The following is a 144,179-nucleotide window of genomic DNA, read 5'->3' as shown; positions in this document are numbered from 1 at the left end:
CAGGAAAGCTTAGTGCCAGCAGCATTGATTGTACACAGATGCAATCTGCTTAAATGTCAACTAATGCAAAGTTGGTTCTATGCCACCCTCCACTAGGCAGCAAGGAGATAAAGTTACTCCAGTGAGTCCCAGCCTCAATCGTCATAATGACTGGCTGGGAGCATACACACACACACACACACACACACACACACACACACACACACACACACCTATGGTCTTTACTTTTCATCTATCTCGTTTTTCCCTTTTCAGTTTTTAAACATTGTAAGTTTCCTTTTGATTTTCTCTCATATTTTCATTTCTCTTAACTATATTTTCTTACGTTTTAAATTATCTTTGATAACTATTTTATTTCTTCTTTCCCTGTGGTGGTTTTGAATTCTTATTATAACAGTTAAGGAAAACCAGAAGGGCCAGGAGTATAGCAGCAGAGTTCCTCCAGGAAGAACTAGAGGAGGCAGTGTGAAGTTATGCAGATAAAATCTGGATTGCTTTGTAGAGTTCAAGATGCTAGAGATGCCAAAGCCATGGGAATATCCAGCAAGGGGAGTTGGAGACAGGGTGTAGAACCAGCCCAAGAAAAAGAAGTGTGCTGCATTCAGCAAATCTGGAAAGGAAGAGTCATCTACATCCTTTATCATTGGACAAGGAGACACAGAATTTGTAGTTTGCTCACTGGGGTTTGGTCATGTTTCAGTCCAGTATTTCATTACTATGCTCTTTCCTGCCTTATGGAATGGTAATGTATATTCTGTGCTATCAATGTTGGAACTAAGTTATCTGTTTTTTCCTTTTGATTTTACAGGGGGATACAGTTAAGAGATTGCCCTGAGTCTCAGAATAGACTTTAGTCTTTTAAGAAGTGGTACGATAAAAAGACTGAAGACATTTAGAATTGGACTAAATGCATTTTTTCTTTCATTTGCTTATTTATTTGACACATTTGAGAGTCCCTACTCTTTGCAAAGTTCCACTTTTCCTGTTCAAGAAAGGAAGGTACTTTGGTGACCAACACAGAGTCTCTGTTCCCAAGAGTCTAAAAGTCTAAAAGAGGAGGCAAATGTTTGAACATTAAGAGACAACACCTGCCCAAGGTTTGTAAATTTTGTATTACATTATTTCAAATGCATTTTTGCTTATTTAATTGTTGACACATTTGGAGGGGGAAGATATAAATAGTATTTGGTGGAAGCATTCTTTTTTCCCCTTTTTTATTAGAAAGAAAATTATTTTACATGTAAATCCCAGGTCCCTCTCTTGCCCCACCCCCACCCCCAACTAAAGTCCTATCCATTCCATGCCCTTTCTACTCCCTAAGGAGGGTGAGGCCTTCAATAGGGGGTCTTCAAAGTCTGTTATGTTCTTTGGGATAGGGGCAAGGCCAACCCCCTTGTTTTTAAGTTCAGGGAGTATCCCTCCATATGGGAAGGGTTCCTAAATTCCATTCCTATGGTAGGGATAAGTACTGATCCGCAAGACACCCCATAGATTTCCAAAATCTCCTCACTGACACTCACATTCATGGGGTCTAGATCAGTCCCATGCTGGTTTCCCAGCTATCAGTCTGGGGACCAAGCATTTTCCCTTGTTCAAGTCAGTTGTTTCTGTGGGTTTCACCAGCCTGATATTGACCCCTTTGCTCATCAGTCCTCCTCCTCTGCATCTGGATTTCAGTTCAGTTCAAGGTTTAGCTGTGGGTCTCTGATTCTACTTCCATCAGCTGCTGGATGAAGGCTATATAATGGCATATGAATTAGTCATTAATCTCATTATCAAGAGAGGCCATTAAAGGTAGCCTCTCCACTGTTGCTTAGATTGTTAGTTGGTGTTATCTTTGTAGCTCTCCAGACATTTCCCTGGTGCCTGATTTCTCTTTGAACTTATAATGTCTCCCTCTATTATATTATTTCTTATCTTGCTCTCTTCTGTTCTTCCCCCAACTCAACCTCCCTGTCCTATCATGTCTTCCTCACTCCCACTCTTATCCCCTTCTCATTCTCCTAGTTCCCTGTCCCCTCCCCCATGCTCCCAATTTGCTCAGGAGATCTTGTCCCTTTCCCCTTCTCCAGGGGACCATGTATTTCTCTCTTAGTGTCCTCCTTGTTTACCATCCTCTGCGGCAGCCTGGGCTTCAGGCTGGCAATCCTTTAATCTATGTCTAAAATCCATATATGAGTGAGTATACACAATGCCTGCCTTTTTGTGACTGGGTTACCTTGCTCAGAATGGTTTCTTCAAGTTCCATCCATTTGCCGGAGAATTTCAAGATTCCATTGCCTTTTTTTTTTCTGATGAGTAGTTCTCCATAGTGTAAATGTACCACAACTTTTCTATCTATTCTTCAGTTCAGGGGGCATCTAGGTTGTTTCCAGTTTCTGGCTATTACAAATAGTGCTGCTATGAACATCATTGAACAGATGTCCTTGTGCTTTTTTGGGTATATGCCTATGAGTGGAATTGATGGATCTTGTGGTAGACTCATTCCCATTTTCCTGAGGAGACGCCATACTGATTTTCAAAGTGGCTGTACAAGTTGGCACTCCCACCAGCAGTGGAGGAGTGTTCCACTTTCTGCACAACCTCTCCAGCATAAACTGTCATTGGTGTTTTTGATTTTAGCCATTCTGACAGGTATAAGATGGTATCTTAGAGTTGTTTTGATTTGCATTTCCCTGAAGGCAAAGGATGTCGAACACTTTCTTATGTGTCTTTCAGCCATTTTAGATTCCTCTATTGAGATTTGTCTATTTAGTTCTTCATCCCACTTTTTAATTGGATTATTTGGTGTTTTAGAGACTAGCTTCTTGAGTTATTTGTAAATTTTGGAGATCAGCCCTCTTTCAGATGTAGGGTTGGTAAATATCTTTCCTTATTCTGTGGGCTGCTGTTTTGTCTTGTTGACTGTGTCCTTTGCCTTACTGAAGATTCTCAGTTTCAGGAGTTCCCATTCATTAATTGTCTGTGCTATTGGTATTATGTTCAGGAAGCAGTCTCCTGTACCAATTTTTTCAAGGGTATTTTCTACTTTCTCTTCTAATTCCTTCAGTGTGGCTGGGTTTATGTAGAGATCTTTGATCCATTTTGTGCATGATGATAGACATGGATCTATCTGCAGTCTTCTACATGACAGCATCCTGTTATGACAGCACCATTTGTTGAAGAGGCTTTCTTTAATCCATTGTATAGCTTTGGCTTCTTTGTCAAAAATCAGGTGGTCATATGTGTGCAGGATAATAACAGTTTTTAACTCAATTCCTTTGGTCTACCTATCTATTTTTGTGCCAATACCAAGCTGTTTTCAGGACCATGGCTCTCTAATAGAGCTTGAAATCAGGGATGATGATGCCTCTGGAATTTCTTTTATTGTACAGGGTTGTTTTCGCTATCCTGGGTCTTTTGTTTTTCTATATAAAGTTGATAATTGGTTTTTCAAGTTCTGTGAATAATTGTGCTGGGATTTTGATGGGGATTACATTGAATCTGTAGATTGCTTTTGGCAAGATTGCCATTTTTACTATGTTGGTCCTACCTATCCAAGAGCATGGGAGATCTTTCCATTTTCTGGTAACTTCTTTAATTTCTTTCTTTAAAGACTCAAAATTCTTATGATACAGCTCTTTCACTTTTTTGGTTAGCATTGCTCCAAGGTATTTTATGTTGTTTGTGGCAATTGTAAAGGATGATGTTTCTCTGATTTCTTTTTTCAGCACATTTATCCTCCATATATAGTAGTGTTACTGATTGTTTTTGAATTAATCTTGTATTCTGCCACTTTGCTGAAGGTGTTTATCAGCTGTAGGAGTTCCTTGGTAGAGTTTTTTTGGTTCACTTATGTAGACTATCATATCATCTGCAAACAGTGAAAGCTTGACTTCTTCCTTTCCAATTTCTATCCCCTTGATCTCCTTTTGTTGTCTTATTGCTCTAGCTAGAACTTCAAGGACAATATTGAAGAGATATGGAGAGAGTGGACAGCCTTGACTTGTTCCTGATTATAGAGGAATCGCTTTGAGTTTCTCTCCATTTAGTCTGATATTGGCTGTTGGTTTACTGTATATTGTTTTTATTATGGTCAGGTATGTACCTTTTATTCCTGATCACTCCAGGACCTTTATCATGAAGGGAAGTTGGATATTGTCAAAGGCTTTTTTAGCATCTATCGAGATGATCATGTGTTTTTTCTTCTTCAGTTGGTTTATATGGTAGATTATACTGACAGGTTTTCGAATGTTGTACCAACCCTGATTCCCAGGCGTGAAGTATTTTTGATCACGGTGGATGGTTTTTCTGCTATGTTCTTGGATTTGGTTTGCCAGTATTTTACTGAGTATCTTTGAATTTATATTCATGAGGGATATTGGTCTGTAGATCTCTTTCTTAGTTGTGTCTTTGTGTGGCTTGGGTACCAAGGTAATTGTAGCCTCGTAAAAAGAGTTTGGCAATAAACCTTCTGCTTCTATTGTGTGAAACAATCTGAGGAATATTGCTATTAGCTCCTCTTTGAATTTCTGGTAGAATTCTGCACTAAAGCCATCTGGCCCTGGGCTTTTTTGGGGGTGGGGTTGGGAAACTTTTGATGACTTTTTCTATTTCCTTAGAGGTTATAGGTCTGTTTAAGTTGCTTATCTGTTCTTGATTCAATTTTGGTAAGTGATATCTGTCCAGAAGATTGTCCATTTCCTTTAAATATTCAAATTTTGTGGAGTACAGGCTTTCAAAGTATGATCTGAAGATTCTCTGGATATCTCAGTGTCCATTGTTATGTCCCCCTTTTCATTTCTGGTTTTGTTACTTTGCATGTTCTCTCTCTTCCTTTTGGTTAGCTTGGATAAAGGTTTGTCTATCTTGTTGATTTTCTCAAAGAACCAATCCTATGTTACATTGATTCTTTTTATTGTTTTCTTTGTTTCAACTTTATTGATTTCTGTCCTTGGTTTGATTATTTCCTGGCATCTGTTCTTCAGGGGTGAATATGCTTCCATTTGTTCTAGAGCTTTCATCTATGATGTCAACTCTCTGGTGTGAATATTCTCTAGTTTCTTCATGTGAGCAATTAGTGCTATGAACTTTCCTCTTAATACTGCTTTCAATGTGTCCCATAAGTTTGGGTATGTTGTGTCTTCATTTTCATTGCATTCTAGGAAGTCCTTAATTTCTTCTTGAACAAGGAATGGTGCAATTTCATGGTGTTCAATTTCCATGAGTTGGTAGGTTTTCTGCAATTTGTGTTGTTTTTGAATTCTAACTTTAAAGCATGGTGGTCTGATAAGACACAAAGGATTGTTCCTTTTTTTTGTACCTGTTGAAGTTTGCTATGTTGCCAAGTATGTGGTCAATTTTTGAGAAGGTTCCATGTGATGCTGGAAAGAAGGTATATTCTTTTGTGTTTTCATTTAAATGGGGTTGGTTATAAATTGTAATAAACCCTTCTTTTTATTTAGACAGAAAAGCAGCCAATCTATTTAAAGGAAAAAAGGGGCAATAGGATATGGAGATGAATACTTTACATTGGTATGAATTTTTATTTATTGATATAAATTTAACATAAATATTGAGATATGCATAATTAAATACAGGTTATATAGTCACCTATAATAGTCACAACCTACAGTTAGGTTAGTTAGGTTTTCTAGATATGCATTTGAGATGGATAGATATTCTTCAAACCTTTCAAAAACCTACAGAATATATGGCATTTAATGGTTTAGGGTTTTGTTTTTTTTTTTTTTGACAGTGAGACATAACTGCTCCTGGTACACCAATTGCCTCAGAAAGGAGATGGGCATCAAAGAAACTCAACATGGAGTTTCAACATGCCTCCAACATGGCAAGATTAGCCATTTGGGTAAGAAAATGTTCTTGCCTGGATTGTTTGTTGCTGTATAAACTGAACATGCAGGACCCACAAGAAAGTGACTGCTAAACTTACAAAACAAGATGAACAGTCCTGAGGGGTTCCTGCTGAAATGGAGAAGTCTGGAAGACACAATGTGGTCTATAGGCTGAAGATGGATACCCCAATGTTACAGAGGAACTTTGGGTGACTGTCCAGATAGCAAGATGTCTCTGTCAATTCTAGAGCTAATATATTATCCTTATGTGGTCTTTGATGGAGTTGAAGACAGATAGTTATGGTTATAGTTTTCTTTAGTTGTTATAAAAGACAAGTTATCCTTCTTTTTATTTAGCCAGAAAAGAGGAGATGATGGGAGACATCCTTCTGTGTATATGTTTATCTTATAGGTTGTTGAATAAAGTACTGTTGGCCAATAGGGGAACAAGTTAGGCAAGACTAGAATTCAATGAGGATTCTGGGAAATGTAGTAAAGAGATCCTGGCAGGAAGTGACATAGCAGCCAGACTCAGAATATAAGCAGAAAATCGTCCTCTTGGTCTTCCACTTTCTCTCTTCTCTATGGAGCTTCCCATGTGATCCCAGGAAGCTGACACCAGCAGAAGGCATTCTCGATAATTGAGTCATATGGATAATTAAGACTGAGCTAGCATGTAAGAAATCCTATTCAATTGTCCAGCAGCATTGTAAACTAATATAAGTCTTTGTGTATTATTTGGGGCCCTAACATGGCTGGCAGAACTTGAGTGTAACTTGTGCGGCAAGCAGAAAGCTCCCACGTGGCAGCAGGACTCAGGCAGCTTGGTAGAAAGAATTTTCATTACACTCTGCTACTAAGACACACTTAAAGGCCAACTAACCAGAATCATGCCTTCCTCTGTGCACAGTGAAGCCACACTGAAATTTTAGTGAATATTTAGCATGAAAGAGAACATGCAAAAATGCAATATCCTATCATCTAGACTACTATGAGACATGGGACTGGGATAGGGGGCTGGAGCATAAATTTTAAAAATGATAGAGAAAACAGTAAGTAAAATAATAACAGAAAATTACCCTAATCTGTAAAAGGTATACATGTCTTGGCAGAAAGGCATTTGAAAAGACTAGAAAATAACATCCCAAGGGATAGTAAAGATGTTAAGAACAGAACAAAGAATACCAGAAGCTGTGAAAACTGCTAACTCATGTATAACACACCAGAATAGCATTTCTAAGCAGAAATTGTGAAGGGGCAGAGATCACTGAATGATGCACTTTCAGCATTGAAATGACAATAAATAGCAATGTGTATTGCTAAATTCAGCACAGTTATCTTTCTGAATTTAAAGGGAAAAAGAACTTTCTAGATGAACATCAAGGAGTACATGAGAACTAAAACTCCACTGAAAAAAATACTCAAGACTCCTCTTCACAGAGGAAAGAAAATGCAGGAATCATAAAATAGCATCAGAGAATGATATGAGCAAAGGAGACATGGGAAAGAATCAAACATGAGAGGAACAATAATACCACTTTATTTAGTGTAAACTTTTCAATCATAACTCAAATAATGTAAGGGATTTTAATACACCAATTTAAAATATGGACTGGGAAACTGGATTATAAAGACAAATGTGGATATTTCTTGCAGAAAGTACAACTTACAGGCAGGTAGAAGCATCAGACACTGAGAAAAAAAGAATAGAAATGTCTATTCAGTTTTGTTTGCATATTAGATATGTTCCTTGTCACTGTGAGTAACCCCAAAACAAACAACTTAAAGCAGGAATTCTTGGATGGCCAATTATCTCAAGGTAAAAATCCTTGATGAAGGGAAGGGCATGATGGTAAATTTGTGGTGGCCAGGTATCTATCTGGTGTGCCCCACATCCTGGAATAAGGAGCAGAGAAATAGGAAGTGTTCCTGGAATATTAAACATCAAGGCACATGCAGTGACCGGTCTTCACCAGTGAGGCAATCCCTTCTAAATGTTCCACAGTTTGCAAACACAACTACCAACTAGGAACCAAGTTTTCAAACATGTGAGAAACATCATATTTAAGTCACAACTGTATGATTGTTTGTCAAACAAGTTGTATTAAAATAGCTCTGGTGGTCCTGGAATTCTCTACATATACATGGGTGTCCAGAAAAAAAAATATATATATATATATGTGTGTGTGTGTGTGTGTGTGTGTGTGTGTGTGTGTGTGTGTGTGTTTGCACGCGCATGAGTGCACGTGCATGTACGTGGGCATGCCCATGTGTACATATGTCTGTATATATATTTATATATGTATGTATAGTCTAGAACTAGAACTCTCTACATTGACATGGCTGGTGATTCTCCTGGGACAGCCTCCTGAGTGCTAGTCTGCAAATGATATTCTTAGTAAATGGCACCTGGACAAACCAGAAGTACACTCCTATACAAAAAAGGAGGTTTCCAGTCAACATTAGTGGAGACAAGAATAGCATTGCAAATTGTTAAAAGAACCAACACATGAACACCCATTCTACCATCAAAAACCCCAGAAGGACCTGGAGGCAGAACAAAGCATCCAGCATCTGCTGTCATCCCTGTCATGCCCCTGCACCCTTCTAGAGAGAGGTGAGTGACAGGGGCTCTTCCTGCCCACCTTTTCCTCTTCAAGTCTCCAGACCTTTCCAGCTGTCAAATCCCCCACAGGGACCTGGAGACATAACAAAGCATCAAGCATTTCCCTCCATTCCTAACTTGATCTTCTCCCACCTACTGGAAGGGGAGAGAGTCTAGAACCCATAACTACCAGGAGAGGTAAAGACCCCACCTTTACCCACTGGAAGAAGGGATGGGAAAACAACAGTATAAGAACACATTCACCAAGCAAAAGTCTTATAAGACACCACCAGAGCCTAGGGATTCTACAGTGAGACCTGAACCTCTAAATGCAGATGAAGCAGAAGAAAATAACCTTAAAAACAACTTCATGAACATGATAGAGGCCTTCAAAGAGGAAATGTGAAACTCCCTTAAAAATGGAAGAAATAACAAACAAAAATTTGGGAGAAATAGAGGGAAAGACAAACCAAAAAAGTCAAGAAGTCAATTAATTTCTTAACTAAAACAAGGAAAGCCAAGAAAAAAAAACAGATGAAGGAAACAATTCAAACAGTTCAAGACCTGCAAACTGAAATAGAGACAATAAAGAAAACAGAAACTGAGGGAATATTGAAAATAGAAAATCTGGCTAAACAATCAGGAACTATAGACTCAAGCATTATCAACAGAATACAAGAGATGGAAGAGAGAATATCAAGTGTTGAAGATAAATTGGAGGAAAAAGATTCACTTACCAAGGAAAAATTTTAAGTCCAACAATCCTTAGCACAAAATGTCTAGGAAATATGGGACACCATGAAAAGACCAAACCTAAGAATACTATGTATAGAAGAAAACAAAGAATCCCTGCTCAAAGGTAAAGAAAATATATTCAACAAAACAGAGAAGAAAAGTTTCCCAATCTGAAGGAGGACATGCTTATGAAATTACAAGAAGCTTAAAGAACACTAAGTAGACCAGACCAAGAAAACAAAACTCCCCTCACCCCATAGTAATCAAAGCACCAAACATACTGAATAAAGAAAATATATTAGGAGATTGAGAGCAGCAAAGAAAAAAGGCCAAGTAACATACAAAAGGAGATATATCAGAATTATCACTTGTAGGGAGCCGTCCCTGTATTCTCCATTACAAGATGGCGCCTGCATCCGGCAGGTATCGAATGTAAACAAGATTATTGTGCAGGCGCTGGGTAATTTTCTATTCCTTGATCTCTGTCTATTTTGTGGCGTCATATGGCCTGATGAGCTGTAGCCAATCATAGGGTGACACGTCCCAGGCGGCGGCTGCCAGCCTTTATTAGGGGACGGGATTCTTGGCTCAGGGTCTCCGCTCTGGGAAGCTTATGCTCTTTCACTCTCAAGATGCATTAAAGCTTGTCTGCAGAAGGATCCGAGTGTCCTGCGTATGATTTCTTGCTGGCGAGAAATACAGAGCGCGCGGGACAATCACTGACTTCTCAATTGAAAGTCTGAAAGTCAGAAGGTCCTGGATAGAATTTCTACAAACACTAAGAGACCCTGGATGCCAACCCAGACTACTACACCCAGCAAATTTTTCACACACTAAAGATGGAGAAAACAAAATATTCTACAACAAAACAAGGTTTACACAATACATGTCCACAAATCCAGCCCTACAGAAAGTAGTGGAAGGAAAACTCCAACTCAAAGAAGTTAACTGCACTCACAAAAACATAGACAATAGATAATCTCACTTTAGAAAAAGCCAGAAAAAAATGGGGAAAATTCACACACAACACCACCACCAAAAGCAAATAAAAAAACAAATAAGAATAAAGAATCAATGGTCATTAATATTCCTCAATATCAATGGTCTTAAATCACCTATAAAAAGATACAGGGTAACAGAATAGATACAATGACAGAATCCATCCTTCTGCTGCATACAAGAAACACACTTCAACTTCAAAGACAGACATTACCTCGGAGTAAAGGGTTGGGAAAAGATTTTTCAATGAAATTCCCCTAAGAAGTAAGCTGGTGCATCTATCCTAATATTTAACAAATTATACTTCAAACTAAAATTATTCAAAATTGATGAAGAAGATCATTTTGTATTCATCACAGGAAAAATCCATCAAGATGAATTCTCAATTCTTAACATCTATGCCCAAATACAAAGGCACCCACATTCATAAAAGAAATATTACTAAAACTCAAATCATAAAATAAACCCCACAACCTTACAGTGGGAGACTCACTTGGCTCACTTGCTAAAGCACTTTCCCATAAAACATGTACATCTGTGACCAGTCTCCAAAATTCATGTATAATACCTGAGCACAACCGTAGGCACCACTAGTCCTGGGCTTGGGAACCAGAAACAACAGGATCCCCGAGGTCTGATGATCAGCAAGTGTAGCTGAATCAGTTAGCTTCAGGATCATTGAGAGGCTCTGTCTCAAAGAAAATTAGTTGTAACAAACAAAGAAGCCCCTATCACTCCATGATGATGAGCTCTGGCCCATGTACAGACACATATACCTATAGATAGATGATCACACACCTTTGAACATAAACACAAGCAAACAAGAACACACCCAAAGAAATTACTATGAAACATAATACATGAAACTACTTGGAGGAAAATTTCCTTAACAGGAAATAGAAGAACTGACAAATGGGATTGTGGCATTTTGCAAGGCTTCCACACTACAATAACAAAAATAGAATGAAAAATCACCCTTCACAATGCAAAAAATATGAGGTATTCTTGTGACAGAAGATTGATGTCTATAATGTATAATGCATATGTAATTCAAAAGTTAAACACTATAAAAACAAATGATCCCCTCAATGAATGGTTTAATTAACTGAACAAACACTTCCAAAAATGTAATATATCCAGGCATGGTCCTATGCCTTTAATTGTGGCACTTGGGAGGTGAAAGTTGATAGATCAGGGTTTGAAGGCAGGAACATCAGAGGTTAAAGGCCTGCTTCCACCATGTACTAAGTTTAAAGTCAATGGGAATTATATGAGATCCCACCTCAAAACAGAAAGAAAAAGGAAGATGAAGGAAGGCAGGGAGGGATGGAAGGAAGGAAGGAAAGAAAAAGAAGATGGAGGTAATGTAGAGAGAGGGAAGAAAGGGTGGGAGAGAAAGCTATGTTGAAATGTAAAATGAAATTTAAAAGAATAAATTCTAAAAACAAGAATGAGGGAAGAAGGACCACAACAGAAACAAATAGTTATTTAAATTTGCCATTATTTGTGCAGATGAAATACCTCAGTGGGTAAAGATGCTAGCCATCCCAGCCTGACAACCTGAGCTCCACTCACAGAACTCACAGAAAGTCATAAGTAGAGAACTCACTCAACAAAGTTATCCTATGACCTCCACAGACATGCCTTTACACATTCTTAACACTGCACTTGTCCCCATCCATACATCACTTTTCTCTCTTACCTATAGTAAGAAAAATAAAATCAAATATTAGTAAACTCAATACTGTTCACCAATGTTGAAATACATACCAAAACTATACTGACCTTCCACTATACCCCAGTGAGGATGGCTAACATCAAAAATCAATACCAAATGATGGTGATGATGGGGGTAGGTAAACAACACTGTTAATAAGAAAATAAATTAGCCTGACTGCTATGGAAATCAGTTTGGAAATTTCTAAAAACACTAAGATAAAACAAATAGATAATACAAATATATAATCTCCTGGGTATATATCCAAAAGAATCACAACATAGGAAGAAAAACAGACATCCCTTAACACTTAGGTTAACAGTGTATACTCTCATTTGCTATGTACCATTCACCATAGCAAAACCATGGATCAGTGTAGCTGACTATCGATAGATGAATGAGCAAAGATACTGTGGCATACAATGGAAGGTTGGTGAACCACATGGGAGAATGAAGCATCGGTATTTATAGAATGAATGGATGTGACTGAAGATCATTGTCAAACTGAAATGATCTGGAGTCATTTTGGAAGAGGGAAATTTTCCAAATCAGATGGGACAGTGGGTCACCTGTGAAACATTATCTTGATTGATGTTTGAGGCAAGAGGGCTCAGCTCACTGAGGGTGGTACCCCTCCTGGGCTGGTGATCCTGGATGATATATGACTGCAGCCTGAGAAAGCCATGCAAATTTGAGCCAGTAAGCAGTACTCCTCAGTGGTTCTTGCCTTTAGTGACTTATCTGGCTGGTGGGTTATTTTGTGAGAGTATAAGCTGAAATAAACTCTCTCCCACAAATTATATTTGGTCATAGTGTTTTATCAATACAATAGAAAGAAACACTAAGGCAGTCATCATGACAAGTGATATAAACCAGTCTCACAAAACAGTGTTTATATGTCTTCTCTTATGTATGGAAGGTATAAATATAGGAAGGAAGAAATATCCATGAATGTAGATAAAAAATTATCACATCAAAGAAAGGGTAGGGTGAAAGGAGGATAAGAAAGGGTAAGTGGGTGAGATCTTCAGTGCACACATCAGGCATGTGTGAAGGCTCTCAGATATTCTCTAGTAAATTAGGAGTGTCATCCTGTGCTGTGATGATCAGAGGTCCAATTTATGATGGAGTTCTTTCCTCCCACCATGTCAACTCCTAGAATTTAAGTCAGGTCATCATATGTGATGGCCGAAGCCTTTGCCCAATGAGGATCATCTCACCAGAGCAAACTTCCTTTTAGAAGAAAGGCATGGGACATTTGGTTAAAAATTAATCATGTGGCCTCCTTTTTTATAATATTCAAACAAACTGCATAAAAGGAAGAATACTATTTCTTAACTGACAATTTAAAATATTTAAATAAAGGTAAATTAAACCTATACTGTGATGCAAAAACATGTTATGTAATTTCAGAGGAAAAAACTATGTAATATTTATGATATTATGGAAAAAATTTGCTCGTATAACCAAATGCATAAAATTTCAAGAATGAGGAGGAAAAGCTTTAAATAGAAATAAAATATCGAAAATATGTAAAAATTAATTTGAACCATTGAAGAAAATATTAAACATTTTCTTCTCAAGACCACTTATACTCAAAGAAATGATTGAAAACATATTATTTATGTGATATATATAATATATATATATATATATATATATATATATATATTCATGTTAGATATGAAAAGTCAGAGAAAGTGTTCCCATATTGATTTTTAAATAATAATTTTAAACTCTGCATAGCTCAAGTAGATCATTTGTTTTATGAAAAATGTAATTTCACTGGTTTACAACTGAGTACAATTTTTCTGCTTCTATGGGTATTTTGATTCAATTTATTATTTTCTTTGAAATCTCTGAAGATCAATATTCTCCAGGGAGGTAACTGACTATCTAGAAGTCCTAATTCTGGATATATTTTGAAGCCACCACAGAGCTCAACATACATATGTTTGGTAAATCCTTGTTTGTTAAGAATTATGAAATTATGTAAATAAAATGCTTTTCACACAGTGCCTATGTTACATTTTGATTGCCTCTCTTAGGCACTATTTTGTAACATCATGCTTTTATTACTTAGAGAATGGTTCAAGGAGTTATACTAATTTTCTAAAATTGACATGTTGATTATATGTATATTTTAAATATTTTCATATATCACTATTCATTTCATCAGAAAAGTCATTATGCACCAGCAAAAATCTGTTGAGCTTTTGAACTCATAACAGCACATTCAACATTTCAACAATTGCAACTTTCATTTAGAACCGTGTGTGTGTGTGTGTGTGTGTGTGTGTGTGTGTGTGTGTGTGTGTGTGTGTGTTCAAGAGTACACATGTGTCTGGGTTCATGTACATATGGAAGTCAGAGGAAAACCTTGAGAATCACACTTCACCTGTTGTGTCTACTTGTTTTATTATGAGTGTCTGTCCCTAACTGAAACCTGGGTTCACCCATTATGTAGGCCAGCCAGCCAGGCTGGCCCACTATCCACCTATCTCTGTCATTCCAGTGATGGATTACAAGTGTGTGTCGCATGTGTGCCTTTCAGTGTGGGTTTTGGGGATCCAACTTGCACAGAAGCTCAAACCTAAAATCAGATTGGTAACAAATGCTAAATCATTTTCTAGAAATAATTGATTCTCCTTATTTTGACAAATGTTATCCATGAGTAAGCAGTTTTTCAGGTGTTCTTTCAAGTACAATTGACATTCTACAATAAAAGATCCAACTTTAGTCTGAAATCCCATTAGAGCCGTTGTCCAGTGCAATATTTATGCATTACTAACCATGCAATAATTCATTGTGCATGACTCTGTGGATTGTTCCTATTTTATCCACAGAATATTAGAAAGACATGAACTTGAGTTTTGTGATACAGAAAGTATTTTTTCTTCACAAGTAAAATTTGTAAGTAAAACTAGTTAGTAAAATCCAAGGAGGACATAGTTGTGTAGAGTTCAACCAGTAGGATTACCTGTTCTTCAGTGAACTCAATGAAGAAGAAAAATGCAAAGAAAAGTCACAGTCTTAATTAGGAACCCCATGCCCCACTCCAAACCCTTCGAAGAACCAGTATTGTGTAGAATATTATTTCAAGGTGTATGACTCTTGTTTCTGCATTTGTTTAACTCTGTGAAGCCTGTCTAAAATATCTGTTAGTCTAATAAAGATTTGAATGATCAATAGTGAGGCAAGACTAAGGATGGGGGGGGGCGAAAGGCAGAGATTATAAATAGAAGGAGAAATGAGAAAGGAGAGAGCAAGAAGAGAAAAAGGGAGAGGAAGACAAGTTACCCAGTTACCCAGTCAGTCACAGAGGAAGAGTGAAAATAAGATAGACAGAAGTAAGAAAAATAAAATGCCAAGGGCAAAAGGTAGTTGGAATAATTGAAGTTAAGAAAATCTGGTGCCGGGCATTGGTGGCACACACCTTTAATCCCAGCACTCTGGTGGCAGAGGCAGGCAGATCTCTGTGTGTTTGAGGCCAGCCTGGTCTCCAGAGTGAATGCCAGGATAGACTCCAAAGCAACACAGAGAAACCCTGTCTTGAAAAACCAAAAAAAAGAAAAAAAAAAGAAAAAAGAAAGAAAGAAAAGCTGGCAAGAAACAAGCCAAACTAAGGTTCTGTGTATGATTTATTTGGGAACTGGGTGATGGGCCCCCCAAAAGACAAAAGAGTACACCATCACACAACACTATATTAACCTAATTCATATCTACTACAGAATCTTGATGTCCACAGAAAGAGAAAATGGGCTAGACAAGGTCATAAAGCAGAGGAATGAATGCACAAAGCAGATTAGTCTAACATGTAGGCAATTGATCTGGATATGGTTAGGGCATTTAGTCTGCTCTACCCCAGGTAGCAAGGAACACAAATGGATTTTTCTCATGCCTTCAAGCTTACATAGACTTTAAAGAAAATACACTGTCTTAACAAAACGTGGGGTATATTTCACAGAACAAATGAAAATTAGTCTGGAAATGAATTAGCAGGTTATAAATATGAAAAAATTATGTAAAATTACTCTGAATATGATATCTGTGTAAAACCTTATTTAATACAAAATGCATGCTGATCATGCAATGAGCTGAAATCTCTCTTCTGACAAATGGAAGTCCTTTTAATCATGTAACAAATACATTCACATTTAACTACAAGTAAATTCCACACCTTTTGGTTATAATCTCATTACTATACACTGAGTGTGGTATTGTCACAATCATTGCTTCAACTACTAATCAAACTTAATCATATTCAGATTTTAATTCTGAAAAAATGGGTTTATACTACTTGCCAAAATGAAATAATTCTCATGTAACAGCAAATCTTAGGAAACAAAAGAAACTATACTAATATTTTATAATAACATTAAACATGATTATTACAGAATTCTTTAGAAACTTAAAAATTTTAAGTAAATTTCACATTATATTTAAATGATCTAATATATGTGAAGTGAGTAAAATCAACTTATCACCAGAATTGTCTAAATGTGGGCCTACCTACCCAAATGTTTATATCATCCCCAGCTTAGTGAGGTTCATACCTCCAATAGCAAAAGTGAGGGGAAAGAGCAGACCTTGGAATAGTAAGGGTTGGAGAAATCAGTAGCAGCTAGTTAGTATGCCATAGAAATCAGAAGGAAATGTTATGGTCAATATCAGGAACATAATCCAAGAGTTGGCTTAGCATCCAAATACATAGAGTAGCCCTGGATTGAGAAGAAGTTGAATTAGCCTGGTGAGGCAAGAGCAATCACCATTTGAAGAATGGTGCTAAGCATTACCAAGCATTCAGAGTCAATCCTTACTCTACCCTGTGCCTAGAGTCAGACCATCTCCCTCTGTCTTATTGGATATTAACAAGAGTTTTAAGAATAGTGAGAGTGAGGATGGTATCTCTAACTGTCAGGCCTCAATGCACTTTTCTACTATTCATTAAGTGCTGGTGTCCTGAACTTTTACACAACCTCTATTTTTCTCTCTCTTTCTCCATGTGTGGGTGTTTCCTAAAGCCATCCCTCTATAATACTCTTTGGCCTAGAGCTAATTGCTTCCTGTGTATCAGAACCCTGACATTTTCGTTAAACCTTTTCTCACCATCCCTTTCTTGGTTGTAAATCTGTTCCCCACAACTCTGATTGGTTTTAACTACTGGAATAAATTAAACTACTAATGTTTATTTTTGGATTTTAGCACATTGTCATTAAGTCTACTGAAAGATAATCTAAAAATATTTTACAGACATTACCTCTTTTTAAGGTCTATAATTTTGAGTCATCTTCTAATGCTGTCATCCCAAATTGTTTCTTTCTCATTGGAGTAAATAAAGACAAGAGTAGAATCACTGACATTTTTGTAACAATATAAACAATTTTGCCATGAAGGAGATCTTAGGTGTTCTATAAATAACCATCCTATTGATAGAGGTCATGAGTTCAAAGGCAATGAGGGGAATATTCAGGTATATCCTCCAAATGACTGGTGGAGTTAATTCACAATGAAAGAAGCATAAAAGATCAAGATTTAGGCCCTATGAAGGAAGCTGATGGGGTTATGGAGAATCCGGTGATTTATCTATCTTTTCCATAATTTTGTCTTTTTTTTAGAATCAGCAAGGGTAAAGACAAAAGTAAATGTAAGTGACTTAGACAACAGTTTTGATTTTCTGCACCTTCTATCCACTGCAAAATTCAACTACTGTGCTGAGTAGTTTTAACCTAAAAGTTGCAAAATAACCTAGCAATCATAATGAAAAGTATCATTCCAGGGTTGATTTAGGGAAAGGTTGCTCCAAGAGTTCTTTTAGTTTCTTATTAGTAGGTTTTTTTTTTGTTTTTCATTAAAAATGGTTCTAATACTACTCCATAGTAGATGTATTAGTTTGTATTCCTTCCAAAGTGGGGGCTTGTTCCCCTTGTTCTACATCCTTACCAGTATGAGCTGTTACTTGTGCTTTGAATCTGTCAGATTAACAAGTATAAAATGGACTCTTAGAGGCATTTTGATTTGCAGTTCCCTGATGGATAAGGGTGGTGAGCATTTCTTAATATGTTTCTTGGGCATTTGAGATTCCTTTGTTGAGAATTCTGTTTATATCTGTACCCCATTTTTAATTGGATTCTTTTGTTTATTGATGTCTACCTTGTTGAGTTCTTTACATGTATTGGAGACCAGCACTCTGTCAGAAAATTGGGGTTGTAAAAATCCTTTCAGATTGTGTAGGCTGCCATCTTGTCCTTTTGGAGGTGTCCTTTACCTTATAGATGCATTTTATTTTCATAAACTTCAATATTAATTGTTGATCAAGTGAAATGTGTTCTGTTCAGGAAGTTGTCTCTTGTGCCAATGCATTCAATGCTATCTCCCACTTTCTCTTCTATCAAATTCAGTATATGTCATTTTATGTTGAGGTCTCTGTTCCACTTGGACTTGAGTTTTGTGCAGGGTGATAGATATGGATCTATTTTCATTCTTCTACATGCCAACATCCAGTTAGAATGCACCATCTATAGATGTTTTCTTTTTTCCACTGTATAATTTTTTGGCTTCTTTGTCAAAAATAGGTGTCCATATTTATGTGGATTTACTTCTGAATCTTCAACTTGGTTCTATTGATCAACTATTCTGTTTTTATGACAATACCATTTTTTTTTTTACTATTGCTCTGTAGTACAGCTTGATATCAGGGGTTGTGATACTTCTGGCAGTTCTTTTATTGTATACTATTGTTTTATCTATCCTGTATTTTTCCATATGAAGTTGATTTTTTCAAGGACTGTCAAGAATTCTGTTGAGATTTTGATTTGAGTTGCATTGAATTTGTAGATCGATTTTGGTAAGATAGCCATATTTACCATGGTAATCCTACTGATTCATGAGCTTCTTCTAGTATCTTTATCCACTCTTTGGCTTGATTTTCACTTTCACTCAATAACCAGTCCTTCTAAAATCACAGCCAAGTTTTCCTTCCAATACAAAATTATTTGAATGACATCTTCTACCTCAAGCAATACGACCTGTGGCCAATATTCACTCTCATTTACACATTAGCCCCTTTTTTATCAAGCCTCATTCTATCCATAATTAGAGCAGCTGGTATCATAATGTCCACCTCAAGTTCAGCTTTCAATGTTATCTACTGAAAAGCCACCCAACCATCTGAATATTCTTAGGATCTATCACTGTGTTAGTCCCAGTTTTTATTGTTGTGATGAAATACCTTATACAACTTAAGAGACAAAAAGATTATTTTAGTTCATGGTTTCTAAGGTTATACTCTATTGTTGCAAAGGACAAAGGAAAATAGGGCAACTTACACCTCAGTAGACAGGAAGAAGAGAGAATGTAAGGACTATAAGCTTTGCCATTTTTCTACTTTCATTCTATTCTGGAAATCTAGCCATGGATGGCGTCAGTCCCATTCAAAGAATGCATTATCTACCCGATTATTCTTTTCTGGAAAAATTCCCATAGTCACACCCAGGCTGCTCTTTAGGAATCTTTCGGGGGCTTCTCAAACAGTCAAGTTTGCAAACAAAGTTAAACGTCCAAGTCGCCCCACCAATTCATTCCACTTCAGCCAGGATGGCATCTTGCCCCTTCCTAATCACTCCAATTCAGTGATTCATCAATCCACTCTGGCCATTTTACTCTTTTTAATCCACACCCTATGATCATGTCCAAGGTCTTCACAGAGCTCCCTGCATTCTTCTTTTGTGTCTTTGCCTTAATGTTATTTCCTTTAAAAGACTTTCATCTTTTTGACTAAAATAATATTCTGTCTACTTTTTTCTATATGTTGTATTTCATTAATAGTCATTATAGTACTCATTTTATTTATTAATATGTTTATCTTCAAAGATGTGAGCTCCATGATGACAAAAGTTTCATTTCTATTTAATTTGGTTGTATCCCCAAATTGCTGAAGAGTGTGCAGTTGATAAACATTTGATGAATGAAGAAAGAGATGGATAAATGAGCAAGAAGAAAATGACCTAGAAACATTAACTCTCTTCACAAGAGATATGACACAGTGTCTGAACATAGCCTTGATTGCTATGTCTGGACAAGAATGCTTCCAGCCCCTATTGGGTATAGCCACAAATGCTACTAAAGTATCTGCAACTCACAAGACAGCACTGACCTCAAAGTATCACCTGACATAAAATGCCAGTAGCATAAGTATCAGAGACCCAACTTAATTTTAAAAATTATAATATAGAAGATAATAAGAAACTACCTTCTTTTACCCTGACTTATTTTTCAGCTGTCATAAATACACAGTCTTGAAAAAAAAATAATTTTAGTCAGTGAATTCCCAGGGACATGGAACAGAAGAAAGTTGAAGACAAACGAAACTCAAAGGTCTTGAGACTGGAAGAATCTAATTATGATTCCAAAGCCAAAGCGTGTATAAGATAAATGTGGTGCATATGCCAGCAGAAGTTCAGGAAGTAAATGGTAAGGCATGACTGATAATAGAGTGAAAATTCATATCATCATCTGATGTCCAATATAAATGAATATTCTGCTTCTCTGGAAGTTAGAAAAATAAGTTATTCCACAGCTATATGCTTTACAGAAGAACTCCAATTGCATTAGGAGAGACAAGTGCTTACTAGACCTAGAGAAAAGATCAGAGAATCAAATCCAGGTCCCTGTTGTGAAGTAGAAATGAGTACAACCAAAAATGCATGGGTCACTGTACAGCAGGTCATCAAAGAAGGCAAAGCGTAATGAAAAACTCCTCACTGCAGAAGTAGGGATGGGACTGAAGCTCTGATCCCCAAAGACAACAGGGTGGAACCTACTCTCAAATTCCTCTTCCTGAGAGAAAATGTTCACTAGGTTCTTCATCTAGTTTACATGGTACTCTCAAAGCTTCTTCTTTTGTTAGTCAAATCTCCATGTAACATGTAGACATGCTGTGTTTACTGGTTAGGCTGCATCTCCCTTCTATACTCCAAGGAGCTATATTCATACATGTTGGTATATAAACTTTGACATTAATGAATATTTTAATAATATAATGAATAAAGGCAGTGGACTACATGGCTATGAAAATACTCCAATATCAAAAATGAAGTATCTGAATGTAAAATTCTACTCTCCATCCCAGCGCACAAGAAATCAATAATTCATTAACTCTTTTGAATATGGCTGGCCCTATAGCAGCCTCAGAATTTACTGAATGTACTCTTCTTGTTTTATTTTGGTCCCACACTCCTCATTTTATGGGTTTGTTACCCTGTTTAATATATATTTCATCTAACATGTCTACATGATGTGACCTAAATCCAGTATTATAATGAGGAATATAAATGTGCCATAAAGATCCAGGATTTTACAAATTAGTGAAGGAAGAAAGTGTAGTGAACTGTAATAGCACTCTCTGAGAGGAAAAGTGAGAATCCATGCACAGGGAAACAGAGAGCAACCTGAAGAGGTAATGAAATTTGCAGACACATTGGGGCAAGAATGTTGGAGCTAAGAACATCGAGATTTCTTAAAAGCCATCTATAATCATGTTAAAGCATTTTAAAGTAAATAAATTCACTTAAGTGATCACCATGACATTTACAGTCTTTTTCTGAAACACCTTTGGCAAATGAGGTGAAATGTACTTTATCTAAACAAATAAACACTTAAAACTCTGTAAGTCTTTTAAGGTCATGACATACCTGAAGAATAATGTTGATTACCAAGAGAGGGAAAAAAAGTTCAACTCAATTGACCTTGCTGCCATTAACCACACACACACACACACACACACACACACACACACACACACACACTATCAAAACCATTTTTTGTCATCAGGGGATTATGACATAGCCTGTGAGTCAGTAGTTCAATGTAACAAGCCTCCTTGTGTGACTATCATATCTATATCTATATCATCTATATATATATATATATATGTATTAACACAAGATCAGTATTACAGTGTGCCCAAGTCAGCTAAAAATATTTTCTTTTTGTCCTATGTTTAAGTAGGTAAAATGCATTTGTTAACTTTACAAGTATGTTTGAACTTGTATAGTATAAAACCTATAATATAAATCTCTATTTATGCCATATGAAAGGTTGGCATAAAATAGTAAGTCATGAGAACTTTCTACCTAACTAGATTTATCATGTCTCATCCATTCTCAGAACTACTTTCATTTTTAGGGGTCAGCATGTATTTCACATCTCCTGTAGTCTTTTTTCCCTTTCATGTCTGTAGCCCAGATCCTCAGGAGGTTACTTGGGTCAAATCTGATCTTTATTAAACTTGAAGAAATCCATAGCTTTTTCTTTCCTGTGGAAAGAAAAGCAAAACCTCTTTCCCAGTGCAACTGATTTTCTGACATCCATTTTGAAGTTATGACATTCTAAAACTATATAGATTGGTTTAATTCATCAGTTTCCATAATCCAATATCTCTTAGTACTTATTGGTTTTTGTTAATTAGCATTTGATAATTCAAAATCAACAAAATACCTTACAGGATCCTCACACCCTGTATATTTCCCATCTTTATGTGGCTTTTCCCTTTTATATTACTTTACTCTATCTTTAAAGACTTTATTATTTTTAAATGACTGCCTATATCCATTTCATTTTCTTTTTTAAGCAACTAAACACATTTTTAAGCAGAGTGTATCCTGTTCGGAGACTTTTTTGGCATGGACCTGACTTCACTAAGTGCCTGCTGCCACAAATTTGCAGCATGCTCTGACTTTGTGAGTCAAACCCTAAACTGCTAAGTAGTAGTTTGTTGTACAGCTCCACCTAGCACATGCTTGGTGGCTGGCTCCACCTTATTCAGGTTGGTAAGAGTGGGACCTCATACCAAAGGCCTGGCTTGGGTCCCTGCTGCTTTAGGTGTTTCTACCTAGTATCCTACCACTGGATAATGCTGTCCACTCATAAACATCATTCAAGTGATTGGTAGCAGGGCCTCTTAAAGAGCTATGCCTCTGTGCACTGCAAGCACTGAACCTACTCAGAACTTTTTCCCCCAGTTTTCTAAGTAGATTTTTATGCCAAATTTTGGGTGTCAAATGAAACAAGCTTTCTTATCAAACTATCTTTAGATTTCCAGCCCACAAAAAATGACCTAGAGACTTTGTTGTAATTATGAAAGCTTGGACTTAGCTTAGGCTTTTCCATAACTATCTTTTAAAATTTAATTAGCTTGTTCTATTAATCTATATTCTGCCACATGACTCAGTTACCTCTTCTTTGTATGACACATGTAACTTATTCTGGGTCCACTGCAAAATCATGTGCCTAGATTCCTCCTCCCAGTTTCTCTCTCTGCTCAGAAGTCTTGCCTATTCTGTTCTGCCTGGATATCAGTCTTTCAGCTCTTTAATAAGCCAATCAGGAGGAGGGTTGAGCAAAGGAGCCTAGATGATGCTGCAGAAACCGCAGAAACAGTTGACCTGACCTAGTGAGAGCATGGAGACCCTAGTCCTAAAGCTGGGGAAACAGCATTGGACTGAACCAAGCCTTCTGAATGTGGGTGCCAGCTACGAGGCCAAGACAGTCTATGGGAACTCTAACAGTGGACCAGTCTTTAACCCTAGAGCACAAATGGACTTTGGGAACCCATTCCCTATGGGGGGATAGTATTGCAGCCCAGATACAGCAAGGAGGGCCTAGGCCCTCCCCCAAAACGATATGACAGACTTTGAAGGTCCCTGATGGAGAGCCTCACTATCCCTGGGAAGGAGTTGGGGGATGCATTAGGGAACTTGGTGGGGAACATGGGAGGATGGGACGGTGAGGGAATGAGGGGATGGATATGTAAATATGAGTAGTAATTAAAGAATTTAAATAAAAAATAAGCCAATCAGAAAGCACCTTAGGCAGAAAGACATCTTTACAGTGCAAATAATCCCCAAAAGTCCAAACTCACAGATTATAGACAGAATGGGGTTATATAGAAGGACTGATTTGGATAACTGCCTCGTAGAGGCCCTTAGGGATAGAAAATTTCCACTAATATAACCCTTCTTTTTTAACATACCATCTCTTTTTAGCATCTGCTGTCTCATCTCAGTCTGTGTGTAGCAGGGAACATTTCTCAATGGTGAAGAAAGAGAGTCATATGGAGAGTAAACCATGTCATTGTATACCACATAACAAACAAATAAATAATGATCTGAATACAGTTCCATGTGACTACCACGTGTTTCTTTGGATCATAATGTTGTGTCTTCTTTGTCTTGGCTAGCTACAGATCATTTTGACCTCCATTTCTTCAGTAAAAAGGACCTTGTTTAAATCCACATATCTTACAGGTCTGAAACGGCTGTGGTTTCCCTTAGCTTGTTACATTCTGTCATAGCTCTACAGCATAAAAATAAAAATTTCCTTGTCCATTGGTCATCAATGTTTATTATGACTAGAGTCAACTAAGACAAAAATCATACAGCACTCACATAAGGGATTTTCTTGACCAGTAAACATTCACCTTTCATGTGTGCAACACCTTTGGTGACAGCCTAAACAAAACTCAGTAGGAGAAGGAAGATTCCTTTCAGCCAGCTTCCCTTCTCTTTAGTTAGCATGTTCATCAACCCCACTGCTGACACTGCTACATTCCTTCACTGAAATCAGAACTAAGATTATTCAGACTCTTCATGAATTCTCTAGATCTTCATCAGGAGATTGGTCCATCCCTACAGAATAGGCAATTACTGGTTTCTCGAGCTATTCAGCCTAAGAAAGCCATTGTTGGATTGCCCACACCATATTGTGCAAACAATCCAACATTTGAATTTTTAATATATATCCACACATTAGTTTTTAATATATATTCAGTCTATCATCTCTTTTTCTATAGAGACCTCTGACTAATACAAGGGTTCAATTAAGTTTTGCTGCTTCTCATGTTGGAATACTTAGTTTAGAAAATAACAAAATATGGCTTATCTTTACCAGATTCACAACACTTACCAAGCTACTCTTTTTTATCAGAATGTAAAAGCAGACTGCTTCCTCCCTCTAGATTATCAGGTAGAAGACATATGGGGGTAAAAGCATTTTCTGAGGCATAGAGCTAATGGTTCTGTTATATTGCAATATTACATTAGCTTAAAGACACTGAGATTTCACTAAGGAATAATAAGAGTTCCTGGGAGAATAACTGAGAAACTCAAGAAAACACAACTACAGGGTACAGGGGTCAATTTAGGACATCTATCTTGTGAAAGCTGGTGTTCCAATGACTAAGTTGAATAGCGACAACAGGTAGACTGTGCAATGGCAATATTCTGGCTGCATGCATATTGCATCTACAGTTCACTGTGTATTTATCTATACTTCATGTCCCAGAGTCACTCTTGTTGGACACTGCTTTAAGCTTTATCATTATCTGATACATCTGCTCAAATAACAGGGAAGAAAGTTCCTGAAGATACCCAGGCAGAGTCATGTTCTCTACACACAAAACACATTATATTATCCATTGATCTTATTCTGTATATACATTCAAATGAAACAAAACAGAAATGTGCTTGTCTGTCAAGGATATGTTATGATGATAAATAAAGGACCTCTTTTTGGCAAATTGTTTCAATATTTGGAGCCAAATAAGCAAAACAAGGCAAATAACTCCAAAGTTTAATTTGCAAAATATAGAGAGATAAGCTTACTTCATCATTTTCCTAATGAACATTTTTGCCTTTCCTAATGAACATTTTTGCCATGGCTTTTTTTCAGGTGAAGACATTTAATCAAAGCTAAACTAGAATCAAAGTTTATGGGGAAATATTTGATAGGTATTGACTGTGGATTCAATCAACCAACTATCCATGTTTCAAAAGAAAAACAGTAACCATGTCCATATGTCTCTAAGTAAAATAGAAACATGGTAACCCCCCCCCCCCGTAACAATTCCAAAATTCTAATCTCATACACAGCTCACACTCTTAAACCACAGTTTAGATTCCCACAGTACTCACCAAACACCTACCTCTCAAAAGTTCATATTTAGAATATCAGGTTATTTTCAAGAAACAGAAGGTAAATATAAACTGCGCCTATGCCACTGAAGTGATGATATTGCTCTTATTTTGAAAAGGTTTAAGCATTCCATTTCTACAAACTATAGCCTTGGTGAAAATACAATCAATGCTTCAAGTCAATGTTCTTCAGGAAAAAAAAGTGATATCCCCAGATAACAACAGAATATCATTACCTCCAGCTTCATTAGAACTCCATTATTTTGATTTTAATTACACTTTTCTACAATTTATTTGCCCTGTAAAAACGTTTGGTTGTAAATGATTGATTTATTTCCTAAATACATTCCCAGGCTTGCATAATATCTATGTAAGTAAATACTTTATTTTGATTTCATTTCATCTATTAAATTATTAAGAGAAATAAATTTCTGAGTAGCTAAGATATTAAAATATACTCTCATATTTTATGTTAAATGAAGGGAAATAAAAACTTTGATGGAACAGGATAAATATTGAATATGTTCCCATTTAAATTTAAAAACATGACTCATTACTATTTTGAGTTTAGTTCAAAATCTGGATTTGTAATAACTTAGGTAATATGCTATCACTTCTCTTCCAATTACAGTGTAAGTATGCATTATGAGAGAGAGATTCTTTTCTAAGTTTATGCAGCATCTTCAGGTTATTCTAAAGAGTAACAACGTTGAATATTTTATCTTGGATATTAACCCGCAATAAAAAGTAACAGCTACTGTAGCTACTCTGTAGATGGTGCTCCAGGTGTCCAACTCCAGGGTCACCCCAGTGCCATCATAAGGACACACAGCAATTACACAGACCAGCCCTGCTTCCTGAAGGAGAAGATTATTTCCCATCTAATTCTACTGTATGACAATGTGGCAACAGTAACCTCCATCACAAATTATCATCCATGTGTGAAAACAATAGTGCTCTGTATTCTCATGCTCAACATAACCTATAGGTTAGTTTTGCACTTTTTTATTTCCAGATGAGGGGTTTGGAAAGTTTTGTAGGTCCTTTCAAAGGACATTGTTCCTAGACCTCAAGCCCTGTCTCTAGAAGACCAAAGTAGTCACAGGAAGAATGTACCCAAATGGGAGAGTCACACTCCAATACAGCATTCTTTACTAAATAAATCTGGCATATGATATAGTTCTTAGACTCATGGTATCTGATAGAATAGCAGCAGTATTAGTATACAGGAACAGATGTTACATTCATCTAACAAATCAAAATGGAGAATGGCTGTGTACTGTAAGTGACAGTATGTTTCCTTATGAAGGCAGGGAGGGCTCATTAGCTGGCTTACCTCAATTTGCATCCAAGCAGTTCTACTGGCCATTTTATGACCTTTCACCTTTGTGTCACTTCCCTTGTCTGGAAAATGCTGGGAAGTTAGGAGAAACAGAGTGTTGTAAAGATTAAGTTAATTCAGGTGATTCACTCAGAAACATGCCTGATAAATCCTAAGATAAGTAAACAGCAGCAATTATTATAAAAATTCATTCTTATACATAGTGGCCTATCAGCGAAATAAAATAACCCATATATACTTTCCAGCTTCTTGTCAGTAAATAAACACATAAAGTGATAAATCATGTGCTACCAGAATATTATGAATTTGCATGCACAATACCTTTCTGAGTAAACACCATGCCAAGGCATGTTTATTATTGTATCTCCAGTCCTCAGCCATTGTATGATATAATAATTGGCAATGTGAAGGGAATGGTTGAATTGAATGCATGAATAGAACAATAGTGATATCCCTAGAGTTTAAAGAAAGTGATAAAGCAGCCTCTGGAGCTGAACAAGGATAATAGTTTCAACTGTATAAAGAAAAGAGATATCATTAGAGAGTGAAATGCAATAAAGAACAGGTCTTAGAAAAGGGAACAGGGAAGGTATTAAAAGCAAGGTAAGATATACATGCTGTAAGGAGTTCAATGCCAAGCTTGTGATATTGCAGGCTTAGCTGATGATTTCAGAGTCACTTTCTGTAGGTCATGGGAAGTCTGGAGCAGTTTGAGTGATGGAGACAAAGCACTGGCAATGTAAGTCATAAAATATATTCTGAGCACAGAAGAAGACTGGAAGGGAAAGTAGGGTGAACTGGTGTAGTACAGAAAAGGATTTCTCCAGGTTTTTCAAGGTCTGCAAGAATAAAGACAACTGAATACTTCTTTCTTAGTCAGGACAGAGTGATTAATGTGGCCTTCAAACCCTACACTGCAGAGTCATCACCCTCAATTTCATTTGGCTGTTTGTGTAAACCTCACACTAACCCAAAGTCCTGAACTGAACAGATTCCAGCTTACTACTTTACACAGTGTCCCCACCTATGAACTCAGCCCTCCTTCTCTGTGCTGACATCTTCTACTCTGTCCTATTCTCTCTATCAGTAAGTGCAATCCATCTCTGGCTACATCATGAAATGCTTTCTCAAAAAACCAACATAACACCTAATTCAATCCTCCAGTGTTCTCCTTCCTCCTTCCTATGTCCTTCTCTCCCTTTACCCTCTCCTATTCCATGTAGGATATGGTGTGTGTGTGTGTGTGTGTGTGTGTGTGTGTGTGTGTGTGTGTGAGAGAGAGAGAGAGAGAGAGAGAGAGAGAGAGAGAGAGAGAGAGAGAGAGAGAGATTGTTTCTGGAGGATTTCAAGTCACATTGCTCTAACCTCCCAGCCCAGTTTATCACATATGTTTTCAATGATTCATATCCACTGGCATTTGGAGTTAGAAGCCCTCACAGTCCTACATTGGACCGGGTCATTGGGGTAAAATCCTAGGGAGACAGCATTGCAGCTATACTTTGTATGAAGGGAAGGAAGAAGATGGCAGAGGAGGAAATAGTGGCAAAGAAGGACACAACAAAGCAGACAAATTTGGCATTATTTGTCATAAAATCTTTCCATACAGGCATTTTTCTAGTTCAAAAGTTTGATTTTTTTCCTAAAGCAAACATTTTCTTTCAAACTTTTTGAGAGATGTCTCCAGACAAATAATTTCAAGATAAAAACAAGATACAAAAAATCCTATTTCGAAAAGAAAAAGCAATTACCCTTGGAACAAAAGCTAGACTTCTTATCACAGTGTAAAAGCCCACTATGTCTGGCCTAGACTATGTTTCCAAACTCAGCACCAATTTCATCCCATTCCTCTCACACTAGCTCACCATGCTTCAGAATCTGCTTCCTGAGACACAAGTTCATTACTACCTCAAATTGTATGTCTGTTGTTCTTCAAGCCATAGCAATACTTCTATCCCCAAAGTCTTTCTAGCATTTGAGCCTCCACCAGTGGGCCACTTTCAGAGAGTGCCCCACTGCATTGTCAACCCCTCCCATCTTACCCTTTTGGTGCTATATTGTATTCTTTTTTTTTTTTTTTTTTACTTCTCAGCCACTACCATACCTCATATTTGTTTTTCAACTATACCTTATTGTTTTTCCTCCTGGGATAGAAGCTCCTGGGTAGTGGCATGTCTGTCTCATTATTTAAACCATCATCAACCAGAACATGATACAGAAGGAATTCAGTTACTGAGCACAGACTGGCCACAATTTATGGCCACATTCATCTACCATTAGCCCTGACTGTATATACTGAGTGATAGTAACAGCAGTAAGTAAGACCACAAATGAATTTTAATGGGGATGCAGTGAGAGCATTGTCTCCTACACTGCCATGCCATACAATTATAGCCATCATTCATTTTTTAAAAATCATAAAACATTTGGAATAGCTGTTAGAAATTTTATTGTATCAAATGATGTATGAGCATTTCCTGCTTTGCTTTATCAACAGCAAACTTAAACAGAGACACACCTCTTCCACCAGCGCCCTTTCTGACACACACTGCACCCCATGAACTGAAATATATTCTACACCTCTCACCCTTTAATCCCAGTACAATTATACACTGAGTCCATACAAAAATCTCTTCTGATATCTGTGGTTAGGTGATGTCAAGGGTGTCCCCATGGCACTCCCAGCATCTTTGGCCAATCACTCTTACCAGGGCTTCTCTGGTGAGTAATTTCACCCCAATCAGCATACATAAAATTTCTAGTACTTCAGTTATGTTCGTTCACATCCGAAGGCACAAATGTACCATAATCCACAACCTATGCCACAAATAACAAGTTCTCAGCTGTTTAAAGCACCCAGAGTGGACAGACAACCTGATGCCATAGCTGGGTCGGGCCATTTTGGAACTTCAACACACCAAACAAACATTTAGCTTTGGCTTTGACTGACATGGTGAAGAGGAAAACACTTTCACATCTGATGTTCAGTTCAGTGTTAGGAATCTCTGTATTTGACACAGGTTCTTACCAGTTTGTGTTAGACTCACTGTCATCAAGGAAGCATCCATCATTCTGATCTTGATCTTCAAAGTGGAGCTATGATGTCATGGGACATGCCTGAGTAGCAAGCAGTAAACATCACAGATTTCTAAGAACATGTGTGTCCTTAATCATTTTTAAAGTTATTTCCAAGTTAATCACATGCCATGACCTCTAAAGAAGAACAATGGAGCATATTCTGTTCACTGAGGGGATGTGAAGAACCAAAGGAGAGTCTCAGGAGGTTGCTGCAGACATTACATGACATATTGTTTTACAGAAAACATGTTTAAAAAATAAGTAGGAAGGCCACATTAAAACACTGATTAAAAATCCAGTGTATTAAAAAACCTGAGTCAGGAAAGGGTATCATTCACAATTACTATTAAAAATATCAGTAATGGAATGGTTGCCTTGCTCTGAGTTTGAGCCTCAGTATTTTTTTTTAGAAAAATGAAACAGTAAAGAAGAAAGGAAAGCCATTTTATGTGCACCTTGGTGAAGAATGGGATGAATTAGGATCAGTTTCCAATATTCAATAAATAGAACCATTCCTATTACTATCAAATATCACATGCCATCATTATCAGAGACCATGCTTCTGTGCATAACAGCATCACAACAAACAGGCAGAAAAGCAACTTCACTGAGATGTCACCATGGTGACAAGGTCATTTGTGACAAAAATTTATCGGCTCCAGATTATTATTTCACAGCCATTATCTGTATTATATAACTGAAACACTATACATCACATAACTATATTCACCTGTGGATTACACAGAGGCAACTTTCAGAGACTTTCATGGACAAGAGTGAGCAGTAGTGATGCTGACTCTGTGTACTCACACATGCCATGCTGCTTCCTGTCCTAGATGGCACTAAACCTATTCTTACAATTGTAAAACCAAAGGGAAAAGGAGAGATGAAACAATGAGAAAACAGGCAAAAAAAGCAGAGAAAGAATAGTTGACAAAGCAAAATGTGTTCTGCCTCAGGCACAAGAAAAGGTAGTCAAGAAGCTGTATAAGGAGATTATGACATGGAATGAAACTAGAGGCAGTCTTCTAAAGTAAATATGTGTTCAGCATTAGTCACAACTGTACATTTCAGATCTTCCACCCCTCCACACACACTTAATAAACATTAGCTAAATGAATAAACACTGTATAGTATATTTTAGTGAAAACAGAAGTATGTAATATATTTCACTCCTGGTTCCCAGGATTTATTTAATATATTCCCATCAGAAAGTTTTGGCATTCTCTGTAGACACTTTTAGTAGCATTACTAGAACCTAGTATGTGCACAGGAGAGACAGGCAAACAGAACAAAGAATCACTTGTCCCAATGCCAGTAGGAGTCACGGTGGGAGAGAAGTGAAGGGTAAAATCAAGATTCTCATATCAGTATAAGATAGATATATCTTAAGACTTTATTTCAATCACTATTCCAAAGAGAATTAAAATCAGATATATTTATAGATCAAGACCTGAATATGCAAATGAAGGCAAAATGCATGATCTACAGAACAGGGGATATTAACTGAATACACAAAAAAAACATGGGACCAGCAGAGGTCATATGCAGTATGTGAAAATCCTACAACAGCCCCCTGAATCAAGGCTATGCTACAAAAGGTCCAGGAATGGCAGTTCACTGGAGTAGACAATTGTTTCTAAATATGAAAGGTAAGTATGGTTAGAGATGCTGCTCACCACTAAATATTACCATTGGCCAAGTATATCTAGGTAGTGTTTAAGTATTAGTAATCAAAGAATGGGTTCAGTCAGCACATAGCAATAATTCTATATGCTGGATATTGGAAACTGATCTTAACTTATCCTAGTCTCCTGAAAAAACATAGTTCACATATAGCACCTTATTCTCCAAGGGACATATAAAATGGCTTTCCTTTCTTCTTTATCTTTTCATATTTTTTAAAAAATACTAGGGTCAAACTTAGAGAATGGCAACCTTTCTGCTACTGACATATAGCTTCAACCCAGAAACTATTTGATAGACAAACATAGATACTTAAATTTGAATTTTATTTCCACCGTCTCCACCTAAATAAGCAACATTAACCAAAATATAAGAATATATGATAATATACTACCTTTGTACAAACAAAGATATAATAGATAATAAAGCTAAATCAAATGTTTTATTTCTATAAATACACCTTCCAGAAAAGGGCCTCCATTCTGTTACAGTCTAACATTGGAGAGCATATAATATCTTACCGTAATCTACATGGAGGAAAATTTAATGTCTGCTCAGTCTACCCAACACAGGTCGACAAGGAAGGAGGGAAAATTCAACTTTATATAAATCACTCAGGGTTTTCCATACCTCACAATCATACCAGTATTTCTGTATCACTTTTCTCACCAAGGTTCGCCAAGAGTCCATTGAAAAAACAATTCCTAATTGGCTTTCTGGTAGTTAAGCTGTCTGATCATGCATATAATATTTCTAGTCAATGACAACAAATGTAATTATCTTATTGAATTTGGGAAGGAAAGAATCCTTGAAGGAAATATTTTTCACTTAAGATCTTGTGTTCTATTCAATCATCTGGCAGAGATGAAAATTATAGCTGACTCAAACAATGATTATGTTTATATATTATTTTGTATTAATTGGTTTTAAATTAAAATATTGAAAATTTTGAAAAACATTTTAACTAGACTTCAGAAAAAGAGAAATACCAAAAATCTAAAATTGAAAATATTGTAGGAATGTAAAAATTGAGCTTAACATAATCAATTTGGACTTGATTTGGGAAAGAAGAATTGTTTATAAGACAAATCATCAGATTATAGGATGAGATAACTCAGCAGATGTCTACTAGGTTTACTGAAAGTTTGTCTTATTAATCCTGGACCCCATGCACTCAGAGTGATCAATAATTTAAACACCACACAGTTGTGTTCTGTGAGCACTGCACTTGGCATCTTTCTATCATTTAGAATACTGTGCATCATATACAAGTGAAAACCCCATAAGACAATGCTTGCACTACACTAGCAAAAGCAAATTTCAACCAGGGACACATTACTTTGTATTCCGTTTCCTCATGTGATTAACTGTGGCATTAATCAAAATAAATTCTGATTAGTGAATACAAAATTTGATTAGGTCCTTGTAAAATGATGAAAATAGATATTAATCAAAGACTATCAGTAGGGCACAGCTAGGACCTTACCTCATCAACACCTGCAGACACAGCAGGGATGTAATGGCTAGGAGTGAAGAAGAGGTGAGCGCCCTCTGGTGGCTGTAAAAGCCTCTAGTTCTCAAGGTAATTACAGAGCACAACTACAACTTGAAGTCTACTGTCTACCAGCTTTTGATTAAGCTGTTTTAAAGACACTGTTTTCTTGTTATGATGTTAAGAAATACAACTTAATCTACCAATTCTGTTGTTACACATTTTGTTTTATATTGTAATTTCTACTACTTAGATTAATACTCCTATCCAAAACTCATCATATTTCAACATAGGTAATATGAATGTTTGATATTGGTAAAGGTCAATACTCACATATTGCTACTTTAATGAGTTATTTTCTAAGCTTTATTTGTTTTACCATTAATTACACAACTGTCCATAAATAAAATTCACATACTTACATCTGCAAATATCAACAAACTCCCCTAATCAGGCAACCTTCAGTACATTATTGTGGCAATTTCCTCTGAAGAATAATGAAAATTGATATGGCTAGCAATAGAAATGTCTTCCTTATTGGTGTAGTTTGAATGTAATTAGCCCCTGAAATGGAGGCTTCTCTCCCACCTGGTATCACAGATGCTTTGCCCCAAATAAACACACAAAGATTTATATTAATTTATAAACTGTTGTCTGGAGGCTAGTGCTTCTTACAAACTAGCTCTCTCTTAATTATTAACCCATAACTTCATATATATATATATATATATATATATATATATATATATATATTTCTACATGACCCTATCTTACCAGAGAACACCTGATATGTCCTATCTTCCCAGTCTCTACATGGTTGTCCCTTCCTGACTGCCTCTCTGTGCCTCCTCTCCCCAGAATTCTCGTTATCTCATAGCCTTGCCTATACTTCCTGTCTGGCTAATGGCCAGAGTTTTATTCATCAACCAATAAGATGTATATATATATATGGACATCCCACATCAATAATCTCATAGATTGTGGTACTATTAAAAGGTGTGTCATTGATGGAAATTAGTATGGCCTTGTTGGAGGAACTGTGTCACTGTTTGGGGTGGGTTTTGGTGTTTCCTATGCTCAGGATACCACTAAGTGTGTCAGTGAACTTCCTGTTTCCTGCAAGATGTAATACTCTTGGCTATCACTCCAGTACTATGTTTGCATGCACACCACCATGCTGCCCATCACGATGATAATGGACTGAAACTCTGAAATTGTAATCAAGGCAGCCCAAATAAACGTTTTCTTTATAAGAGTTGCCGTGGAAGGGGAAAGGGATAAGATCTGCTGAGCAAATTGGGAGCGTGCAGGGAGGTGAGGGGAGGGGAGAGGCCTTAGGGAATGAGAAGGGGAGAAGAGGAGGGGAGAGGAGGACATAAGGGAGCAGGAAGGTTGTGTAGGGGGAAGAATAGAGGAGAGCAAAATAAGAGATACTATCAGAGAAGGAGACAGTTAGGTTTAAAGAGAAATCAGGCACTAGGGAAATGTCCAGATATCTACAAGAATGACACCAACTAATCATCTAAGTGACAGTGGAGAGGCTACCTTAAATGCCCTCCCCTGATAATGAGATTGATGGCTAACTTATTTGCTGTCCTAAAGACTTCATCAAGCAGAAGATGGAAGTAGAAGCAGATACACACAGTTAAAAACTGAACTGAACTGGAATCCAGTTGTAGAGAAGGAGGAGTGATGAGCAAAGGGGTCAAGACCAGGCTGGTGAAACCCACAGAAATAGCTGACCTGAACAAGGGGGAGCTCTTGGTCACCAGACTGATCACTGGGAAACCAGCATGGAATTGATCCAGACCCTATGAATGTGGGTGTCAGTGAGGAGGCCTCGGAAATCTATGGGGCCTCTGGTAGTAGATCAGTACTTCTCCCTAGCATAGGAATGGATTTTGGGAGCCCATTTCACATAGAGGGACACTCCCTCAGTCTAGACACAAGGGGGAGGACCTAGGCCCTATTCCAAAGGATGTGACAGACTCTGAATACCTCCATGGAAGGCCTCCCTCTCCCTGGGGAGCAGAAAGGGTGTGTGAGAGTAAGTGGAGGCCAAGGAGGAAGGGAGGGAGAGGGAACTGAGATTGACCATGTAAAACAATCTTGTTTCTAATTTCTAATTTAAATAAAGAAATGGAGAAAACAATGAATTCAAGAGTTAAGGCAAAATATTATTTATCATAATAAGCTGTTATTTATCCCATAAATCCATAAATCAATTATAAAGATGTATTTGGTAAAATTTGATTTCCAAGCATTCTGAACAAAGTGTAGAAAGAATCAAACATGGTTAATGTCATCTGGGATTAAACCACAAACCTAATGTCAGATTTAGTAAAATGAGTATTCATACTATATTATTCCTGTTAATATTATTTATTAATTTTTGTACATATTATAGGCCCATGGATATAGGGACTCATATGCCATGGTGTGTGTGTGTTTGTGTGTGTGTGTGTGTGTGTGTGTGTGTGTGTGTGTGTGTGTAGGACAAAGGAACAGCTTTGGGGAACAGGTTCTCTTTCGTTATGTGAGTTTTGGGGACTAAACTCAGGCACTGTTATCTAAGCAGTCTTGCTAACCCAAGGATTCCAACTCTGGTTACTTTTATTTTCTTAAGCAGGAAACAGAAAGATACAAAGTGACATACCAGTAAGAACAGAGGAATTTGAATTGCCTTTATTGGAGTGTGACATAGTCTTACAAATAGATGTCCCTAAAAAAAGTAAGAGTAGTATATTCAACAACATTGTAGGACATAAATTAAACTTACAAACATCAGTAGCGAAACTCATATGCCAATGGAAGCTAGCTGACACAGATATAGGGGATAAAAAAAAAAACTCATTTTCAGTAGCCACAAGAGACAAAACCTGGGAATAAATAAGTCTAACCAGACAGGTGAAAGACCTACACAATGAAAACTATAAGAGACTAATGGAAGAAATTGAAGATTGTGAAATAAATGGAAATATATAACAGGATACCCTGAATATGGAGAAATAATCTCTTTAAAATGTTGCTACAACAGAAGGTGATCTGCAGATTCAATGCAATCCCACCAAAATGCCAACATTAATCTCAGTCATACAGAAAGCACCTTCACATCTGTGTAAAAGCAGAAAAGATCATCAATAGCCAAAAAACCTTGAAGAGAAGAACAAAGATGCATGCATCAAATTACCTGATTGTGAAATGTACTATAAAACAATAATAACCAAAATTGTGTTATGCTGGGAGCAGAATAAAAACACAAATGAAAGGGACAGAAGGAGCACAAAGAAATCCGTGAGCACCATTGGCAGCCATGTGATTTTCAACACAGGAGTCCCAAGCACTCCCCAGGGGAAGGGCACTCTTTTCAATGTGTGCTGTCAGGAAAACTGGATGGCCATAGCAGGATAAAAATGAAGGTTATCCTTTGTCAATACAAAACCAACTTCAAAGGGAATAACAACTAAAATCTAAGACTCAAAGCCTTGGAACAACTAAAATGACACAAAACAACAGGAAGTATGCTTCATGACATTTCTCTGCATGTGAAATCTTCAGATAAGAAAATAAAAGTACAGGTGACATAAGCAAAGACATGCAAGCAAGGCTGCATTAAATTAAGAGACCTCTGTATAGCAAAAGTGAATAAGTAATGATGTTTTATTATGGGCAAATATCTGAGAAGACACTTCTCAAAAGAAAGGACACAAGTGGAGATAAGGTGCACAAGAAAATGGCAAATGTTCTGATATTATTCATCATTAGAGGAATTCCGATCAAAATTACAGTACATGATCATCTAACCTCCATTTAACGGACCATTATATTAAAAAGAAAAATAATGGGTGTTTCAGAACATAAGTAAGATAAAGTGCACATACTCCTAAAGCTTAATATAGAAATTATGAAAATATGTAGAGGTTATTCAAAACACTAAAATTAGCATATTATCCACCAGTCCCATTTGCATACCTCAAGGAAATAAATTCACCTCTGAGAGAGCTATCTGTGTCCCATGTTAATAAATGGATTATTCCTAATAGCTAAGAAATTAATTCCAGAATGGATGAACCAATGATATTTATATACAAAATACAATACTATCCAGCCATAAAAAATGAAATGTTGTCCTTTTTGATAACTAACACATGTGCCCCCATAGAATATTATATTAACCATATTAACCAAAATAAGTCAGACAGCACAACGAGACATACATTGTTTGAGATCAGTCATATGTGAAATTTTAACAAGTTGATCTCATATTAGTAGAGACTAGAATAGTCTGTCTTAGAACCTGGGAAGAAAAGGGAGGAAACACAGAGGATGGCAAGGGACTGGTCATCTACAATGTTTTGGTGCACAGTTAGGTACTTACAGGTAACAATAATGCATTTTTAAATGGGTGGAAGAGAATAGTTTACTTTTCATGTTCTCACAAAAAAGGGCAAGTATATAACATAATAAATTTGCTAATTACCCCAATTTCAAGATTGCAAAGAGTATACAAGTATAAAAACATCATTTCTACACCGCACATATGTACAATTAATTACTGTATCATACAAAAAAAGAAGTGAATATATTTTAGAGTTAGCAACAGAGAATTCAAGTCTTTCAAGCATCTGAATATCTGGCACCAACCCCAGGAGGCAAAGGGAATTTCTAGAATGCAAGAGTGTGAAAGGTTGCCTAGCAGACTGTAGACAGAGGCAACAGGCCAGTTCAGGCAACTCATAAACAGTAAAATGAGCAAACTTGAGAAAGAAACACAAGAAAGACATGCCCAAAGCCAAAATAATCACATGCTGATTAATGAATCCCCTAACAATATCGGTCAAGCTAATGCTGTGAATTTTTATCTTGTGCTTGCCAGCTGCTAGGAATACAATGATGAAAAAAATAGACAAGAGTCGGGGTTCCATGCTGTTTATAGTTTTAAGTAAGCAAAACTAGTAGCTGTGTTAGCACAGATGTTATTTATGTTCTTATAATTGTTATTTACAATTTTAAAATCAAAGGAAACAGCAGGCTCTTGCTAACAGCAGGGAGGGAAACTTTGGCTGTGCCATTCAGGTTGTTTTATTTAATCTAGAGAAACTACATTTCAGCTGAGTCTTAAAGGAAACGGCTGTGGATATTGCAGGAGTGATTAGGCATAGGGTTGGGGCTGATATAGATTAAGGCTTGGTATATACAAAAACTGGCACAGCTCAAGGACAGAAAACAAATGATAGCTGACATGAAGATTTCAGTTTAAGATTTGACAGTTTCAATCATACATACAACATATCTGACTACACCCATCTGCTACTCTCTTTTGTCCTCCTCCCACCCACAGCAACACTCCCAATGCTCCTGCCATGTTTCCTTCCAGCTTCATATCTTTGGGTTTTGACTTTGTGACTCACTGAGCTTAAACACCCAGGCTGGAATGCATGTTGAGCTACTCACTGGAGCATGGAAAATGACCCATGACTAACGCACTGAAGACAATGACTTACAGTCCCCCAGAAGCCCTTTTATGAGCATTGGCTCCCTTTGGTAGCGCTGGTACCCAGGAACCCTTTCCCCATATATGATTAACTATTTAGGGCCTCAGTCTTGTGTAAAACCTTTGGAAACACACCAAGCACAGCTGCTGTGAGATTATGAGTACAATGGCCATATTGTGCCCATAAGACAGCATCTCAAGGCTTCCTCCCCATTATCAACCTCTCGCACATGTCCTCCAACATATTTATTTATTTAATTTTTATACTCTCTCTCTACTGCCCCCTCCATATATGAGAGCATGTGTGTTTGTGTGTGAGTGCATCAGATAACAATTTTAGGAGTCAGTTCTCTCCTTTTATCATGTAGGTTCCTGAGATAATGATCATCTGGCAAGCAACCTCATCTAGGGAGCAATGTTTCTGGCCCAAGAAAGACTTCTTGACTGCTTCTGGTATAGCTATGTGGTCCCTCAAACTTCATGTGCCAGTACCATTGTACCTGCTAGATTCTATAATAATCTACTTAAATGATGTTTCCTGCACTGCATCAAGGGATTAACAAGAATAGGTCTTATTCATCCTATTCATCCTATATCTAAAATAGTTTACATTAATATCAAAAATATAGACATTTGATAAACTATCCCTGAAAATGAAGAACTGATGCAGTTTTAAATGTAGTCATTGGATACATAATGGCGCTGTTGAAGAGCATTCAGTCACTGAAAATTAATAACAGTTCCCATTCATCACTCTGCTGGGTGAGTCACTATTGTAACCATTTGAGTAGATTTCTGATCTAAGCCATTATTCCCTCATCTACTATAAGACTAAGTCAGATCTTCAAGTAATGTGTTCAACAACCTAAAACCCATAAAAATTATTTTATTTCTTCCCTGGGAATCTTATTGGTTTTCCTTCTAATCATGTCCTGTTCAGTCCCTTTTTCTTCTTACCCTTTTAAGAACCTTATTGAGATCAGAATTTTGCTTGTTAAACACATTCTCTACCACTTTCGTGCCCCCACATCCCATCTTTCCTTGCACAAATGCAAAAAGCTTCCAATAATTCAAGTGTTGAATAATGTAATTAAGTTAATCCAGTTTAGAATTTTGTTATTAATTCCTTAATTCTTTTTTATTTTATTTTATAATTAATTTTTTTAGTTCAAATTAAGAACAAGCTTGCTTCACATATCAATCCCTTCTCCCTCCCCTCCTCCTAACCATCCCTCCCAACCCCCACCTGCCCCCCACCCCATCCACCCTCCACTCCCCAGGCAGGCTAAGGCCCTGGACCAGGCTCCTCAAAGTCCACCACATCATTCTGGGCAGGGCCTAGGCCCTCCCCCATTAGTCCAGGCCAAGAGTGCAACCCTTCATGTGGGATGTGCTCTCAAAGTCCCTTCTTACACCAGGGAAAAGTACTAATCCACTACCAGGGCCCTCCTAGAGTGTGGAGGCCTCCTCATTGACATCCATTATCAGCGGTCTGATTCAGTCCTGTGGTGGCCTCCCAGACAACAGTCTAGGGTCCATGTGCTCCCCCTTGGCCAGCTGATTCTGTGGGTTTCACCAGCCTGATACCCACCCCTTTGATCTTCATTCTTTCTGTCTGCAACTAGGTTCCAGAGTTCAATTCAGTGTATATCTGTGGATGTTTGTCTCTGCTTCCATCAGCTACTGGATGAGGGCTCTAGGATGGCATAAAAAAGTAGTCATCAGTCTCATTATAGGGGAAGGGAATTTAGGTTATCCTCTCCACCATTGCCTAGATTGTCAGTTCGTGTCATCCATATAGATCTCTGGATATCTCCCTAGTGCCAGATCTCTCCTCAGACCTATAATGGCTCCCTCTGATGTGGTATCTCCATCCTGCTCTCCTCTATTCTTCCCCCAACTCAACATTCCTGGTCCTCCATTTCCTCCTCTCCCCTCCCAAGTAATCTGAAATGGCTGAAAGACACTTAAAAAAAGTGCTCAAAATCCTTGGCCATCAGAGAAATGCAACTCAAAACAACTATGAGATACACCTATCAGAATGTCTAAAATAAAAAACACCAATGACAATCTATGCTGGAAAGGATGTGGAGAAAAAGGAACACTCCTCCATTGCTGGTGGGAGGGCAAACTTGTAAGACCACTTTGGAAATCTGTATGGTGGTTGCTCAGGAAAATGGGAATGAGTCTACCTCAAGATCCAGCAATTCCTCTCTTAGGCATATACCCAAATAATTCACATCCATATAACAAGAACATATGTTCAACCATGTTCATAGCAGCATTGTCTGTAATAGCCAGAACCTGGAAACAACCTAGATGCCACTCAACTGAAGAATGGATAGAGAAAATGTGGTACATTTATACAGTGGGGTACTACTCAGCAGAAAAAAATCAACGCAATCTTAAAATTCGCAGGCAAGTGGATGGAACTAGAAGAAACCATCCTGAGTGAGGTAACCCAGTCATAAAAAAGACAAACATGGTATGTACTCACTCATATATGAATTTTAGACGTAGAACAAAGGATTACCAGCCTACAATACTCTTTGCCAAAGAAACTAGGAAACAAGTAGGACTCTAAGAGAAAAATGCATGGACCCCAGAGAATGAGAAGGGAAAGGATCTCATGAGATCATTAGGAGCATGATGGTAGGGGATAGTGAGCTGCCAGAATTCCTTAATTCTTTAAACTTCCACAACAGCCAATCCTCTGTACAGGTTAAGGAATAGACACATGTATTCTACTGTTCTTCCCTATAAGCTCCCAGGACTTTGGGAAAATATGTGTAGAAAGAGTTAACAAAATAAGCCAAATTTGAGTTAAAACATGTACTCCTCTTCATGGTTATGATTGTTACTCTTCATTGACAAGTGAACTAGATTAAGAATCATCTAAGAGATGTGAGGATGTTGCCTGAGACATTTAACTCAGAAGGGAAGAATAATCCTGGATATGGGCAGCACAATCACATGTCTGAAGGTCCTATTCTAAAGGAAAAAGTAAAAACAGAAGGTGGATGAGCAACAGAGTTCATCCCTCTTGCAGTCAATGCTTCTTCCTACCCCAGTTATCATGCCTTTATACTCTAACAAACCATATGTTACCATACTTTCAGATTCTAATGAACCACATACTACCATGCCTTCAGATGCTGATGAACTGTATGCAACCATGCCATTTGGCTTTGATAAGCTGTATGCTACCATACCTTTAACTTTACTGAGCTCTATGCTATTATGCCTTCAGATTCCAAAAATCTGGATGATACCATGCTTTCACACAATAATGAAATGTATGCTACTGTGCCTTCACACTTGCTGAATAATTGTATGTTACCATGCTTTCAGACTCTGATGAAACATGCTACCATCCCTTCAAAGCCCTGATGTGCTTTATGTTACCGTCCCTTCATACCTATTGAATGATAGTCTACCATGCCTTCACACCTCAATAAGCTGTATTCCATCTCAAACTGTGAGCCAAAATAAACCATTTAATTAACAGTTGCTTCTGTAAATTATCCCATGTTAGTGATGAGAATGATAATTCCATCCTTTGGTCACAGATGCAAACATCAACTCTCCCAGGAGCATTCCTGGGCATTCTGCTGCTCAGGTGTGGGGAGTGAGATTAGTGTGAAGTTTTCTGAATTCCCCAATTTTCTCCTCTGTTATAATCTCCTAACTCTCTTATTTATTGATTCTCTTCTTTCACATAAAATAAGCACAAACACAGTCCTCGAAATTATACTTCACATGTAGTGCACTTGCTACACAGGAACACTGTAGTACTTGCCACAGAATACATGTGACTCTCTTATCCACTCTTAATTGCTTTAAACTTTCTGTTATTGCTGTTTTCTTAAATACCCAAAGGGTATTTAAGGTCGGCAAATCCATTGTATAACAGATATCCAATCAAGTAACAGTGTCATAATTTTTCTTTATTCCCAGAATCCATATCCTTATGAGTGAGAGCCAGAAAATAGGGAACTGAAGTCAGATTCTTAGAGAAAACAGCTGTATTCAGCCTTAAGCAAGATGATGCACCTCCTCCTATTCCTCCTCATTTTCTTTTTTTTTCTCTACCTACCTCCTCCAGTACTAGGGCTTAATGCATTTAGAAATGTGTTTCCTACTAAAGAAAGTGAATTCATTTGTTTAAACTTTATTAAATTGTAAATTAAACAGAATCCCCTGCCTTAGAATGTGGTTATAGGTGAACTAAGTTTATAGTTACTGTGGTTTTCTTAGTCCATTACCTGGTTCAGAGATAACAGTCAACAAATATCATCTGTTATTATACTTTTATTAAATTCCCTCCATTTATTAAGAATAACGAATCCTCCATGTATTCTCCCCATGAGGCAAGTCTTTAAATGGGAATACACATTTCTTGTGATTTCTGACTCTCAAACTCTTGTCCTTCTTTAGGAAAAACATAGGTAATAATTTCTAAGGTCCTTTGGTGGGTCTAGTGTGATCTGAAGGTGATGGGGTATGCTTGGCTTATACATGTGGGTCATAGTCCATCAATGAGACAGTATAGAAGCCTCAGCCGGACTTACAGAAAGAACCATAGCTAGTTCTAGCTTTCTTAAGCAGAATAGAAAACTCTGCCTAAGGATGGTACTTCCCACAGTGGGCTCTCCTATAAAATTAGAAATCAAGAAAATGCTCCCTAGACATATCCATGGTGGTTTCTCATTGGGAGCTTGACAGATGAAGATGTTAGATGCTTGATCTTCACTTTAATGAGGACTATTCTTTTCTGCCAAGTGACCATATTTGTTATGTATACTTAAGCATACTTCTAAGACAATAGGAAACTAGTATTCAATCTCCTATTATTATTTGAAAAAAGATACTAAAACCACCATACTATAGCCACCGATAAAAGAAAATATGTAATCATTAAAAACTAAGGCATTATCAGGAAAAGCAGGATTAATATCCCATCATTGATAGTTAGCTCCTCACTCATCTTTCATATCACATGGTAGACCACACAGAACTTAGTCCTTCAAGAAACATTAAACAGAATGGCTGATGTTAACTTTAAGTTAACATCTAACATTAAACACTTTTCACTGCCAAAGGAAAAAAAAACAAATTTGAACCAACCACAACAAGGTTTATTGTTCTGCTTTTATATTCTTCTTCAATTAATCATTAAATCTTCTAGAAAAATGAAAAAAATCAGTCATAATTTATGAATGTTGGGAGACAGAATAATATTAATAATGTATAGCTAAAAAAAGAAAATCCTTACTGGAAGAGTATTTGAGAGGCCAAAATTAGTTGAGACAAAATAACACCTCATCATAGGCAGGGAAAATGACATAAAGAAATGTATCTTAAAATGTGAAAATATGATGGAAAATAAGCAAGAAGGGAAATAGGAAACTGAACATCTAATTTCTCTAAATAATAAGTTAAACATTACTGAATGACACACTGAATTGAGGTTAGTACAGGCTCAATGGATTAAAAAAACAGCAAAAATTCAGTCACTAAAGGTGATATGGCAAAGAACAAGCAACTCAGAGGGAAATTTGGCTACAAAGAGAAGTCTGTCCTTTGACTTCCCAGGCTGACTCAAGTGGGTGGCTTCCTAGCAATGCCAAAACATTTTTTGAGATGATAGGCTAGCTCATTCCCTATACCCTCATTCCTAGTTTAGACACCTGATACAGGGTCATACAAATAAAGATGGAGGTCACAAAAATGGCAACAGTAAACAACTTCTGAATGAACAACTGAAAAAGTAATTCCAAATAAAATGCAAAAAAGATTTTAAAAATCAGAATAGGACAAAATCAGTGAGGAAACCTCAGAAATCTACGGGACTACCTGTAGTAGTTCAGTACTTATCCTTAGCATAGATGTGGACTTTGGGAGCCCATTCCACATATAGAAATACTCCCTGAGCCAAGACACAGGGGTGGGCCTAGGCCCTATCCCAAAGGATACAATAGACTCTGATGACACCCTATGGAAGGCCTCACCATCCAGGGGGAGCAGAAAGGATATGTGATAGGTAGGGTTTTAGTTGGGGGGCGGGTGGTGGTAGGGGAAGACGGGAGGGAGAAGGGAACTGGGATTGTCATGTAAAACAATGTTGTTTCTAATTCAAATAAAAAAAAATCTGAAAAAAAAGAAGAGGACAAAACAAACAGAAGAAAATGAGCCAAAGAAAAAGCACAAGAAACACCATATAGACAGAGATACACGCATTCACACACCAAAGCATACCATAGAGTCTAAAATGGTATTCTGTTTCTGGCAAAGGCTCACCCATTTTGCATTCCATTACTTCATTGCAGACTTGGTTTGAATACACACATGCACTCTGCACTGATTGTGCCTGAAACACCTCAAATCAGATTGGAGACTACAGACTGTTGTGAACTGCAGTAATTTTAATGTACAAAGATTTCTCATTTTACAGAAACACAAGTTACAGAACATTCATTATTTTCCCACCATCATTCCCAGAAGAAATATCAAAATCAACATGTCTTGGGATTGTAGTGTATTAGGATGTATGATTTCTTAATTATCATTTCAGTTGCTGACTTGAGTTTCATTACAAATCATTACAATGAATCCTGGTTTAGGATTAGGTCCAAACATATTTTTGCCATTGTATACTACAAAGTTATGTGAATTGGAGTTCTCAGCAATGACTATTATAAAATCAAAATATTGACTTCACAGTTGTTCAGCATAATGCAGTATTAAATATTAATACAATATTTAACTATTTTTTGTGTCTGTGTATGTGCATGTGCTCACAAAGATTATATTCATGGGATTAGAGGTGGACACCAGTACACCTGACTTTGTACATGAGTACTGATGACTCAAAATCAAACCCTCATGCTTACATGACAAACACAGAGTGGACCAGTTGATCCCCTCATTTTCAAGATTTAATTATTTATGTAAACAAAGAAAAACACAAAAGCATACTTCTGTCCTTAATAAATGGTAAAATTATATTTTGTTTAATTCTTTATCTATATACCTATTTTAAATAGTGATATAACTGGTGTCACAGAGGATCTCAAACGCTGGTCACCAGCTGAAATATTTAACCTTCTCATTATCAATAACTTCACGTGGCATTTTACATTGCTTTATATGAATATGTATAATATTATCTTATTAAAGTCTATTGATTGTATACACTAATGAGGCTTCATATTCTGATAAAAATAAATAACACCATCATTTATTTCTCATTAGACCCACTTAATTATAACAAATGATCACTATTTTTTCTGTAAGTAGCTGAAGAAGACTACAAACATTAGAAAGTTGTGATTTTGAGTCTTCTTGTTTTATGGGTATGATCTTGCTCTTGTAGTGCAAGATGACCTCAAGCTTGAGGTCATCCTGTGTCAGTTTCATTGGGATAAACAGAATATGCAGATCTTTGATGCTTTCATTCAAATTGTGGGAGTTTATTTCCATTTCCTTATGAAGAATGTGATTGGTATTTCAATTAAAATTGAGATTTCATTGATTGAATTTGTGATAATATAGTAAGGATATTTTACAATCACTGATTCTTTTAGTCCATGCACATTGGGTATATTTCCCTTTTAACATCTTCTTTAAATTTGTCTTAAGTGGGAAAGTTTGTAATGCCTAAGGTAAGTTTACATAGTTTAAAATTATAGAAAGGAACTAGGAGTATACATTGTTTTACAGTTAGTTAAATGTCAGACAACACAAATGCTACTACATTTTTATATGTTCTGTATGCTGTTATTTTTTATGTGCTGGTTAGATTTATATCAATTTAACCAAGTTAAAGTCATTCAAAACAAGGGTCCCTCAAACGAGAAAGCTGGACACCTTCTTGATTAATGATTTATGTGAGGCTGTAGGTGGTCTTGCCTCTGGGAAGCTAGTTGTGGGTTGTTTAAGAAAACAGGCTGGGCTGGCCAGGGGAGCAAACACCCCCACCATTGGCTGTGTTCCTGCCTGCAGTTTCCTTCCTTGAATTCCTGACATGACTTTCTTCAGTGATGGCATATTACCCAAAATTATGAAATGAAGTAAAACTTTTCTTTCCCTATCTTTGTTTTGAGCAGCATTTTGTCACAGTAATAGAAAGCAAACTGGGGAATCCAAATCCACTAAGCAGGTCTTACTGGGTTTTGAAAGCTTTAAGGGTTTTCTACATATGAAGTCAAGATGTCAGTTGAGACACTTTGGTTTCTTCTTCCTACTTGGGCAACATCTCTTTCTTGCATAGTTGCACTAGCTAGGACTTCTGTTATGTTCAACACAGTGGTGACAGTGGGAAATCTCTTATTCTGTCTTTAAATTAAATATTCTAGCTTTGCATCATTGAATATTACTTGGGTTTGTAACACATGGGCTTTCATGTGTTGATGTACATTCTTTTTAACTGAATTGTGCGTAGTTTATATTAATCATGAATGGATATGGATTTTGTCAAATAATTTTAACTATTTGGGTGGTAACATAATATCTGCTTTTCCTGGTTATTATAGTGAATTTTCGATTTTGTGAATGCTGAACCACACTCCATTTGATAATAATGATTGGCCTTTTTAATGTGAACTGGTTTGCTATAATATTCTTAAGAGTTTTTGAATGACCTTAAAATTGCCCTTTGGTTTTTCTGTGTGGCTTTGATATCAGAATAAACTAGCCATTATATGAATAAAACAGTGTATCTTCTGCAATACTTTGCAAGAATTTGTGGAAGGTTGGTGTCAATTATTCTTGAACATTTTGTAGAACTAAGACTTGAAATAAATAACTTTCTTCTTGGTGGATATTTTCATTATGTTTTGGAAGTATATTTTCATGCAATATATTCTGATTATGGTTTCTCCTCCCCCAGTGCCTCCCAGATCCTCCCCACCTCCCCACTCACACAAACCCAAATCCCTATTTTCTATCTCATTGTAACACAAACAGGCATTTCAAATAACAATAACAATAAAATAAAGACAAACAAACCAGAATAGGTAAATCCAAACAGGAAAAAAAAAAAAAAACAAAGCACCTAACTTTCTTTGCAGTTGTGATTTAAATGTACTTTTATTTAGAGGTAAAATCACTAAGATTGTTTTGTCTCTGTGAGGTTTTGCATTTATTTTGAGAAAATTACTTTTAGCCAACATATTTTTGAATAACATTATTTCATGGAACATTAATTGAATTAGTAATAAGTTATTAAGTGGAAGGCTATTATATGAAATTCTATGTTGTACTGAATATACTTATTAATCATTTTCTAATGTACCTTTTATAAGTGAGGATCTTATTAAGCATTATTCCTAGAATGCTTTAATTGACTTGGTGTATAATTTTCAAGTAATTCTAATTTTATACTATTATTTACAGTAGTTACATTCATCAAACTCCTTCACAATTTTATTATTCTACTCAGAGCTCAGTGACTCATTGTAGACATTATGTTTTATATCATGGGTCTCTTTTTCCTTCTCCTTATGAGAAACATTTACCTCTGTACAATGTAAGACTTTATTACAAATCTGGTAACAGTAAATGATTTATATTTTAGGTATTAATCTCAGTTATTCTCTTTCAACATAGAAAAAATTAAATTTTGATGTTTTTCTTACATATGTCTTTCTACTCTTTAATACCTGGAAATACATTTTTCTCCCGTTACTTTTCAGAAATTCCAATAACATAATCATGTTGGATTGTTAAAATCAGTTGGGAATTCATTATTCTCCACTAAAGATTTCTATATCCATGTGCTTGATCTCCTGTCTTCTTGGCGTGGTGGGAAACTAGAACATGTAACTTTTGTCTCTGCTACATTCCTTAAAAGTTAGGTAAAATTTAGTGTTGGTTTCCAACTGAGTAATTTTGTCCTATCAAAATTATTTTCAACACATTCACTGTTTCTTATCTCATCATGCTCTGAGTTACAGCATGCTTCTGAAAGGCTTGAGGTGTTTTACTATTATGATGTGAGGAATATGGAGTGTTCACCATCTGAGCCTTAATAGTATATGCATATAGAATATTCTGGCTGTTGTTCTAATATTTTAGATAAAATTCTGGAAAACCGAGTTGTATTAGATTTTTCCTTGATCCCATTTGTTGATGTATATAGATTGTAAAAAGGCTCATGAAAACATAAAAAGTTGTACAATTTCAATTTTCAAATTCACATGGCCATGTTTTCTTCAAATAAAGGCATTAAATTTTGCTTTCTTCAAATATTTTCTGCACTTGAAGTGATGTGTTTATGCAGTTCTGGGGATCAAGCCAGGACCTTGGACACACAGGTAAGCGGCTGCCTCTGATTTTGCCATCCCTGCTTTCTGCATTGGTAGTTAGAAGTTACAAAGGATCTTCTGGGGTTTTATTCTTTCCATAGAAAATTATAAATTTTATTTATTCTATTGAGAATGTCAATTTCCCCCCCAACATGTCAAGAGAACCTCTATTCCTTTGTATAGCCTCGTGTTTGTTGCAAGTTGCATTTGGCACAGGTGCTTTCTGGGCTGGGGTCTCCTGACCCTTCTGACATTTTCAGAAGTCACTGCCTTCTGCCTTCAGTCTTCTGGGCCATAAACTACTTGCCTGGAACTGTCACCTTCTTGGCTGGAACTTTAGCTTTAGTGACAGGAGCTGCTGGACCAGCAATGGCAGCCTTAGCAGCAGGTAATTTGGGGGTGGGTGGGAGAAGCTTTTATGATAGCCACTCTTTGAAGTTTCTTGACATTGTTCTTGATTATTGTTCCTCAAGCTTTCCAGCTTGAACCCCAGAGGAGAAATAGGTAACCCCAAAAATACCCCAGGAAGCACCTGAATACATGTAAGCAGTTTTAGATGAGGATGTATTTCATGTTTGTATACAATAAAATATGATCTTGTCTACCCCTAACTTCCCCTCTCCAATTCTTCATAAACATCTCCCCACCCTGTTTCATTTCCCTTTAGGCTACTGAGTCCGGTTAGTGCGGCTGAAACCTACAACAATCTTTAGAAACGACACACACTTGAGCAGATTAAGCAACGTGCTACTGAATGATAAGAAAATAAAAGCAGGAAATCAAAACACTCCTGGAAGAAAATGAAAACAAGCCTCCAGGGTTTGGACTATTAACTCTACCTACAATGTCACTACTCCACAGGGGCAAAAACAGCTCTGAAAGAAATTCAAGACATGATTTTAAATAAAGGCCACTATAAGTAACCCAGTTCCAGATCCCCCAAACAACAACTGCTTGTATTATCTCTGTCCCAGTTTACTATTTTCAATTTTTTCAACTTCTATGAAAGGATATTAAGTCAAATTGTACAGAAATAAACACCTGACTATCTTGCCTGTTACTGGGTGAAGCACTGAATAAGGAGGCCAGCAACCCTTTCACATGTGTGAACTTCCTTTTGTCTTTATGTATTTAACTCCAGTTCTAGCTGATCATCTTTCATATATTATAAATCCCTTCAAGAAGTGTCCACTGAGTGCCACATACCTGGTCCTGCCCTTCATTTGCATGTGTCATTATAATTTCATTGCCCTGAAGAGAGCAAACCCCATTATTAGGGCATCCAGAATTCAGAAATCCATAGTAAACCTTTGTTATTTCTGATTATACTCCAAATTTGTCCTTAGCTCCCCTCAATTAGTTGTTATATTAATCCCTAATTTCATCTTTCTCCTCTTCCCCACACAAATTCAATAAATTATACATCTTCTCTTCAATTTAGAAACTTCTGATAGTCTCTTCCTCCCAACTAAAGCTACTGCTTTCCCATGAGCGATACAATATCTTGCTTTTTGGTCAGCACTGTAGTCTCAGCTGTAGATCCTCTTATAGCCCAGCAGAGCCAGTGGCAGAAAAACAAAACAAAACAAACAACAAAACAAAACAAACAAAAAAACCTGGGCTCACTAGCAGCAAGACTTCAGTATCAAAAAAGATGACTATGTATTTCATTTGCTATCTTCTTTATTAATATCTCCCCTAGACAATCCACAGCCTGTTATACCACTGGATCATCCCTATTGAATGTGTATCTCAATGCTTGATCCAAAGAAAGAAGCATGGATTTTAGCATTGCCATGGCCATGCACCCATGTATACAGTGCAGATCCACTAAATAAGAGACAAAGAGGATGGGATACAGCCACACATTCTATCACTAACTCCCTGAGCTTTGAGGTATGGACACAAGTCTAAGATGCTACTAGGGTTTCTTTCAATGCCTTCTTACCTGTTCACTTCATCCAGGTTAGATTTTCATTCAGTGACTTTGTATAACTTGGCTCAACTGATCTGTCCTTCTTTGAGATTCCATTCTTATTGATATTTTTACTTTCTAGTCTAGATTATTATTTTCTTTGAAAAACATATTCAGGGTATTGTGTTGTTATCAGGAATATGACCATGAATATGGTTCTTTTACTGCTTTGCATACTATTGTTTCATAGAATTAAGTGTTCAGAAAAATTCTACTGGGTAGATTGTATCCACCTTATAGAAGGTGGGTGTAGCTCTGTCCCCACAACTTACTCCTAACAACAGGCCTCTGTACAAGCTCTATCATAATGAGTCTTTTGCATTAAATTATAATGTTTCAGACATCTTCAACCAGATGTATCCTGATGAGAAAACTGATCTTCGGAATCTGTTTCCTATTTCAGCACTAGGGAACACACACACTCTCTGTCTGTCTCTCTGTCTCTCTGTCTCTCTGTCTCTCTGTCTCTCTGTCTCTCTCTCTCTCTCTCTCTCTCTCTCTCTCCTTTTCACTATCTTAAGTGACTTAAAGGGTATATTATTTAAGATTTTAATAAAAAGTAAAATAAAATATAAAATCCCAAATTAAGCCAGGCAGTGCTTGTGTACTCCTTTAATTCCAGCACTCAGGAGGCAGAGGCAAGTAGATCTCTGAGAGTTCAGGGCCATCCTATTCTACAGAGTGAGTTCCAGGACAGCTAGGGATGTTACAAAGAGGTACCCTGTATCAAAAAAAAGAAGCAAACAAACAACAAAAATCCCAAGTAAGAGGATGCAGGTCTGGATGCTGGAAGTATTAACATTGTTTGTTGGTGTGCAAGCCAGCTAGCATTAGCCTCTGTTTGCTAACTGCAAGAGCACCAGGGTGATACAGAACCCTGTACAGTTATAAGAATTCAAAATAAGTTTGTAAAATGTCAAGATAGTGAAAATCCAACTTATTTTAGCATACAACTACTAGCCTCTGTGTTTTAATGGAGTATTTAGCATATCAATTCCTAGTTTTGATTACAGAACAGAGGCATGGATACTCATCTTGTGTACACACACACACACACACACACACACACACACACAGAGAGAGAGAGAGAGAGAGAGAGAGAGAGAGAGAGAGAGAGAGAGAATGCCTGCACTCATGTACACACAACCTTTCACTATAGGACATAATTGGTTTCAATATTTGCTTATGGCACATTAATTTCTTCTATTGTTAGTGAGGAAGCTCCAGTGTTGCTATTAATGGAAAAGTCAACATGTTAAATTGAAAATAGCAGTTGTGGACTATGGGAACTCCTGTCCTGGGGCCTACAGGCAGATCGAATCCACCCCGAAGGACCAAGCAACCCTGAGTCTGCTGAGATCACTGAGATAATCCCACCCCCACTCAGGGCAGATGTGAGCTGCTTTGGCCCCTGACTTGGGCCCATCTTCTGCCTTCCTACTCTGGGAACTCCCATCCTTGGGCCTGCAGACAGATCAACTCCACCCCTGAGGACCAAGCAACCCTGAGTCTGCTGATACTTCTGTGCTAGTCCTGCTCCCACCCCCATGGACAGCAAGTGTGTACCTCAGACCCACCTGCATCCACCTTGAGACCCATCAGAGTACTGACCCCTCTTGAACCCACCAGAAGAGAACATTGTACACCTACACACCAGGAAAGGAAGAGACACCACTTGTACCAACTGAAAGAAGAGATGGGAAGACTACAGTATAAGAACACATCCAACAACTGAAAATCTAACATGACACCACCAGAGTCTGGGGACTCTACACCAGCAAGACCTGAACATCCCAACACAGGTGAAGCAGAAAAAAGCAACCTTAAGAACAACTTCATGCAGATGATAGTAACCCTAAGAGAGGAAATAAGAAAATCTTTCAGAGAAATGGAAGAAAAGACAAACCAAAAGAAATCAAGGAAAGCCAAGGAAATACAATTAAACAGCCGAAGGAAACACTTCAAGACCTGAAAACAGAAATAGAGACAATAAAGAAAACACAAACTGAGGGAATGCTTTAATAGAAAAGCTGAGCAAACAATCAGAAACTACAGATGCAAGTAAAACCAACAGAATACGAGACATGGAAGACAGACTCTCAGAAGCTGAGGATAATCTAGAGGGAACAGATTCATCAAGCAAAGAATATCTTAAGTCCAGCAAATCATTAACACAAAATATCCAGGAAGTAGGAACACTGTGAAAAGACCAAACCTAAGGATAATAGGTATAGAAGAATGTGAAGAAACCCAACTCAAAGGTGCAGAAAACATAGTCAACAAAATCATAGAAGATTTTCTCAACCAAAAGAAAGACATACAAAAGAAAGTACAAGAAGCCTACCGAATACCAAATAGATTGGACTACAAAAAGTCCCCTTGTCACATAATAATTAAAACAACAAATATACAGAATAAAGAAAGAATATTAAGAGCAGCAAAGGAAAAAGGCCAAGTAACATATACAGGCAAACGTATCAGAATTACACAAGATTTCTCCATGGAAACTCTGAAAGCCAAAAGGACCAGGATAGATGTTCTTCCAACATCTCATCTTCTAAGAGAACATGGATGCCAACCCAGACTACCCAGTAAAGTTTTCTATCACTATAGATGGAGAAAACAAGATACTCCATGACACAACGAGATTAAACAATACATAATCACTATTCCAACCCTACAGAAAGTACTTGAAGGAAAACTCCAACCTAAGGAAATTAACTACACTCACAAAAACATGGCAATATATAATCCCATTTTACCAAAAGCCAAAAGAAAAAGCAGGGTAAATCCACACACAATATCACTATCAACAACAAATCAAAAATAAACAAGAATAAACATTCAATGGTCCTTAATTTCCCTCAAAATTAATGGTCTTAACTCGCCTATAAAAAGACACAGGCTAACAGATTGCATATGAAGATAGAATCCATCCTTCTGCTGCATACAACAAAAACATCTCGAATTCAAAGACAGACATTACCTCAGAGAAAAAGAGTTGGGATAAAATATTCCAATCAAGGAAGGCCTCACCATCCAGGGGGAGCAGAAAGGATATGTGATAGGTAGGGTTTCAGTTGGGGAGGGGGATGATAGGGGAGGACTGGAGGGAGAGGGAACTGGGATTGTCATGTAAAGCAATGTTTCTAATTAAAAAATATGAACCCAAGAAAAGACCTGAGGTAGCTATCCTAGTATCTAATAAGTTAGACTTCAAACTAAAAGCAATCAAAAGAGATGAAGAAGGTCATTTCATATTCATCACAGGAAAAGTCCATCAGGAAGAAGTCTCAATTCTAAACATCTATGCCCCAAATTCAAAGGCACCAACATTCGTAAAAGAAACATTATTAAAATTCAAATAACAAATAAGTCCTCAAACATTTATAGTGGGAGACTTCAATACCCCACACTCAGCAATGGACAGGAACACCAGACAAAAACTTACCAAAACGACAAAGGAACTAACAGAAGTTATGATCCAATTGGGATTAACAGACATATATAGAACATGCCATCCAAACACAAAAGAATACACCTTCTTTTCAGAATCACATGGAACCTTCTCAAAAATCAACCACATACTCGGCAATATAGCAAACCTCAACAGGTACAAAAAATTAGAATAATCCCCTGTGTCTTATCAGAGCACCATGCTTTAAAGTTACAAATCAAAAACAAAACAAAGTGCAGAAAACCTACCAACTCATGGAAATTGAACAACATGCAATTGCACCATACCTGGGTCAAGGAAGAAATAAAGAAAGAAATTAAAGACTTCCTAGAATTCAATGAAAATATAGACACAACATACCCAAACTTACGGGACACACTGAAAGCAGTACTAAGAGGAAAGTTCATAGCTCTAAGTGCTCACATGAAGAAAGTTGAGAATAGCCACACCAGAGAGTTGACATCACAGATGAAAGCTCTAAACAAATGGAAGCAAATTCACCCCTAGGAGAAGATGCCAGGAAATAATCAAACTGAGGACAGAAATCAATAAAGTCGAAACAAAGAAAACAAATCAAAGAATCAACATAACAAAGAGTTGGTTCTTCGAGAAAATCAATAAGATAGACAAACCGTTATTCAAACTAACCAAAAGGCAGAGAGAGAACATGCAAATTAACAAAATCACTGAGGAAATCCAGATAATCTTTAGGTCATACTTTGAAAAACTGTACTCCACAAAATTTGAAAATTTAAAGGAAATGGACAATTTTCTGGACAAATATCACTTACCAAAACTGAATCAAGAACAGATATACAACTTAAACAGATACACAACTTAAACCCCTAAGGAAATAGGAAGCATCAAAAGTCTCCCAACCAACCAAAAAAAAAAAAAAAAAAAAAAAAAAAACCGGGACCAGATGGATTCACTACAGAATTCTACCAGAAATAATACCAATACTTCTCAAATTGTTCCATACAATAGAAGCAGAAGGGACAATGCCAAACTCTTTTTCCGGGGCTACAATAACCTTGATACCTAAGCCACACAAAGACACAACTAAGAAAAAGAACTACAGACCAATATCCCTCATGAACATTGATGCAAAAGTTCTCAATAAAATACTGGCAAATCAAATCCAAGAACACATCAGAGAAATCATCCACCATGATCAAGTAGGCTTCATCCCAGGCATGCAAGGATGGTTCAACATACAAAAATCCATCAACGTAATTCACCATATAAACAGACTGAGAAAAAAAAAAAAACACATGATCATCTAATTAGATGCTGAAAAAGCCTTTGACAAAATCCAACACCCCTTCATGATAAAGGTCTTAGAGAAATCAGGAATAACAGGAACATACCTCAACATAATGAAAGCAATGTACACAAGCCAACAGCCAACATCAAATTAAATGGAGAGAAATTCAGTCCAATTCCTCTAAAATCGGGGACAAGACAAGGCTGTCCACTCTTTCCATTCCACTTCAACATTGTCCTTGGAGTTCTAGCTAGAGCAATAAGACAATAAAAGGAGATCAAGGAAATACAAATTGGAAAGGAAGAAGTCAAACTCTCACAATTTGCAGACGATATGATAGTCTACATTAGTGACCCAAAAAACTCTACCAGGGAATTCCTACAGCTGATAAACACCTTCAGAAAAGTGGCAGGATACAAGATTAACTCAAAAAATCTGTAGCCCTACTATATACCAATGACACATTTGTGGAGATAGAAATCAGAGAAACATCATCTTTTACAATTGCGACAAACAACATAAAATACCTTTTCGTAACACTAACCATAAAAGTGAACGACCTGTACCATAAAAATTATGAGTCTATAAAGAAAGAAATTAAAGAAGATACCAGAAAATGGAAAGATCTCCCATGGTCTTGGATAGGCAGGATCAACATAGTAAAAATGGCAATCTTGCCGAAAGCAATCAACAGATTCAAATCAATCCCCATCAAAATCCCAACACAATTCTTCACAGACATTTAAAGAACAATTCTCAACTTTATATGGAGAAACAAAAAGATGCAAGAAAGCCAGAACAACCCTCTAAAATAAAGGAAATTCTGGAGGCATAACCATCCCTGACTTCAAGCTCTATTACAGAGCTATAGTCCTGAAAACAGCTTGGTATTGGCACAAAAATAGACAGGTAGACCAATGGAATTGAGTTGAAAACCCTGATAGTAACCCACACACCTATGAACACCTAATTTTTGATAAACAATCCAAATTTATACGATGGAACAAAGAGAACATCTTCAACAAATGGTGCTGGAATAACTGGTTGCAGACATGTAGAAGACTACAGTTAGACCCAATCCTATTGCTTTGCACAAAACTTAAGTCAAAATGGATCAAAACCTCAACATAAATCCAGCTACATTGAACCTATTAGAAGAAAAAGTGTGAAATACCCTTGAATTAATTGGTACAGGAGACCACTTCCTGAACATTACACCAGTAACACAGAAACTAAGGTCAAGAATTGATAAATAGGACCTCCTGAAACTGAGTAGCTTCTGTAAGGCAAAGGAAACAGTAAGCAAGACAAAATGGCAGCCCACAGACTGGGAAAAGATATTCACCAAACTCACATCTGACAGAAGATTGATCTCCAAAATATACAAAGAACGCAAGAAGCTATTCTCCAAAACACAGAACAATCCAATTAAATAATGGAGTACAGAACTATATAGACAATTTTCAATAGAGGAATCTAAAATGGCTGAAAGACACATAAGAAAGTGTTCAACATCCATAGCCATCAGGGAAATGCAAATCAAAACAACTCTGAGATACCACCTTACTCCTGTCAGAATGACCAAAATCAAAAACACCAATGACAGTTTATGCTGGAGAGGATGTGGAGAAAGTGGAACACTTCTCCCTTGCTGGTGGGAGTGCCAACATGTACAGCCACTATGGAAATCAGTATGGCAACTCCTCAAGAAAATGGGAATGAGTCTACCCCAAGATCCAGCAATTCCACTCTAAGGCATATACCCAAAAGAAGCACATTCATACAACAAGGACATCTGTTCAACGATGTTCACAGCAGCACTATGTGTAATAAACAGAAACTGGAAGAAGCCTGGATGCACCTCAACTGAAGAATGGATAGAGAAAATGTGGTACATTTACACAACGGAGTGCTACTCAGCAGAAAAAAAAATGGAATCTTGAAATTTTCAGGAAAATGGATGGAACAACAACAACAACAAAAAACATTCTGAGTGAGGTAACCCAATCACAAAAAGACAAACATGGTATGTACTCACTCATATGCAGATATTATACAGAGAGTAAAGGATTACCAGACTATAATCCACACTGCCAAAAAGCTAATAAAGAAGGAGGATCCTACGAGAGACATACATGGTCCCCTGAAGAAGGGGAAAGGGTCAAGATTTGCTGAGCAGTTTGGGAGCACAGGAAGAGAGGGGAGGGAGCTAGGAGATTGAGAAGGGGGGAAGCGGAGGGATGCAGAAGACATGAGGGAGCTGAAAGTTTGAGTCAGGGGAAGAATAGATAATAACAAGAATGGAGATGCCATAATAGAGCAAGGCATTTTTGGTTTACAGAGAAATCAGGCACTAGGGAAATGTCTTCAGATCTACAAAGATGACACCAGCGAACAATCTAAGAAACAGAGGAGAGGCTACCTTAAATGCCCTACCCTGATAATGAGACTTATGACTAACTTATATGCCATCCTACAGCCTTCATCCAGCAGCTGGTGGAAGTAGAAGCAGACACCCACAACTAATCACCAAACTGAACTGAAACCCAGATGCAGAGAAGGACGATTGAGAGCAAAGGAGTCCAGACCAGGCTGGTAAAACCCACAGAAACAGCTGACTTGAACATTGGGGAACTCTTGCTTCCCAGACTGATAGCTGGAATACCAGCATGGGACTGATCCAGACCCCAAGAACATGGGTTTCTGTGAGGAAACCTCAAAAATCTAGGGGACCTCCTGTAGAAGTTCAGTACTTATCCCTAGCATAGGTATGGGCTTTGGGAGCCCATTCAGTATAGAGGAATACTCCCTGAGGCAAGACACATGGGGTTGGGCCTAGGGCCTATCCTAAAGGATACAATAGACTCTGATGACACCCTATGGAAGGCCTCACCACCTAGGGGGAGCAGAAAGGATATGTGATAGATAGGGTTTTAGTTGGGGGGGGTGGTTGGGGAGGAAAGGAGGGAACAGGAACTGGGATTGTCATGTAAAACAATCCTGTTTCTAATTCAAATACTAAAAAGTTGGAAAACAAGTTGAAAAAAAAAAGAGAATATTATGCCCCCTTTCTCCACTGTTAAGGCTAGTTTTCTATTGTTTAAGGTTGGGTTTGGAATGAGGTGTTCAATCTTGGACATCTCTTACAGATGACATTAATGTTTAATTGGAATAGATATAGTTTAGATGTGACATTATTAGATTATTATAACTTTCTTTTAATTCACCCTTATGATTGTTAATGATAGATAATTTACATTGGTAAGTTTTAATCCTCTTTTAGACTAAAGGGGGAAACGTAGAGGGAAATGCTGGTCATGCCCGCTTGAGGGCTGGCCCAGATGAAGCTGTCCATGCCCACTTTGGGGCTAGCACACCTGATGCTGACCATGCACACTTGGGCATGATCATAGTGACATAGCAAGTAGCAAGACTAAATATTTGGGTTGGATGCATGTGGCTCTCTCTGTTCCCTGACTCATCTGGTTGTACAAGACTGACTCTGTCATGTGTGTACTTTCCTAGTAAATGATCTGCTCATCAAACTAGCTCTGACTCCATGGTGATCTTCATTAATTGCATTTCACATTAGCTGCATTTTTAATGTCTGAAGGTTTCTTCTCTCTCCCAGCTCCTTTTAATTCTGGCCTTTACCCTAGGCAGCTTCCTTTAAGCTTTTTCCCATGTTATTCTTTCCAATTCCAGATTTCTTGAGAACAGGAAGCATATGCTTCTCAAGAGTACCCACTATAAATTCTCCTCCACAGGCTGGCATTGTTTTCAGATGGGATGGGTTCCTGCTGTTTTGTATCACCTTCATCAGTTTCTGAAGTCAGTCTCTCTGTCTCTTCCCCTCCCCCATGTGTGTGTGTACTGAGTTTAACTATTGTTGGGTGTACCAAACATGGTGAGTCACATTATAATATAGTAGCTAATAATTTCAAAGCCTCTATAGCTGAGAAAGAAAGAGAACAAATGAAGTGGGTAGTGAGGTGGGGTACATCTGGGAGGAGTCAGGGGATGGAGCAAATATAATCAAAATACATTGTATAGAATCTCAAGGAATTAATAAAAATATAATTTTTTAAAAGAAACCTTGAGTTTTTTCTCAAACCAGAACAATCCAGTCAGTGCAGACCTCTGCTTCATGTCAGCTAAGCTGATAGTCTCTCTGCCTTTGAACCAGCTGTCACAGTTCAGGAAAGAACACGGGAATTGGATCAGAAGTGACTCATGCCAGTGATGCTTCCCTGTCAACAGTCTAAGGAAGTTTCATGTTCACATCAAAACTCAGGGAAGGCAAGAAGTGAATTGCTACCTTATTCCAAGAAAGATCAGTATACTAAAAACAACTATTAACACTGTTGGCTCTGTTCAACCCATGGACAGTTCTTCCCCAGCAATATACAGAGTTGCTCTACTTAAGGTAGTCATGTGCCCTTCAACTGGTCATTTCCTTGAATATCAAACTAGACAGAATTCCCAAATATGCCTTTATTATTTATTATTTTTTAAATTAAAATATAAACACATCACTTCCTCCCTTCCCTTTCATCCCTCCAGCCCCTTCAGTATACTTCCTCCACACTTTCTTTCCTATAAATGGCCTTTTTCCTTCTGTATTGTTATATACATGCATAGGTACATGCAAATCAACCTGGTGAGTCAGTTTAGTGTGGCTTGGGCATATATGATTTCAGAACTGATCACTTTGTATTGGATAATAAATTAAAAAACTCATTCAATCATGGGAGTAACTAAGGCTCACTCAGCAGTCAATAGTTGCCTATAGTTCTGCCTAGGTATGGGAGAACATGAGATTTTCCCCCCTTTGCATCAGCATGACTTTTGATATTGTCATTGTTCATGCCCTGTTCAGGCAGCCTTTACCCTTCCTGTTACTTATAGGAGGCACAATCTTACAGCAAGCTTTCAAGTCTTCTGGCTCTTCCAATTTTTCTGCTCCCTCTTTTGGGATGTTTCCTGAGCTTTTGATGCAGGAGTTCTATTGCAGATGTATTTAATGTGGATAATTGATTTCTGCATTATGTCAGCTTGTAAATTTCTAAAATGTTCTCCATTTGCTCTTAATAGAAGCTTTGTTGATGAGGGGCAACAGCCACACTTCTGAGTTGGTATACATTTTAGAAAATAGTTACAAATTATGTGTAAAGTAGCAATAGTAGATTCTCTTCTAAGATCTATAACCTTACTAATCCCATACATTTGCCTAGTTTTCAGTACCAGGCAAGATTTCTCTTCTGTTGAATGGGCCTTAAGTCCAACTTGACAGCTGTCAGTTACTACCAAGATATTGGGTTCATTACTATGCTTTAGAGATTTCTTGCCTTGCTGGTGGTAGTTATAGTTCACAGTGATGACAGCTGGAAAAGACTATTGTTTGGTTTCCTCTCATGGAAGCTTGAATAGCACTTTCTGGTGCTATGAAGGCTACACTGAAGGAAGGAGGCCTTCAGGTCAGATACATCTCCAGCATTCTGAGTCCCATGTCTGAAGTATGTGGTGTCTTCAGCCATATGGACTTACCTTGAGCCTCGGAGGCAACAAATGTCAACAGCAATAGCTTTATTGTTTTGGGAGTTACTTCAGCTCCTCTGATCAATAATGCCAGAGGAGGATTCTCATGCCTTGTACTGCAGTTTTTGTTAGATTGTCTCTGGCTCTTATGTAGAGCATTTGTTTGTTACTCTTACCACCATTATTTTCTAGTGGATTATTGAATTTAAGTCAATTTTTGGTCTTGTTCTTTTGGGCTATATCATTTACTGATGACAATTGACCTTCCTTATCTGAAAAAGTCTATAGTTTCATTCCCTTACAGAAGGATGACAAATTATATTAATTCATATTCAGCATTACTTGTTTATATATTCTTCCAAATTTTAGCTATTCTTAGCTAAAATGTCATGTGTATGCTAATATCAGGGATCCCAAACAAAAGCCTTACCTCCAGCTATTTGAGAAATGAAGCTTCTGATTCTCTAGCATCTTCATGAACTTTCATTAGTTTGGAAAAGTTATCCTTGGTTGACAGCTGTTTTTCTGTTTTAGCACCTGGACTATGTTGTCTCTCTTGATTCCTCATGGAGAATTATTGCTAATATATTGGTGCTTTACCAAGGCTCATCTATATTCATGTGTTTTGTTTTGTCTGTCCACTAACAGTCCCTATGACCATGGGCAAAGGAAAATGGGCCCATTGAGCAGCTACCTTCAACAAGGAGCAGCTGCAGATTTGCAGAGAAGTAGCAGGTGGGCAGAAATGCCGTACTTGCTAAGAGGAAGATTTTCTACACCAAGATGAGAAAAGGAAGGTTTGATTGTAGGGAAGAATTGGTGGAATCACAAAGCATGTGATCTTCATGAGAAACATCAGATAGATAGTGGAGGTTGATGATTGATTGGTATAGGCTGCAGGGTTCAGATTAGGTAAAAATATAAAGACCATGAACAAAAGATAAAATATTTCAGAACTACCCATATTCTCAAGACATCTGTACATGGATGAAGGAAAAACACATTAAGCAGCATGACTGTAAAGCTTGAGAAGTTGTCAGAAGTTCTGTCTGTATGAATACTGCAGTCTAAGAAGGCAGCAAGGACCTGCTATTGGAGGCTCTGAAGAAGAATCTTTAAGCATGAAGAAATAGAAATTAAAGGAACCCTAGTAATTCCTTCAGAAGCTAAATTATAAGTTAATACTGAGGTTTCTGAGCATGGGATTCAAGGTCTAAAGAATGGGTCATGCAGGAAACATATGACAGAGAAAAGTCCCCAGGATAATGGAAGTTGAGTTTTTTTTGTTTTTTTTTTTTTTTGTTTTTTTTTTTAGATTTTATTTTTTGTTATGTATACAGTCTTCTGACCACAAGCCAGCAGAGGGCGCCAGATCTCATTCAAGGTGACTGTGAGCCACCATCCGGTTGCTGGGAATTGAACTCAGGACCTCTGGAAGAACAGTCAGTGCTCTTAAACGCTGAGCCATCTCTCCAGCCCCGGGATGTTGAGATTTGTGTGGAGAAAAGAAGAGGCCATTGGGACAACCCAATGGCCCATAACCCATACTGTTTGAATACCACAAAATATTTCAAAATTAGTAGCATGAACCTCAAGGTTTTTGATCAAAGGAATATAATTTGGGACAATCTACAGATACAGATTTTGGAAATGTCCATAACAGCAGTGATTAAAAAACAAAAATAGCCAGCCGTTGGTTGCGCTCGCCTTTAATCCCAGTACTTAGGAGGCAGAGGCACATGGATCTCTGTGAGTTCAAGGCCATCCTGGTCTCCAGAGCAAGTGTCAGGATAGGCTCCAAAGCTACACAGAGAAACCCTGTCTCGAAAAAACAACAACAACAACAACAACAAAAATAAATAAATAAATATCTTGTCACAAGCATTGACTGTATTAAATAAAGCATAGTTATGTAAGGAGGTTATATAAGCACTGAGTGTACTCCTGTGTAAACATGCCCCTCATATAACTACATCCATGTAGCAAATAGTATTGAGAAATCAATTAAACATAAATGTAGCATGCTAGACACAGCTTTGCATAGTGTGTGTGTGTGTGTGTGTGTGTGTGTGTCCAGAAATAATGTTTAAAGTTATCATACTCTCATATACAGAGATTGTTTACCATTTACAATTAATAAAGTAAACTTTCTTCAAGTAACCTAAAGTAGAACAGTTTTGAGGAAAATCATACAAGAGATACGCAAAGACGAAACATTGCTCATCTGCAAGTGATATTTGTCGTCACCAAACTCATTTGTCTCTGAGAAGCTTTTAAAAGTCATATGAAAGTAAAATTAACCTTAATTTTATCTAATGGAATCAGACATTTTTCAATACATAATTGATTTTTACTGTATCAAAGGCCTCCAGAAGACTCTATTTCTGTCTGGTAAGAACAGGAGGTAGGGTGGGTTTAACAATCCCATAAAGGTAAAGGTTATAATGTCCCAGACTTGGTCCCACTATCATGAAAATATGCATCATTTAAGTAACATAGGGAACAACTATGAATGGGAGAAGTGTCAGGTTAGTCACTTATCAGAAGAGCACTGCCTTCTTTATTTTAGATTATTTTTATTTCTCTGAGTGGAATTTTATAAATTAAAATTTAATTTTTCATTTCTTTCCAATGAGTTCCATGCTTTACTCAGATAAAATTCACAACACTAATAGTATGATTTTCCAACCATGATCAGTAAGTTAAAGGAAACTAATCATTGTAATAAAAAAAAATAGTTGCAAGAACACCAGTATCTTCTGGGTTTTGAGAGGAAGGGAAAGAAGATCACTAAGAGATTCTCAGGAAATGAAAGCTGACACGAACCTTGATCTGAAGATGGGCACAAGGCTGGTTGCTGAGAACATGGAGGAAGAAACTGAGATGAGGATCTGCTAAAAAGTGAAAACCCCACAAGACAGCATATTTTACAGAAGAATAATAGTGGTCAAAAGAGGCCATGTTTGAAAACCAAAATGGAAAACCTTAACATGACCTTTAAAAATATTTCCACACGAGGCATGTGATTGAGAATGACACAATTTTTATTAGCAAGGTTTCATATTTTTGTGATGTTCAGCAAAAGAACAAATGCATACAGTCAAAAATCTTTTTTCAGAGTGCAAATTAATAAATTTCAAATAAATTCCCAATCAAGTTCAAAAGTTAATATGGAGGGTATGTTGCCTGTCTGTCAAGTTGTCAAATGTTTAATGTCTGCACATCTGTAAGGAAACTTGATGCTGCTATGTGGTAATATTTCCACATGCTGTAGTAGTATTCATATATTACATGAATGAAAATATTATCCCCAAAAGTCATACTCAATAACTTCAAGGGTGCCAAATCAAACAGACTAAAAATTAGAGCAGACTATTTGTGTCTTCATTATTTCAGAAGCACACTAAAACTAATAGAAGGACGTGTCTGTCCTCTGCTGAAAAGGGTGCTTTAACAGTTCCCAGGTCTCCACAGCTGCTTTCACTTTAAATAAAAATGAGCTGTGCTTGTAATTATTTACTCATCTCTTCTCTGTACATTTAACACTTTCAATTATGCATGTGGTAATCTTTCCCATAATAAAGCATTTGAAGGAAGGTGGGAGGCAAATATAAAAAAAAAAAACCAAACATTATTGTACTTCAAATGATGTGACCTTGCCCCAATTTCTTGTTTCTAAAGGTGAAAATAAGGACATCAAGCTATTTTGGTGTAGGCTATATATGGAGGGAGTATTAATACAATTACAGGGTCAGGCACTTTGTCCTAGTGTTGAAATATATATAACAAAAGAACTTGAAATTTGAAATGCAGGTTCTCAAATAAATCATGGGCAGATCAAGAACAATACCAAAATAGGGTTCTTTCATTTAAAAATACTAAAAGATCAAGGGTGGCAGCCATCAATCATGCTGATCCAACTATTGGGCATCACCAATGTTTTTGGAGCAGCAGGGTTAGTCACTCCTTTGGGATGACTGTTGACCCTCTCAAAATTGAGTCCTTCAGAAATCACTTGTCATACACTTAAGCATCCTTTCATTCTTGTTTTCCATCTTAGCACTTCATCATTCAGAATGAGCCTTGACTTTTGAAAGAAGAAGGTCAAAATGACAAGCATGGTGGTACTTTTGTGTGAAACCAGAACAAGGAAAGGAAAACACACGATATCTCTGTGAAGTGACAGAGGCTTTGAATCTAGTTTCAGGGACAAATGAAACAAGCAAGTTTAGAGGTACACACTTGGGTAGTGTTGGTTCAGGCAGAAATAAGACCTCAGTAAACACTTCCACTCACTGGGAATTCACAGTGTCTGCAGTGCAAACACCATGGATTTGTCTTAATATCAGATTGTAACCATGACAGTTCAATGATAATACTGTCTAAAGTTAAATGCAGACTCTACAATGATTTATTTGATCTTTATCCAAGCATCACGATTTATATAGTCACAGGCAAGAAATCTGGCTGCACAGTGCACAATGTTGTTGTACTTAAAAATGAGAAATACTTTTTCCTGGTGTCTGTGAAAATGATATGAACAATACATGAGATACATAGCACATCACATGTGATGTTCCCATTGTAACCTCCACTACTACTGGCTAAACAAAATCTTTGAACACATAACTTAATGTTCATATATTGTAGATAGACGATAATGTATTTGACATGTTACCAATTTTTGACATCTATGGCATTTTGTGGCTTTCATGGTTAAAAACTTAAGTGTAATTAACATTGTGGTTGTACATCTATTAGTTATTTTCCTCAAATTAAAACTGTTGAGTCAAAATAAGTATTTCCAATATTTAGATATTTTCTATGATCTACTTATTGCTCTATATGAAAGAATAAATTTAAGCTCCTTCTAGTTTGCCTCTTTTCTCTTTCTGATCATACTACTAGGAACATGTTCTTCAATGTTCTCAAAAATTGCACATGTAATTATATATGATTTCCACATGTAACAAATTTTAAGTAGTTTTAAAATTTCTTTTATAATTTACTTCCCATCTTTGGATTATTATATCATGTTCTAACATTTTGATATCTTCTTCCAGGTTTATATGAACAAATTCATTTCTACCACCATCCCCTGTTATACAACAAGTGCTAGTTTTAATTGTGCATACCAAGCCTTTGTTGTTAGTAATTTAGTTATTAAACTTTAAAATTTGCAACTCTGAGTCTTTGCCTTTTTAGAAACATACAATGATTTCATGCTCAGAAAATATTTACAGTGTGATAGCACACACAGGAACCTGAGGAAGGAAGATGGCAAGTTCAAGCCCTGGTGGGGCTTGACTTTTTCCATGGAAAGAACAAAAGCACAAAGTATTTATTATATCTAGATATAAACTATTACTTGATTGTTAATGCTTTTCATATTACATATTGTAATTCATTTTAAATGAGGTGTGGCAGGAAAGGAGAGGGGACTTGGTTTTGCTTTTTTCTTTCATATTAAATGTTTAAAACTACACTAAACTGCATCATATGTTAGTATTTTTAATATTCTATTACTTTCCTAAATATATCTTAAATAGTTTTAAATTCTAATGGGGGTTGATTTTGTTCCTTCAAGTAATATCATAGCACATATACTTGCTTCTTCTTTGGTTTAAATTTTGCTTTACATAAATCCTAAACCAAGCTAGAGAAATTTCAGAACCAATAAATATATAAATGTAAATTCAACAAAATTGAGATTTGGCTTTTGTGTACAGTTTTGAAATATGAATACAGAGTGACATAACATGTGACTCAAAGAGAACAGGATCAGGAAATTCTGATGCATAACTGTCTCAGAAAATGGTGAAGATAGTGTTTTCCAAATCCTCAGCAAGTCAGATGATGCTACCAGGAAACATGGGATTTTATTGCCATTATAATCTCTGTCAAGTTTTACAAATTTGTTCAGAAACCTGCCATATACTAACAAACTTGCTGCATTAGCATGATGGAGTACATTGGTTCCAAGACATTAGTCCCAGAGGACACATTGCATAGCAGGACATCAATGGGACACAGCAGTACTATGGTCATTCTTTCTTCAGTATCAGCCATCATGCTGGGACACTTTGCTGCAGGTCCTCATGCTGTCCACTCATGAATGCACTCACTCCTCCATGCAGAGAGACTACATCATTCAGCACTCTGAGAATCAGAGTCTCTTCCCTCCGGAGAGGAGTTATACAGCTACTGTTCTGATTATGAAATTTTCTTCAGAAAAGCTGAGGAAAAATTAGTTGTTTATAATCATTTACTAGTGATAATGCAATTAAACCCATGATCCTCAGCATTTCCTATTTGAAAGTTCTCTATCACAGATAGAAGTCAGGGATTTAAACATTATTCATAAAAACAGCTAAATCTCATGTGTAGTAGAGATCAAATTTTTACAATGTAAAGAATATTAAAATTAATGTATCAATAATAGTTTTAGAGACATTCCCTTGAGGATAAGTAAATAAGGCTAAGTTTTAAACACCCTTTCATTTTGTAGTGAGAGTGATTCAGACTTTCAACCAAGTGAGATTGCAGTTCTCCAGGAAATCAGTCATTGTCCACCTCCATCTCTGTCCTCCCTCTTTTGTATCATTTCAGTGCTGGGAAATCAAGGAACAAGAGTGCACTAGATTGGATCAAGTGCCAAGCTTCTGTTTGGAAGGCCAGAAGGTTTGACTCGGGGTAGAGATGGAGTCTATCAGACCCTAGAGCAAAATAGTTCTTTCTGAACTCACTCCTTCTCTAAAACAAGCAGCCAGCCACTCTGACAGGCCAGTCTTAAATCTACACATCCTTCCCCCACCCCCACCCCACCCACTCTCTCTCTCTCTCTCTCTCTCTCTCTCTCTCTCTCTCTCTCTCTCTCTCTGTGTGTGTGTGTGTGTGTGTGTGTGTGTGTGTGTGTGTGTGTTTAGAGAGAAAGAGAGAGAGATACACACCACAAATGCATTGTGGAACAATTGTATAACATGGAGAAGTCTATGATGCTATGATAGAAAGCAAAGTGAATGGATATAGAATAAGGTTAAAAAATATAAAAGGTCTAGATCCACCATATTTTCATTTGAAGAAAGGCCAGTTTTCAAAGTATCCATGGTGAGAGTCAAAGTGGATGAAAGTGTGACAAGAAGAAGCAACCAAGGTTACAGTAAGAAGTGACAGTTACAAGTAAAAGTGATAAAATAAGGGGCTAACAGGGACAAGTAAAGGAGAAAAGGGAGCTAAATTTTACCTGAAACAAAGTAAATAGCATCTGAAGACCAGTAGGTTAGAGGTTGGGGTGGGGGGCATCAGCTTAAGTGGGTGAAAGATTTGGAAAAGATGATTTGCTTTGTGGGTTTTGAAAATTCTAAGGGTCTGCAAGCAGAGATTGACATGGAGGACTTGGCAACTCAGATCTGGATACTCAGCCATTAAGGTGCATTCATCTGTGCAGAGTATCTAAGCTTCACTGAGGATGAGTGCCATGAGGGCACATAAAGCAAGCAACACCCACAAGGGAACTGTTGGGGATCATTCTGCAAGAAAAGGAAATGAGAAGAGATGGAGTGTCTTCAGAAATGCATTAGTACACAGAGAGAATGCAAATTCATTGAAACCAGCACCACAGAAGTTGAATGAAGACAAAAAAATGGAACAGAGCTTTCTTTAAAGACCAACATAGCAATATTTCTGTGTGTGTGTGCGTGTGTGTGTGTGTGTGTGTGTGTGTGTGTGTGTGTGTGTGTGTGTGTGTGTGTGTGTTTGAACATATTCTTTTTACACCTTACAATTTTCCCTATTATTGAAAATGGACTTTTTTTTTTTACATCATATACCCTGATCTCAGTTTTCCTTTCCTCTTTTCCCCTCAGTTCTTTTCTGCCTCATCTCCTGTCAAGATCCACTCCCTTTCTGTCTCACATTAGAAAACAAAGAGGCTTCTAAGGGCTAATAAAGTAAGATAAGATAAAATATCATACAATAAAACAAAAACTGCCAAATCAGAGTTGGATAAGACAAATAGAAGGATAAGAGCCAGAGAAGGCAGCAGAATCACAGACTCATTTGCACATCCATGAATCTCATAAAGGCACTAAACTGGAGGTCAAAATATATGTGCACAGGGTCTAATACAATCCCAGGCAGGCCCTATGCATGCTGCCTCAGGCTTAGTAGGTTCATATGCATCTTGATCATGTTGACTTACAGAGCTTTGTTTTCTTAGTATCCTCCATCTCCTGTGGTTCTTATATTCTTCCTGCCTCTTCTTTTATGTTCCCTGAGCCCTGAAAAGAAGGATTTGATAAAGACATCTAATTTATGGTTGAGGGTTCCAAAGTCTCTCACTCTCTGAAGACTGTCTGGCTTTGGGTTTCTCTATTTATTCTCACCCACTACAGGAAGGAGCCTCTCTGATGAGATACTTATCTATGAGTAGAGCAGAATGTCATTAGGAGTCATTTTATTGTTGGTTTTTGTTTTGCTTCATTCTTGTTACAGTAGTACTCTGTTTACCCTCTATCCCTGTGCTAACCAATTTCAGGTTCTTAGTCAGCCAAGCAGTGTTGGGTATGGGTTCCATCTTGTGGAGTGAACCTTAAGTCAAATCAGATAATGGCTTGTTACTCCCACAAACTTTGTGCCACTGTTGCCCTAGAATATCATGCCCTAGAATTAGGAAGTCATTGTAGATCAAATGTTTCATGCTTGGATTGGTGTTTATATTTCTCTTTTGGTAGCATGCAGAGTACCTTCCTATACCAAAGACACTAGAATGTGAGGGTGAAGGCTCTATGTAGGTACCAGATCAATTTCTTCATATTCTGTGAGTTGGGTAGGTGTTGTCTGCAGCAACAGGGCCTTGCTGTCAGTTTGAACAGAAGAACTGATAGTCTTAGCAACATTTCAAGTGACTCATCTAATTAACATGATTTGTCAGCAAATCAGGAATAAAACAATTCAGACAGAATTAAATTTATTGTTTAAATTTGCAGCTTGTTGGTTTGATGACAAGGCCTCTTTCTGTGACCAAGGCTGACCTGTAACTTGTGGTCATCCTCTGTATCAGTGTGTAGTACAACTAAAAATGAAAGGAAAGTTACACCATGGAAAGTACATGAGGAAGGATGAGTGTGATAGGGCTATTTTAAAATTTTGGCAGCATTGTGTCCTACTCATGAATTTTGCATATTAAACAATTTACTCATATTCTCAAAAAGTTTGTTTGAACCTCCATGAATTGAATTCAGAGTAATAGTTATCGAGGCTGGAAAGTGGGCTCAGGGTTAAGAATGTATACTGCTCTTGCAGAAGACACAATTTCAATTCATAGCACCTTGGCCAAATGGTTCATAAATACCTATAACTTCTGTCCCAGGTGATTTAACATCCTCTTCTGACCTCTGTGGTCACATGCACTTCTATGTGCATGTGTGAACACCCAAACACACATAGAAACACTTAAATAAATATTTATAAAAAATCCAATAATTATGTAAGCAAGTTAAATCATTAACATGAAATATGAACCAGAATGCTGGGGCATGGTGGTACCCTGTGCCCTTTGGCTATTGATTTTTAAATGAGAGAAAAACAATGAGGAAATTGCGATATTGAGATTGGCAATGGCTGAGAACACATGAGCCAGCTGTGCAGTTGGAGATTCTGCGTACAGTACCCTGCAATTGAAAGAGCTTTATACAAGGATAAAATGAAATTATTCCATGTGAAATGGATGAAACTACAGAATTCTGATGTGTCAAGTGCCAGAATCAAACCCTGATTGATTTTTAGGAATCACACAGCTTCTCATCCAGATGAAGCCAGTGAGGACAGAGGCACAGAAAACTGGAACAGCAAGTGTAAAGAAAATATCTGGAGATAAGTCATAAGTCAAGTTGAAAAGTTTCTCCATGAAAGGGAAACAGCTGAATTTGTGTTGTGTGAACTTTGATAGAAGAAACTGGACTCTGGTCTAACACTTGCCATAGTACCATTTTGAAAGCAGTTAAGCAGTAAGGAGAGAAACACACATAAATGTCAGGGATCCTGGGCTCGCTAAGAAAGATGGATGAGCTAGCCATGATGATCAATGCAGTAAGAAGCACCCCTCCATGGCTTCCATATCAGCTCCTGCCTCCAAGATCCTTCATTGCTTGAATTCAGGTCCTGACTTCCTTTAATGATAAACCATGATGTAGAAGTGTAAGCTAAACAAACTCTTTACTACCCAACTTTCTTTGGTAATGGTTTTTCACCACAGCAATAGTAACCCTAAGACAATGATTATCAGCAACACTGAGTAGGCAGGAAAAGATCCCAGGGAATGCCATAGTTTTACCTTCACCAACCTCAGTCTACCATACACAATGAGACAGAAAGATGCACTGTTAGAAAAACAATCAGGAACTATAGGTCATGAAGCTGGGTACAGTTTCCTGTTATAAATGACATGGGAATTTGGTAACTTCATGTAGACAAGAAACATTCAGAAATCAAATTCTCTACCATGTAGTTCTCATGAAGTGAAATACTTTTCTTCATAAAAAGCATTTATCTTAAATGTGGACAGGGGTTACCTAAGATGCCCATGGTATTGGTGTTCAGAATTTCTTCTATTTCACAGAAAATACAAAAACTTATCAAGAGCAAAAGCTATGGTTGTACACATACTGCAGCTACCCAGTATAAATAGTACCTATGTGTTTGTGAGATGAAAACACCCACCTATATTCTGAATTTTTTAGCTTTATTTTTAATCTATAAGGTGAGTGTTTTGTCTGCCTGTGTGCACCTGGAACAATGTGTGGACTGGTATCTGCAGAGATTAGAAGAGGGCATCAGATCCTTGGAACTAAAGTTAGGGACAGTTGTGCACCATTATGTAGTTGCTGAGGAGCTAACCTTGGACCTTAGCATAGCATCTAAGGCTCTTAATCCCTGAGCCATCTCTTCATCCCCTCACGATTGATTTTTAAGTTATTAACTTCCTTTAAAGAAGATTTTTATATTGTAGTTCAATAAAAATAACAAGAAAAGTAAATTATATGAAAAAGCAATAACCATGAATTACACTGTATGGTTTGGTGTGAATTGGTTCCAACTTTTAAAACTGTTTTAGAAATTTTATTCTCTATCGGTATTTAATTTCACATTTTGCTCTGCTTGAGTGTTTTTTTTTTCTCTGAGTTCCACGTTATTCAATAGTAACATTGCTAATCCTTTTCTTTCCTGTTGGTTATTTCTTTCACCACTCTTTTACTATCAATCTTTGATCATTCTATTGGTTTGAATCAGAATGGCCTCAATAGGCTCATAAGTTTGAATACTTGTCCCCAGTAGGTAGAACTGTTTAGGAATGATTAGGAGGTGTGACCTTGTTAGAGGAATTGTACACTGTGGGTAGGCTTTGAGGTTTCAAAAACCCAAGAAATTCTAATATATGTGTTTATCTATGCCTCATATACATGTTTAGAAGAGAGCTTAATCCTTTTATTTTGTTACTTGAAATTAATACTATTTAATTATTTCAAGAGTCTCTTCCTTTTCCCTGATTTCCTTATTTTTCACTCGTGTTAACAAGTTAATATTCACTCACCCCATGCTAAATCCAAGATTTATTTTGCTTTCTATTCCTTTCATGTTCCCTACTATGTTGGTAGTTGCACTCCACTTTTCAGGTCTACTGTTGATTTTTTTCTTCTTTTATCAAATGTGTTTATTCCACTGTTACTCACCAGCTTCTATTGCTGATTTTAACTTTTTTCTTATTATTATGTGTTTTGGTATGTTCCATGGATGACATTAGAGGTCAGGCTTATGGGGTTAGCTTTATCTTTCTACCTTCTCTGAGGTTTCCATGGATCCAATTCTGATTGTAGGTTAGTGTTACAGGTTTCTTTCACATTGAGCATTTAGTTGTCCCTTCCTCCTTTTAACAAGATTTTAGTTTTAAGTGTGCATGCGTTTGTGTGTGAGAGAGAGAGAGGGGGGCAGAGGGAGGTCTGCAGAGGCCAAACACATGGTTTATCCCGAGAGGTAAAATAAAATTCATTTATTAGGCATCTGATATACATGCTGTGAACTGAACTCAGATCCTCTGTAAGAACAGCAAATGATCTAATCTCTCACCTGTCTCTCCAACTTTCTTATTTCTAAGTTTTATTCCTTTTACAACTTCACCAGAGTGAGATTTTTTTAAAAAGTCCTTTGCTCCATCAATTCATTTTCTCTATGTGTTATCATTTAGTCTATTTCAGTCAGAGCTATTACTAAATGCTTATGCATGATGTGCATTCTTTCATCTTTATTCACATTCAACATCACATTCCTGGACAGTGCACATTTACATACATCACAAACAGCATGAAGGTTTTCCTCTCACTTCATCATTCTCTCATATGAGGTTGCTACTGTTTGTTATTTACGTCAGTGCCTCCTCTGAAAGAACATAAAAGTTATATCTCCTAAGTTTCATATAACATCAAATGTTTTCACTTTATCAAAATTTGGAAGGACCCTTAGATGTGCATGGAAACAGACATTCTACCTCTTCTCCCTTCTAAGGCTATGAATCAGAAACACAACGATGGGAATATTTAGCTGTATTGATTGAGTTTTCAGAATTTTATACGGTTTTCCTTCTCATCAGGAATTATTTTACCTTAATTCTTCTCCAGACCAGCATTTTTGTTTATGCACCATCATCTTCAGTTCAGGATCATTTGAATCTGCAATTTTTTGTCAACTTTCCACCTATGATTTTCTCTTGCATTGGAATAAAATTATATGTCTTGGATAAATTTTCAGAGTAATGAACAAATATTTTCCAACATCATATCTCTGGTTTTCCTTTTAAATTATTTAAATGTTCAGTGATTATTTTTCTCCCTCAATTCTTCTATTGAATTATTAAACTAAGATATAATTTTTAAATAATTTAAGTTCTACATATTTTTCCCTTAATGTTCTCTTATTATTTTTGAAGACGTTGCTGTCTGCTAAAGCCCTGGCTAGCTGCTCTATCTTTCTCATTGTTGGCCTAAATTCAATGGAAATTTGAGGGAATGGGAAGTTTTATTGTCTGTTTTGCATTATTGGAACTTTAGATAAACACAGTATTGGAGATGAGCAAGTTGTTTACCACTCTCTTCTATATGGAAAATTTGTAAATAAAATAAAATTCTCTGTAGTACTCTTTTTCATTCTAGCTCTGCATATACCATGACCTTGTCTGCCTGTCTAACCTCTTCATGACTTACAAGGAGAACTGGCACAAGCTCCTTGCTAATGTCAATCATTTTCACAGCTGGGACCATGGATCTCTGTGTTAAATTTTTCTAGGATCCAATCCAGTCTAGCACTGCTGAGGGGCCTCTCTTATGTCAGGATAAAAGGGCATGCACATGATTGAAGAAAACATTTCTCCTTAACACTCATCCTCATAAGATCCCAGGGGCTTATGATAGAAAATGTGTAAGGGAAGAGAAGAAACGACAGAGATCCAGGTTGCTAGATTTCTTTTGCACACAAATGTGAGGTCATGAGCATGTACATTCAATAACTGATGATTTTGCCACAATGCTGAGATATTGTCTGTCATCTCTTTCTCTTTGTAAAGATCCCAGGGTAGAATACTAAAGTAAGCAAGATTGAGATTAAATGTAGAAATTAGTTTTCCTGCTGTTCTCCTTCCTTGTTCTCCTACCCAGTTCCAGGAGTACCAAGTATTGTTTCATTTTAAAAGATTAATTAAAAGTAAACTTTTTAAAGATAAGGTCAAAGTTCCACAAAACAATATTTTATGATGAGAGGTAAATGCTTAACATGAAATAATAAACTGTACTGTTACTTGGTAAAAATAACAGATAATATCTATTCTGCACCTTGATATGTTAAGTGATAATACAAATTTTAGCTGACTATCTCTAACAGGGGTTGATATATTCCATGTTTACATACAACATTAATTCATCATATGAGAACACACACAAATTATATCACTGATACTTGAGGAATACTGGAACAGTCACACATATCAGATAATACAGATTTCCCCCTGGTCCAATAGATGCTACTCATACCATGGGGGTATATATTATAAAAAGGAGATCATGGTCCAGAGAATATCTGAGATTCAGGAGAAGTGTAAAAAGAGATCATAGAATGTTTTTAAGATTGCATTAGTCAAAACTCCATGGTCATACTAAAAATAATTATAAATCTGGAAAAATGGAATATTCCTCATTCACATGGCATAAACTCCAAGCATTAGACATGAAGTGAAGTATTTACAGATTTTCTTTGGGAAACTAATTATAAACCATACTACTAGAGCAAAATGAATGGGCTCCCAAAGTCCACACCTATGCAAGGGATAAGTATTGTACTATTATAGGGGGTCACGTAGATTTCCCAGGTTTCCTCAATGAAACACATGTTCCTGAATCTGGATCAGTCCCATGCTGGTATTCCAGCCATACTACTGAGTACAAATAACATTGATAATTATTAGAAAAACATGTGGATGAAAAAAATCAATAATCATTCATGGTGGATACTAAGCATTAGAACAGTACTACCCAACTAAAGAAAAACACTCTGTTAAATGAAACAAGCTATCTCAAAAAAGGCCCAGTTCTCCACAAGTACAGGGGATTTTGACATCTACTTTATATGCCAAGCTTAAGGTTTATATTTTAATAGAAATCTATTCATAGAAGCAATATATATCAAAATACAAATACATAGTCTGAATCTATAGAGTATGGATGAAATAATCCACAAGTTTACTGAGATAAGGGAAAATGCAATGGGAAGATATTCATTACTGTGCAGGTTATTCCAGGGTTCTAAAGTATTCAGTTTTCCTCAAGTGATCTACAAACTCAGTATAGAGCAAAATGAAATCCAAAGAATAACTCCTAATGGAATATTGAGTATTGAAGAAGTAACAACATTGTCCAATTCAAAAGTTTCTTGTAAGAATTAAATGCAAATACAAAGTGCTCAAGATAAGACAGAGCTTCCTGTCTGAAAGTATTTATACCTACAATAAATTCTAAAGGGAAGTCAGCTATTGGTTCATACCATAATTTCCCTAGAAAGCTGTTATAGCGATTTTTAAAATTTGACCAAAACATGAACAAGTTTAAAATTTCAGCTTTAAGATTTAAAATATCATTAAGGCATTATGGGATGCAAAATGCACTTTTAATTTGAATCACAAAAAAGGAACAATGGGACAAATACTCTAACTGATGAGATGGTTGTGCATTAGGGAAGATAAAGATTCCATCTAAGTGAACTTATTTTGGGGAATTGTTATAAATCTCACCTAATGATGACTATAGTCTGATAGAAAGGGCCATCTTACTTTCACTAAAGTCCATCCCAGAAAATAGAAGGAACAAATAATCACATTTTTTTCTTCCTCGAAGCAGCTGATCCTGAGAGGAAGTGAGAGGAATTTACTGCAGAACGTAAGACAGTTTCCAAGCTCCATTCATAGAATGAATTCTCACAGCACCTGCAGGGGCTCACCTTTCTTATGAGCAATCCTGACCCTCACCCTCCTTCTATCTCTCAATGCCAACTGCAGAGGTGGTTCTGAAATTTCCCCATCACCCTCTACTTTTCCCTCCTGTTAGTTACTAAAACTGGGACTCAGTTTTCCCTCTTATTTTAGAACCAAGTCTGCATCTCATTCAATACTCAGCCAAGACAAAGACTGGCAATGCTGGCAGTTCAGATGCATTTCTGTCTCTGGCAAGAGGTAACTCTTTTGTGACTAAAGTGCTGGTCTCTGATGATTATGCCAATGTTGGATTCTCATGTGAATCTAAAAACTTCAGATATGACTGGAGAGAAAAGTATTGATCTATCTGTACACTAGAAGGTATAAAGAATCATTTTTTCTTTTTTTCAGATTTTTTATTTGAGTTAAAAACAAGATTGTTTTACATGACAATCCCAGTTCCCTTCTCCCTCCTGTCCTCCCCTACTACCCCCACCCCTCCCCCAACTAAAACCCTACCTATCACATATCCTTTCTGCTCCCCCTGGATGGTGAGGCCTTCCATAGGATGTCATCAGAGTCTATCATATCCTTTGGGATAGGGTCTAGGCCTACCCCAGTATGTCTTGGCTCAGGGAGTATTCCTCTATATGGAATGGGCTCCCAAAGTCCACACCTATGCAAGGGATAAGTATTGTACTATTATAGGGGGTCACGTAGATTTCCCAGGTTTCCTCAATGAAACACATGTTCCTGAATCTGGATCAGTCCCATGCTGGTATTCCAGCCATCAGTCTTGGGAGCAAGAGTTTCCTGATGTCAGGTCAGTTGTTTCTGTGGGTTTCAACTGCCTGGTCGGGACCCTTTTGCTCTTCACTAGTCATTCTCTGTTTCTAGATTCCAGTTCAGTTCAGTGATTAGTTGTGCGTGTCTGCTTCTACTCCCACCAGTTGCTGGATGTGGGCTATGGTGTGGCATATAAGTCAGTCATCAATCTCATTATCAGGGGAGGGCTTTAATGAATCCTCACCTCTGTTGCTTAGATTTTTAGCCAGTGTGATCTTTTCAGATCTCCAGACATTTCCCTAGTGCCTGATTTCTCTGTAAACCTAAAAAATGTCCCCTCTTTTATGGTGTCTCCATTCTTGATATCTTCTATTCTTCCCCTGACTCAAATTTTCTGCTCCCTCATGTCCTCTACATCCCTCCTCTTCTCCCCTTCTCATTCCCCTAGCTCCCTCAACCCTCTTCCTGTGCTCCCAATTTGCTCAGGGGATCTTGACCCTTTCCCCTTCTCCAGGGGACCATGTATGTCTCACTTAAGTTCCTCCTTGTTTACTAGCTTCTCTGGCAGTGTGGATTGTAGGCTGGTAATCCTTTACTCTATGTCTAAAATCCACATATGAGTGAGTACATACCATGTTTGTCTTTTTGTGATTGGGTTACCTTTCTCAGAATGGTTTCTTCTAGTTCCATCAATTTTCCTGCATTTTTTAAGATTCCATTTTTTTTTCTGCTGAGTAGTACTCCATTGTGTAAATGTACCACATTTTCTCTATACATTCTTCGGTTGAGGGACATCTAAGCTGCTTCCAGTTTCTGAATATTACAAATAGTGCTGCTATGAACATCATTGAACAGATGTCCTTGTTGTATGAATGGACATACATATGTCCATTGTTGTATCCTTGTTGTATCCTTGTTGCTGGATCTTATGGTAGACTCATTCCCATTTTCTTGAGGAGTCACCATACTGATTTTCAAAGTGGCTGTACAAGTTGGCATTCCCACCAGCAGTGAAGAAGTGTTCCACTTTCTCCACATCCTCTCCAGCATAAACTGTTATTGGTGTTTTTGATTTTGGTCATTTTGACAGGAGTAAGATGGTATCTCAGAGTTGTTTCAAGTTGCATTTCCCTGATAGCTAAGGATGTTGAACACTTTCTTATGTCTCTTTCAGCCATTTTAGATTACTCTATTGAGAATTGTCTATTTAGTTCTCAACCCCACTTTTTAATTGGATTATTTGGTGTTTGGGTGACTAGCTTCTTGAGTTCTTTGTATATTTTGGAGATCATCCCTCTGTCAGATGTGGGGTTGGTGAATATCTTTCCCCAGGTTATGGGCTGCCATTTTGTCTTTCTGACTGTGTCCTTTGCCTTACAGAAGCTTCTCAGTTTCAGGAGGTCCCATTTACCGATTGTTGCTCTCAATGTCTGTGCTACTGGTGTAATGTTCAGGAAGTGGTCTCCTGTAACAATTAATTGAAGGGTGTTTCCCACTTCCTCTTCTAATAGGTTCAGTGTGGCTGGATTTATGTTGAGGTCTTTGATCCATTTTTCTATGTTCCTCTATTACAAGAATGATAGTTACAAAGTGGTGTCCCACATGGTTTTACAAACTTCTACATAAAACTTCACAAAAACCTAAAATGGGATTTTAGAAAAAACAATGGAGATATGCAGTGCTTCTTATCAGCAGCATTTTCTTGTTTGGTCTCTGTTTTGCTGGGGACAAGCAGACACTTGAGCAGCTCCCTTAAGGGAGGTTTCCTGATTCAGCTTAAAAGAGGAGATGATGGGGGAAGACCTTCTGTGTTTATGTTTGTCTTATTTTTTGATAAATAAAGTACTGTTGGCCAATAGGGGAACAAGTTAAAAAGGACTCAGAGCAGAAGAGGATTCTGGGAAATGTCATAAGAGATGTAGTCGCCATGTGATCCCAGAAGATATGACGCTAAAGCTGGCATCCTCAATAAGTCTTTATAAAATGTATAGATTAATGGTTGTGGTTGATAATTAAGACTGAGCTAGAAAAATAGAAATCCTAGTCATTGGCCAATAGTGTTGTAATTAATTTAAGACTCTGTGTGTTATTTTGTGGCCCTAATGGGACCGGTGGACCTCAGGAGGCTGGCAGAAAGAGTTATTACAACAGTGATTCTCAACCCCCCCTAATGCTACAACCCTTTAATACAGTTCCTCATTTTGTGGTGACCATCAATCATAAAATAATCTCATTGCTATTTTATAACTAATTTTGCTACTGTTATGAGTTCTATTGTAAATATATGATACGCAGAATTTCTGATATGAGACCCTAAAAAGATTGTGACCCACAGGTTGAGAACCACTGCTTTAGCAGAACAATAGTATTTGATTTTCCCATAGGTCAATGGCTTTTCTAATCTGAGAATCTTTGCCACATTTGTATTGTCAGGCATGTGTTCTCTCTCATGGAGTGGGCTTTAAATCGAATCAGTGTGCACTTGGTTACTTGCAGAACATGTATGCCACTATTGACTTGTCATGTCTTACAGGCAGTTCACAATTTTAAGTCAAAGGCTTGTGGTCATATTGGTTATCATTCACCTGTGGAGGCACACAAAGTACCTCCTAGTAGCACTAATGCTAATCAACAGGTAAAAGCTTCTATCTAGGCATTCTATATGTGATATTGAAATGTATTCAACAATAGGGCCTCACCACAGATTTGGGGGAGCAAGAAATAGCTTTGGCAATAGTATACAATATATGGGGGTTTCCATATGACCTCTTTGGAGAACAACTGAACAATATATAACCCATTCCTGGCACTGGAGTTTTTGCTTAGTGACACAAAATACATATTTGGGGCTTTATCTCCCTCAATATTTGGTGATCTCATTCAGATTCATATATATATATATATATATATATTATATATATTATATATATGATTCTAAGTAGCAATTCAAATTATAGTTTGCAGCTAGATAAGAGAGAGGTTCTTGGGTTGTGACATTGAACATTAGGGGGTCCAAGGAAAGGTATTGAATATTTCACAAATCCAGAGTGAAAATGATGAAACATTTCACCATATGGAAATAATGATCAGTGTGCTTAAAGTGATTTAAGTGATCACTTAAAGTGATACAGTATGGACATGTAATAAGGTTTCCATGGTCCCCCATCTAGTGTACACATTTTTGTGTTGTTGAGAATTAAATAGATTAAGGAAAAATACTTCAGTGACATTTATCTTTTCCAGAATGTGATGAAAGGTCCAGACTTATGACAGTGAAAATGCATGTCACTACATTTTTGTATATCAATTCAAAGTAGTAAAGCATTTCTATCAAGGTCCTACCCATGGGAAGAGAATCTCTTCCCCACACATACTCTCTGGATGACAACCTCTGTCCTATTGCACAGCCAGCGGTGGCTGGACTATGTGAATACCCTGTTGTGTATTCAAGCTAAGCTCTGGGCCAGGGAAAATGAGCCACATTTCTGCAATGTCACATAGATATGATTTAATACCTATTTCCTGTGCCTCCAAATGCTGACCTTGTACCAAAGAGAAAGTTTCTGTTTCTTAAGGCATTTCTCTTCATTATGTTTTAACACTTGAGGTGTAAGATAAAGAACCTAATAATATGAAGCAAAAGAAAATCTATCATCTAGAAATAAAACTTGTGAAATCAGAAACACTTATTGAATAACTACCATGTGGTAAGCACACTTCTAAATGTAGACTTTTCTCTCATCATGTCTGCTTTACATTATCTGAATTGATTATCAATGCCTTTTGTTTAGCCTATGCTGTTTTTAAAGTTCTGTATTGATGATTACAAAGTGGAGTCAGAGATAAGTTAATAAACAGAAGTTTACTAGGGTAAAAATACTCACACAAGGGAACCAGTGACCAGGTTTGCACCTGAGCAGGACAGACCCAGAAACGCTTCCCAGTCAGCTCACCTGAGAGAGAGAGAGAGAGAGAGAGAGAGAGAGAGAGAGAGAGAGAGAGAGAGAGAGAGAGCCATGTGCTCACCTACCTGCTTCTTAAACCCCTGTTACATAACTGTGACCACACAGGCATGGTCAGCGGTAACTCTAATCAGAGTTTCTCCCTACAGTTCTGGCTTTGAGCAGAGTATTTAACCCAGTCACATGATGTGACAACTAATTCACTTAGACTTTATATATAGATATATTGTATGCTTCAGATTTGTAATCCATTTAATTCTCTCCTTTGCTGCTCTTATATTCATTCCTTGTTACTACATGTCCTTGGGGTCCTTTATCATCATTTTCTATATTATATTTATAGTTTGTTATATTTGTTTGAAAGATTACTCTTAATTCCGTAAGAGTATTCTTGATCGAGAATCTCAGATAAATAATTCAGCACATCTTATTAGTAGTGTTGGCAGACTCAAATCTACCAAATACCTGCAAAATCACATTCTATAACTTCATCCTAACTTAAATGAATGTATTTTGCAGAAAAAAATAAATAAAAAGAATTGAATGTGGCACTATCTGTTTACTTTCTATATTTATTGTTGTCTCTAAACTTAGGCCTTCCTCTGCTCTGTTTCAGTACTGGTGTAGTTCTCTCTCAAATAGCAATCCTTCTGCTAGTTTATGACCTTGATCATCTAACTGCCTCCCACATCACAAGCCTTCCTTTGCTCCATGCCCTTACTGTTGTACATGCCTCAATATCTCCTTCTGTGAACCTCCTGTGTGCTATCTTAACTAGATGTAGCTTATTAGAAAACACTGTTTTCTTCACTATTTGTTAAGACCAACAGATTGAAAACCACTGCTCTGTTATAAATTCAGGAATTGAGTCCAGGGACCTCAGAGAAGTCTCTTGAAATTCTTAGTCTTATTAATACACTACTTTCAGAATAGACTCAAACACTTTTGCAAGGACAATTTACTAAAGTTTGAAAGAAAACCCCATGAACAGGGAAGCTGTAAATCTTATTTGTTGCCTGGAGGAGGAGAATGGCGGAGAGAAGGAAACACACGCACGCAATTTGAGTTAAGTTGTCATGGAGGTCTGCCACATTGTGCAGTCCTAGCATTCAAAAGAAAAAGACATAAGAGGAGAAGAAAGGTGAATTTTTGTCTTTCTAAATCAAACTCAAGCAGGATGACAGTGAACATCATAGTGAATCATAGGGGTGGCAATAGGAGTGGGGATTCTGGGAGGCAAAAGTACATTATCTAAGCTCATTATTTTTCCTAGCTCCTTAACATAGTTAGCTTGGGCAGTCTTCTTGAGGAGCTATTATGAGGCCAGGTAGGAAATTGACCTCTCCAACTATATTATCTATTGAGGACATACTGGCATGCTTTCAATTAGAGAGAGATTCATTCATTCCTGTTACAATGCTAATTGTGCTTTGTTTATTGTTTGTTGGAAGTGGAATTATTTCATGTTTTTCAAATTCATCCCTAATGGATCATTACGAATTTTACTCTTGTATTGTTTTTACTGAGGTCCTGATCCTTACTGCCTTCTTTTGCAGCAGCTAATCTATATGTATCCTGCCATTCTCACACAAAATTCTACTTCTCATTTTTCTGTACTAACAGAACATTGAGTGACATATCTCAGCTTCTCAGGAGGTTCTCTTCCTACATTTCCCCTACTCTCATTATCCTAGTGAACCCAAGATGGTCTCTGCATGTACACCATGCAAGTGGGGATTGGTGTGTCCATAAATGCATATTGAGCAAGAAGAATAAATGGAGAGCCCCATCAAAGGCTTGTTTGAGGCCATGAGTATGCCTTTGTGTACTTAGCATATTCTCTCTGTAACCACAAAGGTTCAAAATGCTAAATAACTACTTCTCTAATTTAGAGACTGAAGGCAGAAGGATGCTTTGAATGTCAGCCCCTTTGCTAGGCTGTGTCAAGTTTAACCTTATTATAAAATTACATATGCCTTTAAGCTCTTAAATTTCCTCTAATAAAAATATGCAAGTATATATATATGCATGTATTCACACAATTAATTATTTTCTGTTTATATTAGAAAAAATTGAAGCCTATCTTTCCTGCCACAGAATCACCTTCCCTACTTTAAATGCTGACTCTGGGTATTTTTAGAGAGAGTCACCCTAGAAGGGAAGCCCTACCCTTAATGTGAGTGGCACCATTCTGTGGACTGAGGTACTAGACTGAAGCAAAAGGGGAAAGCAAGTAAGGTACATGTATTTGTCTCTGCTTCATGACTGCAGATACAGCATGACCAACTATTGTGTTTCCAACAGCAAGCTTGCCACCAAAATGAAGTCTGCCGCTTTTAATCCATAAGCCAAAACAAACCCTTTCTGCCTGTGTATTCATTATATATTTTGTCACAGCAGTGAGAAAAGAAAGACATTAAATATTCAAAACTTGCTGGTAATTCTACCAAGTCTTCCCTACCTGCCTTGAGAACAAGTTGACCCTAAGGCTAGAAAAAAATCCATTTTAAGAATTACAACTTTAATAGTTTAGTAGGTTTGCTTGTAAATCTGTTCATTCCATTCATAGTGACTAGCACTTTCACATCTAGCATGCTTTTACAGTGAGCATGTTTCCTGTGCACAGAAAATATCAGTCTAAAAAATGCCATGATGATTTATAAAAATGATTTTCACAGAAATGAGCTGTTCTGAAGACTTTTAGGTATTGTCAAAGGAAGAAGAGGCATGGTTGCAATGAGCTGTAAATGCTGAAAATGATTCAGGAGAGGGGGCTTCATAAGAGAAAGGATCAGAACTAAAAGCCAAATGCCTGTAAGATAAGAATGGCTTAAAAAGAAACAAGCAAGAAAACACAAACTCAGAATTAAAGTGTGTGTTTCAAGCAAGAATGAGCTTGATTCATTTTAGTAATTATGAATTTAAGTTATATGGACAAAGATAAAAAGATGATTAAATATGTGCAGATGGCTATGGAAGGAAAATAATGAGAAAACTTTTTATACCGTCAAATTTAAATAAGTATAGTTTCAGACAGAATTTACATGTTTCTGGAAGTAAATCAGCCTTGAGGAATATGGTTACAAATTGAATGCAGTAGTTTTTCTATTAATACAGAACTTACTGTTGCTATTTTTTTTTAATATTTCACATTCCCTTCTAGTTACAGTTTTAATCTGCCAGAGACATTTCCTGCATCAACTGTTTGTCAGAATTGTGCTGCACATTCTTCATATCCTCTTGACCACAGAGGATCTTTACCTTCTGTCAGAAATGATATTTTTCTATACATAGAAGTCTAGGTTGACAGTTCTTTTCAATGACTTAAGAATGTACCATTATACTTTGGCCTTTTCAAGCTCTCGGTCAGGGTAGTGAAAGAGACTCCCAAACCAATGCAGGCTAGTGTTGTTACCCTTGATTACCACCCAATTGTTGGAGGTAAGACCCTATTACTGAAGAAATTATGCCATTAAGAGACAGGGTTTGGAATATTCTAGCTGGATTTATCTGTAGGCCACCTCCCTTAAGAACAGCTAACATAGTACCAGAAGTTGTTATTAAAGTTGGCCAGGGAGGGGAGCAACCAAAAGTCCTTACCATTGTGAACTCTATGAGCCACAGCATGATAAGATATCCCTAAAGATGAAATGGTGGCATTGATATTTTAGTAATTACCAACAGCTGTCTAATTGGAATTAAGGACCACTTATGAGGTTGGAAATCATATCTGGTATTGGAAACCTGACCAGCTAGCTGGGGATGGTGAGATCATGAGTCTTAGAGCAGAACCTACTACCACATAACTAGAGAAAATAATTTCTAACAGAATTCTAAATACTTATCCTTATACCCACAGATAACTGTAGTTCTCACTCCTCAGCAAAAAAAGCTTCTCTTTGGAGCACACAGAGATAGTTACAGAAAACAACAATTGATCAAAATACAGAGAACTGTTGCTTCTAGGGTAACCAGTCCAAAGGATGCATCTACAACACAATTTCTGTACAAAAGGCTCAGGGGACATCACAGAAAAGGGGGTGGAGAGATTGTAAGAACCAGAAGATGAGTAAATTTGCTGTGAATCTGGGACACCTACAAATGATAGGGAAGTTACACAGATATGTCTCACAAGATCTGAACAAAGACAACATCAATAGTCATGCTAGAGTGGAAAGAATCACTCAGACCACCCTAGACAAAGGACTATAGGCAACTAAGTAATGCTGAGAAGAGACTTAGTCTTCACCAGTGTGGGGACTCTAATTGGTTACTCAATACAGAGTGGTCAGTCCTGCTATTACATATATACAAACAGCAATAAATGGATTCACCAAGTTGTATTTATCTATGGGTGTATATTAAAAATGTGAGCCATACCAATCTAATTTTATTAAAATTTTGTAATTATTTTATACACCAACCACAATTTCACCTCCATCCTCTCCTCTCGTTCCCTTCCAGCACCTCCTTTCTAACTGCCCCATCCACTCCCCAGAAAGTGTAAAGCCACCAAATGGAGTCAACAAAGCATGGCATATCATGTTGAAGCAGGACCAAGCTCCTCACCCTTGCATCTTGGCTGAATGAGGCATCCCACCATAGGGAAGAGGTTCCAAAAAGCCAGTTCATGCACTGGGGACAGAATCTGGTCCTATTGATAGGTGACCCACAAACAGACCAAGCTACATAACTCTATCCACATGCAGAGGGCCTATGTCAGTCTCTTGCAGGCTCCCTAGCTATTGGTCTAGAGCACAGGCACTTCCATTAGCTGTCTCTGTGGGTTTCTCGATCATGATCTTAACCTCCTCCCTTGCTCATATAGTCTCTACACCTTTCTTCAATTGTACTCTCAGAGACTGGCCCAGTGATTGTGAATCTCTGCATCTGCTTCTATCAGTTACTAGGTGAAGGTTTTGATGACAATTAGGGTAGTCACCATTCTAATCACAGGAGAAGGCCTATGAGTCTTAGCTAGGATTATCCTTGTTTTCTAGCATACCAATCTTTTTTAAAGGCCAGGAATTTGAACTTTGTTAGGGTGCAACATGGAAGATGTTAGAGGGAGGAGGGACAGAATTATACAATTATGTTTTAACATGAATATATATATTTTATTATGCTTAAAATCTTTGCCACTCAATGCATAATTCTCTGTTGCAAAAATATTTTCTCTTTAGTTTTCAAGAGTATGTATAATTGGGCAACACTTTTGATAATTATATTGTTTGGTGTCTACCTAGATGATTAAATATGTAAATATGCCATTCCTCAAATTCTAGGAGGTTTGATCAATTATTTACATTTATATGTATGCTGTTAATGCTCTCTCTTCTTCAGGGACATTATGAAATAAATACTAGACTTTTTCCAGTTGTTTCCACATTTTTTCTTTGTGTTTTTACATTCAGTAATTACTATTAGTCCATGTTTTACTACACTGATTTTTTTCTGATATATATATATATATATATTCAGTACATTCAAAGTATTTATCTTTTCTTTGGTCCTATAATTTCACATACGTTTCTCCTTTGTTTTCTAACTTTTGATACTTTCTATAATCCAGTCATTTCTCAACTTAAAAATTATTCTATATTTATTCATGTATATACATGTGTATGTGTGTAGGGGTATGTGCATGTAAGTACAGGTGTCCTCAGAATCCAGAAGATGACATCAGATACCCTGGAGATGGAGTTACAGGAGGAAATAGATGCTGGGAATCTAGTTCACATCCTCTGCAAAAGCAGCAAATACTCTTTACTACTAATACATTTCCCCTGCCCCCTTTCACAACTTTTCATCATTAATTGTCAGAACATTGATATAACAGCTGTTGACATGAGAGGGGTCCCTTTTTGTAGTCCTCAGCCCTATATTAGTATTTACTTCTTCAACTACGTCTGGAGTATCGAACCTGGTTGGAAGCAGTAGAAGGGTGTCTTATATACACATTGATCATACTAGACATGTTTCAAAAAGGTGAACTCACTGCTGTGGATGGTACTGAAGATTCTGGCATACTCTGGTCTCTCCATTACAGTTTTCTGTCATCCTCAAGTATGTTCTACTCTTAGGTTTCATATATTTGGGGAGAGGCACAAAGCAAACTGTGTTTACTCCCTGTCACCCACAATAGCAACTCAGGAATTTGCTTGAAAATATCATGCACTCAGCACTTGAGACTCATTCCTTACAAACACAGACAATCATGATCTATTCACTCTACTAGTTGTTCTTACATTTTGCCATCACTGAAACATTTGATTTTAAATTATTGCCACAGTTCCCCCAACTTCTATTTTCTCTGCCCATTCAAGGAAACTTTATTTCCTTCGTATGGATTGTTATTGTTTGGACTGATTTTTCCCAACCCATGGTTTGGTTTTACTAATCCCACTATTCTATATTATTTCATCATGTGTGAGATGATTTCCATGAACATTAGGAAAATATTAGTGGCTTATGAAGCCTAACAATAAACAAACTTTTGAGTGACTATTCTGATTCCATAGGCTGAGGATGAGAATAGGTAGAGAGCTCTTATCCATGTGTAAGGCATTAGGTTCCATCTCCGATATCATGAGAAAGGAAATTTTAACTTCATGTATACTTTCCAAATTATATTTTTAAATCTGTATATCTTAAACCTTAACATTCCATACCAACTAACTGTGCTCATGCCTTTTATCATTGCTGTTCATTTTATTCCTCCCATATTTATATCAATCTGTCTGGTATTATTTTCCACAGGAAGAAACTTACCATATTACTTTTTAAAAGTGGAAATGCTGTTGATAAATGCTCTCAAGTTCATGTCTCAAAACATTATTATCTTGCCATAATAATTTAAAGACTTTCTCTCAAGTTCTCTATTCTATTTCACAACTTTAAACTGGCTGTTCCATCATTTTCAGATTACACTATTTTTAAGTCAGCTGTTCATTCTGGCTTCTTTGTAAACTGACTTTTTATATTGGCTTTTTAATGGTTTTGCTATAATGAATATCCACTGGATGATTTGGAGACTTGTTCTGTGTTTGTTGTTTTAACACTTTCTACAAAGTTTAACAGTAAAGGGGAAAAGCATTCTTTTGTATTTTAATGAATATATAATAAGATCAGAAAGGACAAAGAAAGTAGCCTTGTGATTTGTTACTGAAGCCAGTTGTCCTGAGCAAGTCAATAATTGGCTAGAAGGTCTCATGTCCACCTGAAGTGCATGAACAGTTCGAACAAGCATGAAGACAACTGACAAAAACCTGGTCATTCTCAGGGTATCTGAATGGCTGAACATGCAACTACCCTGGCTCATGCACATGGCTGCTGTTTCCTTAACATTTACAGCTTCATCCCTGGTCCAGTCCCTTCTCCTAGATATATGCAGACAATTGGAATCAGCTATACTTTCTGACAGTATCAAAGCCTTACTTCCTTAAGCTTCTTCAAATCTATTAGCAGAAGCCTAAATCTCATGGTCATCATTTTCTAATATCCTCTTATAAAGATTTTAATCATGCCACATGCTGTGTTCCCACAAAAAGTTTTTAGCTCAGCAAGGTTAACTAAAGATGCTGTTCAAGTTGTTTCCCACTGGAGAGCAATGGCATGTGTACCTACCTACAAGAAAGTAAAACAACAACAAGAAAAATAATAATCAAAATCAACCAAAAAATTCACTGTACTTTTGAGGAAGATTTTTATTTTAATGATTTCATTAAACATATATTTATTAGTTTGTGGTTAGTTAAGTAGTCTTTTTAAAATGGTTATGGGTATTCTTTTCATTTTTTTCACCTTAAAATGATATCCCTTCTTGTATCTCCATGCTGACCTTTGAATGATAAATAACTATCAAAAATAATATTCTAGGGGTCTGGAGAGATTGTTCAGAAAATAAGAGCACTGGCTATTCTTCCAGAGAAGCTAGCTTCAGTTCACAGGACCCAGAAGGTGGTTCACCTTGGTCTTTAACCCAGTTACAATGAATCAGACACCTTAGCCTGACCTCCATAGTCACCAGGCATACACGTAGTAAACAGACATACATGATGACACACTCCCCCCCCCACACACACACATAGGTATAAAAGCACAGTGAACAGCCAATAACAATGTAGAATGTGAAAAGCAGAGTGTGGAGTCTGATAGTAATGTAGAGCAATTGCATCACTAAGGGAGAGTTAATAAAAGTAAGTAAATAAAATAAAATGACTTTCTACACTCCTTGAATTCTTTAAAATATCCATGTACTCAGTGTTCCAAGTATATATGAGAAATAAATACCATTTTAAGAGAAACTATGTGCTAGCAAGACAGCCCAGCAGGTAAAAGCAATTGCTCAGCAACTTGAGTTTGTTTCCTAGGAACTACATGGTCAAAGGAGAGAAGACTCTTTCAAGTTGCCCTTTGGCATCCACATGTATGTAATGGTATGCACACTCATACATATATGACCCAAATGAAGAAATACAATTTAAAAATTAGAAAAATCTATCATGCATGTCATGGATTAAATCTACCATTTTGATTTAATAATTGCTAATAAAAGCTAAATTGAGTAATTTGAAAGTCACACATCTTAACCTGCTGGGAACTTGGGGCAATTAGTCTGTCTTCTCATGTGATTATACTTAAATGGTAAAATTGTTAGCTTGAAGTACAAAGATACAACACAGAATTTAAAAATCCAGAAGATGCTAAAAACATAACCAAAGGTATATTCCATTATAAAACTGTGTTAGGTTTTTCTCATTACTGTGACCAAAATGCAAGATAGAAGCGACATGGAAGGAAATGTCTGTTTGGGCTCATACCTTCAGAGAGATGTGAGCCCATCTTGGTGAGGATTGAAAAATGGCAGGAGCAGCTCCATACTGGAAGAAACATGTGGTAGAGACTCTTCACATGTTGGCACACCAGACAGCAGAGAGAATAGCACCAAAAAGAGGACCAGGTTCATAATCACTAAAGGTCAACTTTTATTATCCTACTTCTGTCAGAGGTTTGCAACACTTCCTATGGTATCAATAGTCTTGCAAAACCATGCAGCATCTGGGCCCAATCATTGAAAACACACTTATGGGAGACTTTTCAGAATCAAACTACAGCACATAATGTTAAAATTATATGAAATGTTTAATTGAATTCTAGCTATACTTAGAATGTGATACCTGAAACAGTATTGAAAGTTGTGGAACAGCAAAAATACATTTAAAAAACTATTTGACTTCATGCAATTAACTCATTAAGCTTGACTCTCAATGAGTTTGTAGCTTCTGAAATTTTTGTATCTTAATTATGATAGGGTATTTATTCATTTCTTGTAAGTTTTGTTAATTAAATCCAAAATATGCCTTTCTAAAGTTAATCTGGTTAGAGGCTGATTCATGGAATTCCAGCTGTAGCTGAAGAGCTAATGGTTATTGGGTAATTGACGGATTCTAGGGGAAGAAGAGTCAGTTTTCTTGAGTAACGAAGCACCTGATAGGTTGTCCATGCTACAGTGGGATGTTCTACACCTGTGCACATACTGTCAGTATTAAGTGGACACAGAGCGTTTTAAAAATTGAACATGCAATTGGTAGGAAAAAAGGTAAGGAGTCTTTAAATGGTGGAAGGAAGGGAATGTGATTGGATTTGGTCAAAACACCTTATATCCATGTTTGAAATTGTTAACAAGGGCATTTAAAAGGTAAAGCTGGTGACATATACAGAAAGTTCTATGTTTTTAACTTGACAGGCACGTAGACAAACCATCAATTATTCTAGTACCCACAGAATTTTAATACTTACTTTTTGTAAACCTAGGCTAGACCCAAATTTATTGTTAGTCCTTGATAATATTTTAAATTATTTTCTTAGATTTATTTCTATAAATAAGAGTCCATTTTCATGCCAAATTTCAGTGTAATGTGGATGAGTAATCTTCCAATAAGGGCTATAGCACTGAATAGAAATGCTACCCATGAGTGACATCCTACACTACACCAAGCACAGAGTTCTTAATTCTTTGCTAAGGAGGAAAGACTTTAGGTACATTTAATTAACACCTCTCCAAAGTTTCTTTAACTGCAGTTATTCAGAGTCCTGAAACCTCATTCACTTACCTTCTTCCAAAGTAGGAAGTCACTGAGTCTAGTCTATTTCACAGCATTTGTAAGTCATTATAACTGTGTATGATGAAGTACTTCAACATTGGAACTAAAGCTTGTCAGTTACTTTCATCATTATTAAAATATATATCACCAAGGCAACATAGGGGATGATGAATTTATTTTAGCTCGTAGCTTTAAACAGAAAAGGTACAGAAGCCCACATACCTGGGAAAAGTTACTTATCCAAGATGGTAGAGTCTAATGAGACTTGCTCATATCCCAGCATTATGTTTCAGACATGGTGCAGTCTCAAGTTCTTTTTGAGGGGCTCTGCATCTTCTAGCTTAGTCCCATGTCCCAAAGAACCACAACCCACTAAAACAATGCTGGGAGTATATTAGACATAGCATACATCACATGAGCCCCTGAAGGACACAGCAAGCAGAACACAAATCTCAACTTTGTCAATAAGCTTTTATTTTCTAATATGCCATGGCTCTAATAAGAATATCTAGACCCTAGCCATACAGTGGTAGTGTATACCTTTAATCATAGCACTTGGGAGCCAGAGGCAAGTTGATCTCTGAGTTCAAGGCCAGCCTAGTCTACAGAGACATCCAGGACAGTCAGGGCTACATAGAGAAACACTTTCTCAAACAAAACAAAACAAAATAAAACAAAAACCCAAAATAGCCAGTCCCACAGTTTACGAGAATGCATTTAGTGAAGATACTTGCTACTGGAAACTCAACCTCTTATGTAACTTAGTAATCACAGAGAAGAACATGAAATGGAGAAGCATTTTGTGCTAATGGAAATTAAGCAACAGAAATTATAGAGAGCCATTTTCTGTCCACTGCAGGTACCTTTCAGATTTGTGTGAATTCAGGGCACTGAAGATGGTGAGGAACTAAATAGCTCCGCATTAGTGTTACATACGCACACTGAGGGTGAATGGGATCAGAAATGAATGACCACAGTTATCACTATATGTTTCACATCCAGTTACTGGTTGCCTAGAATGTGACCTGAATTTTAATAAGTAAAGGAAATGGACCATTTGACTTTTCAAAAACAATCATTTTTGCATGGCAAGCTTACTGAATGAAGGAAAGACAGGCTATTTCCCAAGTGCAATTTATCTTCCTGCAGGCCATCAATTCTCACATACACACAACCTGTAATACAAAGTTGAAAGCATAGACCTTCCTTACTTAAGTAAATTTACTTGAAATATTTTTGTAATAACTTTAGAAATATAAAGATGAACTAGAAGAAAAGTGACTATTACTACTGAACAGAATTTCACTAAAACCTCTTTTAAGAATTCATCTTTACACTTCCCTTACCATTTGTGGCAAGCTGAATTTTATATTCTACATACGATATAGATAGAGTAATTCTTTGATAAACTATTTTCTGAGGAAAACTTTGAAAACAATGTGATTCCTATCTTAATTTACAGTTCAACAATTCAAAGAAAAATGAAAATAAGTGAGAGAAATTTTCTGAGTTCTGATAAGAGAATTTGCTGTTTAGTAATTGAAGGTCTGTATAAATGCAGTCCTGTGAAGCCAAAGAAAAATATCAGAAACTCCAGAGATGTCAGAGTAAAGTGGTTATAAATTGATGCTGAGTCAAGAATCAGTTTAGTATAAATTGCTTCAAATACAGCTGTTCCTGTTACACTTAGCTGCTTCCACAACTCAAAAAATAATGAGACCTTTAGATTTAAGAAATTCACTATAACATGATAAAAAGTCATTGGAAAGGAAATAATGTATAACAATACAATAGTTATGTGGCTTTGCAAAAAAGAAAATATTGATGAATATATATATATATTTATATAAATACATATAGATAGATATAGATGATATATACTATAATAATAGATGCATACACATACATAAGCATATATACATGCAAACCCAATGGTAATATAGTTATGTTATAGATAATACAATATAGTATATTAACATGTGTGTGTATATACATTTTGAACTGTGAATTCTGAGGGTTTCCTTGTATAAATGCTTATTGTTTTTCACACAACATAAGTAAAACCTACTAGTCATCTCTTAAGTTAGATTCCTTTTTGGCTATCATTCTTTTGGATACCTAATCTTCTTGACTTTATCCTCACATAGTCATACATCCACATCAGCATGCAGATCTATGATTCAGTTTCTCCACAAAGCTCTCCAACTTTCTATGAGCTTTCTCTGGATACTCAGGAACCACAACATTCTCCTCCCTTCATGAAAGTTACACATTTCCATTGATTGCATTTGAAACATAAATCAAAACATAAGATACATTCAAAGTTATCTGAGAATGGAAAACAAATACTACATGTTTTGGAAAAATCAGAACTTTAGTTATTCAAATAATGTTAATATGAAAGTGGATTTTATATGAAACATCAGTTATAAGCAAGCCTATAAAGTCCACATTTTATCAACAAATGCTGGAGCTGTGTTTAAGCCGGTCAGATCTGCTTCCTAACACTAAATTTTAAAGAGGTGGATTCAATACCAATTTATGACCATAGTTTTCCACAAGACAAAAAAATGTGAATAGGCCATTAGAAAGCAAGATACAGGCTTGGGAGATTGCTCAGTGGGTACAACACCTCTGTGGTTCTGTACAGGCTTAAATGCACATCCCGGGAACCCACAGATTGAGCCCTAGATTGGTAACTGGGATACCAGCAGGGGACTAATCCAGACCCCAGGAACATGGGTTTCAGTGAGGTTACCTTGGAAATCTACAGGACCTCCTGTTCAATACTTATCCCTAGCATAGGTGTGGACTTTAGGAGCCCATTCCTCATAGAGGGATACTCCCTGAGCCAAGACACACAGGGGTGTACCTAGGCCATATCCCAAAGGATATGATAGACTCTGATGACCCCCTATGGAAGGCTTCACCCTCCCTGGGTAGCTGAAAGGATAAGTGATAGGTAGGGTTTTAGTTGGGGGGGTGGTGGTAGGGGAGGAGGGCAGGGAGAGGGAACTGGGATTGACATGTAAAACATCTTGTTTCTAATTCAAATAAAAAAGACTCAAAATGTTTATTGCATGTGTACAGGTGTTTTTCACAAACACACACACACACACACACACACACACACACACACACACACACACACACATATATATATATATATATATATATATATATATAAAACCATATGTGTGTCTGTGTGCCTGATGCCCATGAAAGACAGAAGAGAGCACCAGATCCTCTGAAACTGGAGTTACAGATGCTTATATGCTGCTTTGTGTGTATTGGAATTAAACCTGAGCCCTTTCTAAGGGAAACAAGTGTTCTTAACCACAGAGCCATCTCTACAACATCTGAAAATTTCAATTATATATATAATAAGCTATATAAAGGAGAGGGTCTGTTTAGTGGATTCAGGGATGCACCATCAAGATCCCTTCATCCAGATATTAATGACTTCACCGCCTAACTCCTAGAAAAATATTTGCACCTCAAAATAAAGCTATAACTCTTATCTGAAATGAAAAGAAATTCTACATCCTAGATCACATCCTCTCCACACAAGACATCTACCTCTACTGACTGTTCAGTATGAGGCTGAACTGTAGCTTCACTAGGAGGCTCTCCCAGCTCTAGGGCCCCCTATGTCTGATTGACCCCTTTGAGCCCAATCTCGGTCCTGTCCCAGCCCTGCTTCCCTCACACACATGGATCCCTAACAAATTCTTTACATAGTCATTTCTCCAGTCTTCTCTATTTGGAATCATATTGTGATTGTCTAGTAGTGGAAATAGAACTCCTGCTTTCTCTCCTCACATCTCTGAGCATACAAGAACTCACTTTAGATTTCCTATTCCCATTTTTTTGTCCTTATACAATGACTTTATTCATAAGCCAGGCTCTCTGTAAAATTGTTTCTGGTAATTGTTCAGCTGAGATGAAAAAGGAAAGGACAGATTTTAGGCTCAAATAAATACTCATTTCTTTCTGTAAGAACATTTGACTATAATACAAATAGTGTTATACCTTTTTGAAGGAAAGGAATCCCAGCTCATCTGAAGCACTGTGCTGGGAAAACCTCCCTGGGCTCCATTCTCAAGTGTTTCCATAACAATCTTTTCAAGATGCAGTTACAGAGCTTTGGTCTGTAACATTATGTGAATGTTATACATTTATCATTTCATTTTATCCCAAGAATGCCTTTATGAGCTTACAAATTATTATTCTTTTACAACCAGAAGACTGAGGTTTCGTGAATGTAAATAAGTGTATTCAACAACTAAAAGCCATTTGAGTAATAAAACTTTAATTTTAACACAGACAGTGGATACCTGACCCTAATCATTGTTTGCTTCTTATTTTGTTTGAAAACTACCAAAGGTCATTTATAAAGTCAAGGAAACATAATTCATCCTTTGCTCCTACACCACGGGAATAATAAGTATATTTTATTCTGGTCAGGAAAGCAATAAAAGAGAGACTTCAAGTACGTAAAGTTCTAGTACAAATGCTACTTTCAAAAGATAAATGAATTTTTCATACAATATTCTCTTTTATCCTATTAATGTTTACCATCTGTCAGATGCTGTTAATACTCTAGTGAGACAACTCAAAGCTGAGAGCCTATTTGAAGAGCTGGCCCCATGGGATTTCTAATAAAAAGCATCATGACTGCCAATCCAGGTGATGTTGAAATACAGAGAAAGATTTCTCATATTCAAGGTAAGACACTTCTAAAATAAAGGGATCACATGACAGTACTGCCATACCATATCAGATTTAATAATATTTAGCTAAGATACATTTATCTAAGATACAGCCTGAAATCATATGGTTTGGACATAATGTATTTGTTAATATTTAAATTTTCATTTTTAAGCAATGAACTTAAATTTGTCATGGCTATCCTATTTTAAAATAGTCTTGAAAAAATGTTCTACAATTTATAAGAAAATATACCACTGGCAGTGCTGGAATACAATTATTTCAGGTCAAATCCCAGCAGGGAAGACAGATTTCTTTCTTTAAAGTTTGATCTATATAGTTCTGAAGTCAAAAGGGCTCTCTAAGGAGTGTAAACTGCCCTTGATCCACAGCCCCCAAGGAGGAGAAAGAAAGTGGATTCTGAGTTGATTTGAAGAAAGGCAAGCTAATGCTGGACAAATTTCATAGCTGCAAACAGGGCACAGAATCTGATGCCTTTCACTGATCAACAAAATAAAACTCTGAGTTGAAATCTAAAAATAGATTGGACAACGTGACAGTGACTTCAAAGGTTAAGATAAATTGTTGCAAGTATAAGCACACAAGATTGTTTTGTTTTCTGGATGCTAAAAGAGTACAGGACTCAGAGTAATGAAGGTTAGATACTAAGATCTAAGCCATGAAGGTTAAAAGTAACAAAATTTCCAATGCTACATTCATTACATTATACAGCATCAGAAATAACAGCCTTCAGATTTGCATGTAAGGAAATACAATTTCAAATCATATTTTTACAACTCTGTCACCACTAAAGTAACTACCCATCCACAGCCTGGCCTTCAGTGTGATTACATTGTCTTGTTTAATCTGAAATATAATAAATGAATTCCCACAGAAGTTTCAGAACCATATTTCTAGAATTCTGTGACAACGGCAGTGTGTCTGAAATCTAAACAAGGTTGATATTTTCTTTACCTGACATATGACATACATGGAGCAAATATTGACAAAAACATATCCAGTTATTTAATGGGATTTGATAATATAAAACTTACATTTTTTAAAGGGAAATACGATGGTCCATGTGTGAGCCCCCAGTAACTATCATGTTCGCATTCTCAACAATTATCTCAGAATGTATCTATAGTAGAAGAAATAAACATTAAAGAAGTCAAACTGAAGCTATTCAGTTGAGCCTCAATTCTAAATGGATGATGAATGTTCTTACAGAAGGAGTCAGGGCTCAGATACCTGCTGATATAACACTATCTTGAACATTCATAGGACAAGGCAGCCACATGGAAGCCAAACTAAGAGGATTCCTACATTCTAGTTTTATTTCAGTTGCTGTGATAAAACACCCTCATCAGATGGCAACATGGAGAAGGACAGTATCTATTTAGTTTACAATTCCAAAACACGATTCATCATTGAGGGGATTTAAAAGGCAGGAGTTCAAGCAGCCATTTGTATCACATCCACTGTTGAGCACTGAGAGATCTGAATGCATCCATGCCGCCCAGGTGCTGCTGTTGCTGCTGCTCAGCTAGATTTCTTCATTCTTACCCAGGAAGTGGCTGAGCCCATGGCTGCTTACATTCATGGTGAGTCTTCCCACCTGTCCTAGTTCGCTTTCTATTGTGATAACACATCATGAAACAAAAGCAACTAAGGGAGGAAAAGCTTTGTTTAGTTAACACTTCCACATCATGGGCGATTATTGACAGGAGCCAGGACAAGAACCTGAAGGCAAGAACTGAAGTAGAAGTCATGGAAAAATGCTTCTTATGGACTTGCTCCCTCCCCATGGTATGCTTTCTTATACACCTCAGGACAACCTTCCCATGGATGATACTGCCCACAGTGAGCTGCATACCCAGCATTGACAAGAAATAAAGGCCAATATGATAGAGGTGTTTTTTCAGATTGGTTTCTCTCTTTTCAGATGACTCTTGTGTCAAGTTGTCAAACTAACAAGCAGAAGACCTTAATTAACAATCAAAATTAAAATTAAAATTGCCTCTCAAATTACCAGAGACCAACACAATCATAGTAAATCCTCAATTGAGACTGTCTTTTCAGTTGACTACAGATTGGAGCAAGTTGACATTGAAAAGTAACAATCAAAATAGCACACTCTGACTTATAAAATGGTGAGAAGTATCTCTTTGTTTATGTCCCCTGGTCTAAGGATCTTTTTCATAACAACCTTCACAATTATAAAAAATATACATCATTTGGACAAAGGCAAGCACCAAGTATCATAGTTACACACTATTATTCAGTCAGGAAGTCAGGAGAGCAAGAACTACAACCAAAGCTAATGCTAATTGCTGTACTCACGATCTATGCAATTAACCCCACTAGGTTTATTTACCTAATTAGTCTACATTTGCTACCAAATCCAAAGTTTATATTCCCTCCTCTGGCATTTACATTTCTCAAGGATAAACCTAATAAATTTTAGCATTAATATGCAGAACTCAGAGAGGAACCTGGCAATTATCTAGAAGCTGCAGGATTAAACCGAACCTGTGTACTAAAGAGCCAAGCCATAGAACTCAGTTTGTGGCAATGAAGAAGTGCCAAGTTGACACCATGCCATCAGAACATGACTTACTTTTCAATATGTGAATAATACCAGTCATACTATGTCCTGCTTTGGAAAACCATGATTTTTCTTCAGTGTGGAAATGTTACATGTTTTAGTGTTCACTCATCCTCAAGGTAATTTCCCACTTGGCTTCAATTGTATGCTGGTGATACTGGCTCTGTCTGCTGGAAGCATACTGAGTATTTACTCACAGATGAGATATAAGCAGGATAATGCAATTGAACGTGTTTTGTAAAACATCTTTTATGAGATTTGACATTTCTGGGCCCAAACCCAGTGTTTTGCCATTTCTGGCAAGTATTTGTTAAAAACTGGAAGGCATGCATGATCAAAGATAAATGACAGATAATGAACATGCTGCACTACAAATCAAGTGGACAGCCAAGTTATCTTCCAAATCCCACAGCAATGTTCAGGCAGAGCTACAACTGTATTTAATGTGGGAATGAAATGAAGTTCAAAAGTTCATGTAGAATAACTTCTATAATTTCCTAAGCATTGTTTTGTTCTTCTTCCAATGCCCCCAACTACAGAGTAGGATACAAACCTTCCCAGGAAACTTCCATTGAACTGCAAGTTAGAAGCAAATGAATATAAAAGAAAGATAAAATAAACCTTGTAATTATATGAAATGTGAAACACAGCATGCCTGTGATATAAGCAATTGTATATTCACTCTGTAATAGGGTTTAGTTCAATTGCTCTGAATATAATATTTAATATTTTCTTCCTATCCTATAGATTGTCAATGCCAAAATTCCAAAGAAGAAAACGATAAAATTAGCTTTCTACTTAAAATTCTCTGATGGACTGGTCTTCTGCACTCCATCTAATACACTTGTGAACATGGAGTGTTAGACAAGGCTCAATTCCATCTGAGCTAGAGGAGTCCTGTTTCCAGCAGGTGTGATTTCTATTCTACTGTGTGACATGGTGTGACTGAGTTCTGCATTATCCAATGTGAGCTCAAAGCCCAGGAGTGAAGTTTTACATAAGATTAATGAGTCTCAAATGGAAGAAGTACTTTACTGTTGGATTTATGTAACACATTTTACAGAATAACTTCCGTTTGTTATGACCTGGGTGACAACACCATGTGCAACAGTAAACAAATAAATACAAACTGTTTCAAGAAACACCCAATTCGGGCTCACATCCAGTTGGTAATCATACTGGGACATGGGCAATTTTCAAAAAACAGCACAAATGATTTTCGGTTGGAGTCCCCTTTTGCCTTAGATAACACAACATTTTGGTTTAATTGTAAAATGTCACCTTCTCCAGATAGTTAATAGTTAATACTCCTATATATGCTAATATTTCAGTTGTCTATTTGGTTAAAAATTTACCCCCTTTTCTTCAAGCTCTCGACTTCATTTAGTAGTGTGTGAGGCTTCAACTAATATTATAGCAACTGTTTCATATGGCTCCCTGTTCTACTGGAGATGAGGAAAGAAAGTGGAAAAGTAAAGATGTGTCCTCCTGGCTAGCACACAGAGACTTGCTTGCCTTCTCCTGATGACTATGTGTTGCTTGAACAGTAAGCCCAAGGGGCACTCATAATTTCCTTCCCACTGATTTCTTCCCTAAGCATGTAAGGTGGTTAGTCTACTCTTACCCACATCAGATGGATTTCTGCTGCAAAGTGCATGCTCACAACTCGACCTTGCCATGCATGGTGTCCGGCTACTCGACAAGCTTTCTCCACTGGAAGTCCCTATCTATGAAAACAGTGCCACCCACTCATTTGTGCCATACCACCATGGCAGGTGCAGGCTCAGCTCCCTCTTTCTCCAAACCCTACCATGACACCAGGATTTCGTCCTCATCTAAGTGGTAATGGGTTATCACCCATGGAGAGCTTAGAAGATGTTATACCCAAGGCAAGATCACTACTTCCTGACTTGAAGTTGCACACTCTGAACTCTTTATTTAGTAATCTATCTTTTCTTCACACATCAAGGACAGAGGACATATCCAGTGTGCATTCACATATTGACACCATTGCTTCCTGTATACCAGATCTTGACATCACAGCATCAGTAGAAGATGGTGGTTAACCAAATGTCTCCAAACTACAGCACAATCTTCTTCATTTTTTAGTGATACACTACATGAATTTAGTCTTTACTTCACAGTCTTACCATCCAAAATGACCACCTGTGCCCTTTGCAGTGATTTAATATGTGTATTATGGCCCTTCTATGGCCTGTTCCTAAAGTCCTTGACTCTGAGGTAAACTTGCCTAATGTTAGTCACACATTCACACAAAATACCTTCATGTCAACTGGGCAAAGAAACTTCTATTTTACTTTTGAAATGGGAAATAAATATTTCATTTCCCAGCCTCCCACTTTTCCTGTTTATCATGCTCTATACCAGCTGAAACAGCTCTTACCCCTACCATCACAACATTTAACACTTCTCACTTCAGTGTTATTTTCCTTGCTGCTCAGTAAGAATTCCATAACAATCATTCTAAAATCACTCATGCACACATTCAACTCCTTGGTTGTTTTCTCTTGCTTTATCTTCCTTCCCTACAGACTAAATAATAACCCTGCCCAATCTATTGAGCCACCTCCCTCCCCCTGGCTATCACCCCAAAATGACTATGAAAAGAGAAATAATTGTGGTGAGTTCTGCTTTTTTCTACTGCTTTACTGAAAACTAGCTCCTGTCCCTCCGCTCCTCTGTATTTTACCTCGGTGATCATGGGCAAGAAATGGAAGTTCTCTATTTCACTCTCTTCAACTTCTTCTTCTGTAAGATAGAGGAAATCAAAGTACCTATCTTCAAAAGATCCAGCAAGCATTGCATGAGCTTCTACATGTAATGCCCGGCAGTTACCAAAGCTTGAAAGATGTTGGCTATTATTAAAATTATTTTTGTGCTTTGCAAATATAAACTTGATCTAAAAGACACGATCAAAAAACATAAAAATTTAATTAGCTCTGAAATATACCAGAAATGCTAATCTGAAGTAAATGAACAATTTGTGCAAATCCTTCAGGAATGACTTGTTTATGATTTTGACAGAGAAACAATACCCACAAGGCAGTTGTCTTTTAAATGATGTTTTGCATATTACTTATATCAGGAGCTATAACTTAAAAAATATATCATGATGTGCCAAACTTTGTTGACTCCTCATGGGAAGAGTTACCCTTTCTGAGCAGTGGGTGGGGGTGGGATGGGTAGGAGGTATGGGGGAGAGGGAACTGTGGTTGATATGTAAAATAAATAAAAAATTAAAATAAAATGAGTAAAACATACTCATGATATATAGGAATAGAAACATAATATGTACTCATTTATACATGGATATTATCTGATAAGTACAGGATAACCACACTACATTCCAAAGACCCAGAGAAGTTAGATAAAGAGGAGACAGGGTGCATGGATACCCCTGGAGAAGCAAAATAGAATAGATTTTATGAGTGGACTATGAGGAGAGATGATTGGAATAGGTGGACATTTAGGGGAAATCTGTAAACCTAGAGCAGTAGAAACATCCTGCAATCTATAAGAGGGGCCCTAGTAAAGAGACTACTAGTAATAGAGGATATGAAGCTGAGCCAGACCAGGTTCCCAGTAGTGAGAGTGGGACACCAACCCAGCCACAAATCCTTTGACCTACAATCTTTCCTGCCTGCAAGATACACTGGGGCAAAGGTGCCTCAGAGCTTGTAGGAGTGGCCAACAAATGAGGAGTCTAAATTGAAGCCATGCCATAAGAGGGAGGCCATGGCCAACACTGCCTAGATGGCCAGAATCCAGAAGCTGGATGGCTCAGAGACCTAGGTTGGAATCAAACACAACTGACAAAATGTCAATGAAATGATTTCTAATGATATTCTGTTATACTCATAGATCACTGCCTAGCTCAATCATCAGGAGAGAAGCTTCCTCCAGAAGCTATGGGAGCAGATAGAGACAGACCCACAGCCAAACATGGGCAGACATTAGGAAACCCCTACAGAAGATGGGGGAGAAGTATTGTAAGAGCCATAGGGGTGGAGGACGCCAGAGGAGCATAGACCATAGAATCAAATAATCAGCTTATAGGGGCTCAGAGACTGAAGCAGTAACCAAGGATCCTACATGGGTTTGTGCTAGGCCCTCTGCATACATGCTATAGTTGTTTAGCTTGGGGTTTTGTTGGACTCCTAGCAATAGGAGTGGAGGGTGTCCCTGATTTTTTGCTTACTAGTGGGACCATTTTCTTCCTACTGAGTCACCTTGTACAGTCTTGTTGATATGAGGCTTTATGCCTATGCTTATTGCATCTCCTTATGCTGTGTTCAGTTTATATCACTGGGTAGCCCTCTGATGGGAAACTGAGGAGCAGTGGATGCAAGGGAGAGAGAAGGTGAATGGGAGGGAGAGAAGGCTGTGTTCAGGATATATTTTATGATGGAAGAATAAATTTAAATAAAAATACATAAGGAAAAACCCATAATCAATTCTTCCTACTATACATAATCATATTAGAGACTAAACTTTAAATTGTCTTCCAAACCGTTGCTGCTAGATATGGTAGGATGGTTATTTAATTTCAGTTATACAAAGTTTGAAATTGGATTCCCTGAATGTACCAATGATATCTCCAATTCTCAACATCCACATGTCACTAGGTAGTAGTGACTAGTTGCATCACACTGAGAAACACAGAAACACAGCATGATACCTGAGGTTCAGAAAGATCTACTTATGAGCACCATGGTTGCTTTACATGGAAATTCTAAAATTGCAAAGAAATTGGAATCTATTATAGCTGGGTGACTGCATGCCTACAGCACAATGTGTATAAGGAATGTCACCAGGCACATTCTGCAGCATCATGGTGAAAGCACTAGGATCTGAGGCATATTGTTCTTTAGAAGCTATCATTAAATCTTCATGGGTATTGGAGCATTTTCTTTTTAAAACACATTTTAGAAGTAGATCATATGAACTGATTTGTTAGATCAAATTACAAATTTTCCAGGCTTTTCCAAAGATTTTACATCTTCCACACATCTTTTTAAACAGTTGCTTATTATTTTTCAGCTAAAATAACAGCTAGATCCAGGAAAATGATTACAGAAGTCATAAAGAATAGTAAATAGGAATTCATAAAACTGAAATAAAAGTTTAGGTTGGCATCTATTGAAAAAGACTAAAAAGTAACTGAGGGCAAGAAAGTCAGTGAATATAATTATTTAAAAATGAGATCTAGAATAAATTGCATGGATTTAGCTGAACAATACTAGTAAATGATGAACAAGAAGGCTCCTTGGTAACTGGGGAAAAAGTGAAATCCATCAGAATATCACAAACAAACAGGATCTCAGCTAAAATTTATCATGACCTTGAATAATGCATAAACTGTAAATTTCCCTGTGGCTAAGGATCAACTCAAAATGGATTTTCTCATATTCAGTATACATCATATCATAAATATAACAGTGCAGCATGCTGACAAAATACAGTATATTTTCGAATAACAAAAGTCTACATCTTGTATGACTATTACAGGGAATAAACACATAACTTCATCACCTCCATCCTTTAAGAGGTATTTTCTACTTGTGCACTGGGGTTGCCTTCAGTTTCTTTAGAAAACATGAACATGCAACAATATAGAATAAAATTTTTAGAATGTATGTTTCTGTGTGAGTGTGACAGTACTTAAATACCTGTAAATCAGCTTGAGCTTTGAGGACTTTGAGTCTCAAGGGATATCTGGGTATATCAAGAAACAAAAATGGTACATATATATGGAAACACAATAAATGTAATGCCTTCTTTTATTACTGAAAAAAATGAAATAATTTACTCTTGAAACAGCAAAATAACATACAGAGCAAGTATTTTTGGAGGATATAGAGTAAAATTCTACCTGTACTATTTTTGAATTTTATTCAAGTACTATTCCTCTTTCTTATACCATCTGTTTTTCATATATGTGTATGGACATATTTGCATATGGGTGTGCATGCCCAATGTATGCTTATGTGGAGGCTAGGGGTCAATGTTGAGTGTGTTCCTCTATTGTTCTCTGTTTCACTCTACAAGACTAAAGCTCACAGATAGAGTAGAATGTGTGGACAGGGAACCTTGGCAATCCTTGTGCTTCTCCATAACACAGGTGCTGAATTACAGGCAGGCATGATCCATTATGCTTAGATTATCAAGTAGATGATGGCCATATGAACTTGTGTATTCATGCTTACTTAGCAAGCCATCACTTCAAAGTCTTACCTTTATTTCTTAATGAAAGAATGGGATTTTGCACTGCACATTTGAAGGTAGAGCAGTGTTGAGGAGGGCAGATAGATAAAAGTGAGAGGAAAAGCATCAGAAAAAGGGAACAAACACAAATGTTATTCTCTGGTCAAGGCTACAAAAAGCTCTGTCTTAATGAGACTCCACCAGTCTTGCTTCTTAACTCTTAATACTGATATCTAAGAACTCAAAAATAGAGAAGTACAGTTGAAAATATGAATTTATGTAGATGGAAGATGATTGATACATGACAGACAAATGATAGCTATGTAGATGATAGATATATGGATGAAAAGACAATAGGCAGATAATAAAGAATGCAGTAGTTAATTTGAGTTGTCAGTTTTACTAGATCTGGAATCAACTAACTTAAAAAGTTTCAGAAAACAATTGTTGGGTATGATGCTCTTAATTAGATAATTGAAGTGAGAGGTACCCAACCTAAATGTGAACAACTTCCAGTGGCTACCTAGATAAAACAGGGCCCAAGGGAAATCTTTTGTTTTTTGTCTGCTGTCTTCATGTCTGGCACATTTATCTATCCAGTCTCTGCAACTGTCACTGCTACTTGCTACTGCCACCACCAATGCTGCAATTCTTTGCTTAAAATGGAACCCAACTTCTTAAACCTTCCAACATAAACCAAAGGCTGATGGCTCTCCTAGAATCATCCAGGCCTTCAGTATTAGATGGTGACTGTTAGATCAACATACCTTTATGGACTGAGCAGCTACTGTAGAACTACAGAAAATGTAATAACCTGACAATCCAACAAACCACATTTATTTATGTGTTTTTTCTATCTATTCTCTCCTTACAGGGAACCCCAATACAGATAAATATATAAATGATAGATAATAGATTTATAGGTAGATGATAAGTAGATAGAGGATGTGTAGTTAGATGATAAATGACAAGGAGATGGATGCTAGAATGGGGAAACAGATAATACTTGAAAATGTGGATAGACAAATCTGTGACATATATGAGCTAGAACCAATTATCTGGACATACAAATGACATGTTTTTATTGTTTTCAGTTCAAAATTATCTTGAATGGTATATATTGAACATATTACAAAGTAAGTCTTTGGTAAAATCTGTGAATGAGAAAAGAAAGATGACAGGAAGTGTTAAGAGCAAGAGGTAAGAGTGGTAAGAAAAAAACCGAGTCTACCATTAAGTGAGCAAAACATTTATTATGCAGACAATGTGCAATCTTCAGTATGTACAGGAAATTGAGACAGCAAGTATAATAAGGCCTATGTTATTGTGAGCATATTAATTACATGAAAAGTTCAGGAATGGGCATTAGCACACAAAAAGTAAATTCAATCACACAGATTATAAAGAAGTTCAAGTACATAATTACAGAGGACAATTCCCAGTCTTAACACAATGAAGCTTTCAGATGAGAAGAAAATTAGATCTTAACATATCATTATCCCTAATCGCTATATAAATCCAATACTTCCCAAGTTTCAAGAAGTTCATAGAGGAAGAAATGCAAACCTCAAGATTAGTCCTCAACTGGAATATGTGCATTAAGAGATTTACATGTTTGGGTCAGTTGTGAACTGGTTACTGGTTTCCTTTTCTGGTGTGGTATGGTGTGTGTGTGTGTGTGTGTGTGTGTGTGTGTGTGTGTGTGTGTGTGTGTGTGTGTGTGTTCTATTAAATTTGTTAGTAGATATTTGTTAGTATATGTTCATGTGCACATTCTTGGGGAGGCAAGCAATACATGCTGGTGTCTTTTCTCAATCACACTTTACCTTTTTTGTCTAAGACAGGGTATCTTACAGAACCTGAAGCTCTGTGACTGGTCTGTCAGGCCAGTTGAGCTGCAGAGGTTGCCCTGTCTCTGGCTGTCCTCTTTCCTCACCAATGATACTGTTGCAAGTGCCACAATGTCCAGCTTTCTTTGTGTGTTCTGCAGATCTGAGCTCAGATCCTCATGCTTGCACAGCAAGCACTTCATATAATCAGTCATCTCCACAGTCCTGTGAATTGATTTTCTCATAGCCCTGCCCCCATCACCTTTTAGTTTAATGGAAGCTGACCTAGTAAATTTCACTTGTTTTCTGGCCAACACTTTCATATTTTAGAAATCATCAATATGGTGAGTAAAAGGAATTTGAAACATCCATGTCAAAAAGCCTGATAGAAAGCTTAGAAGTGGAGATATAAATGCTTGGAAAAGTTATGTTCACAAGATAGTTTATTTACTTTTTCCATCACAGAACCCATAAGTTAGCATATGCTAGCTTGTGCTGATGTAACAAAATCATGCTATGCTTGCCAACTTACAAACTGAGAAAACCATCAGCATTTGGACTGGTAGGGGATGTTCTTCTGTATAAATGTTTCTTGGTTGATTTGCCAGTAGCCAGGCAGGCAATATAGATGGGGCTACAAGATGAGGAGTATTCTGGAGAGAGGTTGCTAGAGAGACACCATGTAGTGGTCAAAAAGTGTAACATGATAGAACATTACCGGTAAGCCACAGCCTCATGGCAATACGTTGTTCAATAGAAATGGGTTAATAATTAAGAGACAGCTAGCCAAATAAGAAGGCTGAACCATCATCCAAACAGTTTCTAATTAATATAAGCCTCAGTTTTGTGCTTATTTTGTACTGAAGGGCAGTGGGACCAGGTGGGACAAGAAACCCCATCTACAAATGGTGCCCAATGTGCAGCCCAAACCCATGACCCTGAGATTAAGAGTTTCATGCTCTACTGAATGAGGTAGCTAGAACTGGCATTTGTATGAAAGAGGGGAGTCTAGAGAATACTCCACCAGCCTGAGCAAAGGGCATGAGAAGCAAGACAGAATTCAGAATAGGCATTTTAGTAAGGAATGTCTGGCGACTAAGAGAGCTATGTGAACTCTAACTGGAGCTTAAATTCCAAGTGGTAAAAGAAACACTAAGTCACTGGAATGACCTATATAAGTCAGTATAGAAATCAAACCCTGCAGATCATATGGCCACACCAAGAAGCATTACCAGGAAATGTAACCACAGGGAGCAGAGCACAGTGCCCACTTAGAAAACAAACAAAAAAGTTATAATACATTAAAAGCTTCCTAAAATATGATTATTTTTACTTAATTGATGATGGTTATATGATGTACTTTTCTCAATCTCTATATTAAATTCCCTATCATGGGTTAATATTGCAAGCAGCCTGAATTGATTCAAGTAACTGAAAATATATACAAATATAGTATTAAACAACTTAAAAACCATTTTTCACATCCTGGAGAGTTTAATACTTCCTTTAAAACATGTTTGCTGAGTTGGCAGATGCCTCAAGGATAAAAACACTTACCCTGTGACCTGAGTTTTATCCCTGTTCAATCCCCTTGCCCTGTGACCTGAATTCTATCCTTGCTCTCCCCGCTGTCCTATGACTTGAGTTCTATCCCTGCTCTACATCCTTGCCCTGTAACCTGAATTCTGTCTTTGCTCCCCCTTGCCCTGTGACCTGAGTTGTATCCCTGCTTCCTCCCTGGGAAAGTGAGAAGCAATTCCTGAAAGTTATCTTCTTACCTCCATATGTGTTCTGTGTCACACATGTATCCGTATTCACACACACACACACACACACACACACACACACACACACACACACACCATATGCATATGCATATACATACATAGTATCCATACAAAAATAATAAATGGAAATTTAAGAATAAAATAGCCGGGCATTGGTGCTACATGCCTTTAATCCCAGCACTCAGGAGTCAGAGGCAGAGGATATCTGTGACTTCGAGACCAACCTGGTCTACAAGAGCTAGTTCCAGGACAGCCCCCAAAGCCACAGAGAGACCCTGTCTTGACCCCCAAAAAAAGAATAAAATAAATTATGGTTCTAAAAAGTGGAACAAATAAAATTGACATTTTTTGTCATCTTGTTCAAAATGGTTATTTTCCTTTCTTTGTATATTTGCTAAATTGGGCATTTGAATGGGTTTTAATATTGGTCCCAGCCCTGGTGAAAACTACAAAAAGAAACACAAATATAGACAACAGGACTTTCTAACATCCCCCATGGACTTAGTATGCAATCATTGTAGGTCAAGATTGGGATCTCCTACATAAGTTGTACATAATAGTTAAACATTGGCAAAAGTTTGTTTATGCTTTTATGTGTTTTTATGTATATGTATTTATTGCTTCCTGTTTATTGTGGTAGGGAACTGAACCCAACATCTTCCATCTCTGTACTGTTGCTCATAGCCCTGAGGTTGATTGACAGCCACTTCAGAATGAGCTGAAATGATGCTCTCACTTGAGAGAGGAGTAGGAAAGATGACAGAGTAAGATATTCTGTTAAGACAAAGTCTCTCATCAGCAAGGGACTTAGTTATGAAACAGAAAATAATGGCTTTACAACACCATTGATATTGTTGGTCACATGGTTATTTTTTACTATACGTTAAAAGAGAGAAGTAAACATATGTAGCAAGTCAGCATAATGGTGAAAATATTTAAAAAACAATTTCTTCATTGATTCTTTGGGAGTTTCACATCATTTATCCTAATTACATTCACATCCCCTCACCCATACAGTGTACCCCCAAAAGAAAACTAAAAGGAAATCAAAATGAAGAAGGCAAACAAACAAAAAGCAAGAGCAAAACAAACAAAAACTACCACCATCTTTGATTCTACTACTTTCCTGCCTTTCCAACACCTCTTCATTCAGCCTCGAGCATTAGAAGCAGTGTGTCTCATAATATACCCCTTTGTTCTATCAGCTTTACTAGCAAATGTTTATTGCAATGGGTCTCTGTTCTGGTTCAGGGCCTCTGATTTCTGATACACCAACAATATTGGATCATCATTGGAACTCCTCTGGAATACCCCTCAGTTGTCCCTAGTCATGGAGATCCTGCCAGTATAGTTGCACAGGTCCAGTCCCTTCATGAGCTCCAGCAGGTTCTGAATGAGGTAGGTGTAAGGGTGGGCCAACCCAAGGCCTGGCTGTGGGCCTGGGTGGTAGTTAAGATGGTCAATCTGGTCCATTGGTGCTATTTGCTTCAGGTGAGGAGTGGAGCCACCTCTCCTATACCCATGATATCAGGGTCAGTTCTCCCTTACCTGTTGTAATGGTTAATACCATCTCTCCAGAGTGCAGAAGCCAGCTCTCCCACAAGGTTTGGGGTTAGGTCCCCTGATACAGCATCCAGTCAGGAACAAGGGCATCTTTTCCTGGGCTAGCAAAGGGTGAGGCTGTCTCAGCATGACTGTCTGATTTCATCATGCATCATTCCTAGGGACCCCTGAAGTGATGCAGTCCACAGACATGAACACAGATCGCAAATGCAACTCGACCATGGACCCAAACATGGCCCTCAGCAGCAGCTCTGGCTGGATGGCATCCTGGCTCTGAATGTAAGCACTGGCAACTCAGATCAGAATGGCAATTGTAAAGCCCCCTGTGTGGGGGCTGGGAACCGAACTGGTCTACAAGAACAGTGTGTACTGTTAACTTCTAAACCATCTCTTCTGTGCTCACATATTTTAATGAGTGTTCACAGTTGTTTATGTGGGCATTGTTGTCTTTTAAAAATCACTTTGCCTGTGTTCATGCACATCTGTTTGATTTCATCCATTTCTCTCAGCTATGTCATATACTTTGTCAATCTTCATATCCTTTCAAATCCTCATTATCTCCTTCCACTTTCCTAGCCAACACCCCACCACAGGTCTCCTTCATTTCCTCTTTGTGTCTTATGATTTCCTATACACAGGAATAAATATATGGCATTGTGCATCTTTAAAGATCCTGGCACACACAAATGAAACAAAAGACATTGATATCTGACTCACTTCTCTTAATATAAGGATCACTGCAATTACATCTACTTTTCAGTGACTAACATAAATTCATTATGGATACATACAATTTCTTTATTTGCAAACCTGGATGGGAAAATCTTCAGAAGGTCCTAGATGAAGAGCTACAGTTACTCAAAGCAGCTAAGTGAGGAGGAATCCATATTCTCCAAGAAGAGCCTCTGATAGGCTATCCACTCTCTAGAGGTCATCTCTGAACACATGTACATATAAAACAGACTAAACAAACTCAGAGGGAAATTATAAACAATAAGAAGAGGTCAGAAGTTTTAGAGTGAGTGGGGAGACATGGGAAGAATTAGATGGGGAAAGGATGGGTAGAAATGCATACATAATAGTCTCAAAATATAAAATCAAAAATACACTATTACAAAAGAAACTACTTTATCCATTCATCTGCTGGACACTGGGATCACTATGCAGCATGGCCACATGACTATCAAAGTAATAAATGTCACTGAGCAAGCATCTCTGTGCTATGTCTGTGTGGACCCTTCAGATATAGGCCCCAGAGTGGGACAGCTTCATCACATGATAGGTCTATTTTTAGTTTTTTAAGAAACCACCAAGCTGGTTTGGGTCACATCAGTTTACATTGCCACAAGCAGGGTGTACAGGCTCCCTTTTTCCTCACATCCCCATCAGAACTTACTGTTGGCACTTGTTAAACATGGATGGAAAGTGAAAGAAAAGCTGTAAGGTACAAGGAAGATTCAGTATAGGATTCCTGTATTTTTTTTACTGTATTTGCATTGATGTTTTGCCTGCAAGTATGTACCACATGGCCTGAACCTGAAGTTACAGATAGTTGTGAGCTATGTGCGTGCTAGGAATTGAACCCAGTCCTCTGGAAGAGTATTCAGTGATATTAACCACGGAGCCATGTCTGGATAATCCTGTTCTTAAAGCTAAGGAGGGGATACATTTTAACCACATCCTCTCTGGTGCTTCTCTATGTTCATCTGGAAGATAATTCACACTGGAATTTCTAAGTTATTAATTTTCTGAAAAATCCTAGCAAATAAACATTGCCTGGTGATTTTAAGAGCACAATTTCCTGTACTAAAAGTTTTGGTTGGCATCCTCATTCATTTTCAAGGAAACCACTTTCATGATTTAACAACAACAAAAGTATGACACGCCATCCTCAAGCTCACCCATGGGTGATGTCCAAACTCTTTTAGTGGCAACCATCCTGTATGTAGCCAGATGTGTTCACAGAAGCCCTTCAGGAGTTCCAGCTTAGAATACAGTAAGCAACTTGCAATGCTTGGCAGTGTCTGAAAGGAAAAGTTTCTCTCTCTTCTTTACATACATGATGACATCCAACCAAATTTCTATCATTTATTAGAATCACCATCAATTACACTCCATTGATTGACACCTCAGTATCAGCCAGCTTCCAAGACTCACTGCTGTTTATTTTAGTGACAAAGCAAAAACCTAAATTCTTGAAAATTATTTCAAAATTAAGTAAATACCAATGGCTGGGTTTGTTCTGCTCCCCACAGGAAATGCAAGAGTCCATATTGTTTATTGTTGGCTCAGCTCACATTGTCTTTCTGTGTCCCTCTGTTAACCCCAGACTTTAACAGGTAGAGAAAAAAGAAAGGACATTTCCATATCAAGGATATGACTATCCTTTAGTGGAATTTATGAAATATAAATGAATATCTGCCATCCTCAGAGACACTGCTAATCAGGGTGATCACTCTGTTGGCAAATCTCTGCTTCCTTCCGGTTATAGAAGTTGAGAGGGTTCTAATATGATTTGATTAGGCTGTCTCTCTAGAGATCGAGCACTATCATTACCTTAAAACTTTCATTATTCCCAAACACACAGTGTTGGTTACAAAGTACTGTATTTGATTTTAAGGATGTAAACATCATCAGTTTACTGCTCAATGTAGACTCAGTTGATGCTGCATCACAAATACATCCAAGAATGTAGTTGAGTTGCTGGGTTTCAAAATCAAACTTGTGAATAACACAGGCTTTCTCAAATAAGATACTGGACAAGATGACTGCCCTTATGTGGGAATTCCTATGGAAGGCAGCAACTGGAGAGAAGACTTGGAACTGAGGATCTTTTCAAACTCAGGCAAGAAACTCTCATAATCAAAATGTAACAGGCAGCATTAATTTATACTAAAATGTCTTCTGGAGCACCTAATTAGCCATCTAATCAATTTAGAAACTTATTAATGGGCCTGACAACTTTCCTTAAGCATCACATCAAGGTATTTAAAATAACTGTTAAGTCATTTCAGCAGCTGCATAAAATTCATTTATCTGCACCTCAGATCTGAGTGTGGTTAGAAAGTCCATCTGGGAGAACATTTTATTAATGCTTCTTTGATCTTTGATGCTATCAGTTACAAGGTGCTCTCCATCAGATTCACTAGCAGACTCTGTTTTCACATAAAAGAAGCTGGTTCCCTAGCATTCAGAAAGGAAAGATGGCCATAGGGCCAGCAGAGAGAGCACTGGTGTTGTACTGGATGTGGGAAGTTCACAATTCAGCTCCATCTACAAGCCACAAGTTCCTCAGGTACTTGGGTGAAGCTCACATTTACAGCTCTAGTCTTTCATGAGATCATGGGTTTAAGCCTCTGAACTAACAACAGGGCTAATAGGAACACATAATGCCTACCCATCTAGTCTATAAACAAAAAGGGATCCCTCGAGGAAGGGTCCACAAGAACCTCTGAGGAAAGTGGTAGCACAGGGGAGGGGGAGAGGAAGGCAGTGGGAAGGGAAGAAGGGGAGAGGGGGGAAGAACAAGAGGACTTAGACAGGGGAGGAATAGAGAAGGGCAAGAAAGGAGATGCCTTGATAGAGGGAGACAGCACAGGTTTGGATAGAGGTCTGGCACAGGGGAAATGTTAGGGGATCCACAGGGATGACCCCAACTCAGAATATAGGCAGTGGTGGAGAGGATGTCATTGATGGCCTTCCCCCATAATGAGATAGATGTCTACCTTGGTTACCATTCCTAGAACTTCATCCAGTAGCTGTTCGAAGCAGAGATAGACACAGCTAAGCATTGAACAATAGTCCTGGAATCCATTTTTGGAGAGGGATGAAGGATGAGCAAAGGAGCCAAGATGGTGCTGGAGAAACTCACAGAAACAGTGGACCTGACCTACTGATAGCCTGGAGATATTAGTCATAAAGGTGGGGAAATAGCATTGGACCAAGCCAAGCCCACTGAATGTGGGTGCCAGCTAGGAGGCCAAGACAGTCTATGGGAATTCTAACAGTAGAGCCAGTCATTATCCCTAGAGCACAAAGGGATTTGGGGAGCCCATTCCCTATGGAGGGATACTATTGCAGCCCAGATACAGAAAAGAGGGCCTAGGCCCTCCCCCAAATGATATGACAGACTTTGAAAGTCACCGGTGGAGGGCCTCACTATCCCTGGGGAGGAGTTGGGGGATGGTTTGGGGGGGGTTGGTGGGGAACATGGGAGGATGGAGGGAGAGAGAATGGGGGAAAGGATATGTAAATATGAGTCGTAATTAAAGAATTTAAATAAAAAATAAATTTCAATTAAATAGAAAATTAATTAATTAAAAAAGAAACACATATTATAGGCATGATTTGCATGTTCTGTGAAATGCTATTTCAGTGTATGTATGTATGTATGTAATAAAGACTTAGGAGACATAAAGTTTTCTCAAAATGAACATGGAAGTGTATATCCTATCTCTCCCAAATATTGACTTTTTATTATGAAAAATATCATTTTATCAGTAAAAAAATTAATAATGTACATATATATATATTGAAAACTCTTAATTACATTAAATTTTACTTTCATTAATACCAATTTAAGAATATTTTTTGGAATCCTGAGGGATGCAAACGTCATTGCTTAAAAAACTTAAAACAAGAACACATGTTCTAACTCATGGTTTAAAAAGAACATTTTTGTTATTTCCTAAGAATTTTCTTGTTAGGTCACAATGCATCAACATTTTATACGAAGAGTCAAAAATTGAAACATTGGTATCAGACACAGTTTATATTTAAAATAATAAATTATATGTGCCTTTTATTAACAAGAAATAACAAATTCAAAGTCTCCCCCAAAGTCTATAAGAATTGTCAAATGGAATGTTGAAAACAGTTTCTAAAGTGGAAATCTCAATTATAAAGTCCTAAGACATTTTATTTAACCTACTCAAAACTGTGGATTACCAGTGATTCATCTGTGTTCATTTTTTCTCCAGCAGTATCTTTAGATTTTGACAGAAAAGCAACTCAATTTTTATGTGTGCTACAAGTGGAATTTCATAATTTATTTAATTATGAATGTTTTGTGGGCATACTTTATTAAAAAACACTTCAGGAAGTGGAAGACTAATCAATGGCACTCACCATTAGATATCTGGAACTCAAGAGATGTGTTAAAAACTGTATTGTCAGGGAAAACTCTGGTGTGTGTTCACTGTGGTCTATTTGATGCTTCACAAGGTGAGTCTATTGCCAGCTCCACATAGAGGCCCCCTACCATTCCTCTATTTCCATGGGTTCCTATCAGGAAAAGGGACACTACTTCAAATTTACCCAAACAAAACAGGTAAAGTCCACTGCCCTCAAAAACATTATCAAAAGCATCATTTTCAGTTCTAGAATATTGATTTTTGTCACACAAAATGTTTAAGAACTTTTTATGAAGTGCAATGTATCTTGTTGTTGCTTTATGTATCGTAGCCAAGAATTCTGCCTATTTTTAACAATTTTCATACTCCATACTCCATAGAGCATTGTTTAAGAGTTCCATTTCCCCTCATCCTTTCGAAATTTTTGAAGTTAAGCCTAACCAGATAAGATTCGAGGAGCTAAATTACTTTATACTCCGTAGGGATGATTCTTATGCAATGTTCTGCTATGTTAACAAGGATATTTCTCTATGGACCATTCTTGTCCATCTTTAAATGACACATGGGAAAATTTCTATTTGTACCATCAGAAACCACTTTTTGTTTTTTCTATAGAAAAATAGGCTTCCAATTACATGTGCCTCTTTGTGTCTTATGTTTCCTAAAAACTTACAGCCAAATTAGTGGCCAGATCCAGTGTAAACACACTCACAAAACACAAGTTTAAGCTCTTTTCTCTCTCATAATTTTACAGAAATGTTCCTCAATAAGTTTCTCAAGGATTTTTATATTAACTTTGTGATGTCTGAACTATTGTGATGTTCAATTTACAGTGGTATAAACATCACATGTACAGTTTGATGAGTTTTCACAGGTGAACAGGTCCATTTAGACAAAAATCAAGGCTGGATAAGAGGTGTCACTTCAGTTCCTCACCCCTTGAAAGGGCAATCTGGAGTAGCTCTCTGAAGTTGGCTTTGCTGCAGATTTGAAAGTCATGTGAACACAATTGTATCATAGACCTTGTGCTTCCGTACTATGCTTGTGACACCAGCATATTGGATTCTGTAACTGCATCTTGCTTATTCATTCCCTAGTCATCTAGTGCCTTTGTTATTACTATTTACAAGATTTCTAAGAATTCTGAAATACATTGCCAAAAATTGTTAAAAATAGGCAGAATTCTTGGCTTCGATACATAAAGCAACAACAAGATACATTGCACTTCATAAAAAGTTCTTAAACATTTTGTGTGACAAAAATCAATATTCTAGAACTGAAAAGTCAACATACTAAGAAGAGATTGCTTGCAAAATCAACTATTTAATAAATGATTAGTATATAGAATATAAAAAAGAGCAAATCCCCAGCTTAAAAATGGGCAAAGGATAGGAGCAGAGCTTCCTCTATGGTGAAACACACGCTAAGTATTGAACATCATCAGTGCATCCAGGAAGTGCAAGTCTAGTGGGATGCCATCTCACAGGAATCTAGATAGCTTTTATGAAATTCAGAAATCATGCATTAGGAGAGATTGGGGGAAAGTCTGGTATTCTGTTTGTGGGACAGAACAGTGGTAAATGAATGATTGTCAAAAGATTGAAAAGGGAACTATATCCAATCCAGCCACTCTCTAGTTTTTGTTATATATCAAACAGATTGAAACTTGAGCCTGGAAGGGATCTTTGTATACTTATTTTCAGAGCAAAATTATTCATAATAGCTAAAATGTTAAGAAGACATTAGCCCACAGTCAAATGACCAGGTTACAAATCCAATGGAAGGCAATTCTGAATATATTCCAAAAAGGATAAAATTTAAGGACATTATGCAAAAAGAAATAAGCTAACACACACACACAAAAAAAAACCCTGTACAAGGCCAGTAATACAAAATGAGTCATTTAGAATAACCAGTTGAAGACAGAGTTTCTGTTCTGCCTAGTCCTGCAGCCCTTTCGTCCCAAATAAATACACAGAGACTTATATTAAGTATAAACTGTTCAGCTGATGGCTTATGCTTATTATTGTCTAGCTCTCTCTTAATTATTAACCAATTTCTACTAAACTGTATATTGCCATGGAGCTGTGGCTTACCCGTAATGCTCCAGCATTTTACTCCTTCGGCTACATGGAGTCTTTCTGGCAACTCTTTGCATTCCTCTTCCCAGCCTTCTCCTAGTCTGGTAGCCCTGCCTATATTACCTGCCTGGCTAGATCCTGCCAGTCTATAGGCTGAAACAGCTTTATTCATCATCCAATAAGAGAAATATATACTCACAGCATACAGGATATCCCCCATCAACCAGTGATCAAAACAGAGAATATAATTATTTTCATCAGGAGCTAGAGAGTGGCTTATTGGATAGTGAGTTTCAGTTTAACAGAAAAATAAGAATTTGTGGACCTGGCTGATAGTAATGGTCACATGAGAGTGTGATCATTCTCCACACCACTGAGTTGTAGAATTTAAAATGACTAGAATGGCATTTTTTTATATTTTACAACACTGTAAAAATTAGAAAATGTGAATCATAAATAACTAAATTAATATATCTATGCAGTAACAGTAGTCATTGTATTTTCAAATGTATAAAATAAAAACCCAATTAAGTGGCTAAATGTGCAATTAAGTCAGAGCCTAAATAACCACAAGTTCTCACTAGTTGCTATTTACAGTCAACAGCATATATAGATGATAAATTCTACTTATCTTCCTTAATATTTATTTGTATTTATTTCATTAAGCTTACAGCTAATGCATTGCTCCAAGACTGTATCTATAATCAGCAGAGGTTAGAGAGTCCATCTGTTGGCCCTTCTGAGTATTGAGTATAGTCTTTAGCAGGGTTCCTCATTTTTAAAATAAGTTTAAAAATATTTTTTAAGCTTTTGAGGTTAAAGCTAAGGGGCCATCTATATCTATAATGAAATGTAAAGTAAGCACCTGTCTAAAGCAATGATGTTATTCACACATTCAACACTGCTGACCTGAACATAGGGTCTCAATTTTCTGGTCAGCTCTGGTATTCCAGCATCAGTACTCTGCAGGACCACAGGAATCATATACATTCATGATTGGTCACATTTTATTATGGGAAAGAGAACAAAATGGAGTGGTTGGGATATGCAAATATGATGCAAAATTTGATCAAAATTTAAATATGTTAAAACAAGGAGTTTAAAATGCATTAAATTTCACATTCTTTCTGATATTTTCACTTTCCGTGCAGCTCATTTCACAGCTATCACAAGATAAAATATACAGATGATGACTGACAACATACACCCACATTCCCATTCCACACTGACAAAACATCAATTCCTAATCCTTAGAATCTATAAGTGTTACCACAATCAGTTCAGATAGGATTAAATGAAGGCAAGAAATTGAGAGAATATTCTATATTGTCAGGAATGACCTTAAATGCACCCATAGCATCCTAGAAGAGAAGGAGACTTGACACATAAAGAAAAGGCAACAGGAAGCCAAAGTCACAGCTGATGAGGCCACAGATGAGAAATCCTCAAGAAAATGCTGGATAAATCAAGGAACAGTTTCATTCCTAAACCTTCCTAAATAGACATCGCTATGTTATAATTTGGGTTTTTTTTCTTAATTTTCAGTGTTTATTGTTAAAACATTTAAACACATTATTTTTTCTATTTTTTAGATATATCTCATCAACTTTGCTGGTAATACCTTCACTGTTATTTATCTCTTTTCTAAATTTTCATGATTTTCTTTTTAACCCAAGAATTTCTCTTTTTGATTTTTTTTTATGTTACAGTTTGATTCATACCTAATCATGTTATCAGATACACAGCCTCTACAACCACAAAATAGTAGAGCTCTGGCATTTTAAGAAGCTGCTTGGAATGGTTTTCTTAGGAAAGATTACATAGGACATAAATATACAATATATACTTAATCGAGTATCAATGAGTAATGGATGTATGACAATGATTTTTTAAAAAATAATAAACCAAACAACAAAAATTTAACATATGGGCTGGACAATGGCCTACCAGCAAAGTCTTCACTCAACATGTCCTAGGCTGTAGTTCTAAGCCCCAGCTCTACCCCCATACACATCTTAAGTACTTTACATGGATGTCTTGCTAAGTCTCTAGATCATAGGCAAAATCACTAGAGCAGATACATGCAGAAATGTGCAGTAAGTTGACTCAATCCTCACACCTGACAAGGAATAAGGCAAGGATTCAAACTGAGGCATTAGAGTTCCCAAGCTCAGACATAGCCACAGTGTGTTCATAGTGATTCTTGTCAGTTTCTTTTAATATCAAATTCTCCTGTGCATAGGAAATGTAGCCTTCAGAGAACTCAAGACAGGTCACGAGATTCTTATTCTATCTCAGGACACTGGGAAAGCTTTAGGAAACTGAGGCTGTAAATTCCTAAAAGTTGGACTTTACAGATTTTTTTTAAGAATCTAGATTTCTCAGGGTGATTTCTACAATTACCTGTGCTATGTTAAGTAGTATATACCTGAAAGGAATGACACTTCAAAATTCATTTCCTTTCTTTTTTCACATGAGGGAAGAGGGAAAGTAAGTGAGACAGGGCCAATAAATTCTAGAACATGCTATAAAATTTATAGTAAATGATATTTTGTAGCCAAGACAATCCGCAAATTCACACTTCTCTTTAATTCTTATACACACACACTGCACAAAGAAATATCTGACCCTACATTCTGAGAAGCCTCCATGATTCAAAACAGAACACTCTAAATTGCAGTATGATGACATCTCTCCTGGGCACAGATAGGTCCAATGGACACCAGACAAACCAAGACCAGTTCTTTCCCTGGATGGGATACATAACTACATGCTTCATTGCAAAGCTCCCCTTTAAAATACCTGCTATGAAATGCCAGACACTTGTTGGGTTGTGATGTTTTCATGGATGAATATAGGAGAACTGGCCCTTTGCATGTCAAATGCACCAGAACATTAGATGGGTGGTGGGACAATATAAATAAAGCAGTGAATGCATTGAACATCTTTCCTCCACTCTAGAACTATGTTAGATATCCCTAAATTCATAAGTGAGGAATATGAAACTATTTATACTATATTACCAATCTAGGCAAATACTAGAAGTGGTACCAAATTTTGTAAATATGGAAAAAATTACATTCAAAATTGGAGAAGAGCTTTTCAAAGGAATTTGTTCCATGTCTACAGGGGCCTTTCTCTCATTACAATTTTTTTTCATGTTAAGGATAGAATGAGCCCCTATTGGGAGATTCACCAGATGGGGATATTGTGACAAAATGGGATAGGCAGTGGTGACTAAAGCAGCTAACACCAATTTCTAATAATTCTAAGGTTGAAAATCCAAGATAAAAGAGTTAGAAAGTCAATGACAGCCTCAGGCATTCCTGAAGTATAGCCACCTTCTTTCTGTGACCTTGGTGGAGCAGAAGACTGGTCTCTCATCTTTTCTACTATTGTCACTAATGTCACAATAGAGACTCCATTCTCATATCCCATCTAACTCTGCTTTCTGGACTGCACCTCCAAGTTCCATCATCTTAAAAGTTAATCATGACTTTCAGAAGAACCCAATATTCAATCTACCACAAGGAGCTATCACTAATTTTATCAGGCCCTAAAAGATATGAATAAATACATTTTTAATGTACTAAAAATTTTAAAGGCTCTCCAGTGTGTTATCTACTTGTTTAAAATATAAATTGGACTCCTAAATTTTGTACATGTACTTTCCATAATCTTTTAAGTACTATTTAAGTGTTCACTTGATTTTCATTCAACCTGAAACTTTTATTTTATGCAAACTTGCACTTTAGGATGCTTGTCAGAAAACCAAGTGCTATCTACCTTTAATTTTAAGAACTTTAAGTACTCAGACTTGCACATATCTTTCCAATATTAGTTCCTTCAACCTGTGATGTCAATGTGACTCACCCTTCACAAGGTTTAAATTACCTTACAGAGATCTGCTTCTTAAAATTACCACATAATATCTATAAAAACCTTGGTCCTGTAATAGTGATATGGAGCTGAAACATCTGTAAAGCACAATAAAGAAGGCATCTGCTCAAGGCTCGTGAACAGTTCAATGAACAACAGTGCCTGCTATGTAATCCCAAGGAACTAAGTTTGAATCCCCAGAAACCAGTTTTAAAAGATAGGTATGGTCAACCCCAGTGCTATGACGAGACAGGCAGGGATCTGGAGCTTGCTTGCCCCAACCTAATGCTAAGTTCAGTGAGAAAACCTATCTTAAGTTAATTATAAAAACAGAGAGTAATGTAGCAGGACTCCTGATGTACTCCAGCATTTCAAAAAACACAGGTGTGCAGGCACACTCATGCATGCATACAAATGCACGCATACACAAAGTGCATCTGTGTGAAAGAGTTAACTACTTATAAGACTCCCACCATCATAAAATACTTTGCACTTTGACAATTAAGATTTTTACTACTGGCTTAAGAGTAAATACGTCCCCTTACTTATATCTATGACATCTATGCCAAAGCACATCTATGAGCCAGGTACCACTACTGTTTGCTTTCTGTACTCCTCTGTTAAACTTATGCTTATTGAGAAAAACATTATTTACAATGGACAAAACATGAGCTTTAGGACTCTGGCTATATTGAAAAAAGCAAGAACAAAAATTCGATTTCACGAATGGCTCTTACTAGAAGCACAATTGGCTCCAAAACAAAAGAGAGATCACAGCAATACCATGTGTTTAAAGAGAGAGAAGATTTAGTTTTACTTTAAAACAGTGTATCTTGGAAGCACAGCAATGCACGGCATATCTTTAATTTCTCAAGATTTCCAAATTCTGGGCAGGGAAGATGATTTAGGGAGTAAAAGTGTTTGCTGCCAAACCTGATTGCCTGAATTCACTCCCTGGAACCCACATGGTATGAAGAGAGATCAGACTCTGGCAAGTTATGTTCTAGCCTCAAAATATGTGCCTTGTACACACACTCATACACAAACATAAAAATATATCCAATAAACAAATAAATATACAAACAAAAAATGACTATTTCCCAAAGCTGTTCCCACACTTGGAATAATAATAACATTAGTGTCCCAATAGGTTTTTCTCATTTTTATTTGGTAATTCCATTCATTTCATTTTATTTGGTAATTACATAAAAACTCACCTACAATGGATTTATACAACTGAAGCCTCCAAGAAGATAAAGGAGGACATGTACTTGGGCAACTGAATACATTTTAAATGAGGCTTTTAATTAAATTTCAAATAAAAATTCTTAGCAGAAGTGTCTGTTATTGCTATAAATGGAAACTGTTTTGTTAGGTTGGCAGTCATTTTTCATTATTGAACATTTGAGGCACCTTGCTAAATAGCAAATCACAGCAGGGGGAGTAATTGTTTTGAAAATAACACTGAAAATTAAAAGAAAAACTGAAACAAGTGGCTCATACCTTTTAATAGGAGTCTAACATCCTACTGGACCTGAGCTTTGATTACAAGTGAGTTCAAACACCAGTATCTGCAAAGACCTAAGGTAAAGTTTATAACCACAGAAATGCTATGTTATCAATCACAGTGTTAAGGGCTATAGTACAGCACTATTGATTTGCAATAAGGGAACTCAGGAGATGCCATCAAGGTGAATGCCAGCACTCTGCATTCAGCTTTCCATGGAGCTGGTAGGCTAGGTTACATAAGTACTACACAAAATGTTCAGCCAATTCACACCTCAGTCCCACATTACATTAAATAGGTTTATTCTCTGTGTATAAATTAGTCTGTGATAGTGCCATCACTCTATCAGCAATTCATGTGATTTAGACAGCCAATCAACTGATTCTTTCAATAATCCTGGAGGAGATTTTACTGTGGTTGGTAGAATTGTCTTTGGAATCTAGCAACCTTAGGTTCCAAAACACTAGCTTTTCCTGTTCTGATATCTTTTTTTTTTCAGCTTTTTTTTTATTTGAATTAGAAACATAATTGTTTTACATGACAATCTCAGTTCCCTTCTCCCACCCTTCCTCCCCTACCCCCCCAACTAAAACCTTATCTGTCACATATCTTTTCTGCTCCCCATGGATAGTGAAGCCTTCCATAGGGTGTCATCAGAGTCTTTCCTATCCTTTGGGATAGGGCCTAGGCCCACCCCCGTGTTTCTTGGCTTAGGGAGTATTCCTCTATATGGAATGGGCTCCCAAAGTCCACTCCTATGCTATGGATAAATACTGAGCTTCTGCAGGAGGTTCCATAGATTTCTGAGGTTTTCTCACAGATATCCATGATCCTGGGGTCTGGATCAGTCCCATGCTGGTATTTACTGTGGTTGGTAGAACTGTCTTTGGAATCTAGCAACCTCAGGTTCCAAATCACTAGCTTTTCCTGTTCCGACATTTTAAAACTTGTTATTCTCAGTTTATAATAGGCATGGTAAACCCAAAGCTTTTATCTTGGGGTCCTCAACAATCTAACTTGCAGTGAAACAGGAGGCACATTGAATGAGAACAAAATACCAGGTGTATCACTACTGAATGTTTCAAAGGCACCATCAGCAATCCTAGTTTGTGGCTTGGGTATCTTTCTCCTGAAACAACTTCCAACACTTCATTACTTCCATCTGAAATAGTACATTAACTCAAGATGTTTGCCCATTCTTCGGTCAATTTTTTAAGCTTCACAAATTCCATGTTAGAGTTAATTTCTGAGGAACATCTGGGAATATGTATAAAGAAATCATGGAAACCCCCAGATATGCTGTACTGTATCCCTCTCTACTGAAGTGACCCACATTGACATACTTAGAGAAGAGGTAGTGCGACATGAATTATCCAGTGTGGGTCTTTGAGCTTCAGAAAACCAGGGTCCATGCACCTTTCACATGATGAATAGAAACAGAGTGGATACATCAAAGGCATCTTCATAGACAAACTAGCAAATAACCCTGGCTTGCCAAAGAGAGACCAGTCCCCACTACGATCTCCAGACAGAAAGGTGGGAATGTGGAGAACAGTGTTAGCTCCGTGTGTAAACTCCAGGATTCCATGTCTTTCCACTGGGTTCCATTCCCCATAATTTGGAGACTCTCAAATGTCCAAGGATCTTGCCTTCCTCATGCGAAATCACACGCCTCTTCAAGGCAAAAGTAAACACACACACAGCTTCTAAAAACATGAGGTGGAAACAAGGCCGAATCGTGTATGTGTTGGGGAGAGTAAAAGAGCATTTCATATTAGAAAACATGATTGTGGAGGCTATGGGTATTCTCCGACCTCAATTCACACACACAAGAAAACTTCCAATATGCTAGAAGCTAAGGCGTGCCCAAGGAATGTGCATTATTCTAATGGGGTCATCTGGGTGTAAGACACCGGATGGCCAATTAAACTAGAAATCTGAAGGGCACTGGCTCACCTGTAGGTTTCCAATGCCACTCTACATGTTAAAGTGAACCTCTTGGACAGATGCTTCTAGAACTCTGTATGTCCTCACTCTGTCATCAAAGCTTATTTTAAGAAGCTTTATCATCATCATCATCATCATCATCATCATCATCATTATTATTATTATTATTGAAATAAAAGCAGTCGGGAGGCGAGTTGCCTCAGTATCCCACCAACTTCTCCAAGATTCCAGAAGGGCACACCCTGCACACACCCAACAGGCAGTAGCCAGCAGAACAAGCTTAGAGGCAGCTCCACTGAGCTGCTCCCTAATCGCCTTGGTGGCGCTTAAGGACCCTCTTGATTGAGCTTTCTGGGAGTCAGTGAGAGTTCCAGCATGGAGCGACCCCAGACTGCAGGGAGGTGACTAGGGCAGGATGGTAGGGATTTGAGTGCTCCCAGTGCCAACCTGCGACCCACCACCCCTTCCCGCGCTCAGCTCAACTCACCAGCTCTGGGCTTCTTCCTCGGAGTCCCTGGGAGCATCTCCTGTTTTCCTCCTGCTGCGCTCTTCATCCTTCTGCAGCTCCCAGCGCGTCTCCCCGGGCCCGGCATCCGGCAGCAAAGGCGGCCACAGGGACACTGTGGTGCCTCAGAAGGTGCACAGCTGCACCACCGAGTCACGCTGAGGTCAGAGCTGGAGGGGAGAAGTGGCCGCTGAGCGCCTGGTGCGCGGTGCCCCAGCGGGAGTCAGCCTCTGCAGCCCAGTAGCTCTCAGCTCCTCAAGTCCCCAGTCAGCATAGTCCTAGGTACAAGCCTGCCCAGCTCCAGCACCACGGTGTGGCTAGATGCTCAGATGCCAACCAAGCCGGGACTAGCGCGCGCACAGCCAAAGAGTATGAAGTGTGACCCACGGGGGCCAAGCAGCGAAAAGCGTCAGGCACTAGAGAAGACACTCTGGGGAGCAGCTTCTAAGGACTCTCCTTTGCCCAGGTCTTTAGCGCTCCTGCTTTGGGTGCAGCATTTCACACTCCACCCAGCTCAGCTAATCCTAGCTGCCTTGCACAGCACAAAAGGAGACACTGGGTGAGGCCACTGCCAGGACTTGCAATCTCCAAAACCACAGAACCTCCTGTTTATGCTTTGCTTCCCTGATCTCCCCTCCCCTCTCTATCCATGCTGGTTCTAGGGCTTAAAAGTGTGTTTTTCCATACTAATTGTTCTCAGGACTCATCCTGGGATCTTATTGAAGTTCAGGTGCAAATACCACAGCTCAGGAGGGGAGGGGCCATCTGAGGTTCTGCCTCTTTAAGGCTTGGCTGAGGCTCTGATCCAAGAATCACGTTTTGAGTTGTAAAACACAAAGAAGCAAACAAAGAATAAATAAATGATAATTAAATACATATATACATACATGAATAAATAAGAAAGAAGTTAATTAGTATTAAAACATGAGAAAAGCACAGTTCAGAAGCTGGCCTGCTATGCCTCCCTTATCCCACCAACTTCTCCAGGGTTCTCAGAAGGAAGCAGGACTGCTTGTTGTCTAATCCCAGCTGAGACAGTTATACTCTTAACTTAACCATAGCAAAATGTTTTTCATAAGGTTCAGGATTCTGGGGGCATAGGGAGGTAACTAATAACCATGGACCAAGTGCCCTGGGATAAATGCATGCCAGGGCTTTGTTATGGTTAGCAATCACTCTAGGCACAACCTGGAAAGCTAATGCTAACCAACAGGTGGAAATATTGAGACAACCATGTATATGTTGTCAAGAGAAGCTCGTTTAAACAACAGCTTCCCAACAGTCATTTGGGGAAAAGAAAAAGTCTAGAGGCTAGAGAAATTGCTCAGTGGTTAACAGAGACTCCAGGACCCAAGTTCAAATCCCAGCACCCATAACAGGCTTACCTGGGAATCTGGAAACTCAGCACCAGATGCCCTCTTCTGACATCTACACACACACAAATAAAATAAAATAAAATAAATCTTTTAAGGAAAATGTAAATAATAACCTCTTAGCTGCAATCTGTTATTCTCCAAACAGCTGTGGATCATCAAAGATATCCATTGTTGTTCAACTGTTGTATTAAGCACTCAGATCACTGTGGTTTGACTTAGCCTGACTGCTGTGATCAGCGTGCCCCATGCTCCCCAGCCCTGCTTTGATTGGGATTTAAGCTAATGCACAGTTGATTTAATTTAGCAAGTTCTCACTAAGCACTGATCATGCTAAAGCCCTTTGCTGGGGTGAACTCGATAATGGTTCACTTCATCATGCTTTGGAAATAAATTTGAAACCATAGTAAAGAATACCATATTCAGTAGCCTGTGTTGCCAGAAGGAAACCTGAAGCACATTACCACAATGTCCCAAATGTGCCAGATCTGAGAGAAGCCACATTAAAAATTAGCCTTATTGTATATTGTGATATGGTGTGATAGAAGGGGGAGTGGAGGATATGGGGATTGTCTAACCCTTGATCCAAATGGCTTGAAAAATCTCCAGAGACCATTTCAAAGTGAGTTATGGCTGCTCCCTTGCAAATTTCTTCAGATGGGACATATTATCATCTGAAATATAGCAAGAAGATTAGTTGGAGGGAAGAGGTTACTGGGGTAATCTAGAACCTGAAAAAGCACAACTGCAGAAAGTGTTTTGGACCGGCAAGACCTCTAGGGAAAGGACTGTGATTATAGGAGCAATAAGACTTGTGAGGAATGGAATATGAGGAAGTTCACAAAGAAATATCACTTAGATGTAACCAAGAGTAGTAACTACATGGAAAGGATGGATCTGTTCAAGATATCTAGAAGTTTTGTGCCCAGGAAGCCAGAAAGACAATGATGCTATGAAGAATCGAGAAGTCAGAAAGGGAATGTGCAGGTGGGTAGAGTGTCTTGACTTGTGTTCAGAGGTGGGCATGTTTTATTGGGTAATGTTAATAGATACTTTAACTCTCTTTGGACCAGTGCAGTCAGTTAGATGGTCAGATGCAGATGTTCTCATAATTTCAAATGTAGCCATGAAATAGTTGGAGTCTCGAGTTATATTGAGACTTCTGAACACATACATGAGTTCAGTTTGGGGGAGTGTGTGAGTTCAGCAATGAAACAAAGCACCTGCTCAGGAAACTCAAGTGCAGCTATGATCTTCCTGTGTTTGACTCCTCCCCTGTCACTCAAGGTAAGCCTCCAGGCAGAGTAGTGCTTGGGGTTTAAGTATAATAATTTAAGGCTTCTCATTTGTATTTGTTTTCCCTAACTTGAATCTGAGAGGTGAGATGCCAGATGGCTTCTTTTGACACTATAGCTCTCACACTTAACACAGTGCTTGATAAAAAAGAGATGACAAACTATGTACAAATATTTAAATAAGTATTATGTAGACACAGAAGAGACATCAAAGCATATCCAAAAGAATAGAAAAAGATCACAAAAAGGGTTTTGATAATTTGATGCCATAAAACCAAGTTAGGAATATTTTGTGCCAGACATAACCACTGGTATTAGAGAGATGCAAGAGCATAAAAGGGGAGCGAATGACACATAGATAAAGATCTTGTAAAAAGAACTGGTTAAAGACTTAGTTAACTGCCTTCAAGAGCAAAGCTACACTAAAGATGTGCCAGAATTGTGAGTGGTCAAAGAATGTCAATTAGAACGATGCTTTTTCTAAACAAAATTAACAACAAATAAAGATGAGAACAAAGAGACTGGGGCTAGAAGGGGGATGGTTCACGTTTAGTGACATCCAAACATACCCTAATGATGAAACTAAGAGGTCACAAGTATGGAAGCGATGTTCCAGGTAAGAAAAGGGGAGAAAGAATAATCTGAATGAGTGAGTCAAGAGTGTCAGTGATTGATCTTAGAGAAAATGGCTACTTGTTACTTAAATGCAAAGACAAGAGACTGGGATGAAGTTGCTTTGACATTTCAAAGTGGGGTGAAAAAGCACAGTAAATGCACATATTATGTTGCTCAGTGTCTGCAGGAATATGGATATAAGGCCTTCTACCAACCTTTAACCAACAGGAGATAACATTGCAAGCTCAAAATGTGGAAATATTCAGAACAAGTTATCATGAGGCTATGATACTGACTCAACTATGGAAAATGGAAAGTCAAGATGTCTTGGTGAGTAAAGGCACCTGCTGCCAACCCTGACTACCTGAGTTCGATTCCTGGGAACCTACATAGTACAAGAAGAGAAGTGACTTCCATAAGTTGTCTTCTAACCTCTACATACGTAGAGGCATATATACACCTACATAAAACACTTAATAACTTAATACATAATAACTTAATACATAATAACTTAATACATAATAACTTAATACATAATAACTTAATACATAAATATTTAAAACAAATATTCATCAAATATATAGGAAGAAAGATTGTTAACCAATATGGGAACCAGGCTCAGGAACAAAAATGTGCATTCACTAGAATGAAGATAATTCTCCCAGTAATACTGAAGACACCATGTAGAGGTAAAAAAGGATAAGATGTAACCAACAGAGCAGAAACAATCCTAGGGAGGGTGTTTATGGAGCAGAACTAGAGTAGCCTGGACAGCCTTCTATATTTGGCATTGGGTTACCATGCTGCCATTTCCAGTGTATGACACTTCGAATTATTTATTTAAATGATCCAAGCTTTGGTTTTCAAGTGGTAAGACTGAAACCATGTAACCTCTAATCTTAGGATTTTAAATTTAATTATCTTAATTATGGTATTGCTGACAAGCAAATGTATGCAAGCATGAAACTCATCTGAGGAAGTTGTAAAACTGTAAGTTCCCTGGTATTCAGGAATTGACAACTCACCAAATGTGGGCGTGGGGTTACCAAATTTATTTTTCCAAAAACTCCAAGCTGCTGATGATAGTTGAGAAACCAAATGCTGAAAACTAATGTTTTGAAACATTTAACAATCTGCTTGGCATGTACTAAGAACTAAATACATAGTAGCTAGTATTTCCTCTTGATAGTGAGTTCATATTATGACAGGTGGTGGTAGGGTCCAAATTCAAGAGGCTGTAAATGAGACATGAAGGTAAGTGGCAGACAGGGATCATCATTGGACATCAGAGCTGAGATTTTGATGGTCATATTTCATATGTGTACAAGTAATCAAGATCAGGAGTTTGGGGCCAGTGAGAAAACAGAATCATAGAGATCCATGTTTGTTTTGCCTAGCATGTCTTAAAATGGTGGTTTGTAATAAATTCCAAGAGCATAATGAAAAACCAGTTCATGAGAAGAGATGAGGGACCAGGGGATAAACACAAGTCATGTCAGCAGAGATATTCACTACTATAGCTGTATGAATGAAGAGCCAGGGCTTGGCCTTTGCAGCAATAGAGAAGCATGAGGCAGACAACATGACATAACTGTCACTGCATAAGGGGCTCTCAGCCTGGAAAATCGACCCTCACACTTAGAGCAGCATCTGTCTATGAGCCACTGGGGAATATGGAGATCCTATGGCTTCTTAAAGGAGGAAACCTCACTTACAAATAAGTGCATGGTACTACAGCACAAAGATGAAGGCACAACTGGGCAAGCCTGGGAAGTGCTTTTAGCAGCGAATTTCCTAGAGACTGAACTTCACATTCTGAAGGCCTCACTGCACTGAGCATCTGTGTTTTGTTATCCACCATAGCAATGCTTTTTCTGGGCCACCATTGGGCCCTGGTAAGATTCCTTTCCTGAGACAGCAAAGAAAGACATATGTTACGATAAATCTTTCTGCCACCCGTTTGAGTTCTACTTGATGTGTTAGGGCCCCAAATAATACACAGAGATTTATACTAGGTACAAATGCTGCTTGGCCAATGACTAGGATTTCTCATCTGCTAGCTCAGTCTTAATTATCATGAATCTATATATTTTATAAGACTTATCTTATTGGACACCTTCCACTGGCATCCTTATCCCCAGGATCATATGATGACTCAGAGCAGAGAGCAGGAAGAAGAGCGAAGGGGAAAAGAACCACTTCTTGCTTGTCCTTGCTTAAATATGAGCCTCTCTGCTATGCACTTCCTGCCTGGATCACCATTTCTTTACTACACCATTCTGTTACAATAAATCTTTCCACCACTAGCTTGAGTTCTGCTCGCTGCATTAGACATAGAGAAATAAATCTCTGAGATCATAACTGACCAGCTACCATGTCTCTGAAGCATGTATAAATTCCATTCCAAACTGCTTTCTTTAAACAAATAAGTTAATGAATATGGTCCATCTATCCTTTTGGTCTTGAGTTCATTAGGGAATGGATTCTGGACAAAAGAGAATGTACAGGAAAATTGCTGGAGAGAGCTTATGAGCACAAGACCCTTGAGATCCAGAACACAGGAGATATAAAGGGAAAATTGATTGATAGAGGTGCAAAAGAGTTCTCAGTCAGAAGTAGGAGAATTCTGGGCTGAATCATATCTCACAGTTGTCCTGAGCCCAAGAGGGAAATAAGTCTTCATACCACTGCATCAATCTTATTACCAGGGGCAGCTTCATGTTGAAACCTGGTGAACTAATCTACTTAAATATTTGAATATTATGTCACTACTTCCCAGGAAATCAAAGATATTTATTTTAACACACAGCATCCTGTGGAAATCATTGAGATGGGCAATTCTGGGCAAAAGCAATATATTCTAAGATCATATGTTTGGGGTCATGCAATTTAGAAGTAAATAAAATATATAGAAGAAAATCAACTGCAAAATGAAAAGATAGCAACTCCCTCACAGGAAGACATGAATATTAAATTTTCTAGCACAAAATAATTCTGAGTGCTTTTTGTTTTTCTTACTATAATAGGTGAAGGACCCTGTAACATAACCTGGGCATGGCAAACATGGCACCGGCAGGTTCTGCCTTTCCCCTTCCCTCTCCCTTACCACACCATAAGATCAAATTCATAAAACAACCCCCAAGGTCCATTCCCTTATATATCACTGACTCATTCCTGAGACTAAACAACAGGATCCATGAATCAAAATGCATTATTTGGCTACACTGGCTAACCTGTTCAATCAGGACTAAGCAAGTCACACTATCACAGACTTTCCCTTTTCCTCTTAAAACCACTTCTGCAGAGACAACTGCCACATGTTGTCTGCCACTGTCTGATCCAGAGGCAGTCCTTACCCCCTACTCCAGGGAGATAAATCTCCTTTGTGTTGACAACTTGGTGTCTGGGTATGTTTGGAGTTGACTATGACGAACTGCTGCCTACAGTAGACAGTAATGGAATATATATATTATATTATATATATATAATATATGTAATATCAAGGTAAGATAATGTCAGTATGTCATCTGACTTGGTCTTGGCTCGAAGGCTATGTGAGTTCCACTAGACACTTCTGGGAAGGAATAACACATTTGAAGAATCAATCAACATTTGGACTAATTATTGAAAATGGAGTGAAAAGTCAGCAATACTCTAAATAAATTTCAATTTCTTATAAAATGCATGGCTTATTTTTGAAGAAAATGAAAACTGAAAATGTTGGGCAAATTGAAAGTATGAACACAGTTGTCTTTTGTGCAAACAACCCATGAAATTTTGAAATAGAACAAAATCAAAAACAAAACTAATAACAAAGCTTTCTGGTCCAGCCCAACCTAACCCATGCTGGAAGTCACTGTTCTTTAAGGCCATAGGCCACACAGTGTGATCATTGTACATGTGAACTGGAGATTTCCTGGAATCTCCAGTTATGAGTCTATTTCTGACCTACTAAAGCAGCAACTTCGATGAGGGTCTCATTCATCTCTGTTTCAACAAATGTTCCTGGGCATTCTAATACATACTCAAGACCAAGGAACACTGCTGTAGGAGTTTTTTTGTTTGTTTGATTGATTTTACATATATGTACATATATGGATGCACATGTACATGATGTACATTTTTGCCTGTGGGAATATGTATGTGGAGTGCACAAGCACATGGGTGTAGAGACAGAGCTCAATGGCAGATGGTTTCTTTAATTGATCTCCACCTTAATTCATGAGGCACAGCCTCTCACCTAACTAAGAGTTAACCAATTTGACTAGGCCCACTGCCCAGCAAGCTCCAGGGATCCACCTGCCTCTGCTTCCTCTGTAATGGAATTACAGATATGCAGCACTGGACACAGACTTCTACATAAGTTCTTCATGTTTGCATGGCAAGCACTTTACTGACAGAAGTATCTCTCCTGCCCAACTACTATTGTTGTTTGATAACACATCTTACTTCTGAAGAGAATGTCCTTCTAGAACATTCTGAAGTTACCTACTTCTCCTTAAGTTTGCATGCTGTGATTGCTATTTGCTTACATTGTTACAGACTGTCTTTGGGCACATATCTCAACACTGAACTATGCCTACTCATATTAAGGTCGTGTGTTCTCTTCAGTTTATTGATTTTAATTAGCATACAAAATAATTGGCTTAAGACTCTTCCGTACACACATGTCAGTATTTTATCTCACATTCACCCCCATTTTCATTTCTTACCCACCTCTATTTCCTATTGATTCCTTCCTTGCCTCCCAAAGGCCACTTCTACTTTCAAGTCTCGCTCTGTCTCAGTCTCTCTCTCTGTCTCTCTTTGTCTCTGTCTCTCTCTCTCTTTCTCATGTACACACACACACACACACACACACACACACACACACACACATGGATTCCACATATAAGAGAAAACATACAGTGTTTATCTTCCTGAGTCTTTCTTATTTCATGTAAAATGATGACTTCTGGTTTCATCCATTTTCCTTCAAATAGCATTTTATTTAGAGAAAGATCATGTTTTCTTTTGCTCTTCATATGTTGATGGGCACCTGGGTTTGATTTCATATCTTAGCCATTGTGAATAGCTGTGTAGTAAATGTGGGTATGCATTAATCTCCATGGTGTGCTAATTCAGATTCTATTATACATGTGGAGGTCTGTCTATTGTATGCTTGCATGAATTTCTTCATAGATGTACAGGTACCTCTGTGGTACGATGACACAGGCTTCTTACATATCAATATATCTATTGTATAGTGACATCCCTTTGTAATATGCAGGAGTCTCCATGATACACTGACTTGGGGTTTTTAGGTTCATATCCACAAAACAGATGTGTTTTTTAAAGGTGTTTTTGTTCTTTTAAAATAAATCTTTATACAAAGTTCATTCCATTTGTTTTGGATATGAGACATGATGCAATGGATCTCTGTAAGAAACAGCAAACCCAGAGACATCCTCAGAGAGTCTGTAGGGCATCTAGAGGGAAGTGCTGAACAGTACACTTTTCATATCCAAAATAAACAGATAAAAAACACTTTCCATTGTTAGTAAAATCCTGGAAGGGCTAATGAAAATGTACACAAAAGTGCAACAAATTTTAAAGGTTCAAAATAATTCTAGCTTATATACTGAGGTGGAGAATCATGAATAGATGTGGTTTTGAACGTATGCAAACTAACAAAGGTCATTAAAATGACCAAATGGATCCTCTTAGGAGATCCTGTTGGATAAATGGTCAGGAAGCTAAAAGAATGAACTGACACAGCATGGGGAGGGGCTAGACCTCAGCCCCAAAGTTTCACATAACTTACTGTTAAACCCAGGATCTGTATTTCTAACAGATATCAAGTTGCTTCCTCTAGTGAGCCAGATATCACCATTGGAGAATCACTGGCCTAGCAAACTCTCTACCATGATTATTTTTCTAGGCATATTGCAGTCACTCCCTAATTTTTGTTAAGTAGGGAATGTCTCTACACCCTGATTTTCTACCTTTGTGAAACCTTTCTTAACAACCCCATTTTGCAGTGGCAGCATTCACCTCTAAAGCTTTTTGAAAATATTGTCAACAAGACTGAGTCTACATTTGTCATATCCACATTGTTCTATAATAGACTCCTAGAAGCACCTTAGAGATGATAGTTTGTGTGAAGATGATATATAAAGATTTGTCTGAGGGAAATTGGTTATCGTAGGACAAGTAGGAAAGAAAAAAAGAAGAAAATCAAGCAAGTGTGTGGGTGGCTTCCCACAGAGAGTAGCTTCAGTCTCATTCTGCCTTGGGAGTCTTGGATAAAGGAGCCGGGCTTTCCTATTCTGTCATTATTAACTCTTCCCAGGAGGGGGCACATTGAATAACAGGAGATTCCAGTTCTGAGTATCAGGGCAAAGAATATCCCTTGGTCCAAGAAAAGTGTTTGAAAATGAATCACTGTTAAAACTTAAAAATAGTTTTATAAAAGTGAGTGCTGTTCTCAGAGAATGCTGGAGAATGTTGCTAGAATCACAGTGTTCATTCCTTGAAAGAAAAAAGTTATTAAGAAAAATAGTCTGAGAAAATTTGGAGAATGTTGTTGGAACAGCAACATACATAGTCATTTGTACTTGGAAAGATTTTCATCAGTGCTTATCCTTGCTTCTAATGAGAATCCAGACTCATGGAAAATCAGAGATACATTGTGACTTTCTTTAAGTTGATCCATAGGAAATTGCCATCAATGAGCAACAAACCTGGTAAGTACAGGCAATTCAGTTCCTGGATCTAAAATGAACACCTACAATAAAGGAAAGGACAGATTTATCAGGGAATATTTAAGAGAGTCTCCATTCTGTCAGAACTCCTCTGTACAAATGTCAAAATAGCTGAAAGCCATTTTTGCAGTTCCTGCAATTGCTGCTTTTATAAATTGGCCAATTTTGCTTTAGTTATTATTTTAGTTATCCTTATTAATTTAAACTTGCATAAACTAATGAAAATAAGTGTGAAAAATCAGGTCTCAACTTTGCAAATTAAATTCAATGCTTTTTAGATTTTCAAAATCAAGTTGCTTAAAAATTATTTTAAAAACTGCTGCAGAATAGAGGTGCCAGCATGTGAGCTGTGAAACTAAACAGTCAGAACAGTTGGGAAGGTTTGATCACATGGGATGTCTTAATAGGCACTCTTACAGTCTAACTGTAGATCAAAGAAACTCAAACTAAGAATTTTGGTGTTTATTTAGAATTTTTTCACATGGCATAACAGAAATTGTTCTTAAATGGCTTACAAAGAATAATAGAGCTGTCATTTCTTCTAAGCAGAGTTTCTGAGGTAGAAGATCTTCAGGTCTATTAAATATAATGACTTTGTGAAATCATGCCATATGAGACCCACCTTTTTTCACATATTGATATATTCATTCATGGAATCAAAGTAGCTGAAACCATATAAGCAATAGTTTCTGCAGAAACAATTACTAAAACAAAATAGGGACTCCTGAGCCTCACTGTCTATTTGTGCATTCTTTTTAAAAAGCAAAGTATTATAAAAGAAGCCTCTAAGTTTCTTTTGGGTCTCCTTGGGCAGAAATAGGTCAGATGCCAGCATCATTAGCTGGCAAGGTAGAATTTAAGAGCTCACTTGGCATGAAAAAGGAACCAAGAAGAAGCAAGTCTTTTGGCATCAAAACAGGAAAATAACTGGGCAGACCACAAAGTGAGGTGAAAGAAAATTCTGCATCCTGAGAGAACAAGACAAGTGATGATAAACACTCAAGACAAAAGGGGGGATCTTTGCCCATTTAAAGGACAGAGAAGTGGGGGCTTGGCAGATGGCTCCAGGCATGAAGTACTCACTATTTGAGCCTGAAGACATGTTTTCATCTGCAGTATTTGAGTTAAAAGCTTAGGTTGGTGGCACTTCCTCTAATCCCAGGTTTGGGAAGGCAGAGATGGGAGAATCCCTGGAGCTCACTGGCCAGATATTCTTGGTGAATCAGGAATCTTCAAGTCCAGGGAGATAACCTTTCTAAAAGCATAATATGAGAACTGGAAGGAGACACCCAATCTCAACCTCTGGCTTCCACACATAGGCAAACCATACATGTGTGTACACAGGTGAGCGTATAAACATGCATAAACCATACACAGAGAAACAAACCATTGAATATATGTAAAAGTATATGTATTAAATAAAACCAAAGATATTTCAGTAACAATACCTCATTTTTTCTAACTTTTGATGAGTCACTGGTCCAGCCAGCTAGGTAGTCAGAATATATTGTATACAAATTATTTTCAATAGGAGAAAAAAAGAAATTTCCTAACATACCTACTTAGCCATTTTAAAAACTAGACAGTACAGCTTCTTGCATATAGTGTTAGGCCCATGGGTGACAATAACAGTGATGATGACTTTTGTAGGTATGTCAGGAACAAAGGATGACAGAAGAAAGTAGTCCCAAGACTATTAAGTATTTTGTTTCCACCTGAGAAAAAATGTCTTTAGCCAAGACAGTAGGTACTCCATTTAAAATATTAAGGGCTTTTTAGCACTGGATTGTTTATATAAATATGTTTAAAAGCTACTGGAAATGGAAAAATTAGTATGTGTTGAGTAACTTTTCTGTGCTCCCTCTTAGCCCACCAGAAAGACTTCCATCAGTTTCCCAGTAACTAGAATAAAGTGGTGACTGAAAACATTGTTCTCAAACATATGTTATCACATCTTCCAGGAGTTCTGAGCAATTACTTGGTTTTTGCCCCTAACCCCTGATGCCCATCACTTTTAAACCTGAAATAGAGAACCAATGGAGATACTAGATTCCAGGATCTAAAAGAGAGCTACTGCTCAGCATCCTGTTAGAATGAATCCTCCCTTCTCTTCCACTCATAAGACTATACCCACACTACATCAGAGAGCCATGCCATGGGTAGAAAAGGGTGTGACTGCTGCTAGCATCCTGAAAACAGAGATAGCAGTGATCTTTAATGGATGTCTCCCCAGTGTGGCTCACTGGAAAATGTACCCCTCCTAAATTTTAATTTTAATGTGTACTTCACTCTAAACAGTTGCAAACATTTGTGTTGTTCTGCTGGAAAAAAAGAAATCCATCACAACATGCCAAGTTATAAAAAAATGCAATTTGGTGCACTCTTCCATGTTCATTTGCATTTTAAAAAGATTACAGGAGGATCACAATGCTCACACCTAAAGAATGAACTTGTTAATGGTTGAATTTCAATCATCAGAAAAAGGAAAAAGTATTATTATGCAAATTACACTGTATAGAAACAGACTGCTTCACTGCAAGTCCTAACACTAAAGAGAAATTAAGTTTATATTTTTAGTTTTTCTAAAATTATATACTAAAATACAGCAATTGTTCTATTTAAATCTCTTTCTCTACATGGATCTCAATCCATGCTTATTTATATGTCTAAACTATTTTTTAAACTAGAAAGTTTTTAAGTATATGTATTGCCATAACTCATGAATTTTAAAATGTCCAAAATAAAGAAAGATAATTAAGGAAAAGATTGCATCAAATTTAATTGTGAAAATGAACAATATTCACTGTGTAATAGGCTCTGAGTTGCTTCACATATTTAGGAACATTATTTTTATGTTGGTTTTCTCTGTTTTAGACCAAAAGCATTTACAAGGGAGTGTAACTATTTTATTTGGACAGACATGTAGAACGCTATATAAATCTCTAGTGTTAGGATTGTCTTTTACTCTTTGAAATGAGAGGTACATTTTGTATTTGTGGTCTGACACGAACTTACATTCTACAATTAAAACATACTTAAAACAAACAAAGAAAAGGTCACAAAGTAGCTCATCTCCTTCCTGAATACTAGACCTTCCTTTCTTGATAGTGGATGGCGTAAGACAGGCAGAAGAGAAAAGTAGGAAACACTCACATATAAAACTAATTTAATCTATCCTAGCTTTGTTGCTGGCGATTTTATTGTAAATGTCTGGACTTCACTTGTTCCTACAAGTTCCAACCAGTTGGATCTCAAAACTCCAAAATTTCCCAATACATTAAATAAGGAGAGAACAATGGCTGGGAAATGGTCATCTATTGGCAAGTGCTTTCTGATGAAGTGTAAGGACCTGAGTTCAGGTCCCCAGGACCCAAGTCAAAAGCCCAGTGTAGAGGTACAACAGGCCTATAACTCCAGTGCAAGTTAGGAAGACACAGGAAGATCCCTGGAGACTGCTGTTCAGCCAATTCAGCAAAATCAATATTGGTGAGCTTGAAGGTCAGTAAGAGATCCTGACTCAGAAAATGAGGTAGAGAATGAATGATGGAAGGAGACACTTTGCATGAATCTCTAGCCCAACATGCTGTGTACATATACACACAAGTGATTGTGTGTGTGTGTGTAGACAGAGAGACAGTGACAGACAGAGAGAAATAGTAAAACACACAGAAAGGAGACTTATGGTTTATTCAATGAGATCACACCGAGAAGAGTCTTTGGAGGCACTGACATGAGGCTTATGCTTTTATAAAAAATAAGAAATATGTATAACTAAGCAATCCTGCCCATCACTGACCCATCATTGCCTCAGCTACTTTGTATTATAATGCTGTCAAAACTGTGTGAAATCTTTTCTTGGCAATTAAGTCTTCAACTATTATGAAATTCTCAGCATTTCCCTACCCCTAGAAAGCAGAAAATTTAACTCTATGAGTCTCATTGTTTTAAAAGTCTGACAGCTGAAGAGAGGGAACAGTTATCTCTTTAGAACATCTCCCTAATGGAGCAGGTACTTATTTAGCTTGTCTCTTTTGAGAGGATAAATGGTCAGCTAAACATTGTATTTCATTTCAGGTTCTTTCTTTTGGCAAAATATCACCCTACTTCATATTTATTTCAAAATGGCTTCATGGTCTAGAAGAGAGGTTAACTGAACTCATAAGATTCACTAGTGGATGCTGTCTGTCTCTGCTTTAATGTAGTAAGTGGTGCCCATTTCTGCCGAGTGAATACAGTTCCTTGCAAGACACATGGCTGTGATTCAAGTCTCCTCTTGCCAACTAAATTATCCCCCTTTGCACAGATATACACAAAGGGTATCCAGCAATCCTGAGAATGATTACCAGATGAAAATTGCATATAAAAGGGAGTTTCTATAGATAATTTTCACAATAGCTAGTTGTCATCCCACCTGTTTAAGAGACAAGCCTTGACCACAAACTGTTAATAAATGATAAAACTAACTTCTATATTATTCTGAAAAGTGTAAGAAATAAAAAAATATATTTACCTGACATGTACACTGAATCAGAAATTCAAGTTCTATATCTTACTTTATTGGATCCAATTATGATGTTATATTTCTGTCTCAATTTGCTTTCTATTGCTGTGATAAATCACTATGACCAAAAGCAACATAGGGAAGGAAATGGATTGTTTTTTCTTACAATTCTTGAGTGATAGTCCATCACTAAGTGAAGTCAAGGCAGGAATTCAAGCAAAGGTAGGACTGGAAGCAAGAACTGAAGCATAGATTATACAAAGGTACTGCTTACATATAGTTCTTGCTTAATAAGTATTTTGTTATATATAATTTGACTACGTTAAAGTTAAAACCTTTCTTTTTATTTAGACTGAAAAGAGGAAATGATGGGGCAAGTCTTCTGTACATATGTTTCTCTTATTGGTTGATGAATAAAAATCTGTTGGCCAATAGGGAAACAAGATAGGCAGGACTAGGACACAAGGAAGCTTTTGGGAGGTGTAGGCACATTGAGTCATGATGTAGGACACAAGATGAATAACATGTCTCTGGATATTTCTCCAGTAAGAGAAGACCCCGTAGAAATACTTAGATTGATAGAAATGGGTTAGAAATGAAGTCAGAACTAGCCATTAAGAAGCCCCTGATATTGGTCAACAGTTTCATAATTAATAAGTGTCTCCTGTGTTATTTGGGGACTCTGAGGCAGCTGCAGAACTAGGCGGGAATTCTGTAACACTTAACTCACTTCTTTCATGGTTTACTCAGCTTATGCATTTGTTTTATAATACAACCCAGGACTAACTGCTCAGGTTTGGCAATTACCATAGTGGTCTGGGAGCACCCACATTAATCACTAATCAAGAAAATGTCTGCACAGACTTCTCTATAGGCCTACTTTATGGCAATATTTTCTCAGATGATATTCCTTATTTCCAAATGGCCCTAGTTTGTGTGAATTTAATAAAACAACTAATCAGATCAATTGGATTATTTGATTTCCTATTCAACCAATTGAACCAGATTTTTCTGTATTGTTATTGATTATTACAAGACTTATTCTACCAACTTTATATCATCTTGAATATTGAATCCATTAACATATTTGGAAACATTTTGGATATGGGAATCTCTGACACAAGCAAAATGGTCTCTTGATCTTTGTGGACCAGCTCTCTTTGTGTAATCAACTCTTAAGAAGGAGTACCAATTCCTAACTGTCCTTAAGTCCCCAAAATATCCTGCACACAATAAAGTTACACTAAATGTCACATATTCTGATTACTGACTGGTAAAGGGAAATTCAGATGACAGTGCTGGCTGATATGGAAGTCCAATGCTTGTATTGAAGTTCCCTGGTATTTAGAGTATTTGAGAAAGCCTTTTGGACTACTGAGGAAACATTGTTAGAGACCAAGTCTAAGTCAGATAAAGTCAAGTTTTGTTGATATTAATGAAAAAAAGGTCAGACACCAAAAATAAAAGTTCTGTTTAATCATGGTTTGAAATAATGTCCAGAATGTCTCCTACATACACCTCCACCACATTAGCACCACTTGGGAAATGAGAACCACAGATCACCAAGCCTATTTCTAAGCTTCCAGAATCAGAGCAAAACAAAACAAAAGCAAAACCCCAAAGTAGTGCTCATGCTCTCAGTAAACACAGAAAAAGAAACAATGGAACAACAGTGTCAAGACATCTAGGACTAATCCTTTACTATAAAATTCACGGCTCTCTCAAAAAGTCTCCACTCTAAGTTTCCCACAGATGTCAGCAGCTAGAAATGAGTCTCCTTTGCTACTATTGCTATTTGAGCAATCCAATGAATGGATTACTCAAATTCTATTTAGGTGTCAGGCAGAAAGAGAAGTAAAATGGGATATTTTGTTAACCAGATAATGGTATTTTCCAGTCAATGAGGGATTATAACATCACCCCAACACTTTAGATGATTTATCCTGGAAATGTGAATACATAGAAAATAAGATATATGACAACAAAAAGTGACATAAGAAATGAAATGCAAATTCCTCATATATGTATAAGTGCTGTGATTTTATATATATATATATATATATATATATATTATATATTTGTTTTTTTGAGACAGGGTTTCTCTGTGTATCTTTGGAGCCTATCCTGGCACTTGCTCTGGAGACCAGGCTGGCCTCGAACTCACAGAGATCCACCTGCCTCTGCCTCCTGATGCTGGGATTAAAGGCGTGCGCCAGTAACGCCGGCATATTATATATATATATATATATATATATATATATATATATTCACAGCTTATATTTAAACCATTGACCTAGAATCTGATTCAAACATTCATGAGAACATGCCTCATGGGTAGCTTAACTTCTCAATACTTTCCTTTGGAAAAAGTTGTTGCCTAGGAGTGACTGTCATTCACTATTTCTGTATATATTTGAGCTAAAAGTTCTGTTTGTCTTGATTCAACTTGACACAACCAAGAATTGCCTGAAGGACACTCAATTGAGGAATCTCCCAGATCAGATCAGCCCATGGCCTTGTTTGTGGAGAATTATTTGAACTGATATTTTTGGGGTTGCCTAGCCCAATGTAGGTAGTTCTACCCTGGGCAGCATGGGCTAGACAAAAAGGCTTTTTGAGCAGGAGTCATAGTGTGCAAGCCAGAAAATAGAGTTTATAGAGGGTTACTGCTTCAGTTTCTTTACTGACCTCCCTTAGTGAGGAACTCTGACCTAGAAGTGTGAAACAAACCTTTCTTCACACAACTTGTTTTTCCTCATGGTGCTGATCACACCAACAATAGGCAAACTAGAACAGTGTTCTCACTACATTCAGAAAAAATGTGTCATTATTTTAGTTCTTGGGCTACATCTGTTAAGAGTTTTGGCGATTTGTTTAATCATACTCCTAGTGTCTACATTATCATAAAGGCTGACAAAGTAGATAAGACATAGAAAATTGGTAGAATGCATTAATAAATTCATTTATCTCAATCTCAATATCTTTCATTTAACAATATGTAATTTGATTCACATTAATGTTCTGATAATATTTTCTAGGGATGCTTGATAAAAGCAAAGCAAAATTATGTGTCTTCAAACAAATAGCTAATTAAATATTGACAATAGAGACCTTTCCATGCTATGAATTGCCAAACTGGTATCCTAAAAGCAAGACATAACAATGGAAAACTGCAGAATTGAATGGTTTTCTTAAAAGCTATGTTTGTGGTGCTAAACCACACTATGAACATCAGAAAGAAGACACTATTCCAGAAACTGAGAAACAAACATAGTCTGCTAACTTCAAAATAAAAATATAACATTAAAATGAAGACAATTGGGCCAATGATATGTTTAATGGGTAAAGACACTTCTCATTAAGCCTGATGACCTAAGTTCAAACCCACCTGCTAAGAACTAACTCTACTAAGTCATGTTGTGTCAACTTGACACAACCTATATAAACCTGGGAAGATGGAGCTTCAATGTAAGCATTGCTTCCATTAGACTGGACTATGACCATGCCATGTCTTTGAGAGATGGTCTTGATCAATTATTTATATGAGGGTATATAGAATAGCTTGTTGAGCATGCTCCTGGGAACCAGTCAAGAAGCAGCCTCTTCCATGGCTCCTGCTCTAAACTCCTTTAATGATGGACTGTGACCAGGAAATGAAAGCCAAAATAATCCCTTTATTCTTCAAGTTGCTTTTGGTCTTGGCATGTATCATAGTAACAGAAAGGAGACTAGAACACTGTGGAACATGTACAGACATATATATACACACAGTAAATAAATAAAAATGAAGACAATAATGAAAAAATGTTATTAGAAAACTGACAGTCCCAAAGGTACAGGAAGTAAATAACAGCTCAAGAGGGGCAATGCCCTCAGCATATCTGCTACAGAAGTTTCATTATTATTATTATTATGTATTGTTAAAGTATGTAAAACAATACATTTATCCTTTTAACCTGAGAAAATAATAATTCAGTGACATCACATTCATTTACACTGGTGTGTAGCCACTAGTACTATCTTT

The sequence above is a fragment of the Cricetulus griseus genome (assembly GCF_003668045.3).
Source record: "Cricetulus griseus strain 17A/GY chromosome 1 unlocalized genomic scaffold, alternate assembly CriGri-PICRH-1.0 chr1_1, whole genome shotgun sequence".
NCBI lineage: Eukaryota > Metazoa > Chordata > Mammalia > Rodentia > Cricetidae > Cricetulus > Cricetulus griseus.
The sequence above is the reverse complement of the archived record's forward strand: the minus strand, read 5'-3'. Positions refer to the sequence as shown.